The 108,688-nt window shown below is 46.6% G+C and overlaps 1 protein-coding gene across 1 annotated transcript; it reads right to left on the bottom strand.

Annotated features, from left to right (window-relative positions):
- Window positions 1–42,225: 42,225 nt before the first annotated feature.
- On the bottom strand, window positions 42,226–105,451 carry LOC127046303 (antigen WC1.1-like). The gene is made up of 17 exons (XM_050943167.1): window positions 105,334–105,451; window positions 96,502–96,816; window positions 80,687–81,001; window positions 73,012–73,326; window positions 72,253–72,564; window positions 70,977–71,294; window positions 61,363–61,677; window positions 60,027–60,341; window positions 58,246–58,308; window positions 57,847–58,161; window positions 57,410–57,445; window positions 56,272–56,409; window positions 46,146–46,241; window positions 45,139–45,222; window positions 44,349–44,438; window positions 43,783–43,935; window positions 42,226–42,660 (listed from the first exon to the last, which is right to left on the bottom strand). Exons 1-17 carry the CDS (start codon window positions 105,392–105,394, stop codon window positions 42,536–42,538), a joined length of 3,366 nt encoding a protein of 1,121 aa, XP_050799124.1. The 5' UTR covers window positions 105,395–105,451; the 3' UTR covers window positions 42,226–42,535.
- Between the last annotated feature and the right edge of the window lie 3,237 nt (window positions 105,452–108,688).

Genomic DNA, 108,688 nt, shown 5'->3' with positions numbered 1-108,688 from the left:
TTGCAGCAGAGAAGTGTTTATTATGGAGAGGAAGACAAATGGGAAAGGCTGGTAGTAGAGAGAAGCATTCAGAGGGCTCAACCAAGGGAGAGAGAGTGAGGATTGAGAGAGGAAGAGAGGAGAAGACAAGAGGAGTTGGAGACTGTGAGGGGTAGCAGAGGAAATTGGAGGGTTGAGAGAGGGCACATAAGCCATGAATTCTCCCCTTCCACATGTGTGCTGTAATCTAAGGGAGCCCTACCCTTTTGCAGGCCTTGGTAGCAACTATACAACTGCCATTATCCCCATTGCACTGGAGCAAAATATACAGGACAGGGAGGAGCACTGAGGAATCACATAGCAAACTTGTGGCCTAGTGGAAAAACCACTGGACTGGGACTACCCCACGTCTACTGCTGACCTTGGGCAAGTCTGAAGTTCTGAGACCCAGAGGGCTTTGAGAGACAGATAAACTGAAAGTATCTGGGCAAAGATCAAAGAGGGAAAAACAGGGGTGATGTCATGGTAGATATCTACTATAGACCACCCAATCAGGGTGGCATTGTTATAACAAATAACAGAAATATTCAAAACACAAGACCTGAGAATAACAGGGGACTTTATCTACCCAGGCATCTATTGGAAAAGTAATAAGGTAAAATACTCCCTAATTTCTTGGAATGTGTTGGGGATAACTTTTTATTCCAGAAAGTGGAAGGAATAACCAAGGAGACCAAAATTTTAGGCTTAATTCTGATCAAGAGGAGGAATTGTTAGTTAATCTGAAGGTGGAAGGCAACTTGGCCAAAGGTGACCATGAAATGATAGCTTTAATGATTCTGCAGAAAGAAAGGAGTGAGAGCAACAGAATAAGGACAATAGACTTAAAAAAAGCAGACTTTAACAAACACGGGGACTGGTAGGTAAGGTGCCAAGGGAAGAAAATCTTAGGGGAAAAATGAGGTCAGGAGACCTGGAAGTTCCTCAAAGAGACAATATTAATGACACAACTGCAAACTATGTTGATGCAAAAGAAAGATGGAAAGAGACTAATATGGCTCCACCAGGAATCATAGATTAAAAGGGTTGGAAGGGACCTCAGGAGATCATCTAGTCCAACCCCCTGCTCAAAGCAGGACCAATCCCCAAATTGCTTTCTCAAGGACTGAGCTCATAACCCTGGGTTTAACAAGCCGATGCTCAAACCACTGACCTATCCCTCCCCCTCAAAAGAATACTGTTGATTAGCTGTCCTATCATAGAATCATAGGGTTGGAAGGGACCTCAGAAGCTCATCTAGTCCAGCCCTCTGCTCAAAGCAGCACCAATCCCCAACTAGTCCTCATAAAGATTGAGCTCACAACCTTATGTTTAGCAGACCAATGCTCAAGCCACTGAGCTATCCCTCCTTGTTTGCTCTTTACTAACCTGAAAATCAAAAAGGAATCCTACAGAAAGTGGAAAGAGGAACCACTTGCTAAGGATGATTACAAAACCTTAACATCAGTATGTAGGGACTAAATCAGCAAGGCTAAGGCACAATATGAGTTACACTCAGCAAGGGACATAAAAGGGAATAAGAAGAAGTCTTATAAATACTTTAGGGAGCAAGAGAAAGACAAAGTAAAGTGCAGGTCCTCTGCTTACTGTAAAGGAGAGCTATTAAAGAATTATATCAAGAAGGCTGAAGTGTTTAGTATCTATTTTGTTTTAGTCATCACTCAGTAGGTTAATGGTGAGCAGATACTCAACACAATTAAAAGTAACAACACGGAGGAAGGAACACAAGCCAAAACTAGGGAAGAACATGTCAAACAATATTTACATAAGTTAGATGTATTCCAGTCCCAGGTCCTGATGAAATTCATTTGAGGTGTGATGCTCTCTCGGAGCATCCAGTACCAGAAGCCTCTGTGTTACCCCACTGCCTGAGCAAGTGTGAGCTTTGCTGGAGCTAAAACTATGTGCCGGCTTCCTGCCCCACCAATCTGTTTGCCTCACCAGCAAACTCCTCGAAATTCTGCCTGTCTACACCTTGCCTTGCAGGTAACATTCAATGAACCCCAGATCCCAGGTTCCCCTGAGATGTCTCCCTGTAGTTTCCAGTCCTTCTCACTGGTCACTCACAAAAATTATTAACTCCACTGTTTCCAAAGAGACAGTACACACACAAACTAGCCTGTTTGCCCAGCTGAAGACATGCTCTTTACCTTAACAAACAGCACTGAGCTGAGTAAAAATAAGTTTATTAATAAAGAACATAGATCATACTAAGCAGAGACAACAGAAGCAGAACATGCTTCCAAACAAAAGAAAATATTGCACACGTTCTAGTGTCTAACACTTAACTTTAGCAAGCTACAATCTGTACTTTAACAGCTTTCTCACTTACATCAAGCTACCAGCATCTCCAGCTCTTTTAGCAGGAGAATCCAACATTCACAGAATCCTCTTTGCCCCTGAAATGATAGATAACTAAGGCATTCTCTGTTCTTTTTTTTTATAGTCCAGTAAACTTTTGAAACATGCTTGGCTAAAGTGCATCCCCAGATAAACTTCTTCTCCCCTGCTGTTTGACACTACCTGTTGACTTCCCATCCCCCTGGTGAATCGTATGTAATGAAACTTCCACTGTCTCTGGTATCACCATGCCTAGTTTACATAGGAGATACAGGCAAACAGGCAAAATGACATGCTTTTCCCCAGGAAAAACTTGTTTATGAAGTCTGTTCCCAAAACATATTTTAGGAATATATTTCCATCACACATGCATAACTCTTTACTCACAATCTGTATATTCCTTGCACAACAATATCCATAACCAACATGTCACCAGTTTTTATATATCAGAGGGGTAGCCGTGTTAGTCTGGATCTGTAAAAGCAGCAAAGAATCCTGTGGCACCTTATAGACTAACAGACGTTTTGGAGCATGAGCTTTCGTGGGTGAATACATGCATCTGAGGAAGTGGGTATTCACCCACGAAAGCTCATGCTCCAAAACGTCTGTTAGTCTATAAGGTACCATAGGATTCCTTGCTGCTTTTACAGTTTTTATATGATATCTTACTCCAAACACTGTTATAATACAATAATGCTGTATACAAACAGTTGTTTCAACTGCTTATTCTTTGGGTTTCAGACCCGTGTTGCCCCCTGGGGTGTCTAGACCCTGATTGTCACACTGAGGTACTTAACGAACTAGCTGAAGCAATCTCAAAACAATTCCCAATTATCTTTGAGAACTCATGGAGGACAGGTGAGGTCCCAGAGGACTGGAGAAGGGCAAACATAGTGCCTATCTTTAAAGAGGGGAATAAAAAGGATGCAGTCAGCTTAGTTTCAATACATGGAAAAATAAATGATTAAACAATGAATTTGTAATCACCTAGGGGATAATAGGACTATAAGTAAGAGTCAGAGTAGATTTGTCAAACAGAAATCATGCCATACCAACCTAATTTCCTTCTTTGACAGTGTTATTGTCTTAGTGGATGGGAAGAAGTAGATATGATCTGTCTTGATTTTAGTTAGGCATTTGATACAGTTCCACATGACAGTCTCATAAGCAAACTAAGGAAATGAAGTCTAGATGAAATTATTATAAGATGAGTGCCCAATAGGTTGAAGGATTGTACTCTAAGAGTAGTTATCAATGGTTCATAGTCAAACTGAAAATGTATATCTAGTGGAAGGCCACAGGAGTCAGGCCTGGGTCTGGTACTAGCTGGGAGGGGTTGCAAGCACTTTGGAAGACAGAATTAGAATTCAATATGATTTACCAAGTTGGAGAACTGGTTTGAAACATGATGGAATTCAGTAAAGACAATTGCAAAGTATAATTCAGAAGGAAAAATCAAATGCACAACTACAATATGAGGAATAACTGGCTTAGTGGTAGTACTGCTAAAAAGGATCTGGGGTAACAGTAGATCACAGATTGAATATGAGTCAACAATGTGATTCTGTCAGGGTTCCTTTCCCAATCTGAACTCTGGGGTACAGATGTGGGGACCCGCATGAAAGACCTCCTAAGCTTATTTGTACAGGCTTAGGTTAAAAATTTTCCCAAGGCATAAATTTCACCTTGTCCTTGAACAGTATGCTGCCACACCAAGTGATTTAGACAAAGAATCAGGGAAAGGACCACTTGGAGTCATATTTCCCCAAAATATTCCCCCAAGCCCTAAACCCCCTTTCCTGGGGAAGGCTTAAGAATAATATCCTCACCAATTGGTACATGTGAACACAGACCCAAACCCTTGGATCTTAAGAACAATGAAAAATCAATCAGGTTCTTAAAAGAAGAATTTTATTTAAAGAAAAGGTAAAAGAATCACCTCTCTAAAATCAGGATGGTAAATACTTTAGAGAATAACAAAAGATTCAAAAACCACAGAGGATTTCCCCTCTAGGCAAAATTTTAAAGTTACAGAAACAGGGATAAACCTCCCTCTTAGCACAGGCAAAATTCACAAGCTACAACAAAAGATAATCTATTGCATTTCCTTTCTATTATTTACTATTTCTGTAATATTAGATGCTTAATTCAGATATGGCTTAGGGAGATGCATTTTCCCTGCCCTGGTTCCTTACTGACCCAGAGAAAACAAAGAAACACAAAAACAAAATCTTTCCCCTCACAGATTTGAAATTATCTTCTCCCCTTATTGGTCCTTTTGGTCAGGTGCCAACCAGGTTATCTGAGCTTCTTAACCCTTCACAGGTAAGGAGGCATTTTATGCTACCCTTAGCTGTATGTTTATGACTGATGCAATTGTGAAAAAGGCTAACATTCTTGGGTATATTAACAGGCGTGTCATATATAAGACATGGGAGGTAACTGTCCCACTCTACTTGGTATTTATGAGGCCTCAGCTTGAGTACTATGTCCAATATTGGGGCCACACTTTAGAAAAGATGTAAACAAATTTGGAGATGGTCCAGAGGAGAGCAACAAAAAATGATAAAAGGTTTAGAAAACCTGACCTACCAGGAAAGGTTAGAGAAAAACTGGCCATGTTTAATCTTGAGAAAAGAAGACTGAGAGGGGATGTGATAATAGTCTTCAAATATGATAAGAGCTATTAATAAAGAGGACCAGGATGAATTGTTCTTCCTGTCCACTGAAGTTAGGACAAGAAGTAACGGGCTTAATCTGCAGCAAGGGAGATTTAGGTTACATATTAGGGAAAACATTCTATCTATACAGATAGATAAGTTCTGGACTAGGCTGCCAAGGGAGGTTGTAGAATCCACATCATTGTGTGTTTTTTATGAACAGAATGGACAAACATTTGTCTACACTTCATTGGTCTTGCCACCGCACTGGGGGCTAGACTTAATGACATCTTGAGATCTCTTCAAGCCCCATATTTCTATGATTCTTTGAAGTTACTTCACCACTCTCTACCTCAGTTTCCCATCTGTGAAATGGGGATAATGAGGTGCATTCTTTGAGAGCTACTGATGAAAAGCACTACATAAAAACTAGGTCTTTTGATTATTACCTAATCACGGTAGCGGTCATAAATATAAAGGGAAAGGTGACAGCCTTTGTGTGTGTAGTAGCATGGAATCCCTCGCGGTCAGATGTACTGAGAGGGTTAAGAAGCTCAAATAACCTGGTTGGCACCTGGCCAAAAGGACCAATAAGGAAAGGAGATACTTTCAAATCTGTGGTGGGGAGGTTTTGTTTTTGCTCTCTTTGTTTTGTTCCCTCTCTGGATAGAGAGAGACCAGGCAGGTAAAACATCTCCCGAAAACATACCTGAAATAATGCATCTAAAATTACAGAAATTGTAAGTAAGGACAAAGAAATGTGTTAGATTACCTTTTGTTTTAGCTTGTATATTTTCTTGTGATAGGAGAGAGTTTTATTGCTGTTTTTTTTACTTTAAAGCTGAGCCTAGAGGGGAATCCTCTATGTTTAAATCTTTTTGTTACCCTGTAAAGTTACCTTCCATCCTGATTTTCCAGGTGTGTTTCTTTTACTTTTTCTTTCAAAAAAGTTCTTCCTTTAAGAACCTGTTTGATTTTCAGTGCCCTAGAGACAAAGGGTCTGGTCAGTACTCACATTATTCTCAAGCCTCCTCAGGAAAGGGGGTGAAGGGGCTTGGGGAATATTTTGGGGGAACAGGGACTCCAAGTGACCCTTTTCCTGAATTTTTGTGTAAATCACTTGGTGGTGGCAGCAATAACATCCACGGACAAGGAAAGGAATTGTACCTTGGGGAAGTTTTAACTTAAGCTGGTAGAATATAAGCTTATGGTATCTTTCATGCGGGGATTGATGAATGTTTACATGGTCTTAGTACATCCTCAGCTGGAATGCTGTATTTCTGTTCCTTTATTATAGGAAGGATATTGAAAAACTGGAGAGAGTTCAAAGAAAGGAAACTATTCAATGATGAGGCCTGGAGGTTTAGATGTGAGATTGGAGAATAAAGGAGAATAAGGGGCAAGGGACAGCAAGGGCAGGTGCCTCCACAGGGATGAGATTCAGGAGGGGAGGTGCTTATTCATATTATCTGAAAACACTGAAATAATGGCTGAGAGTTTAGAAAGAAAAAGCAACAGGAAGAGAGAAGAAATAATCCCCCAGCAGTGGAAGGAGTAGAGAGTAGGATAGACACAATAGGAATTGACTGAGTCATTGTGATTAAAGTTAGTCTAGAACAAACTAGATACAATAATAGTTGTCACTTCTGATGACATTTGCCCCAAAACTGGCCCTCCCTTCATCCCCACTGTAATGTTCTGAGGGTGCAATCCAAGCCAGTGAGAGGTTGTGTCACACTTTCCCTGCAACTCTGGGTGCATGAAAATGTTTTACTGCTGTAGGTCCCAACCTGGGACTCTCACAGCCAGCCCACAAACATACAGGCCACACCTTGAGTGTTTGTGTACTTGACAGTTCTGGTTCAGCAGCTCTGACCCCAGCAGCCTGTGCACAACCCCACTGCCCCACTTTGGCTTCCACCAGGATTGGTTCCAACCAGCAAAGTGACTCCAACATGCTCCCAGGCTCAAATTTCCACAAAGCTGTCTGCCCCGAAATGTACAACCCTCCCCTGGAACATTCAGAGATATATAAAGGTTCGTTGCTCCTGTAAAGAGCCAACAGCTTAACACTTAAACTACAATTAGTAGTCACTTCAAGTGAAACACAGCTGTCTATACCAAAAATAAAACAAATTTATTAACACTAGGTCATAATTTAAGTGATGCCAAGTAAAAGGAAAAAAGTTAGAAAGGGTTGCAAACAAATAAAAGTGAAAACATACATCTAAAAGTCTACAACTTAATCTAACAAGGTACAGGCTTTGTTCAAGATGGTTTCTTGAACTTATCGTCAGTTCCCAGGGACATGATCACCAAGTTTGTATAATTTTTGGTGGTGCCAAATGTCCATAGGACAGACTAGGGCAACTGCCCTGGGCCTCGCACTTTGGCGGAGTCCAGGGTGGCCTAGGGGGTTAGCCAGGGCCCTGGTGTTGGCAGCATTGAGCGACCTGGGCCCAGCCCACCCTGCCTCACTGGCTTTTGGCTTCGCTTGGGGGAGGGGGCAGAAGCCAGAAAGAAGTGGAGCACGGGTCTGGGGGAAGGGCTTGAATGGGGGCAGGGCAGGAGTGAAGCAGGGTGGTCTGGGGCCAGGTCGCGTGGCGCTGCTGGCACCAGGACCCCGCTAAGCCCCCAGGCTGCCCTGGACCCTGCGTCCTCATGAGGTGCAGTGTTCCCCAAAGAGTGGGGCCTGGGGCAGTTGCCCCAATCCATCCTATGGACAGGGCGGCTTTGGGTCCAGGGTGGCCTGGGGGGCCTGGCAGGGGGCCTGGCACCAGTAGCAGCAAGTGACCCAGCCCCAGCCTGCCCCTGTTCCTCCCCCTCCCTGTCCCCATTCCATTCCATCCCTTCCCTCATGCTTCCACCCTGCCTTTTTCCGGCTTCTGCCCCTTCCCCCTAGCAACACTGGGAGCCGGTGAGGTGGAGCAGAGTGCGGTGGTCTGAGACCAGGGGTCACTCGCAGCTGCCGGAACCAGGCTTCCCGCTAACCCCCCAGGCCGCCCTGGACCCCACATCCCCCTGAAGTGTGGGGCCCCCCAAAGCACTGTAAGCCCAAATATAGGTAGGGCCAGGCCCACGTTCCTAAATATTGAGGGAGCACGGGCATCATGGACCCATATAACTCGTCACCTAAGGCCAGAGACTTCAACCCTGCTCCCTTGGTTGAAGGACTCAAATTTCTCAGCTTGCAAGAGCTCTGGCCTTTTGTGTCTCTCTAGTGATGGGTGACAAAGATGGCTTCTGTCCTTGCTTATATCTTCCAAGGTTCAGTGACCTTGTCTCCAGAGGCAGGATGACCTCATACTGTTCTTCCTTTCCTGTGGATTTTCAACCCCCTCTGCTGATTTCCATGTAAATGGGGCTTCCATTGTTTTGGTTACATCTTGCCTAATTTAACGGGGGACAGATAGATAGCTGCCTTCTTCCTGTCTGGAAGGGAGCTGTTTCTCCGTTTGTTTGGACAAACACTTTAAACCATAATATCAGTGAGAATCCATAATTGCTTAAATAGTGTTAATAGAGACATTAAATGATTATAATAATGATAATAATATAGTCTTTTATAAAAGATCTCACTGAATACACTTTCATAATACAGCAATATTGTATACAATCAGTTGATTTAATTGCTTATCTCTTGAGGTTCAGCTCCCCTGTCTTTATAGCCCAGGAAACCTTTGCAATGTATTCTTTGAAAAGTAAAACCCAGACCAAGCTTCTCTCTCCTGCTGGGTGTATACACCATGCTGTCTTCTCTCCCATTTGTTGTCTTGATAGCTTGGTTTACCTAACATGTAAGTAGAACTTCCTTATCTCTACCTGAGGACTGGCTGGTCAGAGAAGCAAACACATGCCTTTGTCTAGGGCAGACCGGTTTACCAACTCACTGCAACATGCCTAGTTTAAATACTCTAGTCATGATTCCAGCCTATACCCATATCTCCTTATAACCACCTAGTGTATGTACAGTGCAAGAATATTAATAATCAATGAGTTATTAGTTTTCCAATATTTTACATACCACCTATCAGATTATGAAATCAGTGAATTGGGGTTCATTGAACTGGTCAGGCCAGCTGAAACTCATTACCTGATACCACTGAGCCCCTTGCCCTCTGGCATTGGGATGCTGTGAATGTCACACCCACCCACTCTGTCCACCTCCACATCCATCCTCACCACCGCCTCGATTGCTCTCATTTCACCACTCCTAGCTACAGCTAGGCCAGTAATCAATGTTTTATTTCAGAGAACAAAACAAAAAATCAGAAAAAAATATTTGGTTCAGCCCTGAAACTGTTTGGAACTCATCAGAAAATCGGAGAAATCCATTCATACAGGAACTGTGCGTGCTCCCCCTTATAATCTTTAGCCCAGAGATTAGGGCACTTGTCTGGGATATGGAAGACCCTGGGTTAAATTCTCACTCAGGAGCTGGGACCTGAACTCTGATAATTCATCCCTGCCCTACAGGTGAGTGAAGTAAGCCAGGTGATGAACTATTCTGGGCTGGAATGCTTTCACTGTCTCCTGTGAAGCTTCTCCACTTTGAATGTTCCACCTCTGAAATCCAGGAAATGATTAGTGAAGTACATGTGACTATTGCATGGGTCTGAGGGAGGCAGCTTGGAGGGAGGGGAACTGGGGCCTGACAGAGGAAGCAAAGCTGAAGCAGGGACAGGAGTCCCAGCTGGGGGTGGGTAGTGGGAGTGGGGAGCATAGCTCAATGTGCAGCTCAGGCTCCATAACCAAGGTAGCATGCAGCCCTGCAGAGATCTGCTGCTGTGAAATAAGTATACAGCTGCACAAGGTAGGAAACAGCAAGGAGCAACTTCTTACATGTTAATGGCCCACCTGCCATTCACTATTGCTTCTCTCCCTCCTCTGTCCTGGTCACTGCTCCTCCCCCACTCACTGCTTCAAATCTTTAAATGTTTCTCATAAGGAATTCGAGAAAATGTTTTTCTCCCGTCTGCATTTACCAGCTGGTTACAAAGTGTAACTGCAGATTTATCTGTGATGAGTATTTTATGCTCAGTTTTTATGCAGCACATTCCCTCTCCTGTAACAGGGGCTGCAAATCCTTCCTGGGGGTCAGGGGACATCAGAACCCTCAGAGCAGATTGCTCCTGCTAGCGGCAATTATAGCTGTATATTGATGGTGGGGGGGACTGTTGCATATTATCTCATGGTGACAGGAGCAGCGCGAGGGTTTTCAGCGCCCTAGGCGCAGGGCCGGCTTACTGGTCCCGCGGCTCCGGTGGACCTCCCGCAGGTGTTCCTGTGGACGGTCCACTGGTCCCACAGCTCCGGTGAACCTGCCACAGGCATGCCCTGCATGGTGAAAACAAATCCCCTCCTGAAGGGACAGTGACAATTTTGGGGAGTCCATGAGCTCTGGCTCCACCTCCATGTCTCTCTTCTTGAGGGGATTCATTCTCTGGCACTGAGTCAGAATGAGAAATTTTGATGTCTCTTCGGAAGCTTCCTTTCTCTGTGGGAACCCACGTGTTGGGCTTGAAATAAAAGAGTTTACTTTAGATTTATTTTATTTTATTTAAAGCCTTTTTCGGTCTGATGAATTGTATCCCCACATTCTCTCTCCACCTCTCCCACCTCAATCGCGCAGTTAGATATTGTTCCCATTTCACAGAACGGGAAGCTGAGGCACTGGAAAATTAAGTGAGATGACCCAAGGTCACACAGTAAATCTGTGTCAGAGTCAAGAATGGACTCTCATTGCCAGATTCCCAGTGCAGAGCTTTCAGCATACAACCATCTATAAGTACACAGGGGGCACAGTCTGCGCACTCATGTATTCCATGATGTTCTCACAACAGCACTGACTGGGGGCTGATTATTATGACTTCCTCTTTGTGCCGTTCCCAGTAGGGCATATCTGCTGGAGTATGTTTGCTCTCTGCAGCATGTTTGAGTAGCCACCATCACGTTACACCTGCCTCACGCTCTCTGTAGCCCCGAACCAGAAAAGGCACTTAGTCACGGGGGACTAACTCACATGCTTAATATTAAGCCCATGCTTAAGTGCTTGTTGAAAGGGAACCCATATTAGCTCCTGTACAGTAATGTGTTGATTTAAAGCTGGCCTTGTTGTTTTTAAATCCTTTTGGGCTATAGTACCTGCCTTTATTTGAGTCCCCTCCCGCCTTTAACCTCATTTTTATATAAGTCTAGATTGTGTAACACAGGTGGGGCTCTTAGACCCAGGAGTTGTCTCACTGACTGCACTGGATTCACTGGGACTGATCCTGTCACAGAGGGTTCAACAATGGCAGGAAGAGACACAAGTAGCAATTTCACAAAACCATTTCTGTTCTGCTGCAATTTTTTTCTAAATTTTTGACAAAGATGAAAACATGTGCCCGCTGAGAGTGTCTGTTTCACCGCTGTGAAACTTTTGGGTGGAACCAGAATCCAGCCTGTTCGAAGGTGTCCATTTGTAGATTTGTAAAGTGCCCCGTTATTGAGAAAGGGCGGCAGGGAGTTCAGTAGCTGTTCTAAGCTGCATTTAAATCAAGCTGAAAAACATTCTCATGGACTGTAGGGCTATGAACTTTTAACTGGACACAAATGTGATGGGGACATTCCTGTTCCACATGGACTCAAATTTAAAGACAAGAAAAGGAAGGTTGTAACCAGCCTCTATTATTACTCTGATCAGACTGTTGACCAGTGGAGTTTAAGGTGAGTCATTCCACCCTGCAGGGAGAACAGGGCACCTGGTTTCACACAGCCCAGGCCATAGCAATTTGGTTACAGTGGAATTCTCTGTGGTTTCACTCTGCTAAAGTTCAGTTTTATCATGAGATCAAATCCCAGCTACTTCTGTGCACATTTCTTGGGAAGTTCAGGTAAAAAAGCCCACTTCAGAAAATGTCCTTGCTCTGGAATCCTCAGCACCTACTCTCCGAGGCACAGAGGTGTTGCAGAGCTATCTGTGATCTGTACATACCAACTGTGGTACCGCAGTTTGTCTCTAGCTAAATATTTGAGGTTCTAAAATCTGACTTTCATCTTCAGCTTCACCTGTTCATGCTGCAGCTACAGAACAGCAGCGTCTCAGACTGCAGCAACTCACAGAAACAGGCTGCTACTGGACAGTTCAATGTCCTGACAAGTGCATCATTCAAACCCTACTGAAGATGGTCCAGCACATTTGATGAACACAGGACAATTATTCACAGGTTCCATATACAGGCACAGAGTTGGATGGGGGATGAGGCTGGAAGTCATAATACAGAAGCCCACTTTTCTTTTCCTGTGATTAGTAAAAGCAACTCTGGGCTCACAGTGCTACAAGACTGGGATATTTTATAAAGCACATAGACTGTGACAGGGTCAAATCTATGATTATTGCAAATATATAAACCTCCTCTCTCACACTCACTTATGGGAGATAATTAGACATACAAATTTACTTAATCCCAACTGCCTGCTTCATTGACTTCTGGTGTAAAACAACATTTCTAGTGGATTAAAACTTTCTTCCTAGTTCTAGTCTGCCCAGCTCATCCAGTGAAATAAAGCAGGCACTTACCCATGGTGTCCCGAATAAAGAGGAGAAACCAAAGCAGCTGAGTGGAGAGATGTCCCTTCATTGCCAGCCGAACTTGCTGTCCCCTCCTGACACTGCACAGGCTGCACCGAAACACTCTGCCAGGACTCCTCTGTGTCTGACAAGTGACAACAAAGCTGTGGAAGGGAAATATGTAGATTCAGATGCTGGCATAAACTGCCAGAAGGAACCAATAGAAACAATATTCACCTTTTTTGACATTATCAGAGGGTTTATCTAAAACTTTATGCAGCTAAAACATCCAATACAATTCTAAAACTCTGTCTGTGACCATATATGAGTGACGAGTCCGCTTCTGATGTCATCTTCGCTTCAGTCTCGGATCATCTTGTAACCACCCTCCTTGGCGTAGGGCAGAACAGTGTGAAAAATCATTCTGTCTGATTAGCCAAATAACTGTAGAGCCTAGAATACTGCTCATTTGACAAACTAATTAAGAAAACAAATGTAGGGGGAAAAGAAACCTCTAAAATTGAACCCCAGAGCTGGGATGTTACCACTGGGGTCAGCTATATGCAAAGGAGATGGGAACAACCCCTGCTCCCTTTGTGGAACCCAGACTGCTCGGGGCTTCCTGAACGGAGTGGGAACAGCAGTGGTACATTAGTGATAGGAGTGTGTCATGGAGTTTCCTTTTTCAGATGTGACCATCAGTGGCATTAGAGTCTCAGAGGGCTTCCTGTTCACCCAGCTAGAGCTTGTTCTTAACATTTACTGATTAGATTATGAGTGACCATCTCACATACCGTAGTGTAGGTAGCGACCCACTCCAGGACTCTCTGTCCAGGCCAGTACTAGGCCTGCCCTGTGTGTTAACTCTAGGCAGCACAGGCTGCATTAATCAGTCTGGGAGCTAGAGAGAATTGCAGGGTCCTGGCCATTTTCGTCAGTCTGAATAGAGAATCTCCTTAATAGTCCGTGCGGCTGAAACCCGTCTCTTCTGTACAGCAAAGAGCAGCATATTGGCCATAGGACACGACATTCAGCGGAGACAGCAGAAAGTTAACCAGGCAAACAATATAGCCGACATCCAGTGGAAAAGCAGCCGGGGAAGTGAGCAATCAAAGGTAAAATCCAGCCTGAAGGAACCAAGTGTAGGTGTGTGTTAGAACAGACATAACCAAGCCGTTCATAATGTGGTGCCAAACAGAAAGGTGGCCTTGTAGGAAACAGTTCAAATGCAGGCCTCTCTGGCACTTTGCCATCCCTACCACATGAAGACTAAACTGCCTCAGCGTGAGCTCCTTGGCAAGGAACAACAGGCTGTTTCCCCAGCCAGATGCCATCTTACTGAGTGGCAAGAACTGTGAATCAGCACAGGAAGTTCTCTCTCATCTGTCCAGAGAGCAGCAAAGGCTAGGAACCATGCGGCAGCTACACCAGCTGTGCCTAAAATACAATCCTTGTTAGCAGCTCACCATGCCAGGGCCAGTACAGCACAGTGCAGCCACTGACCCTGAATAAACAGAACACAGGTCAGAGAATTCAAGAACTGACTTATAATCGAAGAAGGTGCTGGCAATGTTACTGGGAGAGGGGGTGAGCTCTCCTTGCAACAGCTCTGATTGGTTTTTCTGCCCCAGGGGGTGGACAAGTGGGGCAGACTACAAATCAAAAGGTCAAATTCACTAGGAGATTGGAGCTTCTCATGTTATCTGGAGACTGGGCCCCACCCCACCGAAATTCCATCACCACGAGCAGTTTGCCAGAGCTGGCAGTACTGTAACAGCTGCTGCAAGGCCGTCCCCTTCAGAACAGATGTCCTGGGTGGGTACTGCAGCTTCCCCATCAAGAGCACAGGGCTATGCTGTGAATGGGGGTGACCATGTCATGAAACTGATCCCACAATCAAGGCGGAAACAGCCAGGCAGGGATTGTTGCCCTATGAGTGGGGGGAAGGGGCTGGGAAAGTCTTGGGGCTCTGCTCAGAGCCCGGTGTCTGGAGTGCGGCCAGCAGAGCTCCCTGCCTGAGGGAAGCTGGGAAGCCTGAGGAGTGGGGCAGGTGAGCCTGTGACTGGGAGATGAGAGGACGGGATCAGAAGTCTGGACATGAGGGGTAGCTGTGGCGCCCTCAGAAAGGGCCATATGGGTTGGTGAGATCCTGCCCCTGTGTAGCTGGGAAGGGCCAGATGAAGCAGGTGGGAGATCTCTGCTGTGAAGGTGAAGAAGGGGGTACATTTCAATGCCTACAAGTGATAGCGAACAGATCAAAGCAGTTTACCTAGAAAATAAACAAAAAATGCAGACTAAGCTTAATATACTAAATAGATTGGATATGAATAGCAGATTACCATCCTAAGAGATGATACAAGCAGGCTGCAGTTTCTTAACAGGCAAGGTGCACTTGCTTTACAGCTTGGAATCCACATGTGTTTCATTCACTGGGAAAAATTACTTTCGCCTGGGTCCAGCACTTCCCCCAGTTCAGTCTTTGTTTTTCATGTTTTACCAGGAGTCTTCTTTTTTGGGGAACGAAGAACACCAGATGATATCACTCCTTGCCTTATACAGCTTTTGTATATGGCAGGAACCCTTTGTTCCCAAACTTGATTCTCAGACCAGTCTATGGAAAAATACTGACATCCCAAGATGGAATCTAGAGACATGTAGTCTCATCACATGTCCTTGTAGAGTCATAGCAGCCATTACTTACAGGCTGTCTGTAGAGCTCACAGGCTCACTAGGTGGGGAATAAGCTTCTCCTAAGGCCTATTGTTTTTTTCCTAATAGCCCATTGCCCTGAAGAGGCCCTTCCTCACCCACTATGTAGACTGAAAGCATCTTGTCTGCTGGGCGTTATCAAGGTGTAACTACATTTGAAATACAGATACAGAGTCAATATTCATAACTTCAGATACAAAAACGGTACATGCATACAAATAGGATCATCATATTAGCAAATCATAACTTTTCCAATGACATCTCACGTGACCTGTTTTGCATAAAATACAGTATAATTATGTCATAATCATATCATAGCAATATCACTGCAAAGCATATGGGATGCAGTGTCATAGGGGGACCTCCTATCACCCATGGAAGGTGGGGAACCCTGCTGGGTTAGTCTGTAGTCTACTCTGGCCCCACAGCCTTCATGGAGCCATGAACATGGACATGTACCTGGTGCAGTTTACAACTATCCCTAAAACCTGCTTGTTTTGCAGTGAGGGAGACCCTGGTGAACATTTATATTGAGTGCCCCAGTTCACAGCCCCTCTTCTGGCTTCTCCAGAACCTCCTCCTCCGATTCTGGCTGAAATTTTCTGCACACCTCATGATTTATGCACCCCATCCTTGGCCCCATAAAGTCATCAGACCTCCTTGTCAATCTCCGCCTGGCCAAGGTGGCCATTCCCCAGGAAGCTGGACAGAAGGAGGTGCTCTGCTACTTTGAGGCCTATTTCCAAACATCCCTCAAATCATGTCTCAGGGCAGAGTTCCTCTGGGCAGTGTCCACTGCTTCCCTGGATGCCTTTGAGGAGTAGTGGGTGCTGTCTGGGATTCTCCACTCAGTGTCCTCCTCTGATCCCTGATTTTATATCCGAGACCTTCACTCTTATCCCTGATTTTCATTTGTTGTCCCCTGAAATCATTCGATGCCTGGATCCAGTGAATCCCCACATTTGGCTGAGGGAAAGGCCGTTAGATGTGGGCAGGCTTACACCTACCCATCTACAGTGCTTCAGTAGGTGCCCTGACTCATCCCCTCCTACAGAGTCACTGCAGTGACCCAACCCTTGGACATGCTGCAGTAGCCTATCCCTGAGTAGGGCATGGGTCAGATAAGCTCCAGGCTCAGGTATTTCATTGACCCTGTCAGAGCTGCAAGTTAGTATGTGCAAACAGCCATACTTGGCCAGGAACCTCCTGATCCGTCCCCAAGTCACAGAATCCCTAGGCTTCCAGTCTGCCCTTGATTTGATTCCTGTTCCTGTCCCAGCTTTGCTGGAGCATCCTTCCAGCTCACTCCAGCCTTGTCTGCTTCATACTCTGACCTTTTGCTCCAGCCTTGTTACTGACCTGCTCCAACCCTACATCTGCCTCCTGATCCCCAGACACTGGAACTGACTCCAACCTGTCTTCATCCCTTTGCCTGCATCTGGATTCTGACTCCGACACTGATTTGGCTTGTCTATGGACTCTGACATTGGTTCTGACCCAGAGCCTGTCCCCAGACCCTGGTTTAAAAGTACTGCCTTTGACCCAGTGCCAACCCTACATCCAGCTTCAACCATCACTCTAACCAACAGGACTGACTGCCTGCAACCAGAGTCTAACAATCAACACTAAAGCCCTGGGGGGATTGCAGGCTGTCAAATGCCAGTGCCACCCCAATCTCTCATTACTAGTTACAGCAATGATCTCACTGGCCTGGGATGGCATAAAAGGGGAAATATCACATGCCTCTGAGCTCTTGGAGCATAAATGTGAGATGCCCACAATAGGGCCTGAATGGAAACTGGGCACTGTGAGTCAGTGTGTCAGTCCAACAGTGGCTCACCTGGCCAAGCAGGGTGTGGCGCTGGCTCCCTCAGCTCAGTGGGGCTGTTAATCTGTTGCTGATGCTCAGGAATCTGAAAAACACTCTCTGATCTCAGGTCTGTCAGGGGGTTGGTAGGAGAATCCAGGCCCACCCACTCCACTGGGTCCCAGCTTGGGGCCCTCACGTCAGACAAACAGCATCAGGGTTCGCTGACTCTAATAATGCCCTGAGTTCCTTCCTACTTTTCCCCAGGCCATATGCTTTCTCATGGGGGAGCAACATAGAGCTCAAATATAATACTGGGTGTGCTTCACCATCACATTCCTTCAATAGTACTGTGTCTATGGTGGCTTCTGGGGCATCTATCCGGAGTATGAAAGGGCTCTCAAAGTTGGTGTTCACTGCACAGAATCTCCTAAATGTCCTGGAAGACTTTCTGGCATTCAGCAATCTACTGCACTTTCTAGGGGCCCAAGTCTTTCTTAGCTAGGTCAGAGGTGCTGGCAACCCTTTGAATATAGGCACAAACTTTCTGTAATAGCTGGCCATGTCCAAAAAGGACCACCATTGTTTTTTGGTCTCAGGGGTCTGGCAGTCCCTCAAAGCTGGCATTTTATCAACTAAGTGTTTGATTATCTGACCCCCCCCCCATGTATCCCAGGTACTGTGTCTTCCTTTTCCTGACAGCACACTTGGCGGGGTTTGCTGTTAGCCCAGTGGCCTTTAAGCAACATAGTACCACTGTCACCTTGTGCATTTGTGTCTCCAAGTCCCGACTGATGATCACCAAGTAGCCTAAATAAATGGTCACATAATCATTATGTTGCAGCAGAATCTTTTCCATTAGTTATTGGAAGGTGGCCACCGCAGCATGTAAATTAAAGGGCACAGCTCTGAATTTAAAGAGTTTCCATGGTGAGGAAAAATTGTTCTTTTCCCAGAATGCTCTCATGAGGGGGATCTGCAAGTACCCCTTGGCAATACCTAAAGTTCTTATATACTGAGTCTGTTCTAGATGTCCCAGGAGGTCGTATACTCAAGGCATTGGACAGGTGTCAAACTTTGAGATTTTGTTCACTTTGCGAAAGTCTATAGAAAACCTGACTTAACCGTAAGGCTTCTGAACCAGCATTTTTGGACTGTGCCATGTGCTTTGAAACTTCATAATGGCCCTCAGCTTTCACATCTTCTAACTTCTCTTTGACTATTATTTGTATCTTCTTTGGTATGAGCCATATGTCCTCTCTCACCACCTTCCTTGACTCAGTCTCGATGTGGTGGAATATCATGGCCATTTGACTGAGCACTTCCAAGAAGACATCCTTGAACTCATATACCAGGTCACTGAGCCATCTCTTCTGTCTCAGGGTCAAGTACTTCCACAGCTGTACCTTTGAGTTGGCATCTGACACTCTTATCTGTGGCCCTAACTCCAGCTCATAGGGATATGGAGCTATTAGAAGTCCCACTCTGACTGTCCATGGTTTTAACAAGTTGATGTAGTAGATCTGGTTTTTATTTCTCAAATCTGGCTGGCGGACTTCATAGTTCACCAGTCCAACCTAGCAGATGATGTCATAGGAGCCCTGCCATTTGGCCATCGGTTTTGACTCAGAGCTGGTAATAACACCTAGATGCAGTCACCAGTACCAAACTCTCTTAGCCCATTCCCTCTATTATTGTTCGGCTCCTGGGCCACTTGGCAGCTTTGTATGGTTTTGCTTGGTAAATTTGTGCAAATCCTCCAGGCAGTCCCTGAACTGCAGAACATACTACACCACATTAGGGGGTTGCACTGGCTTGTTCCTCCAAACCTTCCTTCACAAGGCTGAATATCCCTCATGTTTGTCATCTGTAGATTGCAAAAGGTGAGAAGTCTGTCAAAGCTTACAGGACTTCCTGTACTGCAAATGGGAGGTGAGGGGAGGAGAGCCTCTCAACACCAGAGGTCAGTCCTGATGAAGCTCATGAGCATTCCCTTCACAGTCTGGTTGAAATGCTCCACTAGGCCATCTGTCTTTGAGTGGTATACAGACTTGTGCGTGTTCTTGATTCACAATAGACCATATACCTCCTTCATTAGCTTGGAGATGAAATGTATACCTTTATCCTTCAGGATCTCCTTGGGTAGTCCCACCTTCACAAATATTTTTAATAATTCTGGCACTATTACTAGGGTCATGGTGGTCTGCAGGGGAATTGCTTCAAGGTAGTGTGTGGCATAATCAACTACAAAAAGCATATAATGGTAGCCAGTGGATCTCTTTGTGTCATGTGTCCTACAATGTCCACCCCATTCGCTCAAATGGGACTTGTCCCAGTGGAAGGGAAACCAGGGGGGCTGGTTGCACCTGTTCAGGGGACACCAACTGGCAGTCTGATCAGAAAGCACAACAATCTTTTACTTGTTTGTGAATGCCTGGCCGAAAGAAGCAGGGTAACAGAAAGGCCAGGGTTTCCTCCTGGTGCAGGGTATGAGAATTTGGGTATTTTGCTCTCCATCTCGGATGCCTTGTGGTGAGCGATAGCGCAGGTCTGCCCACAACTCAAGCTGAGGCAGATAGGTGGCTAGTTCAGGTCTGATCATTTCCTTCTCTATTAGGGTCTATGCCCTCCTCATAAATCCTTCAGGAAGAATTCTCCTTTTCCTGTTTGACTCACAGTTGGATGACCCCAATTGCTTCCTCTCATCTACTTGGTCTTGTATGGGGCCCTAAGAAATCTTGTCATAGAATCATAGAATATTAGAGTTGGAATAGACCTCAGGAGGTCATCTAGTCCAATCCCCTGCTCAAAACAGGACCAGCTACAATTAAATCATTCCAACCAGGGCTTTGTCAAGCTGGGCCTTACAAACCTCTAATGATGGAGATTCCACAACTTCCCTGGATAACCCATTCCAGTGCTTCACCCTCCTAGAGAAACAGCATTACTTAATATCCAACCTAGACCTCCCTCACTGCAACTTGAGATCATTGCTTCTTATTGTGTCATCTGCCACTACTGAGAACAGCCAAGCTCCATTCTCTTTGGAACACCCCTTCAGATAGTTGAATGCTGCTATTAAATTCCCACTCACTCTTCTTTTCTGCAGACTAAATAACCCCAGTACCCTCAGTCTCTCCTCATAACTAATGTGCCCCAGCCCTCTAATAATTTTCATTGCCCTCTGCTGGACTCTCTCCAATTTGTCCACATCCCTTCTGTATTGGGGGACCAAAATTGGATGCAATACTCCAGGTGTGGGCTCATCAGTGCCGAATAGAGAATAATCACTTTCCTCAATCTGCAGGTAAAGCTCCTACTAATACAGCCCAATATATTGTTGGTCTTCTTGGCAATGAGGGTACACTGCTGACTCATATCCAGCTTCTCATCTACTGTAATCCCCAGGTCATTTTCTGCAGAACTGCTGCTTAGCCAATCAGTGGCCAGCCTGTAGTGGTGCATGGGATTCTTCCGTCCTAAGTGCACGACTCTGCACTTGTCTTTGTTGAATCTCATCAGATTTCTTTTGGCCCAATCCTCCAACTTGTTTAGGTCACTCTAGACCCTATCATTACTCTCCAGCATATCTACTTCTCTCCCTATTTCAGTGTCATCTGAGAACTTGCTGAGGTTGCTGTTAATCCCATTATCCAGATCACTGATAAAGATGTTGAACAAAACTGGCCCCAGGACAGACCCCTGGGGCACTCTGCTTGATACTGGCTGCCAACTGGACATTTACCGGCTGCCAACTAGTATATGTCCAGGTGCTGCAGCTGGGTGGCCCTGTTGTTGAGCTGCAGCTTGGGCCTCCTGCTGTTGCTGCTGGGTGCCTGTTTCCAGCTTGTTTTGCCCTTTGCTGCAACAGCTGTAGTGTCAAGGTTTGCATCTGTTGCTGCGGCTCCTGGACTGTGGCTTGCTGGTCTAAGGGAGCAGCCTGCTGTTTCGCTTACAGTGCTTCCTCCACCTTGGCCCCTACTGAGCTTCTGTATTCACACTGCAGTTCTGTGGGGCTGGGATACAGTGAGAAATCCCACTTCTGGTATCACGTGCGAGTTGGTGCATTAGTCCTACGGTACCCCTCCTGACCAAGCAGGGCATGGCGCCAGCTCCCTCAGCTCAGCGGGGCCATCGGTCTATTCCTGATACCCAGAAATCTGAAAAACCCTCACAGATGTCAGGTCTGTCAGGAGCTGGTAGAGGAACTCAGGCCCACCCACTCCACTGGGTTCCAGCTCAGGGCCCTCACAAGCTAGACATGCAGGATGAGGGTTTGCCAACTCTGACACTTCCCTGAGCGCCTTCCTATCTTTCTCCCAGCCTCTGCAGGCTCTTCAGTCTGTTGGTCCTTTTGTCCCTTGCTGGGATGTTGTCCCTGGACTGCTCTTTACCAGTCTGCTGACAGGAATTCCTTTCTCCAGTCTGCTCACTCCTCTGATAGCCGCCCTGCCCCTCTGCTTCCCAGCCCTTTTATCCTACCAGCTGCTGTGAGACTGCCAATCAGCAGTGGCTGGCAGTGTCTGTATTACCATTTGGTTGCTGGGCCAGTGTGGGTTACATATACCAGATGGTAGGAAAAGACGGTTACTCACCTTTGTAACTGTTGTTCTTCGAGATGTGTTGCTCATATCCATTCCAGTTAGGTGTGTGCGCCGCGCGTGCACATTAGTTGGAAAACTTTTACCCTAGCAACTCAATGGGCCAGCAGGTCGCCCCCTAGAGTGGCGCCGCCATGGCACCCGATATATACCCCTGCCGGCCCACCCGCTCCTCAGTTCCTTCTTGCCGGCTACTCCGACAGTGGGGAAGGAGGGCGGGTGTGGAATGGATATGAGCAACACATCTCGAAGAACAACAGTTACAAAGGTGAGTAACCGTCTTTTCTTCTTCGAGTGATTGCTCATATCCATTCCAGTTAGGTGAATCCCAAGCCTTACGTAGGCGGTGAGGTCGGAGTGAAATGTGGCAGAATGAAAACTGCTGAGCCAGAGGCTACAGCATCTCTTGACTATTGAACCAGGGCATACTGCGAAGCAAAGGTATGGACCGAGGACCAATGGAGCTGCGCGACAGATCTCGTGGGTAGGAACACGAGCCAGCAAGGCGGCAGATGAAGCCTGAGCCCTGGTAGAATGCACGGTGATGTGGCTTGGGGAAATATGAGCCAAATCATAACAAGTGCGGATGTACGCCATCACCCAAGATGAGATCCTCCGAGAGGAAAACAAGCAAGCCTTCCCTTTGGTGACAGAGCTGGGGCACCTTACGAAATGGTTCTATCAGCGCAATATAAATGCGAGCACTCTACAGATATCCAGGGAGTGCAATTGTTGCGCCCATTGCATTGAGCTGTGGATAACATGAAAGGCCGAAACCACATTAGGGAGGAAAGCCGGGTGTGGTCATAACTGCACCTTGTCTTTGTGAAACCTAGTGTACGGCGGAACCACCGTAAGAGCTCTGAGCTCGAAGACTCGTCTGGCTGATGTAACAGCTACAAGGAAAGTTGTTATCCAAGACAGGTATAGCAGAGGGCCGGTCGCGAACGGCTCGAATGGGGGAGACATAAGTCTGGATAAAACTAGGTTGAGGTCTCAGGTTGGGGCTGGGCGGCGCACCCGAGGGTGCAAGCACTCCAAGCCCTTGAGGGACCTCAAACCCATAGAGCGTGAGAACACGGAACGTCCACCTTAGCCTGGCTGGAAGGTCGAGATGGCTGCCAAGTGTACCCTCAGCGATGATACCCCAGGTCCTGCCGCTGAAGGCCAGAGACAGACCAAATAGAGGGGATCAAGACCTCAGTAGGAGCAAGATCGAGCGTATTGCACCTGTAGAAGAAACGCTTCCACTCGGCCAGGTACGTCGACCAGGTGGAAGGCTTCCTGCCACCCCGGCTCAGTTACGCAGCAGCCACACCGTGGGACGAAGAGGCTGCAGGTCCGGGTGACGAAGCCTGTCGTGGCCCTGAGTGATGAGGTCTGGGTGGGGTGGCAGGGTAATTGGGTTGGTTATTGACAGGCCGAGCAACATGGTATATCAGTGCTGCCTGGACCACGCTGGAGTGATCATGATGATGCGCGCTCTGCCCCTGCGGAGTTTGAGTAGGATCTAATGAATCAGTGGGAACAGTGGGAAGGCATAAAGGAGTTGGCCTTTCCACGGCCTCAGGAATGCGTCCAAGATCGATCCCGAGTGGAGACCTTGGAAGGAGCAGAACATCTGGCATTTTCTGCTCTCGCAGTGAGCGAACAGGTCTATATGAGGAAAAATCTCCACTTCTGGAAAGCAGAACGCCTCATATGGGGCAGAGTGACCACTCGTAAGACAGGAAAGACCTGCTGAGTCAAAGCACCAAGGTGCTCCGAACGCCTGGGAGAAAGGACATCACCAGCTCCATCGAGTGGGCCCTGCAAAAGTCCCAGAAATGGATGGCCTCCTGACAAAAGGGGGGAGGACCATGTCCCTCCCTGGTTATTTATGAAGCACATGGCCGTTGTGTTGGCTGTAAACACCGAGATACCACTGCCTCGCAGCTGCCGCTGGAACCCCTGGCACGCCAGGCGGACTACTCTCATTTTTGGGGCATTGATGTGGAATGCCAGCTCCCGAGAAGACCAAAGGCCTTAAGCTCGGAGGTGACCATGAGCACTCGAGCAGAGAGATGACGCGTCCGTCGTCAGGGGCAGTGAGGGCTGGGGCGGATGGAACCGCATCCCTGCCCACTGCAGGGAGGGAGTTAGCCACCACTCTAGGGAGCCTAAGGTGCTCGAGGGAATGGTGACTATCATGACCATTGGCTCCCTGTCCGGGTGGTACGCCGAGGTGAGCCGGACTTGGAGAAGACGGAGGCGGAGCTTGGCGTGTTTGGTTACAAACTTGCGGGCAGCCATGGACCCAGGAGACTGAGATAAGTGCTAGCCGAGGTTGATGGGAAAGACTGCAGACCTCGGATGATTGTTGTCATCGCCTAAAACCACGGCTGCGATAAGCAGGCTCCGGCCAGGTCGTAGACCAGGATAGCCCCTAGGAAGTCCAACCTCTGCGTGGGAACCAGAGTGGATTGCTCTATAGTAATCATCAGGCCTAAACCTGTGAATAAGACCGTGACGATGCCCACATGCTGAGTGGTTTGTGTCTCGGAGTCTTCTCGGATAAGCGAATCGTCCAGATATGGAAAAAACGCATATCCGACATCAGCGAAGGTAGGCGGCGACTATGGCCATATACTTGGTCAATACCTGTGGGGCTGCAGAAAGGCCAAACAGTAGGACCGTAAACCAGAAGTACTGACGGTTGGCTAGAAAGCGGAGGTATCTCCTGTGCAGAGGGAAGATGGCTTTGTGAAAGTACGCGTCCTTCATATCGAGGGCGGCATAGCAGTCCTCAGGAGGCAAGGATGGGATAATGGTTCCCAGGGATACCATGCGGAACTTCAACCTTATCCTAAACTGGTTGAGTCCGCGCAGGACTAGGAAGGTCTGAGACCTCCGTTCGAGTGGGGGACTACGGCATAACGGGAGTAAACCCCCTTGCCCCTTTCGTCTGTCAGCGTCTGCACCTCTTGTACGAGGAATTGCTCGTGAGAGTGGTCCCTGAAGGGGGACAGGGTTGGAACAGATTAGAGGTGGTACCCATGCTCCACTGTGCACAGGACCCAGCAATCTGAAATTAACTGGGGCCACGCCAGGAGAAGGCGGGATTGGGATCCCGGCCTGTGACTGGTACACCGCCCTCAGGCGCACCTTGGAAGGTTCGTCTTTGGTCCCAGTGGTAATTGCGAGGGACCTTGACCTTGGCTCTTTAGGGGGTCCTGACGTTTGTCTGCGACCACCTTGGCCTCGCCGTTTGCCAAAGTCCTGTCTCTGGCTAGGCACAGAGTATGGCGGCTGGGGACAGAAAGGCCTGCGTTTGGTCGCTGGCATATGCATGCTGAGAGAGAGCATTAGGACCCTATTGTCCATCAGGCTTTGCAGCCTGGGGCTGTCTTTGCCGCGAAGAGGCCTCTACCAACAAAGGGTAAGCCCTGAATGGCATACTGCAGCTCCGGCCGGAGGTTTGAAACCTGAAGCCATGAGATGTACCTCATGGTGACACCAAAGGCCAGAGTCCTGGCTGCTGAGTCTGCTGCGTCCAATGAGGCCTGGAGGGACGCTCTGGGTACCTTCTTCCCCCGTCCTCCAAGACGGCAGCGAACTCTTGGCGGGAATTTTGAGGGAGAAACTCCATAAACTAAACTACCTTCACCCAGGTGCTATAATTATAGCAGCTAAGCAAGGCTTGTTGCTTTGCTACCCAGAGCTGCAGGGCCTCTGCAGAGTACACCTGGAGGCCAAGTAGGCTCATTCGCCAAGCCTCCTTCGGTTTCGGGGCTGGCGCCCGCTGGCCATCCCAATACCTCTCCTTAACAGACTGAAAGACTGGTGAGCAGAGAGGAGAGCGGACAGACGAGTAGTCGTACCCCTTAGAGGGCACCATACCGGGTTCTCTACCTCTGGGACTCCCTCCACCTCAGGTTGTCGGGGGGCGTATCAGAATCATGGTTCTGAGCATAAGATCTGCGCATGTGGGATGACATGGATGCATGTCTGGATGGCCATGGAGGTCCTAAAAAAAAAGGCATGGGCAGAGTCTCTGACTCTATCAGACCTTGCCCAACTTGGCACCGGGGACCGGCACCGGGAGGCTTACTGGTACCTGGAACGAGATCCAGACCTGCAACCAGAACGGTGCCGGGAGGTCGACCGAGATCTCGAGGCTCGGGGAGAGGCTACGGGAGTCATGGTACCTGTCGCGGTGCCGGGAGTCGGAACGGTGCCGATAGTAGCGTGTCGGCGAACGGGATACCGACCGGTGCAGCGAGTGCGACCAGTACCGATGAGGAAAACAGCACCGGGACTGCAAGTGGTGTCGGGTGTGCCGACGGGACCTGGAGCGTCTGCGGGACCGTGATCATGAATGGTGCCACTCTGCTGTGCTGACAGAGGATGGTCATATGAAGAGACCGTATTACCCGCACCGGCGGTGCCGGGGTCAGGCAGCATCGACTCTGTCATGTCAGTGAGATCCCTCGCCGTTGGTAATGTCTCCGGCGTGGAGGGAACAGCAGGCTCAACCACAGTGCATACTGGGGAGCTGTGAGGCACCGGATTCGACGGCCCTCATGGGACCGGGATCGACGGTATGGAGGTCGTCAGAGCTTTGGTAGGTGTCGGTGCCGGGCGATCCGACTTAGACGAGCTCTCTGGCTGTGGTGCAGTTGGCACAGAAGCAGCGGGAGCAGTAAGCTCTACCACGGCGCGTGCCAGGGAGCCGTCAGGCACCGGATTCAATGGCCCTGGGGGACTGGAATCGACGGTGCTGACATCATCGGTGCCTCTGCAGGTGTCGGTGCCGGGCCATCCAACTTAGACGAGCTCTCTGGCTGCGATGCAGGTGGCACGGAAGCAGCAGGAGCAGGGGGCTCAACCACGGTGCGTGTCGGGGAGCCGTCAGGCACCAGCAGGAATTGTAGGCTTTCTCGACCTCGGAGGAAGGGAGCGGTGCCGAGTCGACTTCGGTGCCGGCGACGGCCGGTGCCGAAAGGCCTTGGCAGTACCGGCGGGGTCCGGTGCCGAGGAGGCGCTTCTGCCAGCCGCTTGATCATCGCTCAGTGCCAAAAGTGGAGGGGAAAGTGAAAGTCCCGCTCCTTTTTGTTCTCGGCTTAAAAGCCTTGCAAATAGGGCACTTAGCTGTCAAGTGTGATTCCCTGAGGCACTTCAAACAGGAGTCGTGTGGATCTCCCTTCAGCATCGGCTTCTGGCAGGCCGAGCCCATTTTAAAACCCGGTGAGCCATGCATGGGCTCCGGCACCGGGTGCAGGGAAGGGGCTACTTCCTGAACCCCGCTAACTATTACTAAACTAACTATGTTAGCAAAGAAAAAACATATAACTATACAAATATATATATAAAAGGATTATAACTGCATAACTATATACGAGAACTACGAGTAGCTAGGGAAGTGGAGGTCAGCTAAGCCGCACTCCACTGTTCCAACAACCGACACGGGCGGTAAGAAGGAACTGAGGAGCGGGTGGGCCGGCAGGGGTATATATCGAGCACCATGATGGCGCCACTCTAGGGGGCGACCTGCCGGCCCACTGAGTTGCTAGGGTAAAAGTTTTCCGACAAATGTGCACACGCGGCGCACACACCTAACTGGAATGGATATGAGCAATCACTCGAAGAAGAACCTAGGATTCTACTGGAGTCCATTTGGATATGCCCACTCTTCCAAAGACTGCAAAATGTAATCTGCCCCTATGAGGTTCAGAAAACCTGCTCTTGCTGTTTCAGAACATGAGCTCAGAAAGACGAACTGAGACCATCCATGAGGCAAACTGAACTGTGCTAAGGCCACTCCAAACTGTACCCCTGGGGCTCCTGAATGGGCCCTAGACAAGGAAGCCCCAAAAGGCACCTTCATTCAGCTAACGCCATGTGAGCGACACAGAAATTCTTAGGGGCCTTGGAACCAGTGACCTTTTCATAGATTCAGTGGTGGTCAGGAGCCCAGGATCCATGAGAATTGCAGCCTCCAGATGGGATCCTGTGTTTACTGCAGATCAGATGGGATTGGTCAGAAATCTTCTTGAGAGTTGTAGGGACAGGGCCTTAGAAAATGCTCTAAGACCCATCACTTTACCCAGGATTTTAGCTGAGTTAGGGTGGTCTGAGCTCTTAACTCTGCCTTAAAGCTTGTTTATTGCCCATGAAATGTTGGACATTCCCTACTACAATGTGAAAGTCACTGAGTTTTTGGTCCATTCTTGTAACTTGACTCTGGCCTAGTGACTGTCCTGTCTTCATAGTGATAAATAATCACATTACAAAAGGAAAGAAAATGGGGTGAATGTGAAACTTGTCAGATGAATAAAAATGTTATGTAAAGATTAATTCAAACAAGACTATTGAATGGGCTGGAAAATGCTGCATGTCCTTCCTTGCTCAGAGTCACAGCAATGGGAAAGAGTTACTTCTGGAACACCATTAGGATCAACTGGCATCAAGAGGATATGGGCTAAATGCACGGAGGAGGCAAAATGCTTGTTGGCATCACATGACCCACCAAATGAATCTAGAGATCCCCAGCCAGAGTGATAAAGCATTAGACAAGTCATTCACTGTGATGGGACTGACAACTGCCAAATAGTGATGCCTGAGTCCTAGGGCCTCCCCAGGGGTTTCTGCCTAAATAGAGGTTCCAGAGTGAGTGAGGATGGGAAGTGTCTCACTGCACAGGCCTCTGGAACAATATGGCATCACCTCTTGCTGGTTGATGGGGAGAAACAGATCTGTTTGGGCAGGGGAATCAAAGGACCATCAACCTGCATGGTTCTCGGTTCCGTCACTGCTCAGTGGCATCTGTGGAGCTGGGCAGAGAGTGTTGTCAGCAATTACTGCCAGATTATATGGGCCAGCGTCTATCTTGCACTGAGCAGAGGCTAATGGTTTTTGACACCAGAGAAACTGTGGCTATGAAATAAAGAGTTTGGGGTAGGTGTAGATTGTTCCCTCATGTATGAAACTGAAGCCTTAGAAAATAAATTGCTCCAGTATTGGTAACATCAACACTTGGGTGGAAGGGATGATATGACTCAATGTGTCCAACTCTGATCTGTGAGAGTCACCTCATGACTCCACCTTGGTCCAGTCAGAAAGAGAGCCTTCCAGGACCCTGAACTCCATTTGGGATCATCTCTAGAATAAGGGCATCTCCATCTAAGCAAGCATGATTGGCATCAGTCTCCTGAATGGCACAGGGGAACCAGGCTTGGGGGAAACAGATTCCAGTCCCCTTCCCCTGCCTGTAGGGACAGCACAGGGCAGCAGCCCAACACTTTCACAGGACTACAACAGGAACTATGACCCATCCTTGCGCCATAAACTCCACTACTTCCCTGAAAGATGGGGTTTGGCCACAGAATCCTCATGATTGTGGATGAAGTGGCAATCTCAACCATGCTCCCAACCAAAGCCCTTCCACCCCACTGAACAAGACTTGCCCAAAGCCCAGCAATGCAACATGCAGAACCCTGGGAGCACATCTACACAGCTGCAAGCAGTGAGTCTTGCAGCCTGGCTTGACAGACTCATGCTAGGGAGGCTTGCAGTAGTGCACTACAAATTGCAATGTGGACATTTCTGCTCAAGCTGGAGATCAGGCTCAGGAACCTGGGGAGGTGGGTGGTTCCACCCAAGCCAAAACATCAAAAGCCCTGTCTACACAGCTATTTTTAGCATGCCAGTGCAAGTCTGTGATCCAGGCTGCAAAAATCACTGCCAGCAGCTGTGTAAACATGCCTTGTGTGCAGGGCCGGTGCAACCATTTAGGCGAACTAGGCGGTTGCCTAGGGCGCCAAGATTTGGGGGCACCAAAAAGTGCCCCCCAATTTTTTTTTTAAATGGTTGCGCAGCCGCTGTTGCTGGGACAGAGAGGGAGTCTGAGCTGCCCGCAGCAGCGGGCAGCCTGGAGTGTCCCTTCGGTCAGGGCGCCGCAGCTGTAGCCGGCAGCCCAGGGGGTTCCCCGGGTTAGGGCACCGCTGCGGCAGCCCGCAGCCCAGGGGGTCCACCGGGTCAGCGCACCATTGCCGGCAGGCCAGGGGGTCCCCCGGGTCAGGGCACCGCCGCGGCAGCCGGCAGCCCAGGGGGTTCCCTGGGTCAGGTCGCTGCCGCGGCAGCCCGCAGCCCAGGGGGTCCCCCGGGTCAGGGTGCCAGCAGGTCCGCCCAGAGAGGGGGACAAGAGGGGCAATTTGCCCCAGGCCCACAGGGGCCCCCACGAGAGTTTTTTAAGGCCCCTGGAGCGGGGTCCTTCACTCGCTCCGGGAGCCCCGGAAAACACTCGTGGGGCCTGGGCCCCTGGAGCTTCTTCTGCTCCCAGTCCTCGCTGGTGGGGAGTCCTTCTGCTCCGGGTTGGAAAGACCCCCCATCGGTGAATTACCGCCTAAGCGGGACCCGCTGCCGACATGCAGCCCGGTCTTCGGCAGTAATTCGGTGGCAGGGGGCCCTTCTGCTCTGGGACCAGTCGCCAAAGTGCTCCGGAGACCCGCGGCGGGGGCCCTCCACCACAGAAATACTGCTGAAGACCCGGCTGCACTTCGGCAGCTGGTCCCGCTTCGGCGGCAATTCGGCAGCAGGGGGGGCCCTGTGGCAGGTTTCCGGGGCACTTCAGTGGTGGGTCCTGGAGCGGAAGGGCCCCCTGCCGCTGAATTACCGCTAAAGCAGAGGCCTCCCGCCGCTGAAGACACCAGGCCCCAGGAATCCTCTGGGTTGCCCTGGCGCCCCGTTGGCAACCCTGGGAGGTTCCCTGGGTCAGCACGCCGCTGCCAGCATCCGCCAGCCCAGGGGTTCCACTGCGCAGTCCTCCTTGGAGAGGACACTGAGTAGAGGTGAGCCGGGGTGGGGAGGCACCGCAGGGCTCCTCAGGCCAGGGGGTGGGGAGCTGCCACAGGGATGGGCGGCACACTTCAGGGGGGTGGGCGGGGAGCTGCTGCAGGGCTGGGTAGGGGTGCAAGGTGGAAGTTTCGCCTAGGGCGGGAAACTTCCTTGCACCGGCCCTGCTTGTGTGAGCTTTCCACACCCAGCAGCCCCATGCAGCAGAACTGCACTGGCTTCCGCCATCTGTCAAGCCTAACACCCCCTAGGGACTGGGAAGAGAATAGATTTTCTCCTTACTGCAGACTCCAGCCATTTCTTCTGGATGTGATGGGTAAAAGTTCTATTCCATGATCAGGAACTTCGTCTGCAGGAGATTTTTAACTGCTTCCTGAGGAAATTCTCTCCTTCTAATCCCTCCTGTGGACTCTCAGCTTCTGAGAACACCTATCCACATTGCCCTCCATGTCTCTCCTCTCTCTGAACATGATGCCTTCAGACTCACAACAGAATTCATCAATAGATGCACATGATTAAAGCTGCCCTCTCCAGCATTGGATTGTCACTGTGTTCAGAGCTATGATGATGATGATTGTTATTACTTATAATTCGTAATATCCTAATGTCTGAGAGTCTGAGTCACGGAACAGGACATCATTGTGCTAATGATGTGCAAATACAGAACAAACCAACAGTCCTTGCCCCAGAGCCTTTACAAGAGAAGTATAAGGCAAGAGCCAAGTAAGATATTAATGTCCAAGACCTGCATGGTAGCATTCTCTGAAATGCTTCCAGCTCCACATGCAGGGCCAGTTAGACAGGCAGGAGTGCAGAGTCTCAATGCATGGCTGAGACAATGGTGTAGGGAGGAGAGTTTTAGGTTATTAGGATCTGGGAACCTTTTAGGAAAGGAGGAGATATGGGAAGGTTGGGCTCCACCAAGACCAAAACGGAACCAGATTGCTGACATGTAAAATTAAAAAGGTCATAGAGGAGTCTTTAATATAAGGGCTGGGGGGAAAGCCAACAGGTGCAGAGGAGCACATGGTTTGGACAGAGACATCCCTTAGGAGAGGATCAATTAATGGGGATTCTCTATATTCCAGTGAATAGAAGAGGATAGAAGGTGATAAAGTACAGGTAGGAGCTAAAGAGAAATAGTCAAATAAAAAAAGAGTCCCATTCAACTACATCATATAAATGCAGACAACAAAACAAGAGCAGAATCCTTCACTTAGGATGGAAGAATCCCATGCACCTCTACAGGCTGGAGACTGATTGGCTAAGCAGCAGTTCTGCAGAAAAGGACCTGAGGATTACAGTTGACAAGAAGCTGGATATGAGTCAGCAGTGTGCCCTTGTTGCCAAGAAGGCCAAAGGCATATTGGGCTTTATTAGTGGGAGAGTTGCCAGCAGAACAAGGGAAGTGATTATTCCCCTCTGCTTGGCTCTGGTGAGGCCACCCCTGGAATATTGTGTCCAGTTTTGGTCCCCCTCACTACAGAAGGGATGTGGATAAATCAGAGACAATCCAGCAGAGGGCAATGAAAATCATTAGGGGGCTGCGGCACATGACTTACGAGGAAAAGCCGAGGGAACTGGAGTCATTTGGTCTGCAGAAGAGATGAGTGAGAGGGGATTTGATAGCAGCCTGCAACTACCTGAAGGGGGAGTTCCAAAGAGAATGGAGCTTGGCTGTTCTCAGTGGTGGCAGATGACAGAACAGGGAGCAATGGTCTCAAGTTTTAGTGGAGGAGGTCTAGGCTGGTTATTAAGAAATGCTATTTCACTAGGAAAGTGGTGAAGCACTGGAATGGATTACCTAGAAATCTCCATCCTTAGAGGTTTTTTAAGCCCACTTGACGAAACTCTGGTTGGGATGATTTAATTGTTGTTGATACTGCTTTGAGCAGTGGATTGGTCTAGATGACCTCCTGAGGTCCCTTCCAAACCTGATAGTCTATGATTCTATAAGTTAATCATCTTGCGCAGTAACAATGGTTCTTTGAGATGTGTGGCCCTATGGGTGCTCCGCTGTAGGTGTACTTGCATCCTTGTGCTGTTGATCGGAGAACATCAGTAGCAGTGTCCATTGGACCCCCACGAAGCTAGTTAGCATGCGTGGGCTAACTGTCCTCAGTTCCTTCTCGAATGCAGTCATTGACAAGTACTCTGATGTAGAGGGCAGGAGAATGGGTTGTGGAGCACCCACAGGGACTGTGCCAGGGTGCTGCTAGAGAGGCCTTAATCAGCTCCTGCCACTCCAGCCCCAATCAGGGGGATTGGATTTGTGCTGGGAAGATAGTTTGATGATTGCCTGGTAACTGACGACATCTGCCAGCCTTGTTAGCAGGAGCTCTAAGTTTGGGAGGAAGTGAGAGCAGCAGAAGGGGGCAGCAGAGACCAGGAGTGGAAGGTCAGGCTCAAACTCAGACTCAGAGGAAGATGGGAGTCTCCTAGTCTGTTGCTGGCCAGGCCTGTGGTAAGCAAAGCTGTTGTAAAAATCCTGTATATAGTTGGAAACTGGTGGTGGGGACGTGATCACAAATAAAGAGCAAGGGTGTTGCACCAGGCTGAAGTGTCCATGAGTCTCTGAGAAGAGGGAATTAAAGGTTAAAGTGGAGGGGCACAGCGTGCGCTCCATTACAAGGGCACAGATCTCAGAGAGCCATTATTACTGCACAAGAAGAGTAACTTCTTCTTCTTCTTCTTTGAATAGTCTCCCTATGGGTGTTTCACTGTAGGTGACTCCCAAGCAGTAGCCAGGTGGGGGGCTGGGACTTCGGAGTCAGCTCAGTTACAGATGATAGTACCGTGAACCCGAATATGGCATTGGAGGCAGAGTTTCCATCGATCGCATAGAGTTCTGCGAAGGTGTGGACTGACACCCATTGTCACCGCTCTACAGATCTCTGAGATAGGGACATTCTTGAAGAAGGTGACATATGAAAACATAGACCTTGTGGAGTGTGTATGAATAGTATCCAAGGGGGTCATATTGCAAACTTGATAGTGAATAGGGGACCGCAAACAGGGGAGTTTGAGAGGGAGTTAGTGGGAGGGAGATGTAATATAATAGCTATGGTTAGGAAGGTCACATTGCCAGTGCCAATGCTGCCCCTGTCTCCTCAACCTGCGCCTGTATCCAGACAGATAACCTAACCACGGATGCTTCTACCCAGATCCTTGTGTGGATTTGCTGAGACTGTGGCCTGCATTTCCCACTCACAGAAAGCCAGGCTGGGGGGTCATCCAGTGTGAAAGATGCCTCCTGGTGGAATCTCTCAGGAAGCAGGTGGGAGAGCTACAGGAGGATGTGGCTATGCTGAGGAGCATCCATGCCCACGAGGAATTCCTTGAGAGTATTCATATAGAGACATCCAACACTGAGGAAGCTACTGAGCTGCAGAGGATTGGGTCAAACCACTGGGGGAAGAGGATATGGCTCTGTCACCATGGATATAGCTCTTCCTCTTCCTCGATAGGTGGACCTCATCTCTTCTTAGCAATCCGTCTTCCTGCAACAGTATCTGTGGTCAAGGAAGCTTGCTGGCAACAACATCCTCGCAGCCAGGCATTCACCTCCAGGATGCATCTGTCTCTGCCTGGGCCTCTACCCTTGACCAGGATTCCAACGCACCTACCAGGAACCATAATTTCTATAGGGGTCCCATTGACTGGCTGGGGTCAGTCTCAGAAAAGGGGGCTCATATCTGTACGGATCCCATTGCCTGGTTGGTTCCTTACCCATCTGGGGCACCAGTGTCTTATACATCTGATAGCTTTCCTCCCTGTCTTGCTGGATGGTGTTCTCTGCATGCATCAGCATTTTACCTTCAGCACCTAGTATCTCCTGGGCAAGGAATCTCTCTCTTCTGTCCTTGGGGACATAGGTGTGGGAAGCTAATGAGAGGGGCCCTGCAGGGAGAGATTCAGATAAAGAATCTCAGTTCTTTTTGGCCCTTAGAGCTCCTGTAGGCATGGGAGGCACTTGTTCAAAAACCCCAGATTCCCTCAGGACAGTGCTCCCTCCTGCCCTGGTGGCAGCATCATGGGGGCCTGGCATTGCTGTTATGGTGGGGCCCCCAGATAATAGTGAGCGTCCCAAGGGTCTGTCATCTCTTCCTCCACCTCTGCCAAGGGATGCTTCTTTGATCCCTTTCCCCAACATTAAGGTTTGATGGAAGGAGCTGTTAGGCCCTTTCCCCTCTGGAACACACATCCTGGCAACCCCATTCAGATCCTGCCACTGGCAAGTGTCATTTAGTGAATTCTGCTGACAGCTGGCTGCTCAGTGCCTGCTGTCTGGGTCTATGCGGAAGGCCTGGTACTCAACAGGGCATGGAACAGCCTTGCTGTTACTAACAGTAGCTGGGATTCTGGGCAGAGTCCAGTGCCAAAGCAGCAGCTCCATAGTCTGCTCCTTTCACCACTGTGGTTCCCGAGAGAACCCTGTGGTTCTGTGGATACCGATTTATATTCGCAGATATCTGCATTCATGGATATAAATTTGTATCCGTGCAGGGCTCTAACACTTTGTACACGGCAGGTTGCAGGGCTGCTACTATCATGTCAGGCTCCTGTACCAGATATGGACTGGCTACAGAGCTTTCTTCCCCAAGAGAGACGCGCAGATGTGATCATCATAACATCCTTTAGTGCTATGACAGGTATGGCTGAGGTTGGCTTAAATAAAGTATATGACATACAGCACCGCTTAGTGGCTGACTGGTATAATACAGTCTAGCCTTCCATTACAGCTCCTGCTCCTGGGACTCAGGAGTAGGCTGATGATCTGCCTGGACATGGGTGTATTTCCTTCCCTGTGGCCATAGTGAACACCCTGTGCAGGCAGCTGGCAGCGGGTCATATTCCAGGCCAGTCTCCAGTTTGCTGACAAGACAAAGGAGCCTGTGGTAGACTTTCCAGTGTGAGGTAGGGATGTGAAACTGCAAGGCAACAGGCCCAGGGGTTCGGGATGCAGGAGCAGAAGGTCCAGGGATCCAAACTCCTTGTAACAGTCGCTCAGGATAATCCCCATTTCAGAGATGAGGAAATTGAGGCACTCAGAGCAGTGGCGTAGCTAGCATGGGACTTTTGGATGGGCCCCAAATTCGGGTATGCTGGCAATGATGGGGGACAGGAGGGATTGGGGGGCCTGCCTCTGCCACTCCCTTCAGTTCAGTCGGCCTTCCAAGGAGCAATGGATGTTCTGGTGAGGGCCCCTCCAGACCCTTGCGTGTGCACCCAGTTCTGGAAGGAGATGCCTTTCTCCAACATGCATGACTCCCGGCACTGGTCCCCGTCGCACCGCCCCATGACAGGCTAGCCTCCCCGAGCCAGCAGGGCTATGGTTTTTATGATTGTTGCCACTGGCTGTCCAGCTGGCCAGTCGCCCTTCTCCTTCTCCACCATGCATACACATGCACATGTGCAGCACGTTTGTCAGGCACTCCACTGCTGTGCCACTGCTGTCCCTACCCCTCAGGTTGGGCCATGAGGGTGTGTGCCCGGCATGCAGTGTCCTTCAGGTCTGGGCAGGGCTAATGCTGGAGCTGGAGCAGAGCTGGGGATGGGGGATGGGCCTAGACGCTATGTGGGTAGGCCACAGCTCACCTGGCCCACCCGTAACTACACCCCAGAGCCAGAGGCGAGTAACCTGGACAAGGTCACAGAGACAGTCAGTGGCAGGGCTGGAATAGAGCTCTCACAACTGGCCACTGCTGCCCCTCCTATCTATGATCCTTACAGTGATTTGCTCTTTAAGGTCATCGCAATGTTACTGCAGTGAAATCACCAGCCCAGCCAGGAGTGAGCGAACAGAGGAGAGAAACAGCCGCAGTGTGGAGGTGACCTGGTGATTTGCTCTCTAAGGTCATCACAATGTTACTGCAGTGAAATCACCAGCCCAGCCAGGAGTGAGCGAACAGAGGAGGGGAACAGCCACAGTGTGGAGGTGACCTGGGAGTGAGAGGGTCCGGGATTCCTGGCTCTGGGCCTGAGCAGCACTGGGGCCTGAGAAGCCAGTTGAGAGGATCCGGTACCTGAGACTGCACATGGTGCCAAAGGATCTGGAGAGGGTGGAGCTGGCCTCTGGTGCAGGGTCAGCTCCTCAGTCAGCCAAGCCTTTTCCTGCCCACACGAGGAGTGAGGCTGCCAAGGAGAAAGCCTGTTAGTCAGGGACCTCCCCACCCCACCCACACCAGCTCAAGGGCTCCATGCAAAATGGGAAAATCTCTCCTTTCCCAAACCACAGTCTGCTCCTGCATTGGCAGGGTCAGGGATTGGGACAGGGTTTGTTGGGGAGGTGCTGTTAAACATAAGACAAACACCCTGAGACCAAGATAGGCAAAATACCCCATAGTGGGTGTCTTAGATCATATGGGATAAGCATCCTCATTACAGGGTTCTGGATCCTCCAAGACAAGCTCCCCTTACAGGATTTGGGATGGTGCAAGGGAAGGAGAGACTCAAATTCAGCTCAGCTGAGTATGTTTGTACCTTTTCTTCAACTTGGTGATACTTCAGGATGGCGCTGAAACAGCTTCCTCCAGGACCAGGTCCTTCTTCTCCTCCAGCTGGTGCTTGGGAGTCCCTGCAGCAGGAAGAGTAGGAGAGAGTGTGACTCCTCTTGCCCCTGGGAGCAGGGACAGGAAGATGGTGGGGACAGAAGAATTAATGCTCCCTCCTGTTGTGTAAGGGACGTCATGGCAGAAAGGGCCCTACCCTCTGTGCCAGAGATGCCCTTCCTTTCCCCCTTTCCTGTTAGCTGTAGGGAATCCTGAGAAGGAAAATAAGCTCTTCTGACAATCTTTAGGTGGGTGCATCTGACGAAGTGGTTTTGTACCCATGAAAGCATATGCCCAAAAAAATCTGTTAGCCTTTAAGGTGCCACCAGACTCCTTGTTGTTTTTGTGGCCACAGACTAACATGGCTACCCCCTGATATTTGACACAGTGTGAGAAATAGTTAGTTGAGATAGGCTAGAACTAGGGTGGTTCCTCTTGTTGTCAAAGTCCAGTCCCATTTCCTAAAAGACACGACAAACACGCACAAGACGGGAGAAAAATAACAGCACAGATAGGAAACACAACTTCTGTCTGGTGTTGACTCTCACTTGCAACCTCACTGCTGGAAACACACAGCTGAGGTACAGGATCTGGTCAGCCACCCCGAGCCTGACAAATGAGTACCACCACCAGACTGATTAGAGCATTGCTTTGCGCTGCCTCTTTTTGTTACAGGCTCACATCGGTGTTACAGCCTACGCCATCTTGGCCAGCTAAGTCAGACTCTTAGTGAACAGAGAACAAAAGGAGAGGGATAGGGACGAGAAGGGGTAAGATAGGGAAGGAACAACACATAAGACGGGGGAAGGGGGAGCATGGAGAATGATGACAAAGCTTCGTATCTCAGATGGTGTTTGGGATTCAGTCAGAGCAGTGGAGGTGGTGACCTCACCCAGATCCTCCACTTTGCCCAGGTCTGGTCAGGAAATCTCTTGGGTTACTTCGGACAGAATTACAATGGATCACTCTGTAAAGTCTTTTCCATGGTCTGGAGCCCAAGGACGCGCCTAGGGAGCGGAGCCGCGGGACATGCGGCACTCCACAGCCCCGCTCCCCGGACCAGTCATCTCGTGGCATGTTTAGTCCATTTTTCATAGCGTTCTTGAAAATAAAATACTTCACCGGAGCTTTTTCAAAAGCCTCAATGAAGGGGCCTTGAGGAGAAAACCGCACCCTCTGCTGGTTCCTAGGAAAAACTCTCTCTGTCATGCAATAAGACTGTCTAGAGTACCATGGACTGTCATTGTGCTTCATATAGTTCCAAACTGTAGAGTTTACTGGGTTTACATTCTGGGTTTCACTTAGGCACCTAGGCAGTGGAGTCTGAATTTGATCTGTAACATCTGTCCATGTGTATGTATACACAGCTATAGAACTATTTTAATCTAGTTATGGTTAAGCTGCTGCATGTATATTAGCCTCTCTCTCCAGGCACATAGAGCTTTAGAAATCATTACTCTTGGGAATTAAGTTTAATAGACTCATTCTCGTCCCTGAATTTAATTCATTCATGGGAAATTCTTCTGCCTTTCCCTATCCTAGTGGAACAAAACGGTTTTTTACATTCTTGCAGGTACTTTCTATAGTTGAAGTCTTTAAAAACTTCCTATTCTGCTAATGTAAACTCTTGAGAAACTTAATCTCAGTCAGGACAGGAGTCTTTGAAACAGTTGAGAAAATTTGGTGTAGAAATAAAGTGCTAAAAGTGCTAGTCTGCCATTGATTTTAAAGGGACTCAGGCTCGGACCATAGTGCAGCTATAGACTAGAGCACTTTCTAGCTTCAAGGAGACCCAGTCCATTTGAAATGTAGGCTCTTTCAGAAAATGAGCTAGAAATGGTTTCAGAGCCTACACATGCCTAAAGCTCACAGGTATTGGGCTCAGGGGTTTGGTTTTGTGCCACTCTAGAGACAGAGACCAACTGCAAAATGCAGCTCCAGAGTTGGCTTCAGCTGGCCAACTACCTAAAGTTTAGGGTGTTCAGATGCAGGTATCAGCTATAGCTACAGTTCTAAGTCTTAGACATAGTGATAATGTACCTCTTCCATTTCTAACCCCTCTAGGCTCCAGCTAGTGCAGGGCTCGGCAACCTTTTAGAAGCGGTGTGCCGAATCTTCATTTATTTACTCTAATTTAAGGTTTTGCAAGCCAATAATACATTTTAACATTTTTAGAAGGTCTCTTTCTATAAGTCTATAATATATAACTAAACTATTGTTGTGTGTAAAATAAATAAGGATTTTAAAATGTTTAAGAAGCTTCATTTAAAATTAAATTAAAATGCAGACAGGTGGTCAGGACCTGAGCAGTGTGAGTGCTACTGAAAATCAGCTCGCGTGCCACCTTCGGCACCTGTGCCATAGGTTGCCTACCCCTGATCTAGTGCTTTGTAATTATAAGGAATCCTACCTGGAGAGCCATGGAGCCTAATAAGTGATCCTTCCTCAATAACAGGCTATGGTTTCAGCTAATCCAAAAGACTCAGGAAGACGACCCTTTATGGTAACTAATGTATACAAAATACATTTTTGTGGCAGCAGAAAAATTTATTCTTATCTTCCATCATGAAATCCAAAGGCATTAGCTGCAGGCTGGGCTTTGGCTACAAGTATCTGGCTTTGATGGTCACTCTTATTCTTTCCCAGTTGGCCCTGATGCCTTTGTCTGGCTCAATGGCTGTAGCTAGTAATGGGTGAAGGTTTAGCTGTTTGGCACAGAGAAGCACATATTACGCCAGCGTCTGATCCAAAGTATCTTTGAACCAGGTCGATCCACAAACAAGGGTGGGAAATACAGCAAGACTGGTATCATTGTTGCTGTATATCTAGCCACTCTGCCAATTCTTCACCAACTGGTTTCTTTCAGCGTAGTGAATTTCTGCAACACTTTGTCTACGAACTTTAGTACATCATAGAAACTCAGTTTTAGGACAAGGATTCCTGTGAAAAGGATAGCGCATAGTTTTTGTTACTACACGGAAGTGAAAGACTAACATACTGTAGTTAGGGTATATTTGTGCAACATTCATTGTTTTGTTTCAGTGTTTATGGAAAACACATTTATCCTTACGGTAACTGTATAACGGAGATGTGTGTTGAAACAAGTGTTTGAAATGATGATAATTATATTCAGCTGAAGAAAATGAACGGTTGTGCTTGTGGACAGGTGAGGATGAAAGTAAAAGGTTCAGCTTGTGATTAGATTATCTACTAGAAATGTAGACATGCATCTTTTAAAAACAAACTAACCTTTAGCTACAAGAGTACTTAGAGTCATACAACAGCAGGACCAACACCAACTAAATGATGGCATCATTTACGTACTTTTGATTTTTATGTTCATTTTTTTCTCTATATACATTTTTTTAATTATTTAGTAAAATTATTGAATACTGTCAGTTTGATAATAAACTTATTTATTGAGGAATACGTTCTAGAAAGCATTTCCATTGTAACTGCCCCTGTTACTCAACATTTATACAGTTGCTCTATCTATCTATCTGATCACTAACACTAATGAGCAGCTTTAATTTTTCTTGTTTAAGCATTTCCATTGTAACTGCCTCTGTTCTACTTACAACTTTACTCAACATTTATAAGGTACTCTAGCTAGCTAGCTAGCTAGCTATCGGAGCAGACAGGCACCTGCATACATAAAATATCATTAAATATCAGTAAAGTTGCTCATTAACATAAACTCCAAAAATGAGAAATGAACACATAAAGGATCCAAACAGTTTCCCACTACCATGTAGTCCTTCATCATTTACTGCAATTTATGCTGCTGACACAATCTTACCTTTGCAACATCCTTCTATTTTCTAACTGCAATAAGCTCTGATATATATATATATATAGAGAGAGAGAGAGAGAGAGAGAGAGAGAGAGAGAGAGAGAGAGAGAGAGAGAGAGAGAGAGAGAGAGAGAGTATTGTTTTAAAATAGTTTTCTACATAGATAATAAAGATTTCAAACACACATGCAATTATACATGCAAAATAAATATATAACTATAGGTTTCAAAGTTTAGCCTCCTCTCTTGAAGGACATACAGAAAATCCTTTAATTTTCCCAGCATAGTCTTCTTGTATCTATGCAAAGTGTGGGCCATTAATGATGGTCTAGAATCTTGATGGCTCCCATTCATTAGGACAATTGGTTGTAAATGGTTCATTTACCTGCAAGCCTTCCTGTGTTCCTATGAACCAGCCTAGGAAGAATAGAGGCTGGGGTCTCACAGGACATGTGAACATGTCACCTGATACTGAAATCCATCTTAAACCTGGTGCTTTTCTATATAGAAGGAGGAGTGTAGACCCAGAGAGACAAAATATTACTGTCTTGTGCCAAAGATATAAAAGGGGATGGAACAGAACAAAGGAGGCTGCCAGTCATGAGAACACCCCTGCTTTCCACCTAAGATGTCTGCTGTAACTAACAAGGACTGTACTAGGGGAAAGGATTGGGCCCAGACAAGGAAGGAGTCTAGTCTGTGAAAGAAGCTTATTAGAACAACTCTGAGGGTGAGATTTTACCTGTAACTAGTTTCTTAATGTATTAGGCTTACACTTGTGTGTTTTTGCTTTATTTTGCTTGGTAACTTATTTTGTTCTGTCTGTTATTACTTGAAACCTCTTATATTCTATATTTTATTTTTAATGAAATCATTTTTGTTTATTATTGAACCCAGACTAAGTGATTAATACCTCAGGCAGCAAACAGCTGTGCATATCTCTCTATCAGTGATATAGAGGGTGAACAATTTATGAGTTTACCCTATATAAGCTTCGTAAAGAGTAAAACGGATTTAGTTGGGGTTTAGATCCCAATGGGAGCTGAGTGTCTAGGTGCTGGAGATAGGAGACCTAATGAGCAGTTTGGGGTCTGCAGCTTTGGGGGCGTGGACCAGACCTGGGTCTATGTTGTAGCAGACTAGCATGTCTGGCTCAACAAGGCAGGGTTCTGGAGTCCCAAGCTGGCAGGGGAAATGGGCTCAGAGGTAATCTCAGCACATCAGGTGACAATTACAAGGGAGTCTCTGTGACCAAACCCGTCACATCAGTCTCCATCTGTCTCCCTGCAAGGCAACATAGAGTCACCCAATAGACCTCATGAGAGAAACATCACGCCTGGAACAGATTTTCAAAAAGGGTTTAATAAGAAAAATCAAAAATTCACAATGAAGAAATGTTAGGAACAAAAAAGCAGGGAAATTCCAGACTGTCTGATCAATGGGAAATCAGAGGGGAAATCACAGCCCCTATCCCAGTCACACTTATTTCTTGCATTTAAACAAAATTGAAATAAAAAAAGCTAACTAAAGTAGTTCCCAGGCAGGGATTGTCTCCAGTACCACCCATGGCCCAATGAGCATTAGGGAAAGGAAGAGTCTAACCATACAGCATTTACATTCTCACAGGATATTTGATCTGAACTGAGGCACTCTTATATTGATGTCCCTGAGCCGCCATCATCAACATCATCATAACCCAGGTCATGAGGAGGTGGGGACAGGACGTCACTCTCAGCCCCAGAGGCCCCTTCACTTTTTAGCGAGTGCAGACTCCAGCCTGAAAATAGCAAGGAGGTCACATTACAGTCAATGTATCCATTCTCTACCCATGTGAACTCACAAAATGGATGGGCAACATACAGTATGGACTGTGAATCAGCCCCTGCCCACAGTTTCCCTGAGTGGGCCTCTGACAAGTTTAGTCCATTATCTCTCTCTGTTCTTCAAAGAAAACATATGGGAGGAGATTCTGTCTGTGCTGAGATCTCCCTGGTGCAGGAGAAGTGTGGGGGTGGCAGTGAGCTGGTGATGACTCCCTGATAGGCCACTGGGAGCTGCTGTAACTCCTAACAGCTGATATAGTCCTTAAGGGACCACACGTCAGCAGAGACCTGGTAGCTGGAGCAGGGTGGGGACCTTAGCCCGTGGGACTTGCCTGGACATCACAGATCTCACCTACCCACACAATGCTTGTTCGCACATTATTCCCATAAAGAACGAAGAAATGCAGATTTCATCCCAACCCAGTTTCCCCTGAGGTGCAATGTGGCAGCTCAGCTCTGATCCTATGCTAACGGGGACATTTACATATTGAAGAGAGTGATTTCAAACCTGATGCCAGGCCACTAACTAACCGCACTCCAGGGACCTGCTCTACTCATTACCGCCCAAGGCACTTGTTTGGGGACAGGCACTTTGGCCCTGATCCTGCCAATGGACTCTTGTAATTTTGATGATTTGGACAATTCCACTGAAGTCAGCAAGACTATTCATGTGAGTAAAGTGACAGATGGGATCCAGTATTTGTAGAATAATGGTCCTTAATAGGGAAATCTTCTTTATTTCTTGATTTAAGTCCATTTAATTCAGGGCTGCCCAGAGGATTCAGGGGGCCCAGGGCAAAGGAAATTCGGGGGCCCCTTCCATAAAAAAAAAGTTGCAATACTATAGAATACTATGTTCTTGGGGGGGCCCGTGCGGGGCTTGAGGCCCGGGGAAAATTGCCCCACTCTTGCCACCCTCCACGCCCTCCCGGGCAGCCCTGATTTAACTCTGTTTAGTAGAGGTCAGGGTGGGGATACAGCTGGGAGTTTACAAATAACTGTATTTCAGTGCAGTGACAGTGACCTCTAGTGGCCAGTAAAGGCTCTTCCAGGTGAGCTGTCCACACACCACTCACCTGTCTGTGACTCCCAGTTCTTGACAATTCCCCCATGGGCCACAGTGATTTCCTGGGCACTTGGTCCAGAACCAAGATCATCTTCAGGGTCAGAAATTTCTCTGGCATCATCATAACCATCCCCTGGGTCATCTCCGGGCAGGGCAGGGACCTCTGAAATAAAGATGTGAATTAATGGAAATGAGAAGAGGTTTTCCACTGAATAGAGAAATAAGCTACATGGTAGATGTGGCAAATGAGGGAATTATGTGCATTATTTCTTATGAATGCCACATACACCCCAGTTTAGCTGTTTGATATTATCCTGCCAGACTGCACAGAGAAAATCAAAGGAGGCTATTGGCGGGGAAGCAAACAGGAAACATAAAACTGAAAAAGACATGGCTCCTTCAGGGCATGAGGGGAGCTGTGAATTGTGGAATGCATCTCCCTGGCTCCAGCCAGGCTAGTCTGGGTTAATTTTTCCCAGCCCTGAGCTCAGGATCAAACGGCAGACTAGGGAAAAAGGGGTGGTACAGTAGTAGCCAAGGGGTAATGTGGTTTCTGGAGCGGGATTCATTGTTCACCTCGACTGTCTGGAGTCTGGGGGACATCGTTCAAGGCAGGCTCCTCCATGTTGTTGTAATCCAAACGAGAGCCCCCTGGGTAATCTCCCTCTGGAACAGCAAACACCACACTCAGCTTCCCCTGAACACACCCATTTCCCCAGCAGGTTTTAGTTCCCCATTAAAAGCCTGTTGTCTTGGAGTTTGGGCTGTTCATCAGAGTCTGTAGGGGAAGTTACAGGGTGACCCAGAGGAAAAGGGAGAGTCATGGACATTCTGTGAAACAATAATTGTGCCACTTTCATTTCCTCAAAAATAACTACAGCCCAGCCCTGCCCCACAGCATCCAATAGCAACTTTATTATGCCCTTCAATGAGATCAAGACCTATGCTGGCATTGAACTAACCCTGGACCCGTTGGGAGACAGTAGCTGCCACACCAGTGGTTTAATAACCAGTGATGCAACTGGTTATTAAACCAGTGCTGACCATTGTGAATTCAACTGAACTCTATAAAGACACAGAGTCCTGACTTTATATGGGCTGGATTGTGAATTGGGCTATATGCTGAGGAGGCAGGGGGCTAAGATCATGGGGCACAGATCAGGGTTGTATAGTGACACGTGTCAACTGTGGAAGTCACATTCTTTCATACTGTGTGAATATTTCTCTGCCCAGTTCCCTGCAGCTCCTCCCTTGAGGGAGAGCACCGTCAACCACACACAGAAAGGGTCACGATTTGTTCACATTTCCATCAAGAGTTAGACAGAAATCATTTATGTGTCTCTGTACCCACCCTCACCCCCGTTACCTCGTTCTGATCCAGGATCGTTTTCTCCCTCGCTGTCCCCAGTGTAATACTGCAGCTTCGTCACTGAGTCATCTGAATAGGAGACTGGAGAGATGGTAAATGGGATGTTACCACAATGAGAGCAATGAAACTGGCTGATGGGCAATGTATCCAGGTCCTGGAGCAAGATTTATGGTCTCAGTATATTGCTCCTTCAAGAGAAGATGCTGAATTCACAGCGACTGAGTGGTGAGAGGGTGACACAGACTTTCCAAGATAAATATCCACTTTTTGTGGTAAATGTGGCTTTGAGGTGGATAAAATCAGACTGGGAAGATGCTGGAAACAGCCATATTGACCTCATGAGGTGAGGCAGGGACTGAGTGAGCCTTTTACCTGGGACCCCCTCCTGTGGGTTTCATTTGAATCCTTCTCATTAACTGCGGAATCTGTTTTGAATCAAACTCAGGGTGTAAGAATCTGTTTAGAGAGGAATGTTTATCTTCTCCTCCTGAATGGCACTACTTCATGGCCTGATCCAGCAGAAAATTATGGCTGAGGCTGCTGGTCCAGACCTCCTCAGCCACAGACATGCCTCCCATTTTGTTATTCAAGATACTCCCTCTCCCCTGCCTTATTGCCAGGATCAGAGTCTGTGACCTGTAGCCTCAGGGAGATGCACTGACCATGCTCAAAGTGCCCCACAATGTGCTAAACTGAGAGCAGCACCTTCCCAATTGATTGACATTCAGTCAAAAGGACATGAACAGTCACTTTCCTGACCCATAACTAATTACCCCCTAAGGCTGCAGAACGTACAGATCGGACCAACTGAGAATGCAGCGTGTGCTAGGGAGGAAACTCATTCATCTCAGTCAAGTGACTGGCTGGTCTCTTCACAGACCCAGCATCTGCAGCCATCCAGGACTCACAGGCTTGAAGGCTGCAGAGATTTAGCTCTAGGTCAGAGCTTTAGAATGCAGAGTGCAGTAGAGATTTTCTCCCTGTTAGGAATGAAACACACAGACCTGAGCGATCAAACATCTCCTGCTTCTTTCTCAACAGGTTATAATCAATCTCCTCGTACACGGCCTCAGAGAAAAGGTCCAAAGATCTTCTGGAGCCTAAAAACAAAAGGCAGAGTTTACATAGGGTCAGAGAAGCTAGGGCTGGGAAATCCTATGATATCATCCAACCCTTCCCCCTGGGCCCAGTGCAGGACCGGTCCCTACAGCACATTCCCAGTTTAGATTTCAATGTCCCAGGTTTCAGGGACCGCATCTCTTTCATGTTTCTTCTATTGGCTATTTTATCTTGATATTCAACCTTAATGGTCCCTTGATAAATTTATCTTATTACTCCTAGTACCATACAAAATTATTCCTCTCCTATCCTGGTGCTCATACCTATGGGCAAAATAGTACTTGTATATGTACTGTCTAGAGACTGTGTGGGAAATAATTAGTTAATATTTGTGCAGTGCTTTAAAAATGGAAAGTACTATCTATATATCTTTTTAGGTGACAAATCTGAGGCACTGTCCTAGACTGAGGTGTCATTAGAAGAAGTTTTGGAACAAATTGATGAACTAAATAGTAGTAAGTCACCTGGACCAGATAATAAAAAAGGGTCAAGAAGCGATCCCAGCAATTACAAGTCAGAATCCGAATTTACAGAACCAGGCAAATTAGTTTAAACTACAATAAAAACAGAATGATCAGATATATAGATGAACACAATTCGTTGGGGAAGAGTAAACATAGTTTTGTAAAGAAAAATCATGCCTTAACAATCTACTAGTATTCTCTGATGGAGTCAACAAGCATGTGGACAAGGTGGATCCAGTGGATATAGTGTACTTAGATTTTCAGAAACCCTTTGACAAGGTCCCTCACCAAAGGCTCTTAAGAAAAGTAAGCTGTCACGGGATAAGGTAGAAGATCCACTTATGGAACAGTAACTGGTTAAAAGGTAGGAAACAAAGGGAAGAAATAAATGGTCAGTTTTCAGAATGGAGAGAGGCAAATAGTGGTGACTCCCAGGGATCTGTACTTGGACCAGTGCTGATCAACATATTCATAAATGCTCTGGAACAAGGGGTAAACAGCGAGGTGGCAAAATTTGCAAATGATACAAAATTACTCGAGATAGTTAATTCCAAAACAGAATGCGAAAAATACAAGGGGGTCTCACAAAACAGGGTGACTGAGCAACACAATGGCAGATGAAATTCAATGCTGATGAATGCAAAATAATGCACATTAGAAAACATAATCCCAACTATACATATAAAATGATGGGATCTAAATTAGCTGTTACCATTCAAGAGAGAGATCTTAGAGTCATTGTGGATAGTTCTCTGAAACCATCCACTCAATGTGCAGTGGCTGTCAAAAAAGCTAACAGAATACTGATAATCATTAGGAAAGGGATAGATAATAAGACAGAAAATATCATATTGCCTCTATATAAATCCAGGGTATGCCCACATCTTTAATACTGCGTGCAGATGTGGTCACCCCATCTCAAAAAAAGATATGTTGTAACTGAAAAAAGTTCAGAAAAGGGCAACACAAATGACTAGGGGTATGGAAAAGCTGCCATATGAATATAAAATCATGACTGGTGAGGAGAAAGTAAATGAGGAAGTGTTATTCACTCCTTCTCATAACACAAGAACTAGGGGTCACCAAATAAAATTAATAGGCAGCAGGTTTGAAACAAACAAAAGGAAGTATTTCTTCTCACAACGCATAGTCAACACCTGTAGAACTTTTTGCCAGAGGATGTTATGAAGGCCAAAAGTACAATAGGTCTGAAAAAAGAACTAGATGAATTCATGGAGGATAGATCCATCAATGGCTATTAGCCAGGATAGGCAGGAATGATGTCCTTAGCCTCTGTTTGCCAGAAGCTGGGAATGAGCGACAGGGAATGGATCACTTGATGATTACCTGTTCTGTTAATTCCCTCTGAAGCACCTGGCATTGTCCGTTGTTGGATGTCAGGATACTGGGCTAGAGGGACGTTTGGTCTGACCTAGTATGGCCGTTCTTACGTTCTTGTATGAGGGTACATCTACACGGCAATCTGAAAGTGTGACTGCATAAACACATCTGAGCTGGCTTAGATCTAGCTAGCCATGTAGCTGTGTCAGAAAACACAGTAGCACAGGCTAACTTTCCATGTACAACCTCGCCTAGAAGCCTGGGTGCATACTCCAGTGGCTAGCCCATGTCATAGTCATGGTGATGCAACTATATTGCTGTTGTTATGCCAGCTAGGTAAAAGCTACCTTGGGTATGTCTACATGTGCTGCAATCACACCTCTCACTTCAGTGTAGATATTCCCTAAATGCCTAGTAGAACTGTCTGATCTCTTTGGCCATTATCACTCAAGCTCTTTTGCAGCATTTGTCCTTCGTCATACTCTCCCTCCTGCTGTATCTCTCTATTTGGGATCTTTCCTTCACATGGATTTTCTTGCACTTTTCTAAATGGAATCTCAACATGTTCTTTTTCTAATACTTGCAGTCACTTTGTATTATTTCCTCTAGAGAAACGGAGTGCCCTCCCTCCCACTTGAGAGTGAGGGACCACTACACTCCCCCTGGTGGGTGGAACCAAACCTGCCCTGCCCCCCTTGCTGGAATTATCAGGGCAGGACAGGAAGCATAAAGCGAGGGCCTTGCATTTCATTTGAGTGGGAGCCAGGGAACATAAGAACTGCTGCCAGTTTCCTGTAAGGTGACCAGAATGGTAGCATCAGTTACACTGTGAAGCTCTGCACAGTGGAAATAGCTATAATTACTGTGTTCAAAGTCTTGGTTGGTTGGTTATTTTTTGTTTGTTTTTTCTTCTATAAGAAAACTCAGAATCTGAGGAATGCAGAAAACACTGCAGAAGGGCCCTCCAACCTCATTTTATATACTTGAAGCTTTTAATGTTAGAACATAAGAATGGTCATACTGGGGCAGACCAAAGGTCCATCCAGCCCAGTATCCTGTCTGCTGACAGTGGCCAATGCCAGGTGCCCCAGAGGAAGTGAACCTTATAGGTAATGATCAAGTAATCTCTCTCCTGCCATCCATCTCCACCCTCTGACAAACTGAAGCTAGAGACACCATTCCTTACCCATTCTGGCTAATAGTCATTAATGGACTTAATCTCTATGAATTTATCTAGTTCTCTTTTAAACCCTGTTATAGTTCTAGCCTTCACAATCTCCTCAGGTAAGGAGTTCCACAGGTTGACTGTGCGCTGTGTGAAGAAGAATTTCCTTTTATTTGTTTTAAACCTGCTGCCCATTAATTTCATTTGTTGGCCCCTAGTTCTTACATTATGGGAACAAGTAAATAACTTTTCCATATTCACTTACTCCACACCACTCATAATTTTATGTACCTCTATCATATCCCCCCTAAGTCACCTCTTTTCCAAGCTGAAAAGTCCTAGCCTCTTTAATCTCTCCTCATATGGGACATATTCCAAACCCCTAATCATTTTAGTTACCCTTCTCTGAACCTTTTCTAATGCTAGTATATCTTTTTTGAGATGAGAAGACCACATCTGTATGCTGTATTCAAGATGTGGGCGAACCATGGATTTATATAAAGGCAATAAGATATCCTCTGTCTTAGTCTCTATCCCTTTTTAATGATTCCTAACATCCTGTTTGCTTTATTGATTGTTGCTGCACACTGTGTGGACGTCTTCAGAGAATTATCCATGATGACACCAACAGCTCTTTCCTGATCAGCTGTAACTAAATTAGCTTCCATCATATTGTATGTATAGTTGGAGTTATTTTTTCCAATGTGCAGTACTTCACATTTATCCACATTAAATTTCATTTGTCGTTTTCTTGCCCAATCACTTAGTTTTGAAGTTCTTCACAATCTGTTTTGGTCTTAACTATCTTGAGCAGTTTAGTATCATCTGCAAACTTTGCCACCTCACTGTTTAACCCTTTCTTCAGATCATTTATAAATAACTTGAATAGGATTGGTCCTAGGACTGACCCTTGGGGAACACCACTAGTTACCCCTCTCCATTCTGAAAATTTACCATTTATTCCTACCCTCTGTTCACTGTCTCCAGCCTGCTGCAGAACTCTGGAGCTGGACCTGCACTGAGCAGGATCCTGTCCCCAAAGGAAACCAACCCTGGAGAGAAATTTCTGAGGATGACATTGGCCAATACCCCGATGAGACCAAAAAACCTGGGCACTATGGAACCCCTCACTCAGGTGCTGGTAGGAAATTGTCCAAGGAAATTGGACTTTGGTTTCGTTTCACTGTCAAAACCCGAGTCAACATATCTTAGCTGGAGCCCTGATGACCCAATGCAACAGTCTGCCACTGTTAGGGACCTGGGCTAGGACGCAATGAAGTAGGGTGCACCAAGGTCCCCCCATCCCCTGCTGCCAACTCCATTCCGGGGGGGCAGCCTCCCTACCTTAGGCCAAGAGGTTTGCTGTCTGCCAGAGCCAAGCCAAGTGTGTTTGCTGGCTGCCTTAGCCAAGAGTCTTAGGCAACACCTGATCCCTACTCTGCCCAGAGGGCCAGAGGTTCTCTGATAGACCATTAACTGCCGGCTGCCCCAGCCAGGATGCTGTGGACTACAGACTGCTTATAATCCACCCTGCCTAGAGGGTCAGAGCCCTATACTCTTGATTGATGGCAGCCCTGACAAGAGGCTGCGAGCTCTAGACTGTTTACAGATCGTTCCGGCCAGTGGGACCCAAGCCTGAGTGCTGCTGCCTGACACAGTGAGACAGAGTGGGTTCCCTCCCCACTTGAGAGCAAGGGACCACAGCATTTCCCCTTTGTATTATTTCTCTGTTGCCCCCACTAGTCTCAGCTCCTCCCAATTTACTGTCATCTGGACTGGCTACAGAGTTTCCCTGCAAGAGAGGTACACACCAGGTGTTTTCACCATACGATACCGTAATACTCTGCCAGGTATGGCTGAAGTTAGTTTAAACAAGGTGTGTTACACAGACTGCCACCTAGTGGTGAACAGTATAATACAGTTTAGCCTTCCATTACAACTCCCCTTTTGAGTGCTACATTCCTACTATTTACAAAATTTACGTTTTCATGTTATTTTTGTAGTTTAGCACAGATCAGTCTATTAAGTGTCTTGTTAGTTTATAGACCTGTCTCTTAGCCTAGGATAAAATTTGGCATTTGACTTTTGATACTTTCATATTCTCCTTACTAATGTGTGAACAAAGAATGAAAACACTGTGTGTTGCTTCCAGATGGGGTTTATAGCACAATTAAAAGAAATAAGGAAAGGAGTTAAAGTGTTGCTGGGAGTTTAATAATAGGTATATCTCCTAGAACTGGAAGGGAACCTTAAAAAGCCATTGAGTCCAGTGCCCTGCCTTTACCAGCAGGACCAAGTACTGATTTTTGCCCAAGATACCTAAGTGGTCTCTTTGAGGATTGAACTCACAACCCTGGGCTTAGCAGGCCAACACTTAAACCACTAAGCTATCCCTCTATATACAAGCATACACTTGAAGACTAGCTCAACCGTTATCTCAAGGCAAGGTCAAGCAAGCAGATGAGAGGGGCAAAGAGTGGTGGTGGGGAAGCATAAGAAACACTAAAAAGAAAGAGAAAAGGTGATCCTGGCTGAAACATAACCTTACTTCTTACCCCTCCCATAGGGTACAAAAGAGGTGGTACCAAAGTCCCTATACTCACGATCCTCCAAAACGGAACATGACCATAAATTGTAAGGGGTGGGACCAAGGCGGTGCTCTATAGGTATAATTAAGCCTGCTAAGAAAAAGAAGGTAGAAAAAAGGATAGGGAAATCTCTGTGGTGTACAGAGCTATGGATATGCTTGCTTGATTAACCCCAATAAACATCGAATTCCCTGCATTTGGACTATGGGCTTCTGCTTTCTGTTTGCATGATGTGAACCAAGAGTGGGGCAAGGGAAAAAGCCCTAACATCTCTCAGTCGTACTAGTTTTCTAATTACCCAACCCAAACAAGTAACAACTTGGTCATCTGGCTTTCCATCAGTTGCAATGACTGCCTGAGGCCTGTTTGGAATCTCTGAGTTTTCTTCCTCTTCCTCTGCATCTGCCATTTGTAGAGTTTGCTCTGTTGATTGTTCTTTCTGAGGTACAATGTATGTTCCAGCATTTTATCTTGAGTTTATTTGTACTGGGTCTCCTTTCAAATATCCCTTTGTCAAGTTCTTTCACTTTTCTCATTAGGCCCATCATGGCTGCCACACTGAGGTGGAGAATGCTGTTGGTCTGTTGATCACATGGACTCCGAATGAGAAGTTTTTGTCTTTGAAAGATATTTCTGTGGTGAGCTGTTCCATGCAATTCAGAATGCCTCCAGGGCTAGGCAGAGCTGCATCAGGTGACTTCAGCTCTGGGAGGGATTGAAGGTAATTGTAAGCCCCTTCTGAGATGACTGTTACATCTGCTCCTAAGTGAATTTTAAAGTCAATAGCGTTTCTCTGAATGATCAGTTTCAGGCTCTGTATCATAATACATGATAGATCCCAGAAACAATGGCTCTTGATTGTCTGTAATATAAACCAATGCGTTTACTGCGTATCACTGCCTTTATGTGGCAAACAGCTGCAAAATGTCCATGTTTTGTGCATTTAATATATCCTGAGTGTCTGAGTAGAATTTGTTCCTCATAGCCAGGGGTTCTCCCTCTTTACCTCACTAGTTTAACAGTAATAACTTGTTGCATAAGAATGTAAGAACGACTGTACCGAGTCAGACCAAAGGTCCATCCAGCCCAGTATCTGTTTACCGACAGTGGCCTTTGCCAGGTGCCCCAGAGGGAGTGAAGCTAACAGGCAATGATCAAGTGATCTCTCTCCTGCCATCCATCTCCATCCTCTGATGAACAGAGGCTAGGGACACCATTTTTACCCTTCCTGGCTAATAGCCACTTACGAACTTAGCCACCATGAATTTATCCTGTTCCCTTTTAAACATTGTTATAGTCCCAGCCTTCACAACCTCCTCAGGTAAGGAGTTCCACAGGTTGACTGTGCGCTGTGTGAAGAACTTCCTTTTATTTGTTTTAAACTTGCTACCAATTAATTTTATTTAGTGACCCCTAGTTCTTGTATTATGGGAATAAGTAAATAACTTTTCCTTATCCACTTTCTCCACATCACTCATGATTTTATGTACCTCTATCATATCCCCCCTTAGTCTCCTCTTTTCCAAGCTGAAGAGGCCTAGCCTCTTTAATCTTTCCTCATATGGGACCTTCTACAAACTCCTAATCATTTTAGTTGCCCTTTTCTGAACCTTTTCTAGTGCTAGAATATCTTTTTTGAGGTGAGGAGACCATATCTGTATGCAGTATACAAGATGTGGGCATACAATGGATTTATATAAGAGTAATAATATATTCTCAGTCTTATTCTCTATCCCCTTTTTAATGATTCCTAACATCTTGTTTGCTTTTTTGACCGCCTCTGCACACTACATGGACATCTTCAGAGAACTATCCACGATGACGCCAAGATCTTTTTCCTGACTCGTTGTAGCTAAATCAGCCCCCACCGTATTGTATGTATAGTTGGGGTTATTTTTTCCAATGTGCATTACTTTACATTTATCCACATTAAATTTCATTTGCCATTTTGTTGCCCAATCATTTAGTTTTGTGAGATCTTTTTGAAGTTCTTCACAATCTGCTTTGGTCTTAACTATCTTGAGTAGTTTAGTATCATCTGCAAACTTTGCCACCTCACTGTTTACCCCTTTCTCCAGATCATTTATGAATAAATTGAATAGAATTGGCCCTAAGACTGACCCTTGGGGAACACCACTAATTACCGCTCTCCATTCTGAGAATTTACCATTAATTCCTATCCTTTGTTCCCTGTCTTTTAGCCAGTTCTCAATCCATTAAAAGACCTTTCCTTTTATCCCATGACAGCTTAATTTACGTAAGAGCCTTTGGTGAGGGACCTTGTCAAAGGCTTTCTGGAAATCTAAGTACACTATGTCTACTGGATCCCCCTTGTCCACGTTTGTTGACCCCTTCAAAGAACTCTAATAGATTAGTAAGACATGATTTCCCTTTACAGAAACCATGTTGACTATTGCTCAATAGTTTATGTTTTTCTATGTGTCTGACAATTTTATTCTTAACTATTGTTTCGACTAATTTGCCCGGTACCGACCTTAGACTTACTGGTCTGTAATTGCCGGGATCACCTCTAGAGCCCTTTTTAAGTATTGGCGTTACATTAGCTAACTTCTAGTCATTGGGTACCAAAGCCGATTTAAAGGACAGGTTACAAACCTTAGTTAATAGTTCTGCATTTAAAGGACAGGTTACAAACCTTAATTAATAGTTCTGCAATAGTTGCACTCATGCTGTGTTTGTTAATAGCTTCTAAACTAGATTCTTGTTTGGCAAGTTGCTCTGGGTTTTGCTGTCTCATCAGCTAGATCGCTTTACCATTTGAATAGCAGTGTGTAGGGTGAAGTCTGTTTTTAATTGTAGCTGCTGTGAAGGACTTTTGTCATTTAACCCAATAGCCAGCCTCTCTCTGATATTTTCATGTTTGCAGTTCCAGAATCACAGTTTTCAGCCAAGGCACGCAGAGCTCTTATAAATTATTTAACATATTCCCCTAGTCTTTGAATTCTCTGATGAAAACATGCTCTTTCATAAACCACATTTCTCCGAGGGCACAGTAGAACCTCAGAATTACAAACACCTTGGAATGGAGGTTGTTCATAACCAAAACATTCGTAATTCAGAAGAATATGTTACAGTTGTTATTTCAAAAGTTTACAATTGAACATTGACTTAATGCAGCTCTGAAACATTACTATTCAGAAGAAAAATGCTGCTTTTAACCATCTTAATTTAAATATAAAAAAACACAGAAACAGTTTCCTTACCTTGTCAAAACTTTTTTTTTTTAACCTTTCCCTGTAATTTTTTTAGTTGTTTATATTTAAGACAGTATTGTACTGTATTTATTTGCTTTTGGGTTTTTTTAGTCTCTGGTGCTGCCTGGTTGCATACTTCCAGTTCCAAATGAGGTGTGTGGTTCACTGGTCAGTTCTGTAACTTTGAGCTTCCAGTGTATAAAGTATGCATCAAACATAGCCAGAACACTTCCATAGTCATCTTTGTGACTGTCCTCAGGAAAATCAAAGGATTTAAAGAAATGCTCTGCTTGCTTCCAAAGAGCACAAAGTAAACACCATATCTGTATATTTTCAGTTTCCTTATGGAGTTTTATAGCAATTTGAAATCTTGCAAAATGCTGCTTCTAGTCTCTCAGTTGTGAAGGTCTGTCAAAGCCAGGGCCGGATCCAGGCCACAGCAAACCAAGCGCGTTCTTGGGACGGCATGCCGTGGGGGGCACTCTGCCTGTTGCCGGGAGGGCGGTAGACGGCTCCGGTGGACCTCCCGCAGGTGTCCCTGCAAAGGTTCCGCTGGTCCCGCGGCTTCGGTGGAGCATCCGCAGGCACGCCTGCAGCAGGTCCACCGGAGCTGCGGGACCAGCGGACCCTCCGCAGGGATGCCTGCGGGAGGTCGACTGGAGCCGCAGGATCGGCGAGCGGCGGAGCGCCCCCCGCGGCGTGTCGCCGTGCTTGGGGCTGTGAAATTGCTAGAGCCAGCCCTGGTCAAAGCTGAAGTTCTCTGAGGCAACAAAGAGGGAGATGTTGATGAAATCCTGCAACCTGTATTGCTTTTTTTTTCCTCTCTGCAACCTTCATTGCTCCTTCTTCTGCCTGCAACATCTGTTGCTTTCTTCCTTCTGTTTTCTTCTCCTCTGGCACTGCTTAACTTCAGGCACCATGTCACATACATCTTGTGCATGATAGGTGGCAGAGCTGCTATTAGCAGGTCAGGTTTCTGTACCAGATATGGAATGGCTACAGAGCTTCCTTCCCAGAGAAATACTCATCAGATGTGTTCACAACAAGATCCCTTAATGCTCTGCCAGGCATAGCTGAGAATAACTAAAATAAGTTGTTACATGCAATGACACTTTGAGGACGAATAGTATAATACAACTTAACCTTCAATTACACTGCCAACACCCCACCTCCCTTAGGCACAGCTCCCCCTGCTATTTTAGAGGCATTTTCACACAGTCACAACAATCAACACCCACCTCTATGCTGTGCCCTGGCACTTCGCACTTGCGCCCCCAGGATGATTAAGACCAGGCAGAGCAAGGCCCCCAGGATAATGCAGATGACCACGGGCACCGTGACTCTCCCACTATCAGTCAGAGGACGGCGCGGGGGAGCTGGATGGAAATGAACATGTCACAGGGGGAGATTATCCTGTGAGAGTCAGGGGGGCTCTGGAGAGCTCCGAAGTCACTCATTGCACAGCCCAGAACAGCAGGGTAACGGGCTGGGACACAGTCTGTGCGCCGTGGGGGCAGCCCACAGGCTGCTGTTTAAATCATGGGCCCTGCTCTATCAGCTGGAGCCAGCAGACAGGAATCATCAGAGTTAGTATGGATTGCAGCTCCCACTTGGGTGTCATTCAGCCCTAGATTTCACAGGCCATGTGTAAGGGGACCGTAACCCCAACAGGGCAGGAGTGATGCTGGGGAGAAGGATCCTGCCACTTAAAGCCTGAGGGTGTGTGGCCACTGCCAGAGCAAGTGTCCAGTCCACAGCATCCCTGCAGCACAGCCAGGGCCTGAGAAGGGAACCTGGGACGTGTGAGGAACAGACTGTGAACTGCTCTGACATTCCAGAGACACTGTTTGTGATGTCCCTGTGCCACAGAGCGGGGTGATGTGTTTTCCTTTAACCTTTCCCATTTTTCCCTTATTTTTTTTAAATTGATTGCTGTTTAATAAATTGTATTTGCTGTGAACTCTACATAATGATCAGTGAGTTAGGGAAGCATCCAGTGCAGAGAGAGTATCCCTGAGTGGGGACACCCTAGCCCCTGCCCTAAGTGACCATGGCAAGATTGGGGATCGAGCCCCCAGGAATCCTGAGCCCAGCCTTGTCAGGGTTACAAGGACTCTGCCACACAGGAGAGTGGAAGGGGAGCACTTGACGTCAGGCAGGCCTCTGTGTAAAGGAAGTGGGAGTGAGAACTCAGAGCCCTTCATTAGTCCACTTCACTAGGGTACTGTATAAGCCAGGAAAGTTCCCCACAACAGTGGGACCATTCCTCTGCTTACACATGGAAAGGAGCTTCTCCCTTAGGCTGCAGATTGCAGCTCATCTTGTGACCCGGCACCAGGTAAAGTTAACTCTTGATAGGCACGAGGGATGTTTTACCTGTTCTACTCAGTGATGCTGTCGTCTCTGTCACACCTTCAAAGGGAAAGAGAGGAGAGTTGGAGTCTGGGGGAAGTGAAGTGTTTGTGACTGGGTAGCACCCCTCAGAGTCCCTGGGATCTCCGGACGTCACTTCTACGAACTCCTCAGAGCAGCACAGGGTGTGTATGTTAGTGATTTAGGGCCCATGTCCCCCTGTGCTGACTAGTAACAAACCAGCACACTGGGTCTGTGATGGATGCAGGGGCTGCTTGGGCTGATGTCTGAGACAATCTGACCCCACAAAGGTTCCATCCTATAGCATCACTGATGCTCCCGCTTGCTCTGGCAGTGGGAGATGGGAGGGTCTGGTCTGTGACCAAGGGGGGTCGGGCAATTGGACCCATCCTCCTTCCAGAAAATTATAGCATGTAGCAGAAAAATCTGCTGTCACTCACCTGAGCAATTCACTCCAACATCTTCCTTATGACCACAGTTGCTCTCACCCCAGGACTTGGCAGGACAGTCCCAGAGAGATGACTCTGTCCCTCTGCAATTCAACGATTCTACCCAGACAGGACCAGTCCCTCCACCGAATGCAGCCTCGCCTGGGACTGGTACAGCAGATCCACATCCCAGTTGTTTACACACAACATTAGCATCCACCATGTCCCAGGAGTCATCACAAACTGTTCCCCAGGAGCCACGGTACCAAACCTCCACTCTGCCTGAGCATCTGTCCTCTCCTCCCATGACACGTAACTTCTCCTGGTCTGGAAATGCAGAAATCTCACGTTACTGGGACAGCTGGGAAATTCCTTATGGACCAAGAATGAGACACAGAGAAGCAGAGATACCTGTGCAGCTTGTGGAGTTCGGGCATTCACCAAACAGGGTCTGAGGTGGTTTCTCTTTTTTTCCTATGCAGAGAAAATGATGAACTGAACGGACCGAGAAGAGTGTGTGATGTAGGAGGGGGTATATTAAATCCCAAAATTTCAGTAATTTTATAAACTTAAATCTAAAATCTAGTTTATTTCATAGCTAACAGATTTATTACTCAGGGGATTCTCTGGCTGTTGAAATCTTTATTCAGCTCCCTGCTAGTGTGTGCGTTTGGGGTTATCTGAGTCTGTTCCATCCACCCTGTGTACAGCTGCTTCTGGCCCTGTTTGAAGGTAAACAGATTTGTCAGCTGAAACTCACCCACATTATTGTGGGGATCCAGAGACAAGAAATGGTGGTATTACAATTGAGACCAAAATGGGACTTTAACTCTGAAACAAACTCTCACCTACACACACAGACACAGACACACTTTTTGGGAAATTTGATCCTGACCCAAATTTCACAGCCTGGGGGGTCAGGAAGCAGGGGCTGCAGCAGAGCTAGTCTAACAAGCACAACGGCCTGTATTCTGCTGTTTGACTGGTCGTACCGCCTGATTGGTGGGAAGGGTCAGCAGTCCAGCTTTGGCCAGAATCCAGCAGCCACAGGAGCCATTCAGCAACTTCTCAAAGCATTTCCTACTGCTAGGATACCTCGTTTTCCTATCTTGTTCCTAGTCTTGCTGTTGCCTTGACTCCAGACTTACCCCTTGCCTTGCTCCAGGTAACCTGGTCCTGACACTGAGCTCCGATTCCTGACTTTTGCCTTCAGCTCTGGTTCTGGCTCTGGTTCTGAACCTTGGCTCCAATTTCTGGCTACCAGCTCCTGCTCTAATCATTAGGCATGACTCATACTTCAACCACTCAGCGTCCTATTCACTGGCATTGGATCCATCTCTGATTATTCATCCCAAAAGTATAGCCACAGAGATTCCCAAATGACGCTCATTAATGGCAGGCATTTGCAGTGAGGCTGGAACAATTTTTATAGTTGGGGCTGAGAGCCAGTGGTCCCCAAACTTTTTACCTTGCCCCCTTACCCATGTCCATGCCCCCTCTCCCCCAAGTTGGGGCCAGGACTGGGCCATGGCTCTGTGGGGGGGAAATACATGGATAGGGGTAAAGGGACTGAGGTTGGGACCACAGCTGAGGGTGGGAGCAGAGCCCTGCTTCTGAGGCCAGCAACAGGACCCCATGTGCTGGACCAGTAATGGAGAGCAAGGCCAGCAGCTGGCACCCTGCACAAAAACTGGGGGCGATGAAGCACCCCTCAAACCCCAAGTTCCCCTGCCTATGGGCATTTGTGGGGTCTAACTAACTGATTGCACTGTGTAACACACAGCTTGTATAAATAACTCCCATATTTGTTTTCCAGGGGCTGTATTCTCATTCCTAGAATGGACAATGAAACTTTTATTTCACTAGGAGGGTGGAAGCGCTGGAATGGGTTACCTACGGAAGTGGTGGACTCTCCATCCATAGAGGTTTTTAAGGCCCAGCTTGACAAAGCCCTGGCTGGGATGATTTAGTTGGTTTGGTGCTGCTTTGAGGCGGGGGTTGGACTAGATGACCTCCTGAGGTCTCTTCCAACTCTAATCTTCTATGATTATATGATATGCCTGTCACTGCTGCAAATGTAAGACTGTCTATACTGAAAAGTAAATACATTCACAATTTCTATCACACCCTTTCAATGAGTTAAACATGTAGAAGATGTGAGCATGTGTGTGCACAGAGAGTTTCAGAATTACCACTGCAAGAAATATGGGTCTCTTCTGCGCGGTTATCACAGGACTGCTGTTTCCACGTGCCTGATGGGCACTGCCAAAGGGAGCTGTGCTGCTCACTGCATGCAACATGGTCCAGCCACGTGGGACCAGAACCTGCTCCATATTCAAAGTCTCTTGCAATCTGCCCTATATCCCCACAGTTCAGCTGTTTGCAGACAATTGTTGGGGTGTTTCCAGACATCTGATTGGAGCAAACACTGCCCCACGTCCCATTGTAGAAAACCTCCAGCCGTCCAGCACAGTCACTGTCGCTCACCAGCCTCAGATCTGTGAACTCTAGAAGGAAATGCACAAAAAGGGAATTTAAATTGTCAGATTCTGAAGTGACCTAGTGTGAAGAGTGAAATCCCAGCGATTGCTAACGACCCTGTGCATCATTCTGCAGGAGCAAGTGTCAGAGAGCATCGTTCTAAGAATGGGAGACTCTTCTGGATGCCACAGGCCCATTAGAAATACAATGGTCACCTCTGAAAAGTCACCAGTTCCCAGCAGTTACCCACACTGATACCTGCAATACAGCAGTGACTTCCCTCCCAACACTAGAGAAATGCTGCGATATCTCCAGTACTCCTGGGTGGGAACATATGGGAAATGGTGACTTTCTAATCACGACCCCAGTAGGTAGGTAGAAGAGAGTGACCATATTTTCTTTAAAAGGGAAAATTAAACTCCTCATGGGGGGCCCAACCCCAAGGCCTCCCTTCCTTTCCCCCCACTCCCCCTCATGAGGCCAGCCTAAGCTCACTCTGCCTCCTGCCCCCACAGGGACAGCCTGAGGTTCCCCTAACCTCTCGGCACTTGGGCCAGCCTAAGTCACCCTGCCACCCATCAGTGTCAGGCCACCCCTAGGTTCACTTCTTCCCTCCCGCGCGCAGGGCAGCCCAAGACTCCTGCTGTCCTCCTGCATGGGCTAGCCGGCCAAAGCTGCTGTCTTGAATCCTCCCTCCAGCGGGGTCTGGCTTTGCCACTCGCCCCACCCCCGCATGTTCCTCCGTACCCAGCTACGGGTCGTATCCCACTTCTTCCACAAACCTGTGCATTTGTCCCATTTGCTCTTGCTGACTTATGATCACTTGGCAAGAGCAAATGGGACAAATGCCCAGATTTGCCAAAACAGTTGGAATGGCCATGGCAGGCTTAAAAAAGGGACCATCCCAGCCAAAACTGGATGTATGGGCACCCTATAAAAGAGACAGTGAGGTACAGGCTCTATCATTCTCAGCTCTCTCCTCCATTGTCTGCCCCCTCCATTAAATCCCCTGGTAACGAGGGTCACATGAGCATTTCTGGACTACACCTGAGCAGAGAACTCCGGCATCCTCTTTGTGTCTGCAGTTGTGCTGGCCCCAGCCTCTGGAAGGACACTTCCAAAGTTCAGATTCATTCCCAGAGCAGTTCACATCATCCAGCCAGATCTGCCCGGATCCTTGCCCATAATGAGCAGAGATAGTTGCATTGATGGCATGTCCACATCTCAGTTGTCTGCAAACGACATTGGAATCTGACAGATCCCAGAAATCATCACAGACTGTCCCCCAGCTGCCATGGTAATAAATCTCCACTCTCCCGGCACAGCGACCTGTCCCATTCACCAGTCTGATCCGCCTGCTCCCTGCAGGGATAGATCCCAGCTGTTAATATGCAATATGAGCAGGAGCAGCTCTAGGCAAAAACAAAGCAAGCACCTGCTTGGCGCAATCCATTTGCAGGGGCCGCATGGGAGCTGAGAATCAACAGGGGGCTCTGGGAGCTGTAGTTCCTTGGTTAGCTCCTTGCCTATAGAGCCAGCCCTGGAGCAGGGAAAGAACTACATTTCCCAGCATTCCCTTGGCCACTACCAACTGAAAAGGAAGGAGGGGGACCTCATGCAGCAGCCTGCTGCGAGTGGAGAGTGGCAGGGAGACCATATTTTAACATTCAAAAAACAGGACACTCCACCGGGAGGGAAGTCCTACCTGCCACCATCCACTCCCTCCGACTGCCCCCCACAGAAACCCCAACCCATCCAACCCCCCCCCCGCTCCCTGTCCCCTGATCGCCCCCTCCCAGGACCCCTGCCCCTAACTGCCCCTTGGGACCCCACCCACCACTATCTGAGCCTCCCTTCTCCTTGTCCCCAACTGCCCCCTCCTGAGACCCCCCCCCAACTTCCCCTCAGGACCCCACCTCCTACCTATCCCCTAACAAACCCCCTGGACTCCCATGCTTATCCAACCGCTGCCTGTCCCCTGACTGGCCCCCTGAACCTCTGCCCCATTCAATCCCCCTGTTCCCTGTCCCTTGACTCCCGCACCCCAGAACCCCCTACCCTTTCTCCAACCCTCCAGCCCCCTTACCTTGCCACTCAGACCAACATATCTGGCTCCATGCAGCTCCAGACATGCAGCTACATACATGCTGCCGTGCTCCCCTGTGGAGGCTGCAGCTCCCCCCCCCAACGCACACACACCCAGCACCTGCCTTCCAGATTTGAACACCTCAAAATTCAGGAGTGCTCAAACTCAGTTTGAGCAGCTGTTACTTCATATCTCCCAAATCAAATATACTGATCCACTGTAACTTGCTGTAGAAAAAGTAGGATAAAATTGAGCAAGAAATGCTTCCCAGTGGTTATTAGGACTGGAATTGCTATTTTCAACAGCCATTGCCTTTTTTGTTTGTTTGTTTAAAAGGAAGACAGTGATATTGCATTGGCAAATTCCCCATAGAAACAAAGAGTGGAACAAAAGAATAATAAAGGCACCTCAACTTTTCCTCATTTATGTAGGACAGTCTTATAATATGCATCCAGATATCCTCCAATCACACAAGCTGAAAATTGTTCCATTTTGCTGCAGCTCTGTAACCATATGGGAACCAATCCTGTCTGTGTTTTGTGCACATCCAAAATTCCTGCTGAAAGACCTGCCCTGGGAGCGAGTTACCAGTGACCCAGGACTGCGGCAGAAGGATGATGCAGGTGGGGGGCGGGGAAGAAAAGCCCAGGACTGGGGTGGCAGGAGGTGTGGGGAGGGCATTGGTGGGGGGGAACGGGGGAGTCCAGGGCTGGGGCAGCAGGGGGTATGTGTGTGTGGGGGGGCCAGGGCTGGGGCAGCAGTGGAGTACAGGGGGAGTCCAGGGCTGGGACAGGGGGCATCCAAAATTTTTTTTGCTTGGGGCGTCAAAAAACTAGAGCTGGCCCTGAATATGAAGATAATTAAACAGGTTCCATGGAAATCAATGATAATGCTACAATGGCTGAGGTACTGAAATGCTTTTAAAAATCTGTCTTTAACAAGAAAGACAGAGAAGAAGAGCAGCTGAGTAAGGAAACAAGGAATACTTTTTATAGAGCAATATTGATAAACAGCATGTGAGTGTAAGGGCCTAATTCTGAATTCCTTACTCATTGGAATAATCCTTAAGGGACTCATCACATGGCTCAGAGTTATTTGCGAGACAAATGGTTAGCAGAATCAGCCCTGGCTGAAAACCTTGAATATTTTCAAACAATTCTTAAATGATAAGCAGCAAGATGTTCAAGGAATGATTAGGCAATTAATTTACCCAAATCCAAATGTTCTTTTCAATTGTTATAGAATAGGGAGGGTGTGACACTGTCTGACCAGGTCATGCTAGAGTGTATTTAGATCAGTTCACTTGTGTAGATCAAAGTAATGGTTAGATGTATAAGAGTGTATTCAGATATTTAAACTTTATGAAAACTAGTGGAACATTTCTGGTATTGTTTTTGCTCATCTATTCCTGTCATAATGTAATGCCAAACATACACATGGTAAATACACTTGTAGCTAAATAAGACATATAACACATCAAATAAATTTTGTGAAATGCTAAGGATTTACAGACTTTAGCAGAAAATGGTAATTTCAAAGCAAATGGCCATTATGCATAAGGTCAGAGGTCAAAAATCAAAATGCATTCCTCGCTCTCTGTCATCAAAGGAAAAACCCATATGGATAGAGAGATTGTCAGCTCATTTTCTGTGAGAAAAAGATATAAATATGGATTTAAAGAAAGATCCTCTATCTCTAGGCTCTTTGGATTCTAACAAAGAAGAATAACTGAATGAGAAGACAGAGATCCCCAGAGTTATTCTGGGTAGCCCTGTGTGATAGGGTAAGCTCCCCACACTAGCTTTGTAAGAGCTGGGTTGGGCCAGGTGGGCTCAATCAGCTAATTAGGCTGCAAACAGTGGAGCATTAGGCCAGAATCAGCTGGTTAGAGGGAGTCTCACCTGTGCAGGAACAGGGGGGCTATAAAGCCAGGAAGCTGGCTACAGGCTGGGGCTGTTGGGAAAGGCTGCAGTAAGGCAGGCAGCAGTTATGCCCTGGGAAGAGGGAGGAGTGTTCGCGGGCTGTAGGGAGATAGTCTGCAGTTACTCCCTAGGAGGAGGATTATTTGGGCTGGAACACCCAGAGTGAGGAGGGGAACCAGACTATTGGAAGCTGTCATAGAATCATAGAAGATTAGGGTTGGAAGGAGGCCATCTAGTCCAACCACCTGCTCAAAGCAGGAACAATTGTAGTTAACTCAGTCCAGGTAAGGAGCAGAGTGGGCAGAGGGAGGAAGCTGCTGAGCTGTCCCTGGACTGGAACCCAGAAAAGAGGGCAGCCCTGGGTTCCCCTACCAGCCACTGAGGGAGTGGCACCATGACAGTAAATGGGAAGACTGCTTAAGACTGTTGATGGCCTGAATCTCATAAGGGGGAACATTGAGTGACCTAGCTGGAGTGCTAAGTCATGAAGAGGCTGCTGAGATTCCTGCAGCAAGAGGAGCTGCAGACCAGAGTCGGAGTGATGGTGTGCAAACTGTGGATCGGGTATTGGCCACGAGAGCTAATCCCCAGGGTGACGAGGAGGAGATGCCAGATCGGCAGTGAGTGGAGTACCTCATGACACCCTGTAAAAGACTTTTGGGAAACTGACAGTTTATTATATCACTGCCACCATTTGGAGTTACAAACTGATTTACCTGTTGTTTTATTTTACTTGGTATAGTATCTCAATAATCCTCATTCTTTCTTCTTAGCTAACAAACCTTTAGTTATTTACTATAGAACTGGCTGCCAGCATTATCCCTGGAGTAAGTTCTGGGATGACTGACTGGTCCCTTGGGACTAGGAGAAACTTGATGTGGTGTGATATTAGTCTCTAGGCTCAAGCGGCACTGTTGGCAGTTCAGGCACCACTCCGAGTAGCGTGTTTGGGGGGGTGTGTGTGTGTGTGTGTGTGTGTGTTTTTTGTTTTTTTTTTTGCTTGAGGTGGCAAAAATGGTAGAGGGGGCAGTGCTTAGGACTGGGAGAAACTTGATGTGGTGTGATGTTAGGATTAAGAGACACTTTATCATAACTTTGTTTGTCTGGGTGGCAAGTTAGGTTGTAGAGACCTAAGGGGACTGTCTATCTCTCCATGGTGAGACTTGCATAGTGATCCAGGAGTTTGTTTGTCACTGGCTTGGGGAAATCTAATGAAAGAACACTCCACCAGTTTGGGGTATCTGCCCTTGTTTTCTGAGTCTGCCCTGAGATTGTCACTTACAGTGGTGAGCCACTCCAGGCAGCATGACAAGAGGTACCAGAACATTAGAGAAAAGTACATTAGGTACACAATTATTTTACAAATAAAGGGAAAGACAGGCAAATTGGATCCATGTGTCTACAATCAAGTCCCAGACACTTAGGGCCTAATTCTACCCTGCTGAAATCAACTGTCAAGCTCCCACTGACACAATGGGAACAGAAATGGGGCATTAATGTGCTATAGTTACCCTGCAGTTGCAATGGGCATGAAAAATGCTATCAGTGCAGTAACACACAGTGCATGATATAGGGACATAGTTAAAAAATATATTACTTGTTTACTTTTACGGTGGAACCTTAATGTAAATAATATACCAGCAAAAAGAACAATAGAATTCTACTGTACAATAGTCATGTACCACCAAGAACAATGAAAAAAATCCCATCAGATTCCTTTTCCTTTAAATGAAGGAAAATTGGAGTTATAATGTGACCTTGTTAAGTCCCAATCTATAACAGCAACTTTGATGTATTTCCTAAGTGACAGAGGACTAGATCCACAAAGGTATGTAGCTGTTGTCATAAACAAATAGTTAAGGGTTAATGTCTCTTTTACCTAGAAAGGGTTAACAAACCCTTTACAGGTAAACACCTGACCAGGGGACCAATCAGGAGACAAGATACTTTCAAATCTCTGTGAAGGGAAGCCTTTGTGTTTCTGGGGTTTGCTTGCTCTCTGGGTCCTGGAAGGGACTAGACGTGCAACCAGGTTTTTTGCCAATCTCCCTGCTACAGTCTCTTCTATATTTAAAATAGTGAGTATTTAGTAAGAAAGGCGGTTATAGTATTTTGATTGTTTTCTGTATTTGCAAATGTGTAGTTTTCTGGAAGTATTTTAAATTGTATTTCTGCTGGAGGAGGCTTTTTCTCCAGTTTCTATAAGCTGACAGACCCTGTAACTTTTACCATCTAAATTGCAGAGATAATTTTTACTTTTTTGTCTTTCTTTTTATTAAAAGTTTTGCTTTTTAAGACTTGTTTGGTTTTTTTTGCCCTTGTTGAGGCTCAAGGGAATTGAGTCTGTACTTAACAGGGAAGGAGAAGGTGGGGGGAACCACCCTGATTTCTGTGTTGTGATTCAAGGAGTTTGAATCATGGTGATCTCCTAGTGTACCCAGGGCAGGAAAGATCTGGGAGGAAGAAAGAAGGAGAGGGAAATGGTTAATTTCCGAGTGTTGTAAGACTCCAGGAATTTGGGTCTGGGGGTCCCCAGAGAAGGTTTTTGGAGGGACCACAGTGCCCCAAAACACTATTTTTGGGTGGTGGCAGTGTATCAGATCTAAGCTGGTAATTAAGCTTAGAAGAATTCATGCTGGTACCCTAACTTTTTGGACTCTAAGGTTCAGATTGGGGAAAGATACCATGACAGCTGCCTAATTGCCTCTTTATAAATACATAATGTATAAATCATTACATGTTTATTGAAGCAGGGACTTGACTCTCTGACGTCCCAGGTGAGTGCCCTGGCCACCAGCTGGAAACAATCTTTAGCTTTTTTCTGATTCAGTGACTGAACATTTCCAGTAGGAGAGACCCACCCCAGCATATCCTATAGTCTATAGTTACTAGGGCACTCACCTGTGTTCATGTCCTTGCTCCAAATCAGGCAGAACAGGGTTTGGACATGGATTTCCCACCTCCCAGTTGAGTGGGTTATGGGTAAAATGGAGAGATTACAGAGCTGACCTGGCTTATATGCCTAGCTCCAGGAGTGGGTTCATGACTGAGATCTCTGAGCAGAGATAGGTGTGTACCTCTGACCTGTGTATCAGGAGCCTGAGGCTTAGATCAATAACTTGTGTATCTAGGCCCTACTACCTTCCTTGGCATTTCACTGCTGGCAAGTTTAAGTGGTTCTCTCTTTAGCTTTCCGGTTTCTGGTGCCTAACTCTCACCACACATTGTACAGGGAACTGGACGTGTGACTCAGAGCTGAGGATTCCATTGGATGGCGAGGCACCTAGGAGTCAGGCCTTGCAATGCCCAAGTCCATTCAGAGATCTAGCCCAGAGCTGCTATCAAAGGCAATCTTGGTCAAAATAGGTTGCATATGACTTCCTTTTCTTACTATTGTTTTCTAATTTAAGACAGCACACTTTTTAAGACTTTAAAACAAAGAAGCCACTATATATACTAGAGCTGCTGGGAAATCCATCCTTTTCCCCAAAAATATGAATGACCATGAATTTTTTTCATGTTCCACAAATAAATGTGGGTTTTTCATAGGGCTGTCAAGCGATTAAAAAAATTGTGATTAATAGTGCTGTTAAACAATAATAGAATACTGTCATGGTATAATTGCCCACTCTGAACCTTAGCGTCCAAAAGATGGGGTACCAGCATGAATTCCTCTAAGCTCAGTTACCAGCTTAGTACTTGTAGCGCTGCCACCAACCAGGAATTCCAGTGCCTGGTTCACTCTGGTCTCCCTAAAACCTTGCCTGGGGACCCCCAATACCCAGTTCCTCTGGATCTTAACACAAGGAAGTGAACCCTTTTTCCTCACCGTTGCTTCTCCCAGGCTTCCCCTCCCTGGGTTACCCTGGAAGGTTACTGTGATTTAAACTTCTTGAAACAGAGGAAACTTCACCTTCTTCCCCCCCTTCTCTCTCCCCCTCCCAGATTCTCCCTGAGAGAGAAAGTAATCCTGACAGAGAGAAAATTAACCCCTCTCTCCCCCTTCCCTCCTTTCTCCCCACCAATTTCCTGGTGGATCCAGACCCAGTCCCCTGGGATCTCACACCAGAATAAAAAAAAATCAGGTTCTTAAACAAGAAAAACTTTTAACTAAAGAAGGAAAAACAGTAAAAAATATCTTTGTAAATTTAAGATGGGATGTTACAGGATCTTTCAGCTATAGATACTGGGAATACCCTCTCAGCCCAAGTATACAAGTACAAATTAAAATTTTTTCAGCAAAATACCAATTTGAGCTCCTTTCAGCCAAATACACATTTGAACTCCTCCCAGCCAAATGCACATTTGCAAATAAAGAAAACAACCATAAGCCTAACTTGCTTTATTTACCTAGTACTCACTATTCTGACCTTATAAGAGCCTGTATCAGAGAGATTGGAGAGAAACCTGGTTGCACATCTGGTCACTCTGAGCCCCCAGAGTAAACAACAACCAAAAAATTAACAGCACACACAAACTTCCCTCCCTCAAGATTTGAAAGTATCCTGTCCTCTGATTGGTCCTCTGGTCAGGTGACAGCCAGGCACACTGTTCTTGACTCTTTCCAGGCAAAAGAGATATGGAGTACTTCCGTTCCATTAACTCTTAACTATCTATGACAAATACCATTTATTTAAATATTTTGGATGTTTTCTACATTTTCAAATATATTGATTTCAATTACAACACAGAATAGAAAGTGCACAGTGCTTACTGTATAATTTTTATTCTAAATATTTGAACTGTAAAAAAAGAAAGTAAGTGTTTTTCACTTCACCTAATAAAAGTATTGTAGTGCAATCTCTTTATCATGAGAGTGGAACTTATAAATGTAGATTTATGTACAAAAAAAAGTGCATGAAAACTAAAACAATGTAAAACTTCAGAACCTACAAAGTCCACTCAGTCCTACTTCTTCTTCAGACAAACAAGTTTGTTTACATTTGCAGAAGATATTGCTGCCAGCTTCTTATTCACAATATCACTTGAAAGCAAGAACACGCATTTGCATGGCACTGTTGTAACCAGCATCTCAAGATATTTATGTGCCAGAGTCATTGAAGATTCATATGTCCCTTCATGCTTCAACCACTATTCCAGAGAACATGCGTCCAAGCTGACAGGTTCTGCTCAAAAATGATCCAAAGCAGTGTGGAACAACTCATGTTCATTTTCATCATCTGAGTCAGATGCCACCAACAGAAGATTGATTTTCTTTTTTGGTGGTTCGGGTTCTGCAGTTTCTGCATCAGAGTGTTGCTCTTTTAAGACTTCTGAAATCATGTGCCACACCTTGTCCCTCTCAGTTTTTGGAAGGCACTTGAGATTTTTAAACCTTGGGTCAAGTGCTGCAGCTTTCTTTAGAAATGTCACATTGGTACCTTCTTTGCATTTTGTCAAATCTGCCGTGAAAATGTTCTTAAAATGAACAACATGTGTTGGGTCATCTGAAACTACAATAACATGAAATATATGGCAGAATGCAGGTAAAACAGAGCAGGAGACATAAAATTCTCCCCCAAGGAATTCAGTCACACAAATTTAATTCACACATTATTTTTAAATGAGTGTCATCAGCATGGAAGCATGTCCTCTGGAATGGTGACCGAAGCATGAAGGGGCATGCAAATGTTTAGCATATCTGGCATGTAAATACCTTGCAATGTTGGCTACAAAAATGACATGCAAACACCTGTTCTTACTTTCAGGTGACATTAGAACTAAGAAGCAGGCAGCTTTATCTCCTGTAAATGTAAACAAACTTGTTTCTCTTAGTGATTGGCTGAACAAAAAGTAGGACTGAGTGGACTTGTAAAACTTTAGAGACTACATTGTTTTGGTTTTGAGTGCAGTTATGTGGAAAAAAATCTACATGTGTACATGGAACTTTGATGATAAAGAGATTGCACTATAGAATCGTAGAAAATCAGGTTTGGAAGGGACCTCAGGAGGTCATCTAGTCCAACCCCCTGCTAAAAGCAGGACCTAATCCCTAACTAAATAGTACTTAGATGAGGTGAAGTAAATAATGTTATTTTTTTGTTACAAATATTTTCACTGTAAAAATGATAATCAAAAACAATAATATAATGTGAGTACTGTGTACTTTCTATTCTGTGTTGTAACTGAAATAAATATATTTTTTAAAATAGAAAAAAATCTAAAAATATTTAATAAATTTCAATTGGTATTCTATGTAACAGTGCAATTAAAATGGCGATTCATCATGATTTTTTTTTAATCTCGATTTGTTTTGAGTTAAACACGTGTGTTAACTGTGATTAATCAACGGCCCAAGTTTTTCAATAAAATCTGAACATTTTCAATTAAAACACAATAAGATTACAAATTTTCACCAAAAGTCTGAAGATTTTTCAGGGAAAAAAAAGTCTGATGAAATTTTTTGAACAGCTCTAACACATAAATTATGAGAGAGGGGTTGCTGTGGCACATTAACCTTATAACCTGGCTATGCTTTGTTCTATATATAATATAGTTTTACTATAAATGGGTCACAGTTTGAACTTCAGAACCACATCATTTCAAGGACTGCTGAGATAACAGAACAAGGTGGGATGGAGGCAGGCCCTGGAGTGGATCATGTTCCCACTGAACAAGGACCGGTAATTTATAAGATTTTCACACTAAGTCACCTGAGCAAATGACACCGACGTCCTCAGCAATTCCTGCCTGGGCTGCCTCAGATGTGGAGTTGTCACAGAGAGTCAGATGAGTTTCATTTCCTGCACACTGAACCCTTCTCAGCCCCACGGGGCCCGTTCCTCGCTCAGACTTAGGAGGGTTATAAACTTTCTCAGCGACTCCACATTGGAGCTGTCTACACACCACGGTGGCATCGTTCATGTCCCACTGATCATCCAACACCCTGCCCCACATGTCATGGAGGGAAATCTCGACTCTGCCATCACACTGGCTCTCTCCATTCAACAGCCTGAGTGACTCAGAACGACCTGGGCTCGAAGAGACAGGAAATACACTGAATAACACTCCCTGCTGATACTGCATTAGAAATAATACACAGGTTTGTGGTGAAATACGGGTTTCTGTGCCCAGTGGGAGGTAACTTGCACCACTCTGCTGTGATACAGGGAACAACCTCTCTCAAGGGTTTCATTTGTCTGTCTACTCAGAAATACAGGAGATGATGGAGGGAAAGAATTCCCCAGCTCTGAGATCAGAGCTTGCACGATGTGGAGCTCTCTCCTCCCTAAGGAGTCAATGTGAGTGGAGAGTGCTCAGGAACACCTCACAGATCAGGCCCCTGGTTACCAAAATGCTCTGTGCAGGATCTTTGTGAAAGTTCTCAGTTGGCTTAAGAGCCAAGCTCTGGAGCCATCTGAACACTTTCCTGAAAACCGGGATCTTTCACAAAGAAATGATTATTTCTATGAAGAGTTGTCAGGAATTAAGGGTCTATAAACATACACACCCACCGAGCAAGCTCTGCAGCTGAGAGCTGCAGCCCACCAGCACAGAATCCAGGATGGGCAAGCGGGGCACTTTGGCCAAGAACAGCAGGTCAATCACCCACTTATCCAGATAGTGAAATGGGATTGTAATGGCTCCATAGCTTGGATGAGATCTCTGTGTATAGGTTGTTTCTGCAACACCAACCTTAACCTGATGATGGGCTGAATCAGCTCTGCTGGGACTGAGGGTATCTGTGAATCACAAACTGTAGGTTTATAGTACAGATTCATTCTCTCCGGTTCACTCTGGCACAGTGATCCACCTCGCCACCCCTCATCGCACCCAGACGTGTCTCTGATCTAGGGAACTTAAAGAGAGCAACATTCCGATACCCCTACTTACCTTGAGTACAGTAGTCAGTGGGACTACTTCTGAAGGTCCAAGTCTCGGCAGTACACTGCTCTGTAACTAATATATACACATCGGTATTAAACTTACCTGAGCAAATAACCCTGGCCGTGTCTCTGGGGGAGCAGGCTGGGTTGCCCAGAGCCATGCGAGAACAATCCCACAGACAGGATTCAGTCCCTTCACAATGAAAAGTGTCGCTCCATATGGTTCCGTTCCCTTCCCCGAAATGGGCTCCTCCCTGGATTGACTCGGCGTAGCCACAGTTCAGCTGATAGCAGAGGACGTTGGCATCTTGCAAATCCCAGTGGGAGGCACAGAGGCTTCCCCATATGTCTCCATGTCGGATCTCCACTCTCCCGGAGCACTCGGTGCCATTCACTAACCTGCCGCCCAGACACCCTGAGCACAAGGGAATGTGAATGTCCAGGTGGCGCAGTGATCAGTGTTATTGGCAATGGCAGGGAGAGGAGTGGGGAACAGGAAGGGATTTTTGCTCATGTTCAGTGCTAGCAGTTATTCTGTGGGGGCTGTGAGACTGTTCCACACCAGCACATTCACAAACTGATACTCGCACGTCAGTTAGTGCGAAGGGAGGACAAGGGTCCAGAATTTGGTTTCCTTGGCACTTTCCATACTCAAAGCACCACAAGCATTTCACAGATCAGTTCCAACAGATGTGGCTGGTGCAGGAACAGATCGCCAATTTATCGGCCAGGTCCCCACCTAGTGTAAATCTGCATAGCCTCACTGAGTCCAGTGAAGCTTGGCCGATTGACAGAGTGTGAGGATCTGGCTGAGGATGTTCCCCAATCCCCAATTCTTTCCTTTCCCACTGCAGCTGCTCACCTGAACATACCACGCTGGCTTCCCTCTCAGGGGGACACTCAGTTGTGCCTAGCGCAGTAACAGGACAGTCCCTCAGGCGGGATTCGTTCTTCTCACAGCCAAATGTGCCATTCCAGACAGGCCCATCTCCTGTGCCAAAGAGCTGCCCTGCTGGCATCGACATGGCGAATCCACAGTCAAGCTGCTGGCAGAGGGTGTGGGCAGCCTGTAAATCCCACTGGAAGTCACAGAGGGTTCCCCAGGTGCCTCCGTGGCGAAGCTCCACTCTCCCCGAACACCCTGTGCTGCCATTTGCCAACTTGTACCCGCCGTACCCTAAGAACAAGGAGAAAGGTGATCAGAGGGACATTTGTCTTGTGCAATTTTCTACAGAAATGTGATGAAGAAGCCCCAGTGACTTAGGATAATTATTTCCCAGTTTACTTGGCACTTTGTTAAATCAAGATGCTCAGTCTTGGTAATCAAGATCTTACAATGCAGGCGTGATTGCCAATATCTGCCCTGGGTGAGGGGTCATGTACCACTCTAAGGTCAGGGTCACACTCGAGATGGATTTTCTGTAAGTGGGGTCAGTCTCTTCTTTGGCTGGTCAGGAGTCTGAAGGGGCTGTCCCCAGGATATCACACACGTCATGTGAAGAAACTGGTTATGATACGATTATGATATAACTAAGATGTATTTTATGCAAAGTGGGTCATGTAAGATATCATTGGAAAGGTTACGATTTACTGAATATGATTATCACATTTGTATGCACGTATCGTTTTGGTATCTGAAGATAGGCATATTGTCTATTCGTCTATTAGAGATGTGTTTACACCTGGGAATGTGCACTAGACAGAATGCAATCAGTCTAGATGACTAACTGGAAAGGGTCATTAGAAAGAACAATAGATCTTAGAAAATACTAATCTCTCACTGCAGAGCCTTCCCTGTCTCATGGCTGATGTTGCCCTACGAGACTTGTGACCATGTCATCTGATACTGGACTCTGTGAGAATACTAGTGTTTTTTTCCGCTGACTGTGCATGGGAATCAAACTGGGAGACAAAGGGTTCCCGCCATATACAAACAACTATTTAAGGCAGGAGAGTGACATCATCAGGGTTCGTCCTTCTCTGACTGCCCAGCCAAGAAGGAAGACTGCTGAAAACACTTGAAAAATAAAAGACTGTACTGTGGGATGGTTGGGGGTGTGGGGGACACATGGGGGACACAGAAACTAGAGGGTTTTCTAGCCTGTGAAAGGAATATCTGGAGTTTTAAGCTGTAGCAAGTGCAGTTTACCTACAAGAATCTGCAACCTGCTGCCCTAAAACAACATTAAGGATGAGAATTTGCTACTTATAAGCAGTTTCATTAGTATATTAAGCTTAGATTGTGTTTTTTGTTTTATGTGCTTGGTAATCTGCTTTGATCTGTTTGCTATCCTTTATAACAACTTAACATCTATCTTTTGTAGTTAATAGATTTGTTTTTGTTTTGTTTAAAACCAGAGTGTGGAATTCATAACTGGGGGCAAAAAGCTGTTGCATATCTTCCTCCACATACAGGGAGGGGGCAAATTTCATAAGCTTATGCTGTAAAGTTCACTGTGCAGTGCAAGACAGTTTTAATTTTGGATTTACCGCCCCCCCCCCGAAGGGGGTGTGCACTTGACTTGTGCACTTAACTGGGCATTTTTTTAGCTGAGCCTTCCCATGCAGAGCTGATCTCAGCATCTGTGTGAAGCTGCAGCTGGGTGTGTCCCTACCTTTATGTGTGCTGGAGCCTGAGACAGGGCTTGACAGGCTGGTCAGAGCAGTACAGTGTAAAGGGAGCCCAGGCTGGTGGGCGAGGTGGGCTCAGTGATACCCCAGTTTCAGATGGCACCCCAAGAGGAGTGGAACCCTTTGCAGAGGGGATGGTATTTGAGGGAATGGTAGTGGAGGCGTGGGACACTGGGAAGATGGACGTGGTGGTGAGTGATGTGGGACTGGTGGAGAATAGAGGCAGGGGCAACTGTCAGCCCCACAGTTCCCTCCTGTATGTGTGTGTGCCCTAATTTGAGGATCCCCAACCCATCTCTGGCCCTGTCCCCCATATGAGCCAGGTTCTGGAAAGGACTTGTGTCAATTCAGGAGTCTGAGCTCCATTTCTCCCCCGCCCATGAGCTGGGATCTAGGGGTCCTTGACCCCTAGTGGTGCTTGAGCTGCACTATCTTCCCCTATGGGCAGGATCTGGGGAGCCCTGCTTATCTATGGGGGTTTGACCCCCTTCCCTGGCCCCCTCCTGTAAGCCAGGTTCTGGAGGAGTCTTTCCTCTCAGAGGTGTCTGGGCTTATCTCCCTCCCCTGCCAATGTAAACCCTACCCCTCTGGGTGGGAAGCTTAGAACAGGCATGCTTGGAGCATGCACTAACATCCGGGGTGAAAGTAGGGTGGTACGGTGTACCGGTAAGAAGTGGTCTCCAGTGCCATCCTGTACACAGCCAACATTAAAGAGCTGCCACAGCTTTAACATCTTTGCCCCTTTTGCCTGCCCCTCCTCCTCTACGTCGGCGGCCATGATGGGATGGGGTAAAAGGGGCAGCTGCCCAATGATTTAAAAGGGCCCGGGGCTCCCCACTGCCACTACTGCAGCAGCGGCCAGTGCCCCAGCCCTTTTTTTAAATTGCCACCGGAGCCCCGGGAGACGCAGGCCAGGCCGTACAGATAGGCTGACTGGTGGAGACTGACTCTCGGACTCCACTCCCCTACTTCACCCAAGGCTCTGCCTCTTCCGGGTGCTCGGAGCCACGCCTCATAACAGTAAGTCATCTATGTTACCTTCATCCCTACCAAGATCACACTGCTGAGATGGGGTGAGGAGCTGGGAATGGTTATCTTTGACACATATCAAAAACTCTCCAGAACTGGGGATGGGGGAAAGGAACACCCACAAACAGGATCGGAGCAGTTCACACATCTCAGGGATATTGTTTCAGGCTGAATTCATCTCCCTGAGGTAGTCTCTTTCAGCTGAGAACATTTCATTGAAAAAGAAGCTTTGTGGAATGCAGATGAAGAACTTTAACAAAAAAGTTCTAATTTCAAAGCAAGTGGGCATTGTGTATAATGATCAGAGGTCAAAGACTCAAAATGTATTCCTCACTCTGTCATCAAAGGAAGAGTCTATGTTGGTAGTGACCCTTTGAGCTTGTTTTCAGTGAGAAGAAGTTGTAAGTATATAATCAGGAAAACAGTGGCAGCTCCAGGCACCAGTGCTCCAACTGTGTGCCTGGGGCAGCAAGGCACGGGGGACACCCTGCCAGTCCCTGCAAGGACAGCAGTCAGGCAGCCTTTGGCAGCATTCCTGCAGGAGGTCCGCCAGTCCTGCGGATTTGGTGGCACTTTGATACGCCGAAGGCACGGGACCTTCAGACCTCCCACAGGCAGGCTGCCGCAGGCTGCCTGACTGCCGTGCTTGGGGCCGCAAAAAAGCTAGAGCTGCCCCTGCAGGGAAATATCCTTCATCTCTGGACTGTTTGGATTCTAACAAGATGTAATAACTGGATGAGAAGACAGAAATCCCCTGAATTATTCTGGGTAGATTTTTGGAAAACTGGCAGATGACTACATCTCTGCTACAATTTGGAATTATAGACTGTGACTCATCTGTATATATATTTGACTTGCCTTAACCTCTGAATAACTCTCATTTCTTTTCCTTAGCTAATAAATCTTTAGTTATTTTACTATAAAATTGGCTACCAGAGTTGTCTTTCATGTAAGATCTAGGGTACCAACTGATCTGGAGTAAGTACTGGTCTCTTGGCAGTGTGAGCAACTTAAATGTGATGTGATTTTTGGTATAAGTGACCACTTATCACTAAGTCTAGTTTATCTAGGTGGAAAGACTAGAGCATCCAAGGGGACTGTCTATGACTCCATGGTAAATCCACAACTACAAAATAGGGAATAATTGGATAGGTGGTAGTGTAGTTAGATGTTTGGCTACGTGTGTGTATTCCCTCTGGGTGCCACCCCTGCCCTGCACAGACAGCTGACAGGGCAGACCTCGAGTGATCAGCCCTATGACTACAAGATCTGTCAAGGGACAAAGGCACCAGGCCAGGTTTATTGTTGACACAGCACAGTAACAGCACCTGGCAGACTCTACGAGGCTACTAAGACATGTATGCCCGTGACAATGGACACAGCTCAGTAAATGGAGGGACTTTCCGTTCCCCCCTCGGCTGGACAAAGATGAACTCTCTGAGTTACATCATTATACCCCACTACAAACAAGTTAGTATTGCCAGTCTGAAATAGTTAGTTACAGCCCCATGACATTGGCACCTTGATTAAAGCATCTCTATTACATACTGTCATCCTGACCTTATCTTTTAGGAGGGGTCAGTGTATTCCTGTTATCCTTGGGGAATGTTTTTGTACCATCCTTGATATTGAGATGTTCTGGTACCGCTTGATATCGGGATGTGTTTGTGTGAGCACTCTGTTACTAGCACTTCTTAGGAATGTGCATTTCAGCAACATCTGCCCTGTTCTTGCCAGGTTTTGTGAGCAGGGTCCTGTCTCCTACCAGGCCTCTGATACAAGGGCATATGTCTCAGGCTCTCTTCCTACTACAGGTAGTACTGCTGAAAAGGATCTGAGGGTAACAATGGAGCACAAATTGAACATGAGTCAATAGTGTTATGCAATTGTGAAAAAGCTAATATTCTGAGGTGCATTAACATAAGTGTCATATGTAAGACATGGGAGGTAATTGTCTTGCTCTATTTGGCACTGGTTAGGCTTCAGCTGGTGTCTTAGAAAAAATGTGGACAATCTTTTGGATGTGGAGATAGTCTAGAGGAGAGCAACAAAAATGATAAAAGGTTGAGAAAACCTGACCTATGAAGAAAGTTTAAAAAATCGGCATGTTAAGTCTAGAGAAAAGAAGACTTGAGTGGGGATGTAATAACAGTCTTCAAATATGTTATGAGCTTCTATAAAGAGGACCAGAATTAATTATTCTCCCTTTCCACTGAAGGTAGGACACAAAGTAATAGGCTTAATATGCAGTAAGGGAGATTCGGTTAGATATTAGGAAAAACTTTCTAACTATAAGGGTAGTTACACTCTGGAGTAGGCTGCCAGGGGATGCTGTGGAATTCACTTCACTGAAGATTTTTAAGAACAGGTTGGATAAACTTCTCTCTAGGATTACTTGGTCCTGTCACATAATCGAGGACTGGACTTGATGACCTCTCGAGATCCCTTCTGGCCCTACATTTCTATGATTTTACAAAGCCACTTCATCTCTCTCTGCCTTAGTTTCCTATCTGTAAAATGGTGATAAATATGTAAGTTCTGTGAGAGCTACTGATGTAAAGCACTATGTAAAAATAGGTCTTTTGATTATTATTTAATAGCTTATCAGCTGCAAACCTAGATCAGAACTATAACTATTTAAATAGCCATTAACATTTCCAACAAACTTTTCTCTTTCTGTTTAAAAAACTAGGGCATTAAATGACAAAAATCTTTCTTAAGGAGAGTTCAGTTTGCCCGTTAATAGCTCATGCACTTCCAGAACTTTGAGTTCAGCAAAACTCAAACTTCTGAAAACCAGTAATGCAGAGGGCTTCTGCTGCAGCAGGGCAGGCTATGCAGGCAGCCAAGCTCCTCTCGCACCTCTTCCCCCAGCGCGCTGCGTTCTCATCTCTCCTTCTCTCCCTGCCTCGGAACAGCTGTTCGCCGGCGCATAGGAGGGGGAGGAGTGGAGCCACAGTGTGCTTGCCACTCCAGGGAGGAGGAGAAGAAGAAGAGACAGGGGTGGGGCCTTGGGGAAGGGAGTGGGATCGGCTCCCTGCCCTGAGTACCCCCAGAACCCAGCCCACACCCCCAGCACTCTGTCCTGACCCCTGCACCTCTCTCACACACACCCAGCCCCCTGCCCTGACCCCTACACCTCATCACACCTCCCCATCCCCCTTCCCCGACTCCTGCACCCCTCCATATACCCACCTCCCCACACTCCATGCCCTGACTCCTGCACCCTCCAACATCTCCACTCCCATCCTGAGCACCAAACGGGAGCTCCCACATATACCCCATTCCCGCAGTGGAGTGTTGCTGCAGGTGAAGACAGCACAGGGGAATGGATGGTAGTTCTCCTATCTCAGATGAGGAGAGGGCAAGTGCAGTCTCCAGCTGAGCAGCCAGGGTGCTTTTCGGGTACATTAAAAGTTGACATTTCAACCAGATATTATCACACACACATTGGCAGGGGAATAGAGAGCAGTTAATAAATCCAAAGGCAGACTAGGCTGAAAAAATACTTTAGCAATAAATATGGTATCGATACAGTGATATACTGAAATTGGCAAAAAGCACCTGGTACCAAGTAAGTTTCACATTCAAATAAAACAGAGGTGTCAGGCATTCAAGCTATCAAGCATTGTCTGCCTCAGAATGAAAATAGATACATGCTTTAAACATTAATGAAATGTGTGGTTCAAAATTCTGTGAAAACATTGACAAATGTCCTCAGTAATTTAACAAACAACTGAGGGGGAGGTGGGTATATGAATTTTCTGCAGTTTTCAAACTTTAGTAAAGTGAGGACCCTCATTTTAATTTAATAAAATGTGGGGACCCCCATGCCCCCCATCTCAGCCCTTGTTCCACCCCATTCCCTGCCCCTTCCCCCAGGCCACACCCCTGCTCACTCTATCCTCCCTCCTGTTGTGTATTTGGGTTGTCCTGGTAATAGACTCTTGTGTTGCTATGGCAACTGAGTCGGATTATTAGGAGATAGCCCAGCCTATTTCGTTGGCTGTTGGTTAGTTCTTTGTGTAGCAATAAATGGCTGCTTCAAGGTTTACAGCTCTCTCCGTCTCTAGTGATTTTTTCTAAAATGGTTGCCCCAAGGATATAACACCTCCCTCTGTCACTTACTGTCTCCCACCCTCACTCACTTTCACCAGGTTGGTGCAGGGGGTTGGGGTTCAGAAGGGGGTGCGGGCTCTGGGGAGGAGTTTGGGCATGGGGGGGGTGAGGGGTGTGGGATCTGAGAGGGAGTTTGGGTGCGGGAGGGGGTGAGATGTTGGGCTCTGGGAGGGAGTTTGGATGCAGGCTCTAGGCTGAGGCAGGGGTACTGGAGGAGGGGAGGGCTCTGGGCTGGCGGCGCTTACCTTGGGCAGCTCCTGAAAGAGCATATCCCTCTGTCAGTGGCTCCTAGACAGGGGGGAAAGGCCATCTCCATGCACTGTCCGTGCCCGCAAGCACTGCCCCGCATCACCCGTTGGCCACAGTTCCTGACCAATGAGAGCTACAGAGTCAGCACTTGGGCTGGGAGCAGCACGCAGAGACCCCCTGCTTCCCCCCCAGGGCTACAGGGACTTATTGGCCTCTTCCAGGAGCAGCATGGACCCAGGGTCCCCACACCTTCACCTCCCTCCCAGTGCCTTCTTCACACCAGAGAACAGCTGTTCTCTGGCAAGAAAGAGGCATTGGGATGGCAGGGAGGAGTTAAGGGAGGGAGAGGAGTTTATCAGCAGGGCCCGCTGACCCCCTGGAGTACCCTCAGGGACCCCAGTTTGAGAAATGCTGAGTTAGGTGATAGGAGCTAAAGGTACCACATGTGCGTACATTGCAATTTGGCAATGCACATGTTTTTAATTTATATTCTATGTTTGAATTCTTACCTGAGCACAATATGCCGACATCATTAGTGTGGGAGCATGAGTTGTTAGGATGGGACATCCTGGGACATTTCTCAAGAAGAGATTCACTCCCCACACACTGGAACTTTTCCTTCCAGATCTGATCATGTCCTTCTCCAAAATGAGCTGTTCCTACCATGGCTACAGCCTGTCCACATTCTAATTCATTGCAGATAACAGTGGCGGCTTTGAAATCTAAGTGTGAATCACAGACTGTCTCCCATGTTTTCCCATTTTTGACTTCAACACGTCCTGAGCAGGCAGTGGCTCCTCCAACCAGTTGAAGCTCAATGCGACCTAGAGAGTCAATACATTCATCAGTGCATGCTCGTTACACGGCCATCCCAGAGCCTCTCCCATGCCTTCACGGGGACAAAATGAAGGGCACCTTCTCCCAACAGAAAAGACATTGGTTAAATAGCGTAGCCCTTTACCCTGTATGCCAGTTCCTGTGTTCCAGTGATAAGAGAGAGTTTGAATAAGAGGGCAAAGTGTGACACTGCTGGGGGCTGGAGAAAGGCAGTGACAATTCTTGGACATGCATAGGTAGAACACAAAGCAGAGTGTTAGTGTGCCTGTGCTGGCATTTCTTAGGGAGGATATTGTGTTCTGCTTCAGTGACACACTATAGTGTTAGTGTCTAATCAGAACCATAATAATAAAAGTATTTCAGTGTCAAAAGTAATGACAAAAGATGAGACTTTCAAAAGCATCTTTTATTAGCACAAGTCCCACCAAAAGCCAATGGGACTTGTGTGCCTAATTCACTCTGAAAAATACATAGAAAAGAAAACAGCTTCTTAGTTTTTAATCCACTGATTCATTGTGCGACTTTGAAGTTTTTTCTTTGCTTGCGGAAACAGGGAGAATCCCTGGAACGGTGACTTTAGCACAAGTTCAGTAAAAGCAGAACATGTGTTTATTACTGGAAGAGAGGACAGATACAGCTCCCTTCCTGTTGCTGGTGCTGCTGACTCCAAAATTCCCGTTACCTTTCCCCAGCCAGGTGGCACCCCACCTCTGACCTCACTCAGGGAGTCTCAGAGAGCATAGCTGCAGATCATGCATTTAGAGGGACGTTGTAAGGGGTGTTTGACCCATCCATTTGTTTTCAGTGAGGATTGTTTGGCTGCCTGAACAGGTGAGACATGTCTGTTTATTTGTCTCAATAAGGGCCATGTGGCTTGGATCCTTGTGTCTTTGATCAGCCCTAGTGTCTGAAGTCTCTGAATGGATAATCCCTCTCTGTTAGCAAGGGGATGGAGCTGAGCAGAAAGGCTTTGTATATAGATCAGTTGTCAGATGAACTCCAGAGCAGATGAACAGAAGCAGCAAACAGGAGAGTTTTGGAGGGGGTCTATAGGATGGACTGTGTGAGGTTTCTTTTTAGGTACAGTTCTTTGCTCAATACCATGATGGCCGGTGATAAACCAGTGACCATGATTGGATGTGTCATTTTTTCTGTCCTGCCTGAAACCAGAAAGATCTTCCTGTGTATGAAGAATAAAGTGGTTGTCCTTGAACAAAATATTGTTGGTTTCGAAGGACAGGTACAGATACTATGGAGCACCAAAGAGGCCTAGGAGCTCTTGGACAGCCAGATTCAGGAAGTAGCACCACTCCATATTCAAGGAAGGAAGGAAGGAACTGATTCTAAAGGAACGAGAGAGAGAGGAAATCAGAGAGGCGGCTTGGCAATTCATAACAACCAGGAAAAAAAAAGACCTGTGGCTTTCTACATGGCTAGAATCAGACAAGGATGTGCAGGCTATGACCATCACAGAGAAGAGGACCTGGAGGAAAAACTCAAAGTTAAAAGCAGCCAATTGTTACTATGTCCTTAGAATAGAAATCAGAGAAAATGTCTCTCAAGATCCACCTGGTTGAATGAAACAGAGAGGTGTATGGGACACATCTCTGGATGGTTGCTCAGACAAACCCATAAGATAATCAAAGGTGCTCACAAAGATCTTCAACCATCCAAAGAAGACAGACGATCCTTGTTGGGGGATTCTATATTAAGAGCTTGTCTACACATACAGAGCTGCAGCATTTAGATGCTATCTATGCTGAATGGAGAGCTTCTCCCATCGTAGAATCATAGAACATCAGGGTTGGAAGGGACCTCAGGAGGTTATCTAGTCCAACCCCCTGCTCAAAGCAGGACCAATCCCCAGCTAAATCATCCCAGCCAGGGCTTTGTCAAGCCTGACCTTAAAAACCTCTTAGGAAGGAGATTCCACCATTTCACTAGGTAACCCATTCCAGTGTGTCCAATATCGACATAGGTACTCCATCTCCCTGAGAGGTGGTAGCTATGTTGATGGGAGAAGTTTGTAGTGTAGACCAGGGGTTCTCAACCTTTTTCTTTCTGACACCCTCTCCCCCCACCAACATGTTATAAAAACTCCATGGCCTACCTGTGCCACAACAACTGGTTTTCGGCATATAAAAGCCAGGGCTGGAGTTAGGGGGTAGCAAACAGGGCAATTATGTGGGGTGCCATGCCACGGGGAGTCCCACAAAGCTAAGTTGCTCAGGCTTTGGTTTCAGCCCTGGGTGGTGGAGCTCAGGGCCTCTGGCTTCAGCCCCATGTGGTGAGGCTTCAGCTTTCTGTACTGAGCCCCAGCAAGTTTAATGCTGGCCCTGCTTGGCAGACTCCCTGAAACTTGCTCATGGACCCCTAAAGGACCGCGGACCCCTGGTTGAAAACCATTGGTGTAGACCACACCTAAGAATGCAAAGAACATTCTGCAAGGAACAGCTGGACAACAGGACGTGTACTGTCTTCCCAGAGCCAAGACATGAGACATCACTCCAAGACTGGATAAGCTTCTGAAGTCAGTGAGCAAGGATCCACTGGTGATCATGCATATTGGCACTAATGACACTGCTTCCCGAGATATCTCACAGATTATAGATGGCTTCAGGCAACTGAGGTGCTGAAAGAGAAGGATGTCTGAGTGATCTTCTCAGAGCTCTTTCCTGTTCCGCAAGCAAAGGAAAAGAGAAGGCAGAAGATTCTGGAACTGAATCACTGGCTAGGTAGAGTTTTGGTTTTGTGGAACTGTCAAAGTTTTTTCCCCACTTTGAACTTTTGGGTTCAAGAAGGGGGGCCTGCCTGATCACTTTTAAGCTTAATTACTAGCTTAAATTTGATACACTGCCACCAGCTAGAAGTCTGTGTCTGGCACACTTCTGTTCCCCCAAAACCTTTCCTGGGGAACCCAAGACCCAAACCCCTTGGGTCTTGAAACAAGGAGAATTTAACCATCCCCCTCCTTTTCCGCCCAGACTCTCCTCTCCCTTGTGAGTTTAGACTCAATCCCTTAGATTCTAAAACAAGGAAAAATCAATCAGGTTCTTAAAAAGAAAGCTTTTAATTAAAGAAAGAAAAGGTAAGAATTATCTCTGTAAAATCAGGATGCAAAATGCTTTACAGGGTACTCAGATTTATATAGATTAGAGAGACTCCTCCCCCCAGCCTGAGATTCAAAGTTACAGCAAACAGAGGGAAAAATCCTTCCAGCAAAAAGACACATTTACCAGTTGAGAAAACAAACATAAGACTAATCCGCCTTGCCTGCTATTACTTACTATTTGGAAACATGAAAGACTGACTCAGAAAGATTAGAGAACCTGCAATGATGTCTCGTTCCTCTCAGTCCCAAGAGCGAACAACGAGCCAAAACAAAAAGCACAAACAAAGACTTCCTTCCACCAAGATTTGAAAGTATCTTGTCCCCCTATTGGTCCTCTGGTCAGGTGTCAGCCAAGTTCACTGAGCTTCTTAACCATTTACAGGTAAAAGAGACATTAACCTTTAACCATCTGTTTATGACACACCCCCAAATCTCAGTGTGGAACCACACTGGTGGTGATTTCTTCCTAGAACTTTAGAATAAACAGAATAATAAAGCACATGCACCTCTACATATACTACTAATCATGTAAAACTACAAGACTTTTCACATTTGAAGGACAATTTTTAACCAGTTGATTCTGGGAAATTTTCACGGGAGAATGCATCAGCTACTTTGTTAGAAGATCCTAAAATGTGTTGAATTTCAAAATCAAAATCTTGGAGAGCTAAACTCCATCGAAACAGTTTTTTGTTGTTTCCCTTGGCAGTATGAAGTCACTTTAGCACAGCATGGTCGGTTTGTAGCTGGAAACACTGTCCCCAAACGTATGGGTGTAGCTTTTCCAGGGCATACACAATGGCGTAGCATTCTTTTTCACTGATTGACCAGTGGCTTTCCCTCTCAGACAATTTCTTGCTGAGAAACACAACAGGATGGAAGTTTTGATCTGGTCCTTCCTGCATTAAAATTGCTCCCACACTACGCTCAGATGCATCTGTGGTTACTAGGAATGGTTTGTCAAAGTCTGGGGCCTGTAGCACAGGGTCAGACATGAGTGTTGCCTTAAGCTGGGTAAAGGCATTCTGACATTCAGTAGTCCACTTAACTACATTCGACTGGGTCTTTTTGGTCAGGTCTGTTAGTGGGGCAGCGATTTGGCTGTAGTGTGGTACAAATCGCTTGTAATACCTGGCCAAGCCTAAGAAGGATTGGACCTGTTTCTTTGACTTTGGGACAGGCCACTTTTGGATAGCATCCACCTTGGCCTGTAGGGCGTTTATTGTACCTTGACCCACCTGGTGTCCAAGGTAAGTCACTCTGTTTTGGCCTGTTTGACACTTTTTGGCCTTAACAGTTAGTCCTGCATGCCTGATGCGCTCAAAGACTTTTTCCAGGTGTCCTAGGTGTTCTGTCCATGAATCAGGAAAAATGGCCACATCATTGAGGTAGGCAACTGCATATTCTCCCAATCCTGCTAGGAGACCATCTACAAGTCTTTGGAAGGTGGCGGGGGCATTTCACAGCCCGAAAGGAAGCACGTTAAATTCATAAACCACTGCATGGGTGATGAAGGCTGACCTTTCTTTGGTGGGTTCATCTAGCGGTACTTGCCAGTACCCCTTGGTTAAGTCTATTGTAGAGATGAACTAGGCATGTCCCAATTTCTCCAATAGCTCATTGGTGCATGGCATTGGATAGTTGTCGGGACGAGTTACAGCATTTAGCTGACGGTAGTCCATGCAAAAGCGTATTTCCCCATCTGGCTTGGGTATTAGGAACACTGGAGATGCCCATGCACTGGTAAAGGGGTGGTAGAGGGGTAGCTTGTTTTGGATCTCCCATTCTATAGCGGCTTGGGCATGAGGAGACACCCAGTAGGGTGGGGTTCTAATTGGGTGAGCATTACCTGTGTCAATGGAGTGGTATGCCCGTTCAGTCTGTCCTGGGGTGGCTGAGAACAATGGGGCGAAGCTAGTGCAGAGCTTCTTGATCTGTTGCCACGGTAGACGTTCCAAGGTTGTGGAAAGGGTCACCTCTTCCACGCCACCGTTACTTTTTCCTTTGTAGTAGACACCTTCAGGCCACTCAGTGTCATCTTCTCCCTGGGCTGTAAACTGACAAACCTTTAAGTCTCTGGAATAAAAGGGCTTGAGAGAATTAACATGGTATACTTTAGGCTTTAGGGTGGAGGTCGGAAATGCTGTGAGATAGTTAACAGCTCCCAGGCGCTCTTGGACTGTGAATGGCCCTTCCCATGACACTTCCATCTTATGGGCCTGTTGCACCTTCAAGACCATAATCTAGTCTCCTACTTTGAAGGAACGCTCTCTGGTATGTTTCTCATACCAGGCCTTTTGCTCTTCCTGAGCATCCTTTAGGTTTTCTTTAGCAAGGGCTAAAGAGTGTCGGAGGGTGCTTTGTAGGTTGCTTACAAAGTCCAGAATGTTAGTCCCTGGAGAAGGGGTAAACTCCTCCCATTGATGCTTCACCAATTGTAATGGCCCCTTAACCTTGTGGCCATACACAAGTTTGAATGGTGAAAACCCTAAACTGGGATGTGGTACAGCCCTGTAGGCAAAAAACAACTGCTGCAACACTAGGTCCCAATCACTGGAGTGTTCATTTACGAATTTACGTATCATGGTCCCCAAAGTTCCATTAAACCTCTCCACTAGGCCATTGGTTTGATGGTGGTAAGGGGTTGCAACCAAGTGATTCACCCCATGAGCTTCCCACAGATTTTTCATGGTCCCTGCCAGGAAATTAGTTCCTGAATCTGTAAGGATGTCGGAGGGTCAACCTACCCTGGCAAAAATGTCTGTTAAGGCCTGGCACACAGTTTTAGCTCTGGTGTTGCTTAGAGCTACTGCTTCCGGCCATCGGGTAGCAAAGTCCACGAAAGTCAGTATGTACTGCTTTCCTCTGGGTGTCTTTTTTGGGAAAGGACCCAGAATATCCACAGCTACTCACTGAAATGGGACATCAATGATGGGCAGTGGCTGGAGAGGGGCTTTGACCTGGTCTCAGGGCTTTCCCACTCTTTGGCACACCTCACAAGACCGGACATAATTAGCAATGTCCTTGCCCATCCCCTCCCAATGGAAGGACTTCCCCAACCTGTCTTTGATTCTGTTCACCCAAGAATGGCCACTGGGATGATCATGGGCTAAGCTTAAGAGCTTTCCCCGGTACTTAGTTGGATATACCAACTGTTTTCGAGGATGCGAGTCTTCCTGGTGTCCACTAGAAATAGTCTTCTTGTATAAAAGTCCTTGTTCTATAACAAACCGGGATCGGTTAGAAGAGCTGAGAGGTGGTGGGGTGCCCTGTGCAGCCGCCCAAGCTTTCTGAAGGCTGTCATCTGCTTCATTGCTCAGTCTGGAACTGTTCTCTTGAGGCTGGAGACACCAGTTCCTCCTTAGACTGTGGACTTGGGATGGTCCCTCGGGAAGCGATGTAGGTGATAGGGTTGTTTTTGTTGATGGTGAACCGCTTTGCGCTGGTGGACTATGCGATATTTCAGGCTCTAGCTGAGCCTCTTGGGTAGGGTTGTCTGCTGCTTCTGCCAGTTCAGGCCCGCTGGTGCCCTCTGGCGTTGGAGTGGTAGAAGGGTTTGCAAGTGCGGGCGTCAGTGCTGGCAACAGTTCTGGTGCTGGTTGCTTTTCCAGTTCTGGTTCCGGGACTGGATGCACTATGGCTGTTGCTGTCGTTGTCAGGGGATCCGGGTCCACCACTTCTGTCTGGGTCTCTGGTAACACAGACGGGGCCCTTGTGGACAGCTCAGGAACAGGGATGGGTCTGGAAGCTTGCCTGGCTTGGCTGCGTGTAACCATTCCCACCCTCTTGGCCCGCTTCACCTGGTTGGCCAAGTCTTCCCCCAGTAGCATGGGGATGGGATAATTGTCATAGACTGCAAAAGTCCACATACCTAACCAGCCCTTGTACTGGACAGGCAGTTCAGCTGTAGGCAAGTTTACAGATTTTGACATGAATGGGTAAATTGTCACTTGGGCCTCTTGGTTGATGAATTTGGGGTCCACTAAGGATTGGTGGATAGCTGACACTTGTGCCCCCGTGTCTCTCCATGCGATAACCTTCTTTCCGCCCACTCTCAAGGTTTCTCTTCGCTCCGACAGTCTTTGAGAGGTATCTGGGCCTGGGGATCTTTGGTGTGATAGTGGTGTAATGAACTGTACTTAGTTGGGGTTCTTGGGGCAGTTGGCCTTTATATGTCCCAGTTCATTACATTTAAAACACCGCCCAGCTGACTGGTCACTGGGCTGAGGTGGGTTGCCGGAGACTGATGAGCTGGGACAATAGGGTGTCTGGGGCTTTCCTTGGGTTGTAGGTGGGGTCTTGGGTTGCCCTCGGTGATAGGGTTTATTTTCTGTTTGCCCCCTGTGATATTCGCTCCCCTTGCTGATAGCTTTCTTCTTTTCTGCCACTTCCACCCATTTGGCTCCAATCTCCCCCGCCTCGGTTACAGTTTTGGGCTTCCCATCTAGGATGTGCCTTTCTATTTCCTCAGGAACACCCTCTGAGAACTGCTCCATTTGCATTAGGAAGGACAGCTCTGCCAGAGAGTTAGCATTTGCTCCTGATATCCAGGCATCCCAATTCTTTCCAATGTGCTAGGCGTGTCGGGTAAATGACACATCTGGTTTCCACCTTAGGGCTCTGAACCGCCGACGGGCATGCTCAGGTGTTAGTCCCATTCTGATTCTGGCCTTGGTTTGAAAAAGTTTATAATCGTTCATGTTTTCCCTAGGCATTTCAGCCGCCACCTCTGTTAAGGGTCCACTGAGCTGTGGCCTCAGCTCTGTCATGTACTGAGATGTTATACCCAAGGCAGGTCCTTTCAAAATTTTCTAAGAAGGCCTCAGTATCATCACCTGCCTTGTAGGTGGGGAATCTCCTGGGATGGGGAACAGTACCTGGAGAAGGGTTGTTAGGGTTGGCTGTTCCATCCTGCTTAGCCTTTTCTAATTCCAGGGCCTCCCTCTGGAGCTCCAAAGCCCTCCGGTGGTCAGCCTCTTTGGCTTTCTCTTCTCTTTCTTTCATCTCTATAGCTCTCCTGTGGTCAGTCTCTTTGGCTTTGTCTTTTGCATTCAGCCAGGCCAGTTCCTGTTTAGTTGCTTCCTTGGTGCTCATTTTTCTGCTTTCTTGTCCTGGCCACACTACCTCTGCAGCTTACTGACTGGAATGCTTTAGCTCAGGCTGCTTGGTTAACAGAGATTTTCTAACTAGCTACACCCGAGAAATAGGAAAAAAAAGAAAAAAAAACCAATTCAACCTATAAATGCCTTTTGCTGGCTGTCTGCTGGCTCACAGCTTGAAGCCTCCTCTTAAAAAAGACCCTTGTTAAAAAAACTTAACACCTCTGCCCTCAGCCTGCTTTCCAAGCAGCTAGAAAGGAGAGAAAAAAAATCCTGCTGGCTTTTGTTTCCTAGAAATCCCAACGCTGCTCACCATGTCAAGGTTTTTTCCCCACTTTGAACTTTAGGGTTCAAGAAGTGGGGACCGGCATGATCAGTTTTAAGCTTAATTACTAGCTTAAATTTGGTACGCTGCGACCAGCCAGAAGTCTGTGTCTGGCACACTTCTGTTCCCCCAAAACCTTTCCTGGGGAACCCAAGACCCAAGCCCTTTGGGTCTTAAAACAAGGAGAATTTAACCATTCCCCCTCCTTTTTCCCCCAGACTTTCCCCTCCCTAGTGAGTTTAGACTCAATCCCTTGGATTCTAAAACAAGGAAAAATCAATCAGGTTCTTAAAAAGAAAGCTTTTAATTAAAGAAAGAAAAGGTAAAAATTATCTCTGTAAAATCAGCATGCAAAATGCTTTACAGGGTACTCAGATTCATATAGACTAGAGGGACTCCCCGCCCCCGCAGCCTGAGATTCAAAGTTAAAGCAAACAGAGGTAAACATCCTTCCAGCAAAAAGACACATTTACCAGTTGAGAAAACAAACATAAGACTAATCCGCCTTGCCTGCTATTACTTACTATTTGGAAACATGAAAGACTGATTCAGAAAGATTGGAGAACCTGGAATGATGTCCCATTCCTCTCAGTCCCGAGAGCGAACAATGAGCCAAAACAAAAAGCACAAACAAAGATTTCCCTCCACCAAGATTTGAAAGTATCTTGTCCCCCTATTGGTCTTCTGGTCAGGTGTCAGCCAGGTTCACTGAGCTTTTAAACCCTTTACAGGTAAAAGAGACATTAACTCTTAACCATCTGTTTATGACAGGAACATTCTATGGGGAGAGGGGGTGGTACAGTTTCTATGGCCTCCATCTCTGTGGAAGGGGAACCAATCCTCTAAGGTAGTGGTTCTCAAACTTTTTTTTGTGGACCACTTGAAAATTGCTGAGGGTCTCGGCAGACCACTTAAAGATCTTTCCAAATGTTGTTTGTGTCATTAGCTAACTATTGTAAAGTCCTTTGGATAAAAGCACTATATAAAAAAAATAATAATAATAAACATTTTTTGTTCTACAAATAAAAGCACACAAATCATATTTCAATATCAGTGGTCTTACCTTTCTAATGCGATGGATGTGCCTTCTGTCCCCCGTGGCATCAGCCCCTGAGCTAGGCTGGGAATGGGGGAGGTCTCTCCCACACCAGAGAAGCCACAGAGCTAAGGCTGGGAAGGAGGGTTGTCTCTCCCCAGCAAGCTGACCTCTTTCTCTGGCCGCTGCAGCCCTGCACATCCCAAATTCCCCCCACCCCATCTTCTCACCTCACTGCCCCATCCCACCTACCCCCTATTCCCCCCAAGACCACCACTTTACCTTACATGTCCCATCTTCTCCAGGGTCCAGGCACCTAATTAGGGGAGCAATATCTGTGGCTCCACTAATTAGGTGGGTTGCCCTTCATTCTCTTGTGTACGGCTGCCCAGGTGCTCACTTTAGAAGGAACTATCTGCGTACCACCTGAATGGAGCTCATGGTCCGCAAACCACAGTTTGAGAACCTCACTCTAGGGAACAAGCTGGCTAGATTAGTCAGGAGGGCATTAAACTAACAACAAAAGGGAAGTGCTAAAAAGGGTAACAAATAAGCACTCCTTTATCATAAAACATGATGTGGAAAATGAAATAAATCAAAGCATCAAAGCGCGTGGAAAGACATAATTATTTAATGGCCTATACACCAATTCTAGGAGTCTGGGTAATAAAGAAGGATTGGTGTTGCTCATTAATGAGTAGATTTATGAATGAATAATTTAGTTTTCAGTTCACTGGCAGGCCTGAAAAATAATGATAAAAATACCAGTTTGATTCTAACCAACTCTGAAAATTCAAAAACATTTTGGTGAATTGGAAAAGTTCAGTTTCAGTCAAATGAAAGATTTTATTTTACCCAAAACATTTTGTTTCTGGGCATTTTTGAAGGACTAGATTTACAAAATGGTGGCTGAGGAGCTCTCTTACAAACTTTAGTACAGTGATTCAGGTACTTTCTTGGCATGTGGGAGACCCAGATCCAGTTGTCCCCTGTGCCTGATATGGAAAAGGAGTTTGAACTTGAGTCTTCCATGTGCAAAACAGTTCCCCAGCCGCTGAGCTATGGGGTGTTTTGAGGCAGTCTCTCCTATTGAAGCTGTTCCATTGTGTATAAATAAGGAAATACACCATTGTGAGCAGGCATATGAATTTGGTTCTCCCTCTGCCAGCTGAGTGCCCCAGCCACCAGGTTATAGAATCATTTTCGTTCTCTCTTTCTCTGGCCCAATGACTATTCAAAATAAAGGTGTACTGATCACAGAAATGAAAATTAGTGGTTTGCTCAGGTGAAAGTGATAATGCCTTGATTACGCTTGTTCTGTACAAACAGAACACAATCCAAACCAGTTATAATAATGATATGCAAGCCGAATAAACTTCAGCCCATAAATATAGGGCCAATTTCACAAATACTAGAGTATTTGAAATGTAAACCTGTAATTGTTAGAGAAGTAGAAGTAGATACTAATTGTATTTGTCTGTCTTTACCTATGTCTATTAGAAGTTAACAGCGTGATCAAATTAGCTTGTAGATGAAACTTTTGTTCCTGTCTGTTACTATATTATATTGATTCACAGATCAAAAAGGAATATTAGCAATTAGATCAGGGGTTCCCAGACTTGGTTTGCGGCTTGTCCAGGGTAAGCTCCTGGCAGGCTGCGAGACGCTTTGTTTACCTGAACGTCTGCAGCCTGTACGGCTGCTTGCAGCTCCTAGTGGCCACGGTTCACCATTCCTGGCCAGTGGGAGCTGCGGGAAGTGGCACGGGCCCTGAACAAGCTGTGAACTAAGTTTGGGAATCCCTGAATTAGATGAAGCTTGTGGTATAATAATAGCATTGTCTTTATTTCTCTTTGAAGTTTGTAGTAAACTACCTATGAAGTGCTTGAACCATTAATAACCTTATGTTAATGAATGCAGCTAGGAAATTTAGCTTCAAAGCAACAATATATATTACCTATTTTTCATCCAAGAAATACCTGTGGTGACAAGAGGTTTCTCAGCCTGCTTGGGAACTATAAAAAGAGTCAAAGACCTAATCCTGTTTATTTCAGATCTGCTTAAACTTCATCAGGGGAAGATCAAGAAGTAAGACAGAGGTCTTCAGGTGAGCCTGGATTACCCTGCAAATTCGCATGGAAGAATTTGACCAAACTCTATACATGGATTGCCTAATGGACTATAGCTTTTAAATTGATTCCAGAAGGATTTTTACAAATCAGCAGCCTTGCCAGTTCTCCAATGAAACTGACCTAAGAAATGTATTCATATATGTATTGGGGCTGTCAATTAATCACAATTAACTCACATGATTAATTCAAAAAATTAATTGTGATTAAAAAAATTAATTGTGATTAATCACAGTTTGAATTGCACTGTTAAACAAAAGAATACCAACTGAAATGTATTAAATATTTTTGATGGTTTTCTACATTTTTAAATATTTTGATTTTAATTACAACACAGTATACAAAGTTGACAGTGCTCACTTTATATTATTATTTGCACTGCAAAAATGGCAAACAAAAGAAATTGTATTTTTCAGTTCACCTCATATAAGTACTGTAGTGCAATCTCTTTATCATGTAAGTGCAACTTACAAATGTAATTTTTTTAATTACATAATTTCACGCAAAAACAAAATAATATATAACTTCAGAACCTACAAATCCACTCAGTCCTACTTCTTGTTCAGCTAATCACTAAGACAAACAAGTTTGTTTACATTTATGGGAGATACTGCTGCCCTCTTTCACATGACACCTTTGTAGCTGTCATTGGAATATATTTACATGCTAGTTATGCTAAACATTTGTGTGCCCCTTCATGCTACAGCCACCATTCCAGAGGACATGATTCTATACTTATGATGCTCGTTAAAAAAATAACACATTAATTAATTTGTGACTGAACCCCTTGGAGGAGAATTGTATGTCTTCTACTCTGTTTTATCCACATTCTGCCATATATTTCATGTTATAGTAGTCTTGGATGATGACCCAGCACGTTTTTCATTTTAAGAACACTTTCACTGAAGATTTGACAAAACACAAAAAAGGTACCAATGTGAGATTTCTAAAGATAGCTATAGCACTTGACCCAAAGTTTTAGAATCTGAAGTGTCTTCCAAAATGTGAGAGGGATGAGATGTGGAGCATGCTTTCAGAAGTCTTAAAAAGAGCAACAATCCGATGTGGAAACTGCAGAACGCAAACCACCAAAAACCAAAATCAACCTTCCTGCTGGTGCCATCTGACTCTGATGATGAAAATGAACATGAGTTTGTCCACACTGCTTTGGATGATTATCGAGCAGAACCCATTACAGCATGGACACATGTCCTCTGCAACAGTGGTTGAAGCATGAAGGGACATATGAATCTTTAGTGCATCTGGCACATAAATATCTTGAAACAACAGCTACAACAGTGTTATGAGAACGCCTGCTCTCACTTTCAGGTGATATTGTAAACAAGAAGTGGGCAGCATTATCTCCTGCAAATATAACCAAACTTATTTGTCTGAGCAACTGGCTGAGCAAGAAGTAGGACTGAATGGACTTGTAGGCTCTAAAGTTTTACATTGTTTTATTTTTGAATGAAGTTATTTTTTGTACATAATTCCACACTTGTAAGTTCAACTTTCATGATAAAGATTGCACTACAGTACTTGTATTAGGTGAATTGAAAAATACTATTTCTTTTGTTTTTTGCAGTGCAAATATTTGTAATCTTTTTTTAATTTGTAAAGTGAGCACTGTACACTTTGTATTCTGTGTTGTAATTGAAACCAATATATTTGAAAGTGTAGAAAATATCCAAAACTATTTAAATAAATGGTATTCTATTATTGTTTAACAGTGCGATTAATCATGCGATTCATCACAAATAATTTTTAATTGATTGACAGTTGTAATCTGTTTGTATAATGATCTGTCAACCACAGAAACTCTTTCTTTCTTTTTTAACAAATCTTAGATTAGTTAATAAGAATTGACTATAAGCATGTATTTGGGTAAGATCTGAAATATTCATTGACCTGAGGGGTAATGTGTCTGACCCTTTGGGATCAGGTAGCAAATGTATTCTGTGCTTCTTCTCCAGATAAGACTGGGTAATGTTGACATATGTGGCTGGTGTAAAGCAGCAAACAATAAGTGGCAAAGCTGTGTATAGGGATCCTACTTGATAATAATGCCTATCAATGTCATGCTCTGTGCTGGCATCTCTACTCTTCTCCTTTGTTGAGACACATCCATTTTCATGCTTTTCTCCTGCTTTGCTGTACACAACTGATGTCTGGCATGGGAATTTTGATGTATCTGGCTTGATGCAGTTTGGATCATTGGCCATACAGGTTGTCAGCAGGGACAGGGTATGAAAGCCACAGAGAGGCCATGGAGGCAAGACAGATGTGAGACAAGGAAAGTGGCAAAGAAGCTCAGCAGATTATTGATTGGTAAAGTGGGACTTTTCAATGTATTGTTTGTCAGGAGGGGGAAAGGGTCATTTTTCAGGCCAATACATGTGAATATTGCCCTAGCACAGACTCTGGGCAACTATACAGTGGCTGTGGCATGGGAGCAGAACTCACAAATCGCAAAGGCCGAGACTTGGGGTGTAATGTGTGACAAAGACCCAAAATGAAGGACACAAACCTAATTAGTGCAGGAAACTTAAAATGCTTTGTGATCCTTTCTTTTAGCATAGTTGACTCTGTAACCTCTCAGAAACGATTCTTCATTTCTGGTGAAAATTATTTTCAATAATAAATGTGAGTGGACAGTCAATGTAAGTGGCTTATTGGTCACTTTGGGACCACAATGAGTTACAACCCTCAAAATGAGGTACAACAGAGTGGGACTTATAGGAGTGAGGGTTTCTCAGACAGGTAGGTTTCCACTCCACATTCATTCAATATTTGCCCTGTAAATGCTTGTGCGTAATTCTCAGACAGCTGGTCGGGGTCCTCTGTACCCTCTGGATATTCTCTAAGTCCCCAAACCAGTGATAGCTCTCAAGTTCACGATTTACAAGACCAGAGCTGCTGCCACAGAGACAAGAACAGGCCTAGTGGGAATGAGTGTGTGGCTGCAAAACACTCATGTTTGGTTCCTCCCATTATGCAAATAAGCTTCTGTCTGCTCTTGTGCATTTCTGATATAAAAATACTGGGGAATAAGGATAGTGCAGCTCAGTCACTTGCACCAGGATCTCAAGAGACAGTGCAGCTGCAGGACTCACTTTACACAGGAAACCCAGAATTAAGCCTAGAGAGAGGCCCTTGACCCTGCTATATCCTTGCACCAGTGCCAAACCTGGCAAAGAAATTGAGGGGGAGCCAATGCACCTCCATCTCCTGGGGGTTACTCTCAGTCAGAGCTCTGGAGGAGGGCATTTATGCTGTTTGTTTTTGCTCAGGTTGGGGATGGGGGTAGTGACTTTGAGGCCCCTTTGTGCTACCATAAGTCATAGCTGGGGCCAAAATAGGTACAAACTGACCTAATCTGAACAAGCTGAGGCTCAGGGCTCTTCTCCTGCTGCCCCACGGAACTCTGGGGAAAGTTCCACAGCACTTTTCCCCACTGGCTCCTGTCGCAGCTCCCACAGCCACAGGCAGATCACAGCTGCTGCTGCCGCTGCTGCCCCAGAGAGATACTGGGCTGCTGTACCCAGGCACATACCAGCACAGACCTGCTATTGGGGCCACCCACTCCACTCCTAGTCCATGACAACTGTCCCAGATGCCCCCTGTCAGCAGCCCAGAGGATGGTGCAGTCTGCTCATCCCCAGTCTGCCCAAGGAGCTCAGGGAGAGACTGGTTGGCTGTACGCGAACCAAGTGCAGGGCACAGTCCAGCTGTGAGTGCCCAGGAATGTCACACACTTTAGGTTCATTGCCTAATTTCTCATCTTACCTGAACAGATCACTCCAATATCATATTCATGATTACACTTCACTTTACCCCATCCTGGATGACTGCAGGTCCAGAGAGCTGACTCGTTACCATGACAATCAACTCGATACAGCCAAGTTGGTCCAGATCCTTTTCCAAAAGGGGCTTGATTAAGGGCTTTAAGAGCAGAGCCACATCCCAATTGCTTACAAACCACCATAGCACCTTTCATGTTCCAGGTACCACCACATGCTGTCCCCCACTGATCCTTGTGTTTAACCTCCACTCTCCCGGCACAGGGGCTGCTTCCATTCACCAGCTTCAGCTCATCAGCACCTTCAAATAGACACAGAGCAGAGTTATAGAGAGTAGAAAGCTACCCCTCACAGTTGTTAATAATCCCTCTGACCTGGACAGTATTTCACAGGGGCCCTGGGGTTTACTCCCTGCTCCACTAGCCAGGCCTGTCACTGGGGAGGAAGCACGAGGGGTATCTTCCCTTCTCAGTTCTCTGGTCTTCTGGATGTTGAATACCATCACTGTTCGGATATTTATAGCAGCAGTGTTCTGACAGACTCATCCCAGCAGATCCAGCTTCTAGGCCGGGGGTTCAGAGGACTCCGTGCACTGCCCAAGCATCGGCTCCGCACTCCCGCGGTGTATGTGAGTGAAATCAGTGTGTGCAGTGGAGCTTCCTGATACCCCTCCCCTCCCCCCTGCCTAGGAGCCAGACCTGCTGGCTGCTCCTGGGGCACAGAATGGAGTGAGGACAGGAAGGAAACCTGCCTTAGCCCTACTGCACCACTGACCGGGAGCAGTCCGACGTAAGCCTGTTCCTCAACCCTGAGCCCCAACCCTGAGCCCCTGCCCCAGCCCTGAGCCCTCCAAACCTGGAGCCCCCTCCTGCACCCAAAACACCTCATCCCCAGCCTCACCTCAGAACCCACACCACCTCCTGCACTCCAACCCCAGCCCTGAGCCCCCCAAACACAGAGCCCCCTCCTAGACCCAAGAGTCTGCACCCCTAGCCCAGAGGCCTCAACCCCAGGCACCCAATACCCTGCCCCAGTCCAAAGCCCCCTCCCACATCCTGAACCCCTCATCCCCGGCCCCACCCCAGAACCCTTAATCCTCCCACACCCGAACACCTGGCCTCAACCCTCAGCTCCTCCCACATTCCAAATCCTTCAGCTCCACCCCCATCTGGAACCCCCTCCTGCACCCCAAACCTCTCATCCTTGGCCCCACCCCAGAGCCAGCATCCCCAACCCAGAGCCTTCACTGCTCCCACACCCCAACCCCATGCCTCAACCCACAGCCTCCTCTCACATTTCGAATTCCTTGGCCCCACCACCCAGCCTGGAGCCCCTTCCTGCACCCCAAACCCCTCATCCCCAGCCCCATCCTGAGCCCTCACTCCCTCCTACACCCCAACTCTGTGCCCTAGCCCAGTGAAAGTGAGTGAGGGTGAGGAAAAGTGAGCCACCGAGGGAAGGGAAATGTAGTGAGAGGGAAGCGGGGCCTCAGGGAAGGGGCCGGGCTATTGTGTTCAGTTTTATGTGATTGTAAAGTTGGCAACCCTACCCAGAGCACAGTGACTATTATAGGGGTCCAGGAGCTCTGGACCCATCTCAATGTCCCTCTTGTTGAGGGAATTCATTCTCTAGAACTGAGTCAGTTTAATAGAGTTGGTGTTTCTTCTGATCTTTTCTGTGATGTTTCATAGCAGGCCCCTGGCAACCCCAGACAGAATGAGACTGTAGAGACATACTGTTTTTTTTTTAACATGAAACCAAGAAGCAGAAGACGGAAAAGAAACTTTTTACAGACCTAAGAACTCTGGCATCCACATGTAACTTTGGAGACATTAAAGATTCCTTAATCAGGGACAGAATCATTTGTAGGATATGTGATTCCAGTTTACAGGAGAGATTATTGAGGGAAATAGTGCTAACCCTGAAGAAATGCCTCCAAATAGCAAGGACAGCAGAACTGTCCAGGTAAAGGATCAAAACAATGACTGCCACTAGTGCAGAACAAGTACATAGGCTCAAACTAACAGAATCCAGGGAGCAGGAGAGAGACCTGATTGAGAATGCAGACATCATCATCCAATGCATACACTATGGAAAGCAACACAAAAGGCAGAAATAAAAATGCTCAACCTATGGGAAATGATTCAAGGGGACTGGGGAACAGAACTACTCTTTGTCCCAATGCCCCAGATACCCCAGCAAGAAAAAAGAAGTACATGCAGAAACTGAAGATGCAGAGCCCTCCAATTGAGAAGATATCTGCAATATGACTTTAGCAGATCCATAAACTGGGGGAGAGGGATAGCTCGGTGGTTTAGTATTGGCCTGCTAAACCCAGGATTGTGAGTTCAATCCTTGAGGGTGCCACTTGGGGAACTGGGGTAAAAATCTGGTGATTGGTCCTGCTTTGAGCAGGGAGTTGGACTAGATGACCTCCTGAGGTCCCTTCCAACCCTAATATTCTATGACTCTCAATGTACACACACTACAGAAGAAGGCTGCCAGCTATTCTCCTTCCATATTTGCAACTATGCTGTCCAATGGCCAGTTCAATTCCAACTGGATTGCAAAGACGGATACACGATAGTGCCAGCAACCCAAATCAGCCTGGAAAAATGTGACCAAGTGCTGGTTATGTACAATAAAACCATTCTGAGGCCAGTGGGCAAATTCAGGCTGTCAGTAATAAATCCATGAAACAAGAGACATTATAGCATGGAGTTTATAGTACTTGATACACCAGAGTACCACCTGCAGCAGGGCAGTGTGATCCATGGATTTTGATCACTGTACAACACTACATTATCCTCAACTTGAGAGGAGAGAAAGGACAGTCACGCTGGGCCCTGTGCAGCCTTCTAACAGAATATATGGACATATTTCAAGGAAATGGGCACCTAGAGGGCAAGCTCAAGTTAGAAATTGACCCCCACATGTAGCCAGTGAGACTACTGAAATGCAGAGCTCTGTCAACCTTGGCATAACTGAGGAAAAAGAAACTGACAAGCCTGAAAAGAAGTGGTATCATTACTTGCAGACAGTGGAACAGCAGCCCAGCAGTGATGAAAAAACCTTTAGGTAAACTGAGGATCTGCACTGATTCAAAACCACATAACAATGGAGGACATACTACCTGATGTATCCAGGGCAAAAGTGCTCATTGTTTGTGATGTGAAGAATAGATTCTGACATACTGAGCTAGATGAAACATCCAGGCATCTGACAGCTGTTAAGGAAATGCCAGATCAAAGGATATGAAGGAAGAGCAGTGATTTAGAAAAATGGCCAACTATCTTTCCAGATTCTGAGCACATCTATCAGAAGCCTGTGAACCCCTGACACAGTTAACACTAAAGTGACCATATTTCCCTAAACTGAAAACAGATTACAGGGGCTGGCTCGAGCCACCTGGCATTGCCACTCGTCCCCCGCAATATTCCTCCATGCCCCCAATTGAACCTAATAGCAGGGATGGGGGAAAGAGGAATGTATCTGGACTGGGATCTGGGCCACAAAGCAGGGTGTGATTGTGCGAGTGTGTGTGAGTACTTTTGAGCTTGGAGCTATGAGATGAAGCTATTTGACTATGATCCATCTAGTGGTGTGCTGCCCCTTTGGGGGCTGGGATAGCAGAGGGGAAGGAAGGAGCCTCAGGGTAGCGGAGGGACCAAGGAGACTCCAAATAGCAGCCCTGGAGAGATGGGTAGAGGCTGGGATGTGGCAGAAGCGGGGAACTGGAGGTGGACTGGGGAGGTAAAAAGGCTGGTTGGGTTGGGAGAGGGTGGCTGGAGAGGCTTCTGAGGACTGGCCCCAAAGGACAGGGAGTGGACAGGACACAAGGCTGGGGTCGGGGGCATGAAGTTGGAGTGCAGGCTGCAGTGGTGAGGCATGCCAAATTTAGTGACTGTATAAGTTAATGCTACAGGACCTAGATGGCACTTACGAGACCAGTTACCAAGTAGGGCGTGGGGCCCACGAATCATGTATCCGTAGCCCAGCTGGCCCCACCATCTCCACAGAAGGCACACAAGAGTTTGAATTAGGATCCCAATAGTGCTGCCTTCTTATTGGGCTGCAGAGTGAACATGTGGCACCCCATTTGCTCTCTGATTGGAGGAGCAGGACATAGCAGAGATATATTGGCCAGGCTCTTGTGCAGCTTCCTGGTGGGGAGGGTGGGACATGGGCCTTGAGCTGCCCATGGGGGTGTATAGGTGACAACATCCCCCCCAAATGTCACCGATTCCTGCCCCCAAAAAGTTCTGGGCACCCTGCTGTTTTGGCAAAATTGGGCATTTTTCCTGTTTGCTTTTGCCAACTGATGATACGCAGTTTTGCCAAAAAAGTCAGGGTGTCTGGGATAGGACTTAAAAATGGCCCTGTCCCAGCCAAAATGGGACATATGGTCACCTAGTTAACATACAATGATGTAGTGTGTCAATGGGCAGAGCAACAATAGGTATTTGAAAGAGTAAAGAAAATTTTAAGTGAGGCACCAATCAAAAGCTACATTAATCAAATTAAAGTTGCTTGGTGGTACATCGTTCCATGGCAGAACTCTGAGCTGAACAAAACTCAAACTTCTGAAAACCAGGAAATGCAGAGTTAAGGTTACCCTTTCAACCTTAGCTCTGCCCTCTTTCAGCAATACTCCAATATACCCTGTTAACACACATAGCTTTACCCTGCTGTGAAAGTTACTGGCAACCCCCCTTAATCAACTAACGGTTTAGCCATTGGGGGAAGCAGTAGCCTCATGTACACAGTACCCTGAACTTTTGAACTGTCTTTTCTCTTCTGCCTTAAAGCAGAAGAAACTCGCTCCAAACTGGTTTTCACCAACCAGATAACAGAAGTACGGGGTTTGACAAACACCAATCAAGTGTTAACACGGCAAGGGTCTTTGTCTGAAAGTGTATAAAAAGTTTGTGAAATTTGTGTGAGGCAGAGTCTTTGTACCAAGGTGCAAGGCTCTCCTTTCTTCTGCAGAATAAAGCATCTTTCCTTATCCCTGTCAGGCTGTTATTGGCTCTCAGCTAGGCAGACCCGACATTTCGGTAACACTGCCAACCCCACAGTTGCTAAAATGTGCAAGCTCTTCACTTACTTTTACAACACACTCACTCACCCACAGGATGCTAAAAAGTAAGCACAACTTGCTTTAAATTTTTGAGGCATTCCCCTTTTGCAGAATGCTCGTTGTTCTTTATCTATGAGGTCAGTACACATTTTTTGGTCAGTCATGAACACTCCAATTTCCTGATTAATATTCTTCCAACATTCATTAATAGGTTTCATATTGTTGCTGTAGCAATGATTCAGATGCTCAGCCAAATCAGAGAAAGCTATCACGGTTCCTGGATACAAATCTCTGATACAGTCCATACAATGTATGAGGTGTACCCAGGAATAAGGCCCAGATCGTATCTGCCCATGTGAATCACTACAATATCTGGTAGATCACAACCTCTTTAGACAATGATTAGATGCTGCAGAGTGGGCAAAACGAGTATTGCATCCAGTTTTGCCCCCTCCCGCCCATTACAGGAAGGATGTGGACAAATTGGAGAGAGTCCAGCTGAGGGCAACAAAAATGATCAGGGGGCTGGGGCACATGACTTATGAGGAGAGACTGAGGGAACTGGGCTTGTTTAGTCTGCAGAAAAGAAGAGTGAGAGAGGATTTGATAGCAGCCTTCAACTACCTGAAGGGAGGTCTCAAAGAGGTTGGAGCTCGGCTGTTCTCAGTGGTGGCAGATTACAGAACAAGGAGCAATGGTCTCAAGTTGAAGTGGGGTAGGTCTAGACTGGACATTAGGAAACACTATTTCACTAGGAGGATGGTGAAATACTAGAATGAGTTACCTAGGGAGGTGGTGGAATATCCATCCTTAGAGGTTTTTGAGGCCCGGCTTGACAAAGCCCTGGCTGAGATGATTTAGTTGGGATTAGTCCTGCTTTGAGCAGGGGGTTGGACTAGATGACCTCCTGAGGTCTCTTCCAACCCTAATCTTCTATGATTCTATGATCTCTCTCCACCTAATCAGCTTGTAGTCAGCAATTCCCATGTCATGTCATGGTGTATTCACTGCTGTCCCACAAACCTTGTGATCTGGGAATTACCCAGAACCCACATGCTGGCAATTCAGGCAATGCACTTATTTTTTTCCCCTCAGCAGTTAAAGTACCTGCATTGTTGGTTCTAAACCTCCATGCTGTGTATCTTTGGAAACATCACGTTGATCTACCCCAAAATAAGGAGGTAGCCACTTGCCCCTTTTCGTCCTCCCATAATCAAGTAAATAAAAATTTTCTCAAGAAACCTATCCAAGGCTTGCCTATCACTTTTCCTTATTCCCCACTCCCAACACAGCCCACAACTTTTGTCTCCCTTTCCCTCTGCCTGTCCCGTCACCCCTTCGCACAAACACACAAAGTCCCCTGCCTCTGCTCCTCCTCACCAGATATAACAAAGCAAAGGAAACGAGCTCATAACTGAGTTACTTTAGCTCTTATGTGCTTAAATTTTAAAGCCCTTGAGCATTTAATGTTTTCAGTGCATTAAACTGCACAGAATTCTTTATACACAGGCTTTTCTTGGGATACTCCACGCAATAAGGGTAAATATCCTCAATAACATTAATCTATATTAAGCCCAATCTATCTGATGCAGGATTGTGTTTAGGCAGATATCGCCAGATTCTGACATCCTTCCTCACATCCAATTCCACAAGTGGCCACTTTGAATTCAGTGGGAGTCAGAATCTGGCCCATATGTCGATGGCAATTTGTAGATGTGGAAAGCACCCCATTACTGAGGGAGGGTGGCAGAGAACTCAGGAGCTGCTCTAAGCTGATATTTTATTCAAACCCATACATGTGCTCATGGTCTGTTGGATTATGAACTTTAATTAGACACAAGTATGAAGATGACTCTAGGCCTGGCTTGACATGAGTGATTGGATTTCTCAGAAACCATGATTTCCCTATGTTAAGTTCTCCTCACACCTTCTATGGTCATCTACTATCACTTCAAAGGTTTTTTTTTTTTCGTCTTCTCCTGCTGATGATAGCTCATCTCAATTGACTGGACTCTTCCAGCTGATATGCGTACTTCCACTTTTTCATGTTCTCTGTATGTATAAATATATATAAAGTGTGTAGACAGAACATTCTGTTCAAGAACTGATTAAATAAACAAGCCAATCCTTAAGCATGTGATGTAATGTAAAGTAATGCAATATATGTTTAAATGTATATAAAGGAAAGGATTTTCTGTGTAACTTTGGATCTGTGGTGTATACTGCATCCATCCCCTGCATTCGAGTCGGATCAGCTCAGCCTAGGCTTGCTGTATACTAAATAAAGATAAATGAATGATGAAATCTGGAGGCAAACTGAGTTCTTGGTAAACAGAATGGAAGAAGTCTCTGAAGAAATCCAAACAACTATATTCCTGTTCCACACAGAGTCAAATTAAAGGCAAGAGAAGCAATGTTGTAACCAGCTACTATCAATACTCAGACCAGAGAGTTCATCAGTGGAATCCATGGCTGCCTTCTCTCTCTGCATGGTACAAAGGTTACCCATTGCAGCTAAAGGGAGTCACTCTGACCAGGGAAGGCTCCAGGCCCCAGCACGCCAAGTGCGTGTTTGGGGCAGCATGCCGCTGGGGGTGCTCTGCCGGGAGGGAGGCAGGCGGCTCTGGTGGACCTCCCACAGGTGTGCCTGCGGAGGGTCCTCTGGTCCCGTGGCTCCAGTGGACCTCCCGCAGGCGAGGTCCACCGGAGCCGCCTGCTGTCCTCCTGGCCATCGGCAGAGCGCCCCCCGCGGCATGCCGCCCTGCTTGGGGCGGCGAAATGTCTAGAGCTGCCCCTGACTCTGACCCTGTGGGGAGAATAGGGCTCCATGATTTCTTATGAAGCATTCGCTCATTCCATGTCAGTCTGGTTACCCAGGAATCCCAGTGGAATTCTCTGCATTTTTACTCTGGTAAAAGTCAGTTTTATCATGAGATCAAATCCCAGCTACTTCTGTGCGAATTTCTTGGGAAGTTCAGGTACAACCCCCCTCTTCAGAAAATGTCTTTCCTCTGGAATCCTCAGCACCTACCCTTCGAGGCACAGAGACATTGCAGAGCTATCTATGATCTGTACATACCAGCTGCAGTACCACAGTTTGTCTCTAGCTAAATATTTGAGGTTTCCAAAATCTGACTTTCATCTTCAGCATCACCCATTCATGCTGCAGCTACAGAACAGCAGCGTCTCAGACTGCAGCAACTCACAGAAACAGGCTACTACTAGACAGTTCAATGTCCTGACAAGTGGATCATTCAATCCCGGTGGAAGTTGGCCCGGCATATTTGATGCACACAGGAGAGCAGTTTTGTTTTAAAAGGTATGGGCTGTGTATCTGAAATTACTCACAGGTTCCATACACAGGTACAGAGTTGGATGGGGGATGAGGCTGGAGATCACAACAGGGAAGCCCACTTTCCTTTTCTTGTGTTTTGTTTGTTTATCAGCACAGAAGCCATTAGTTCACTAAAACCAATTCTGGGCTCACAGTGCTACAAGGCTGGGGTATTTTATAAAGTATAAACCATCTGTGACTGGGTCAAATCTATGATAATTGCAAATATATAAACTTCCTCTCTCAGAATAACCAATGGGGAGATAATTACAAACACATATTTACTTAAACCCAACTACCTGCTTCCCCTTTGTTTCATTGACTTTTCATTTCTAGTGGATTAAAAGATTTCTTCCCAGTTCTCGTCTTTCCAACTCATAAAGTAAAATAAATTAGGCACTTACCCATGGTGTCCTGAAGAAAGAGGAGAAACCAAAGCAGCTGAGTGGAAAGATGTCCCTTCATTGCCAGCCTGACTTGCTGTCCCTTCCTGACACTGCACTGGCTGCACCAAAACACTCTGTCAGGGCTCCTCTGTGTCTGACAAGTGACAACAAAGCTGTGGAAGGGAAATATGTAGATTCAGAGGCTGGCATCAGCTGCCAGAAGGAACCAATAGAAACAATATTCACCTTTTTAGACATTATCAGAGAGTTTATCTAAATTTTTTTGCAGCTAAAACATCCAATACAATTCTAAACCTCTGGCTGTGACCATATATGAGTAACAAGTCCGCTTCTGATGTCATCTTCGCTTCAGTGTCGGATCATCATGTAACACTCTCCTTGGCGCAGGGGAGAACAGTGTGAAAAATGATTCTGTCTGATTAGTCAAATAACTGTAGAGCCTAGAATGCTGCTAAGCTGATAAATTAATTTTAAAAAATAAATGTAGTGAAAGAAGAAACCTCTAAAATTGAACCCCTTAGGTGTGTGTGTCCAATTCTGGCCAGGCCACTTAAACCACAGAGCTGAGATGTTACCAGTGGGATCAGCTATATCAAAAGGGAAAGGAACAACCCTGCTTCTGTTGTGGAACCCAGACTGCTCAGGACTTCCCGAATGGAGTGGGAATGGCAGTGGTACATTAATGGTAGGAGTCTGTCATGGAGCTTCCTTCTTCTGATGTGACCATCAGTGGCAGCAGAGTTTCAGAGGGCTTCCTGTTCGCTGTGTTAGAGCTCGTTCTTAGCACTTACTGATTAGGTTCTGAGTGACCATCTTACATACCGTAGTGTAGGTAGCGACCCGCTCCAGGACTCTCTGTCCAGGCCAGTGCTAGGCCTGCCCTGTGTGGTAACTCTAGGCAGCACAGGCTGCATTAGTCAGTCTGGGAGCTAGAGAGAATTGCAGGGTCCTGACCATTTCCATCCATCTGAACAGAGAATCTCCTTAATAGTCAGTGCAGCTGAAACCCATCTCTTCTTACAGCAAAGAGCAGCACATTGGCCATAGGACATGAGCTTCCCAGCAGACAGCAGCAAGTTAACCAGGAAAACAACATAGCTGAAGTCCAGTGGAAAAACAGCCAGGAGATGGGGCAAGCAAAGGTAAAATCCAGCCTGAAGTAGCCACGTGTAGGTGTGTGTTAGAACAAGCCCAACAGAGGCATTTAGAATAGAATTTTATATCAGCCCATTGCAGCAATTGTGGTGCCAAACAGAAAGGTGGCCTGGTAGGAAAGAGCTCTAACACAGGCATCTCTGGCACTTTGCCACCCCTACCTCATGAAGGCCAAACTGCCACAGTGTGAGCGCCTTGGCAATGAACAACAGGGTGTTTCCCCAGCCAAATGCCATCTTGGTGAGTGGCAAGAACTGTGAAATAGCACAGGAAGTTCTCTCTCATCTGTCCAGAGAGCAGCAAAGGCTAGGAACCATGCAGCAGCTACACCAGCTGTGCCTTAACTACAGTCCTTGTCAGTGGCTCATCATGCCTGGGCCAGTAGAGCACAGTGCAGCCACTGACCCTGAATAAACAGAACAAAGGTCAGAGAATTCAAGAACTGACTTATAATCGAAGAAGGTGCTGGCAACGTTACTGGGAGAGGGGGTGAGCTCTCCTTGCAACAGCTCTGATTGGTTTTTCTGCCCCAGGAGGTGGACAAGTGGGGCTGACTACAAATCAAAAGGTCAAATTCACTAGGAGGTTGGAGCTTCTCATGTTATCTGGAGACTGGGCCCCACCCCACTGAAATCCCATCACCAGGAGCAGTTTGCCAGAGCTGGCAGTCCTGTGACAGCTGCTCCAAGGCCATCCCCTTCAGAACAGATGTTCTGGGTGGGTGCTGCAACTCCCCCAGCAAAAGCACACGGCCATGCTGTGAATAGAGGTGACCATGTCACGTGACTGATTCCACGAGCAAGGCAGAAACAGCCAGGCAGGTATAGTTACCCAGTGGGGTGGGGACGTGGGAAAAGGGTTAGGAAGGTTCTGGGGCAGATCTCTGCTCAGAGCTCGGTGTCTGGAGTGAGGCCAGCAGAGCTCCCTGCCCAAGGGAAGCCGGGAAGAAGCCCGAGGATTGGGGCAGGTGAACCTATGACTGAGATGAGAGGATCAGAAGTCCGGGCATGATGGGTAGCTGTGGAGCCCTCAGAAAGGGCCATTTGGCCTGGTGAGGTCCCAGCCCTCTGTAGCTGGAAAGGACCAGGTGAAGGTGGTGGGAGAGCTCTGCTGTGAAGGGAAAGAAGGGGATACTTTTAGTGGTGTCACTGCCTCAAGGCATGGAACCTTAACTGCTCCCTCTGTGGTGTGAGCACTCATAGAAATGTCAGAGGGGAAACAGAGGCAGAATGGCCACATTTCCACACCATGGGGGCCTATGCCAGACTGCAGCCTGTGATACTACTGATCTGGGGTTTGAAGTTTGGGGAGAAGTCCTGAAACCTCCTAAATCCCACTGCCAGAAAGCACAAAATATCCATAGGGTCCTGCTACTGGGCTTTCATGACTTGCACTGAGTCTAGAGTATGACTTAAACCAGACAGTGTATTGGCTTTGCCCTACATGGAGAATGCATGTGTGTATGTTGGTGGTGTGGGGACTAATACAAATTTTGTTTTTGTCCCTGTGACTAGGTGCTGTAACCATTTCCTGTTGTTTGAATTTCCTATTTACTTCTGTACGGTGATGCATTTTAATACTTGTCTTCATTTGCTCCTCCCAGATGGAAAAGAATCTTTCCCAAAGGCCCTGTCAGTCTCGGTTTATTTCACAATATAGAAAACACCAAAGGATCAGTATGGAGTCCCCATGAGAGACAGGCAGAGTTTGGGGTTTGTTCTGTGCTCCTAGCCTGCCAATTCTGGGAGGAAGGCAGCGAAACTCCTGCCATTTGAAGGTGCAGACCACAGAAAGGAGAATTGTACCATCTCCCCAACAGTCACAGCACAGGAGGGCCAGGGTGCAGGAGACTATGGCAATGCAGCAGCACCACCTTCATTGTGACCCCTGAGATGTTCCTATGCATTACTCCCTGTGTTTGGGTCTCTGCTGCTCAGGTGGAGCACCTAAGGCTGGAGGAGGCAGATCCTCTCCCTGTGTCACCATCACCCCAATATCCTTCAGCGATTTCACTGTATAAGAAATTCACACCACGTTCAGGGCTCAGTACAAGAGCCAAGCTGGATCTTCTGAGTCCATCTCTTATTTGGTAGGTCCAAACCCCTGGCTAGGTTTGGAGGGAGTGGTCTCCAGGACAGTGCAGCAGTCAGCAGGGAGTCAGTCCCAGTTTTTGCTCAGTTATGGTGCAGTGCGGGGA

Source organism: Gopherus flavomarginatus, chromosome 1, assembly GCF_025201925.1.
Source record: "Gopherus flavomarginatus isolate rGopFla2 chromosome 1, rGopFla2.mat.asm, whole genome shotgun sequence".
Lineage (NCBI taxonomy): Eukaryota > Metazoa > Chordata > Testudines > Testudinidae > Gopherus > Gopherus flavomarginatus.
Note: the sequence above shows the minus strand (reverse complement) of the source record. Positions and strands in the feature narration are given on the sequence as shown.

What these genes read in the sequence shown, in the direction of transcription:
- LOC127046303 (XM_050943167.1), bottom strand. Translation starts at nt 105,394, where the DNA reads ATGAAGGGACATCTTTCCACTCAGCTGCTTTGGTTTCTCCTCTTTCTT. An exon ending in TGCCGGAGTTCTCTGCTCAG is followed by an intron (nt 60,342 to 61,362) that starts GTGTAGTCCAGA and finishes ATTTCCTTCTAG; the next exon opens with AGTTCACAGATCTGAGGCTG. An exon ending in GAACTCCACAAGCTGCACAG is followed by an intron (nt 58,162 to 58,245) that starts GTATCTCTGCTT and finishes CTGCATTTCCAG; the next exon opens with ACCAGGAGAAGTTACGTGTC.